The sequence below is a fragment of the Notothenia rossii genome, assembly GCF_949606895.1.
Source record: "Notothenia rossii genome assembly, chromosome: 6".
Classification (NCBI taxonomy): Eukaryota; Metazoa; Chordata; class Actinopteri; order Perciformes; family Nototheniidae; genus Notothenia; species Notothenia rossii.
This window is the reverse complement of record NC_136909.1, coordinates 9,002,261-9,124,156: the sequence shown is the minus strand read 5'-3', so window position 1 is coordinate 9,124,156 and position 121,896 is coordinate 9,002,261. Positions and strand designations below refer to the sequence as shown.

General features: G+C 41.2%; 6 protein-coding genes and 1 long non-coding RNA gene across 8 annotated transcripts; 5 read left to right on the top strand and 2 right to left on the bottom strand.

The window, feature by feature from the left end:
* The first annotated feature begins 4,551 nt into the window (after positions 1–4,551).
* LOC307044318 lies at positions 4,552–5,616 on the top strand. The gene is made up of 3 exons (XR_013809607.1): positions 4,552–4,673; positions 4,972–5,190; positions 5,495–5,616. It is a non-coding gene; the product is annotated as an uncharacterized lncRNA (long non-coding RNA).
* A 1,786-nt stretch (positions 5,617–7,402) lies between these two features.
* On the bottom strand, positions 7,403–18,882 carry LOC307044316 (uncharacterized protein). Its single transcript, XM_079689409.1, has 2 exons — positions 18,442–18,882; positions 7,403–9,004 (listed from the first exon to the last, which is right to left on the bottom strand). Exons 1-2 carry the CDS (start codon positions 18,632–18,634, stop codon positions 7,791–7,793), a joined length of 1,407 nt encoding a protein of 468 aa, XP_079545535.1. The 5' UTR covers positions 18,635–18,882; the 3' UTR covers positions 7,403–7,790.
* Positions 18,883–26,816: 7,934 nt separating this feature from the next.
* LOC307043121 (uncharacterized protein) lies at positions 26,817–46,902 on the bottom strand. Of its 2 annotated transcripts, none has more exons than XM_079687367.1 (2): positions 46,376–46,902; positions 26,817–30,046 (listed from the first exon to the last, which is right to left on the bottom strand). In XM_079687367.1, the coding sequence occupies exons 1-2, from the start codon at positions 46,566–46,568 to the stop codon at positions 29,022–29,024; spliced, it is 1,218 nt and encodes a 405-aa protein (XP_079543493.1). In that variant the 5' UTR covers positions 46,569–46,902; the 3' UTR covers positions 26,817–29,021. The 2 variants fall into 2 exon arrangements, with proteins under 2 accessions (XP_079543493.1, XP_079543494.1); XM_079687368.1 differs by having other exon boundaries at positions 46,376–46,901.
* Positions 46,903–60,713: 13,811 nt separating this feature from the next.
* On the top strand, positions 60,714–63,970 carry LOC307044169 (uncharacterized protein). The gene is made up of 3 exons (XM_079689244.1): positions 60,714–62,545; positions 62,666–62,798; positions 63,079–63,970. Exons 1-3 carry the CDS (start codon positions 62,400–62,402, stop codon positions 63,835–63,837), a joined length of 1,038 nt encoding a protein of 345 aa, XP_079545370.1. The 5' UTR covers positions 60,714–62,399; the 3' UTR covers positions 63,838–63,970.
* Positions 63,971–65,383: 1,413 nt separating this feature from the next.
* On the top strand, positions 65,384–77,682 carry LOC307045011 (uncharacterized protein). Its single transcript, XM_079690470.1, has 2 exons — positions 65,384–65,847; positions 73,294–77,682. The coding sequence occupies exons 1-2, from the start codon at positions 65,655–65,657 to the stop codon at positions 74,505–74,507; spliced, it is 1,407 nt and encodes a 468-aa protein (XP_079546596.1). The 5' UTR covers positions 65,384–65,654; the 3' UTR covers positions 74,508–77,682.
* Positions 77,683–88,059: 10,377 nt separating this feature from the next.
* On the top strand, positions 88,060–102,552 carry LOC307043119 (uncharacterized protein). The gene is made up of 2 exons (XM_079687365.1): positions 88,060–88,539; positions 100,727–102,552. The coding sequence occupies exons 1-2, from the start codon at positions 88,347–88,349 to the stop codon at positions 101,686–101,688; spliced, it is 1,155 nt and encodes a 384-aa protein (XP_079543491.1). The 5' UTR covers positions 88,060–88,346; the 3' UTR covers positions 101,689–102,552.
* Positions 102,553–106,419: 3,867 nt separating this feature from the next.
* LOC307043118 (uncharacterized protein) lies at positions 106,420–120,397 on the top strand. Its single transcript, XM_079687364.1, has 2 exons — positions 106,420–107,009; positions 117,971–120,397. The coding sequence occupies exons 1-2, from the start codon at positions 106,817–106,819 to the stop codon at positions 119,011–119,013; spliced, it is 1,236 nt and encodes a 411-aa protein (XP_079543490.1). The 5' UTR covers positions 106,420–106,816; the 3' UTR covers positions 119,014–120,397.
* The last annotated feature ends 1,499 nt before the right edge of the window (positions 120,398–121,896 follow it).

Here is a 121,896-nt window from a genome sequence, read left to right as displayed (position 1 = left end):
TAATCTTTTTAGACGGAGCTCCATGGTGACTTGTGCTATTTTTAGAACATGCACGCGGGCGACCAATTTCCCCCCTGCGGGCGACTTAGTGCCCGCGGGCACCGCGTTGGCTACCTCTGCTATAGATACTACCCCAGTTCCTCACGAGTCTAAAAAACAACTCACGTCAACGCATGTAAGCAACGTGGGCGCCAACGTGGGCGCCAACGTGAGCGCTCTCGTGACCAAAATATTTGACGGCGCTGATTGGCTGAAATTATGTTTCGGCGGCACAGTTTACTATTGAGACTTTTGCAACCTGCTGGTTGCTGCTGTTTGGCTCGGGGGCAGCGCCCCGTAATGATAAACTAATGCCAAGGGCAAGGCCAGGCAGGAAACATGTGACTTATCACTAACTTTAGACATCGTAACACAATTTTAAACAAGATTTTAAAGTAGATTATACATTTTACTGATACCAATTGTATGATATTTACCTCGTTCATTAAAAATAAAAAATATAAAATATATATATTTTTGAAATATATATATATTTTAATATATATTTTTTAATTTAATATTGTTTTTAATATTTTTTTTTGTATGTGGGAAGAGGTGGGGCGGCGCCCCTAGCACCCCTATGGGCCGGCCGCCACAGCGTCCCTAGCAACCACCTTGGTAACAATGAAAACGTTGAATGGACACAATTTCCTGAAGTAATCTTCGTAATAACTAGTAAACTAAAGATTGTATGCATCCACTGCACACATAATCTGAAATAACAACTCATATTTCTTGCATCAAATGACATCAAAACGCAATTTAATGGCCAAACTAACCTTAAAATAGGCATTTTCCACCGAGAATAAAACGAATGTCGGCCATGTTTTTTTTTCTGCAGGGAGAAATTTGAAGATCACGTGACATAGCCATTGGAATGAATGGTGAAAAAAAACGTAGGGATCTTTCAATTTCAGAGGCGTTTTTGTAAAAATACTACTTCCCAAGTTGTGGACCAACGTAGTTATTACACATTTTTTTGTGAGACTAGGTTGGCTGCTCCCTCAGATGTCTTTTAAAGGTAGAGTGTTGGTTTTAAACAACCTTGTGGTATCCCAACTGTGGCACCATCTTACCTGTGTGGAACCTCCCTCAGGCTTACTAGCCCAAATACAAAAGAAGTTGGTAGATTTCTTTTGGGAGGGTCTACACTGGGTGCTACAGGGGGTGCTGTTTTTATCTAGAGAGGAGGGGGGACAGGGCCTTATCCACCTGGCCAGCCGAACAGCCACTTTTAGGATACAATTTTTACAGAGGTATCTGACCGGCCCGGCTGATTTGGTGTGGAGATGTGAACAGCTGCATTCTCCGACGCATGAGTAACCTGGGGCTGGATGCTGCTCTGTTTTTAACTGATTTAAACATTTTAAAGTTAAGTGGGTTACCTCCTTTTTATCAGGGTGTTTTTGAATCTTGGGCCCTTTTTAACCATAAAAGGTGTCCAAAGACTGACTCTCTGCACTGGTTGTTGAAAGAGCCTCTGATTCACAAAGCCAGGTTGGACGTCAGCAGCAGCGAAACGCCCGGCCTGGCGGTGGCGCTGTGCCGATCCAAGACCCTGTGCCTTCGGCAGTTGGTGGATGCAGTGGGGCCCGGGCCTTGGGCTCTCTGCTGTGTCTGCACTCTGTCCGGGTGGCCGAGAGGATCCTGCAACTCTGGAGCCAGATCCTCTCCCCTGATGACAAAAGACTTTTAAGGAGCTACGGACAGGGAAGAGCCAAGCCGGACCCAGCAGACCCCTTCCCGGAGATCTACCTGAGCCCAGGGCTCGGAGAACTGACCGGCCCCCTGCTCAAGGTCGTAAACCAAGGACAAATGACTATCCACAAAGCTGACAAGAAAACACTATACATCAACATTGTAAAGATGGCCAACAAAAATGTGCTGAAGGACAGGGCCTCCACGGCGTGGAGCACCAGACTGGGTGCAGGAAGCGGACCAGGCCCACAGTGGAGGATTTTATACAAACCTCCCATTAAAAAAACGTACTGCCGACCTCCAGTGGAGAATTCGACACGATGCCATCGCCTGTAATTCTTTTATCTCCATTATTAATCCTGCTGTTTTTAACAAGTGTCCATTTTGTTTTAGAGATCTCTGTAGGGGGCCGGAGTAGGCTGTAATCCACTCCACGTTTTCCAGACTCCTTCGTGTGTGGCGGTCTCGCGATGCTCTCCATGTATTCATGCAGCGGTCTCGCGATGTTTCTGGTGCGATTTGACCCCACCATGAACGGGCTCTGATGACGCGTCAGATGTGCGACACGACGGCAGACAGAGTGGATGGATGGAATATCTGCATCTCCGTGCTGGGAATATACAGTTTGTCTTCTTCTTTGGCTTCGGTGGATATAGCGAGACCGACGAAGAAGTCCAAGTTGTTTAATGACTGAGGTGCCAGTTGGAGCGTTGGAGTGGTTGAAACTCAGGATTTGGGAATAGCAAACCTCAACATGTCAACAGGTCGGGCGCCGAAGAACTTTGGTAGCGGTGCTTAGCAGCGAGGGCTAACAGCAACGAGACAGCTGGAAGGCTATCCCGATAGTATACCTCACGTCTGGGAATGAAACAGAGGATTGGGAGTCCGCCTGCTATCACAGTAGTAGCGGGAGAGAGGCAAGTAGTCAGCCGGAGATAGTCGTCGAATTTGGGCGATACAGCAGGTGAGTCCCGACAGCCGTCAGGTCCAAAACCGTAAATAATCACGAGGTTGAAGATATAAAAGCACTTGTTAAACAGACTCAAAGTTTAGTCATATAGCTTAAAAGCAGATAAAATAGCTTAAAACAGATCAAAACTTTGTGGCGTAGGAGAAGCGGCAAACAAACAAGCGCCAGCGTCCTCTCCTCTACGTATCCAATAATCCAGTGGATAATCCACCAGAGTATTATTTCTATTGCCCAGGAGAGGGCGTTTGATCGTGTGGATCACACTTTTTTGGCTGCCACATTGCAGGCTTTTGGTGTTGGGGAGCAATTTTTGTCCTGGGTGAAGTGTTTGTACAGTGATGCATGTTGTGTTGTGAAGGTGGGGGGAGGGCTGAGCAGACCTGTAGCAGTTGAAGCACTGTGTGTGTGTGTGTGTGTGTGTGTGTGTGTGTGTGTGTGTGTGTGTGTGTGTGTGTGTGTGTGTGTGTGTGTGTGTGTGTGTGTGTGTGTGTGTGTGTGTGTGTGTGTGTGTGTGTGTGTGTGTGTGTGTGTGTGTGTGTGTGTGTGTGTGTGTTACCACTAGTCGGCGCTGTAGGCACTAGTCAACTAGTCGTGAAAAAAATGGAGGTAAACGAGGTGCTGCAAATTGCTACAAAACACGTCCGACATTCTTATGTATGGCAGTACTTCAACGAAGATGTAACCAACTCCTCAGTGAAGTGTCAGTGTTGGTGTGTGTGTCATCTCAGCGAGGCAGAATAATAGTCTGTTTCCTGGTTAATCTCATGCGAGTCAGGTGATAGGTGGAGCTTCATCATGACTGTTTATCCGGTTGAGTTTCATTCCAAACGCATGAGTCATGTGTGTTTCCTCATTACTTCCTGTATACTGCTTTTGTCTTCAGTATTTCATGGTTTTTCCCAAACTATGTCTGATAAAGTTTTAAAGGTTGTGAAATAGGTCTAGAAATGACGGTGGCCCTGAAGTGCAAGTCACTACAGCATTTCAGAAAACACTGCAGCATTTCACAAAACACCGCAGCATTTCAGGAAAGGGTATTCCTTTTGGGAGAACACTTATTGTTTGTGATTGGACAGAGCCAGCCAGAGAAGCACTGCTGTGATTGGTTGTTTTTGTTGCCAGTCAAGAAATTACGTTTCGTGATTGGTCAGCACCCGGCGGACAGCACCGTGTATTTCCTGTTTGGTACTATTCAGCTGTTTCTTCACGAATTTTAAACTGAGTTGGAAAGAATGGAAGAAGAGATGGACATCTTAAGGGAATATTTTAACGAAGGATATACATACGATGTTATCCTCGACATGCTTTCAACCCATCACGACATCAACATGTCCCTTAGAACCCTGAAAGCGCGGTTGAAAGAGTTAGGACTGAGGAGACGGGGTGACTACTCGTCAACAAGTGAAGTCAGGAGGGCCATCTTCTCAGAGCTGCGGGTACCTGGACAAATGTTTGGCTATCGAACTATGTTGCTGACATTAAAGCAGAAACATGGACTCTATGTTAAAAGGGAGACTGTAATGAGGATGCTTCGTGAACTCAACCCACTCGGAACATTGTCGCGGACACGCCGTAGGTTTGTCAGACGCACGTACCACTCTATGGGTCCAAATTATGTGTGGCACATAGATGGATATGACAAATTGAAACCGTTTGGCATTGGGATATCTGACTGTATAGACGGGTTCTGCCGCAAAATCATGTGGCTCAAGTGTGGACCAACAAACAAGAACCCAGAAGTGATAAAAAAAAAAAAACGTTATTGACTGTATCAGAAATGTTGGCATTTTACCCATGAGACTGTGCACAGACTGTGGAACAGAGAATGGGTTAATGGCATCTGTCCAGTGCACTCTTCGTCGCGACCACAGTGATTACCACGCTGGTGCCAAAAGCCACATGTTTGGGTCTTCTATGAGCAACCAGCGGATCGAGTCCTGTATACTCCTATATTCAGAAAACAAAGGTATCATGTAGTCTATGTCTTTTTGTAGTGTGGTACCAATACACTTAAGTAAGAATTGACATGAGTTGTTTCGTGTAGCCCAATGCCAGAGTTAGTATCTTTGTGAATACTGTATCAAATAATAATAATATAGTTTTTACCAACTCTACGACTTTGGTCTATAATAAGCTAAATGTATCTATTGTGTTAGGTGTAAGTGTAAAGGGGCAAATGTGAATAAATTATAAGTATAAGTAGTCCACATCATATTTGTGTATAGGGTCATTTGTGTATAACAAAACATCCTGTTTATCCCAAGGACTCAGTTCTGGATGGATCTATTTGCTGATCTAAGAGACCACAGACACTTCAATGGCACTCATGAGCACCAGTGCCTTCTACGGTTCTGTTTCATGACAGTTCTTCAGGCAGACCTGGTTGAATGTGTTCACCTTTGGAACAGGCACAGAATCCGGCCCTCCAGACTTGCCTCTTGTCTGGGTGGAATTCCTAATGAGCTGTATTCAATACTTCACAGGTAAATGTTTTATATTGTGTAGTTAATACACATTTCATGAAAAGTATTGTATTACATAAGCATATGTCTGCCACACCAGAACAAATTAAAATGGGAAATATGAGCTTACACCCATATAGGCTTACACCACACTAATAATGATAACCAAGATGGCCACAAAACACATCATGACATAGTTTCAAAAACTAACATTTCAGAGCATTTAGTTTACATAACATAAGTGTGCTGTTGTGATAAAGTATTCTCATACTTAGCTGCCAATCATCTCCTCTCAAGCATCATTATAATACTAACTGTCTTATAGGTGTGGGTCACGAGATTGTGGCTTTGCTCTGGATGAAGCATCAACCCACATTTTTTGGGGGCATCAGACAGAAGATCCATGTTGTGATCCGGACATCAATGACTATTATCAGCAGGCAATGCAACGACATGGACTTCAACATCCAGAAACCTGGCAAGCAGCCTCCCAGCTGTTGATTACACTGAAGGGAATAGCTGGGCTGTGAATGGGACAGTACCTTCAGTGAGCCCTAACAGAGTTGGCACAAGACATTTGAGGATTTGGGAAACAGTGATTTATTTGCATTTAAGAAAATACATGTTAATTATTCTTGTGAAAACGCTGCAAAACAGTATTGTGTTCCTTAAACATATTAGCACAACTAATAACCTTGTCTTTATAGACGTCTAAAGAAAACTGTGAAACCGATGTGTGAAACATCTTTTTCCCCAAACATGAGGAACTCCACAAGTTTATAAAACTCCAAAAAGCTATACTGTGGTGATGGTTACCATTGATGGTTTCTTTTACCATTTCACAGACATCCAAAACCTGGGGAGTTTTGGATGCCAAAGTCCATATTGGCTTAGTGGAAGTGTTATGGTGTTTGCACAGGTGTTTGCCATGGGATAGATAGATAGATAGTCTCCTGTGAAAACGTGACACATGGAACTAACGAGTTCTCATGAACTAAGTTCTCATTAACCTTTGTGGGAAAAGTACTGCGGTGTGAATGCGCCTTATGGTTCACACATGAATCACGAGACAGTCTTAAGGGTTTTACAGACCAATGTTACACAGTTTGAGTAGATGTTTTACCTGGAATCGGGCCACTGACGTCCTGTTCATGTTTCTTTTTCTTTTAATGCAGCCACAAGAACTGCAAAATTGTTGAAGTGACTGAAATGTCTTCCCACAACGCGGACAATACATCATTTAAGAGTCAGAAGTCGCAATGGGCTAAAACACACCGAGTAAAACCATCACGAAATGTAATTTCTTGACTGGCAACAAAAACAACCAATCACAGCAGTGCTTCTCTGGCTGGCTCTGTCCAATCACAAACAAGAAGTGCTCTCCCTAAAGGAATACCCTTTCCTTCCAATGTGAAATGCTGCGGTGTTTTGTGAAATGCTGTGGTGTTTTCTGAAATGCTGTGACGTTTTCTGAAATGCTGTAGTTTTTTTGTGAAATGTTGTAGTGTTTTCTGAAATGCTGTAGTGTTGTGTGAAACGCTGTGGTGTTTTCTGAAATGCTGTAGTGTTTTGTGGAATGTTGCAGTGACTTGCACTTCAGGGCCACCATAAGAAATACACATCAGTTACACCAATCCAACATACAGTATTATAAACAAAGTTAAATCTGCCTTTTTGTAGTTGTAGTTTTTACATAATGAAGGATCCTGGGAGATTGAGTCTATGGCTCCGAACACAAATCAGAATTTAATCAGCAGTTTTTTGTCTTGCTATATTTCATAATGATAATTCTACATATTTTGTCTGTATGCACTATACTTCTGCTGCATGGACATTAGCTTTTTAACTTTTATAGGGATTATTTTGTATTTTATTGTTTGTATAGTATGTGCACTGAACGGTTTCCCCCCGAAAATAAAAATCACAAAAACTCATCACGACTTTTCCGGTTTAGATTTCAGTTGGTGGACTGGCGAAGTGTGACGTGTGCAGAGAGAGCTGCTGCTATGAAAGACACGTACCGGCCTTTGTATCCTCACGTCTACTACCTGCAGGTACAAAACACCTCACCGTTATGAACCTGTTAAGCCCTGAGCCTGTTTTTCAGGTCGAAGGCTCGAAAATGACATTCCCAGAACAAATGACTATATCTTCACTTGTAAAAGGGGTAAATTAATAACCTTTTTTCTCAAAGTAATGATAAACCTGTGAGTTGGAAGTAGAAAAGTCAGAATCAATAAAGATTTTTTTTTGTTTTAAAGTAAATACAGATTGAACATAGTAAAACAATGTATATTATAGTGTTCTTCCAAATAAAAAACATTACTTATAGTTAACAGGTTAACAGGATAGCAATGATACAAAACATTTAGAAATAAAGAAAAATACATCAAATCATCCTATATCTCTATATGGAAACTTGGGAGCCCTAAATTTAAAAAAATGGTTCATCAACAGTCAGTGGTTAACGTACAAATCAGAAAATCAGTATGACAAAAACATTAAACATATTGTCCACGTACGTTGATAAATATGGAGTTCATTTAAGTCTTATATGAATGTTGTTCAACAATGTTAATCGAGTCAGACTGATTTTTCTCGTGTGTGAGATGTCATAAGACTTAGTCATTGTCCATTTCATCAGCTTCTGTTTCCATGTGTTCAGCTGAGCTGCTGATTGGAGGCTCTGCCTCTCCGTTATCCTCAGTTTGAATTTCATTAAGCTGTGAGGACTGACGACCAACACACTTGTGTCTTTTTAAATGACTATGAAATTTAAATATTTTGTCACAAACATTGCAGCTGTATATTTCCCCTCCTGTGTGGACTCTCATGTGTGTCTTTAAATTTCTATTCAGTGCATAAGCTTTCTTACAGACTGAGCATCTGTATGGTTTCTCTCCTGTGTGGATTCTCATGTGTTCCTTTAAACCTCCACTCCGTGAAAAAGATTTGGTACAAACTGAGCAGTTAAAGGGTTTCTCTCCTGTGTGAATTCTCATGTGTTTTTTAAAACTGTCACTAAGTGCAAAAGATTTGGTACAGAATGAGCAGCTAAAGGGTTTCTCTCCTGTGTGGATTTTTGTGTGTTCCTTTAAACTTCCACTCTGTGAAAAAGATTTCTTACAGACTGCACATCTGTATGGTTTCTCTCCTGTGTGGATTCTCATGTGTTTTTTTAAACTTTGACTCAAAGCAAAAGATTTGGTACAAACTGAGCAGCTAAAGGGTTTCTCTCCTGTATGGATTCTCATGTGTCGCTGAATATTTCTTGCGTATGTAAAAGATTTCGTACACACAGAGCAGCCAAATGGTTTCTTTACAGCACTACGGCTTGAATCACTGACGGATTCTTGTCTATTTTTCAGGGATTTTGAGCCTGACGCAGGTTCTCTGGTCTCCTTCCAATCAGCACTGTGTTCAGTGTCAAGTTCAGAAGAGTCTCCAGAGTCAGGTTCAGAACAGTCTCCAGTGTCGTCCTCAGTCTTTGGTTGTAAACTGCTCTCTGGATCTGAGTTCCTGGCTGGTTCTGGTCCTCGACAGTCATCTCCATCAGCTTCTGTTTCCATGTGTTCAGTTTGTCTTTGACGAGGCTGTGAGGACTGAGGTTTCTCTTTTTCATCTTCACTCTTCACAGGGTCAGGAGTGAAAGTGGACTTGGTGATATCAGACTCCTCCAGCTCCAGAAGCTGCTCTCCCTCCTGACTGATCCTGAGTTCCTCCTGTTCCTGCTTAATGTGTGGGGGGGGCTCTGGGTCCTCCTGGTCCAGACCGGTGCTCCACTCCTGCTGGTCAGGGAGAACCTCTTCTTTAACCACCTCCAGCTGCTGGATGTCTGCAGAAAACAGGAAACAGTCAGAAAAAATTGTTAAGTGTTAGCATTTAAAAATCTAATCACCATTAAAATGGCAGACATTTTGCAACCCTAATTAATGCCTTTGTTTTTATACTTTCATATTATCTTTCTTAGTCCCACCTATTGTGTATTTTTGTTGGCTCAAATCACTCATGTAGCCCAACCCCTTTCCACTTCCAGTTAAAAATGAAAAAGGGTTTTTTCTTCTGGTTTAGCACTAGCTGCAATGTAAACAATGAATTGTATTTGGGATCGTTCAGAGATACACTACGCCAATAGAATGGTAATACTACAAATATATTGTAGGGCCATACCTACACAAAACATGTCTGTGAATTTTTTTGCCAAAAAGATCACCCATTGTAGCCATGCCTCATACTGCTCATACCCCTCTATTCCAGCCCAGTTCCAAAAACGCTGATTCTGTGAAGGTAGCTTTAAAAACAGCTGCTGCTAGCCACGCCCCTTTGTAGCATCACGCAGCTTTCCCCTGCTAAGAGAGTTTTCTACCGGGAGAAATTCAGTTAAAAGCTCCCGTGATTAAATGCCATATTATGCTCCAAACCACTTCAAGCATTATTTCTGAAACAGTATGGAGCTCAAAACGTTCTTTCTCGCAGGGTTTACCACAAGGACATTACGTTACACATATTCTCTCCAGTACAGCATTAGCTCTGAGTCTTAGCGATGCTTGCTAATGTAAACACAGACCATATTACTCCCAAAACACACCGCGCATTGTTTCTGATCCAGCACATAGCTTGACATGTTGTTTCGTAAGTGTTTACCGCTAGAACAGTGCCATTATATGTATTATATATAACAACTTTGCTCCAAATGCCTCCTGCAGACATCCTGGTGAATACACAGACACACAGCTGCGAGAGGGGATTCAGCTAGACGACTGTATACGGAGGGACGGACACGGTTGGAACGTGTGCCGGAGACGATAGGTTGGGACGTGTCACGTGTGCCGTAGACGATAGGTTGGGACGTGTCACGTATGCCACATTTCACCAATGACGTCATAGGAGCCAAATCCTGGATCTGCTCGTTTGCACCCCGCTTTTCTTTCTTTTTCTTGTGATTTTTTTCCTGTGTCATATGTGGTAGCACAGTTCAATGTTTATTGAAAACATTACCCACTGTAGTATGTGACGTGTGAATAAACTCCAACTCTGTATCAACAACACTGTTGTGTAACTTCAGTTAAATACTTGTATGTGTGTAGATTAGAAAGAGGTAAGAAAGGATCTGCAGTATTTTATGAAGTATTAATCATACAAAGGTCCGTTTTATACAAGTAGAAGTGTGTATTCACCTGGTAGTAGGCTGTCAGTAATGGCTACGCCTCTCTATTTGGACTGGTAGATCTCAGCAGACTGGCAACTTTAAAAGTAGCTCTCGGTTCAAAAAAGGTTGGGCACCACTGCTGTAGGTGAAGGATGCTTCAGGAAAAGACCAAACACTAGATGTCTTTCCGTCGCCAACATGTGTTTTCGAGACACTGATATTAACGGGGAAACCCTGCAGGACTGAAATGCCTTGTCTCTGGGTGTTCCTCAATGTCGAGGACGCTTGCTTGGTAGCACATGTCTTCCGAGCAGGGCCGACCCTAGGCACTGGCGAACTAGCTGGTCGCCTAGGGCGCCAGATTTGGAAGGGCGTTACTATTAAAAATACAACATTTTTTTTTTATTCTGCCTAATTTTCTGCCCTTGATGTAATGCAATGACATTCATAATTGAATAAAGTAAACACCCTTTGCACCCCGACACGGCAACATTTTGCATTTGCCCTGTACGATGTGTGCTGTAAGTGATGAAAGTGGGGGATGTTGACTTATCTGGCGCCCGCAGCTCACAGCCAAAGTGCGAGCGAGCCTCCGTCCATCGGTACCGCGGATTGTTGTTGGATTGAGGCTGATTACTACAGCTCAGTGTGGTAAAGCAGGGGTCGCGAGATGATTACAAAATTAAAATGAAAAAAAAAAATGATATATATATTTTTTTTATTATTATTAATAATAACGTTTGCAAAGACATTTTCAGGGTCGGACTAGCCATCTGTATTATTTCCCGACAACGAGGCTCCCCTTTGACAATCCACTAGCGCAGTGTTTGTGTGGAAAACTGAAATTAATTCACGAGCAAGTACTTTTCCCACAAAGGTTCCTGAGAACTCTTTAGTTCTCATGAACTAAGTACAGATCGCGTTCACACCGGAAATTAGTTCTTGGGGGTGGATGGCGCTGGATTAGGCAAATGACTCCCAGCAGCTTCTACTGAAGCCTTCCGAGTAAACGGCCAGAACGTCGACACCTCCTCATCTCCACCGCTCCCATGTTTTATTTTGTGTTGTCATAAGTTAGTCTCTCTGCGTTTCTGCGCTGGGCTAATGCTAATAATGCAATGCGAGGATAATAAAATGGCGGCTTCACAAAAGTTTTTGGGAGTTTGACGGGGCGTGGTTTGCATTCCGCCCAGCCAATCAGACACAGGAACCTTTTTCTCCCACGAAAGTCCCTGCTCTCTAGCAGGGACTGAAAAGGGGGTAAAAAAGGTTCTGAAACTTTGAAATAGTCCCATACTACCGACGACATGTTTGTTTACTGTCCTGGCTTCACGGCCGCACACCATTTAGGTCACAGCCAGGCATGAGTTAGGGAGCGCTGGATTTGTGAAAAACTCCCCTTTTCTTAAACCACTAATAACACAGTACTGGGCAAAACGGGACAAGCCGAGTGAAAAACAAGCGCCCCTCATCCCAATCCACCCACACCGCAGTATTCTTTTCTTTTTTTTTACCCCAAAAATATATTGTATATTATCGGGGCTATTAATACTTTTATCGGGTTTGTCGGGATGACGTCATAATTCCTAATATCGGACCGATAATTATCAGGCCGATAATTATCGTGCACCACTAATTTTCAGTGCTGCTTGGTGAATGTTCTTATAGTTTTCTGGGTCTACAAGGCTCCAGAAATGTTGTGAGTTTTGCTGAGACTTAAGCTGAACATGATTTTGGAGATTTATAACCTCCATCTCCACAGGACTGACACTGAACAGTTCAGCCATCTTTTTCTTCTTCGTCTTGACATTAAATTATAAACCATAATAAATCAATTATATAGGTCTAAACTCCCTATATCTGTGTGTGAAATTGTTCCATCCTCAAAAACAAAAAAATGAATACTTTTGCAGCTTCTAGCAATGGTCTTCTGTTAAAAAAAAAGACACTGAATGTCCTGAATGTGGCATCACACACTTGACTTAAGTCTGAACATAGCATACAGGAGTATTTACAACAGCATTATAAATAAAAAAATAGTGCATGTGGGTGCACACATTCTCTGTCTTACTGTTACATAAATCCGATGAATGTATGAGACTAAATTAGCTTCATCATATCTCAATCAGTGATTAATTGAATAATAAAGTTTCTATCAGGTCACTATCATCCTGTCACTTATTATTTTCAGGGAGGGGGCGGGGTTTGGAGGAGCGGAGAGGAGACAGTGATCGCGCAAGCTTTCCTCCTGCCTTCACAGACTGTACAAGTACTTATCAACTGAAAATAGCAAGAGGACATTCATACTCTGCAATCCAAGACTTGATTAAATCCAAAAACCTGACATGATGATAATTTGTGTGTCTCTGAGGCGCAGCGACATGGGCCTGATTCAGACTGGGTCATTCTACTGTTGGTTCTAGACTGGTGTTGCTGGAGAAAGCAGACTCGTGGTGTGGTGTTGCTGTGCCGCTGTCACGTCTGTTCCTTGATCACTGCGTCACGGACCAATTTGATATTCGTGTAACAGAAATAAAATATGTTACATTTATTTGTTGTTGGCTATGGTATGTTATTGACAGTGGCGGCTGGTGGAAAATATTTTCGGTGGGGCTGTGGAAATTAGTGATGGGCATTTCGAATCCCTTCGGGGACACAAATCTTCTGATTCAGTTCACTTTAAAGATTCGTTCACTGATTCGTTCACCGGTTCGCAAACGACTTCTGGTGATTTGCACGTTCGCAAACGATTCGTCTTTGTACGTAATTCGTTCAGTGAGTCTTCACTACTGCCGAAGTCCGTACAAGAAGTTCGCTGGCGTAAAATGTATGATATTAAAAACACATTTTACACCTCACCTTGTTTCCCCATGAATTATGCTCTGGGAATAGGCTACATATTATTTAAGAAATATAATTGGCCATTGTTAAATCCATGGTTAAATCTCATAAATGTGTGCCTGACTATACGATGTATTACAGCAGGCTAGCATGTTATACTTTCAAACTCATATGCGCGTACTATGTGGCCTAACTTAAATCCCAAAGCATTAAACTCCATTTGGCCGAGTTCAAAGTGAATAAAAAAATATATCCTCTACATCGGTGACGATTTATTCATATTCTATGTACCCATCTATGTTTGTTTACCTTTAGCTAGCGGCTAAGCTAGTCGGACGCTACGGTTCAGGTATCCGTCCTCTGAAGCTTTTAGGGCCGACAGGGGGAGGAGAATGTCCCGCTAACGCTGTGTGTGTTTCACATTAGCAGGACGCTATGGAGCTCAGGTATCCGCCCTCTGAAGCTTTTAGGGCCGACAGGGGGAGGAGAATACAACGCTGTGTGTATTTATCGCTAAGCTACCGGCTAAGCTAGCTGGACGCTACGGTTCAGGTATCCGTCTTCTGAGGCATTTATGGCGGATAGGTTGAGGAGGATGTCCCGCTCCTGTGTGTGTGTGTGTGTGTGTGTGTGTGTGTGTGTGTGTGTGTGTGTGTAACGGAGCTCAGATGGGAGGATTCTGATTAAAGTTTTAATCCTCTGCCAAACTGCAGTATCATCACTGAGCGATCAGAACTCGCGACAGGGGAAGCAAATACAGACATCACACGACGTAGCTTTAGGTAGCAAAGCACGGAGATATGCTCACATTTTGCTGTTATTCTGATCAAAAACGAGAAAAACGCAACTGAAGGTTAATCCATAGGTTAATCCAATGTTGTCTGTCACTTTGAAAAAGTATTGATAATCCATCATTCCATTTTTATGTCAAAAACTGAGTTTTCATTAGCTGCTAATGATAGCTTCCAGAGTGATTGACAGCTTCCTGTTTTGTCTCCTTTGATACGAGTCCAAACAACTCACAGACTGCACCGGGCGCTGACGTAGGTGTCCTGTGACCATCAGATTTGACAACGCTGATTGGCTGAAATTATGTTTTGGCGGCATAGTTTAAAGATAGCAACATTCAGCTGCTAGTGGCTGCTGCTGCACTGGTTGAGGGCTCCTCTCTTAGCGCCCAGAAGACGAGAGAGAGAGAGAGAGAGGGTAATGATACATGGCAAGGCCAGGCAGGAAACATGTGACTTATCAGTAACTTTAGACATCGTAACACAATTTTAAACGATATTTTATTGTAGATTATACATTTTACTGATACCAATTATGTAATATTTACCTTGTTCATTAAAAATAAAAATAATAAAATATTTTTTTTTTAATTGTTTTTTTTCATGTGGGAAGAGGTGGGGCGGCGCCCCTAGCGCCCCTATGGGCCGGCCGCCACTTTATTGATTATGTTCACATACTTATTTGATTATTAAAATGTAAACCGATCTTTTCCATATGGGTGTTTAGAGTTGTACCCCCTAGATCTAGTCTCTAGTAATTCTGCTCAAAGTGCACCAGATTGAAGCATTTTACTTTAAAAAAAAATCCAGGGAGGCATACCCACGTACCCCCCTAGAGGACCACCCACCAATTAAAACATGTTCATACAATAATGATTACATTTGAAACCTTCTTTATGGATATAACCAACATGTCAATACGTTTCAGTTTTTGTATTGGTCTGCTGTAGAGATTTTTCCTTTATTCTTTATATGTTCTAGTGTGTATTGCTTTGAGGGGCGGGACCAAATCATAATCTCGCCTAGGGCGCCAAAATGTCTAGGGCCGGCCCTGCTTCCGAGTCACTTGCTTCAGAAGCGAGGCAAGGATCCGTCCTAGCCTCGGAAAATGAAGAATTGTGGAACAGGCTAACAGGTGTGCGTCATATGCGAGGCCCCGCCTTAAAGGGTATATGCAGGAATCCTGAAGTCAAATGTAATACCTTTTAAGACCTTTTTTAAGACCCTTTCCATACGTTTTAAGTCTCTCTCTCTCTCTCTATCTATATGGCTGCTGCCCCTCCCTACACGCAGATCACACAGACTCAAACCTCATCTTATGCCCAAATGCGCTCCGCAGCCGTTGCGAGGTTCCGGCGCTAACAGTTCATGAGCGTGCTTCCCCGCCCCCTGTCAACACATGAGTGGCCAGCCTAAACAACAATAAGCACTGCTTGGCAACCGTGTGTGGCGGCAAAGTACATAGACATTTTGACAGGAGAGATTTAGTTTTTATTTACAGTCTAACAAGAATCCTACACAACAGACATGGCGTCAAAAAGGAGTAATGTGTGGAAATATTTCGACCAGGTTACGCCCCTTTCACACCAACGCGTTTTCAGCTCCGGCTCGGAGCTGGAGCCTGAAAAGTACCGTTTTTTCCTGTTCACACCACAGCGGTGCCACCTCTTAGCTCCGAAATCCGGTTCACTTCCAGCTACAAAAAATTGTCGGTCTAGAGGCAAGAGCTTCGGAGCTAAGAGGCAGCGTCGCTTACGTCGAGGCGTGCAGGAAACTAAACTCACCTCCCCTGAACATGGGTCGACTGAAGAGTCTCGTCATGCCTGCCTACAAGCAGTAGTGCTTATAAACACACTTTATAAAGTCAGGCAACACTAACCAGGCTTTGTGTGATTCTGTTTATTTGTACCTTACTTTGACCATCCGTTCACTGTTATTGATCATTGTGGAGAGAGGCAGACGTTTTGTTTTGTATTATAGAAGCTATCGGATGGAATCAATACATGGGCTGCACAGGTTGTTGTGTCCGACTATCACAAGTAGAATCATAATAAAAATACGCCGGTAAAATATGCCTGTAGAAAACGGTTTATGCCGCAATAGGATAGCAATAGCAAGTAGTCAGTTTAGCTTTGGTTGCTATGCTAACATCACCCATTTTATACCAGAGAAACTGTCAGAACAGCGTTGTGATGCCAAACAGCGTCAATTCAGACTGACACACATTCACTTAAGGGGAACTGGGGATATGTATCAGCTGCTTGTGTGACAGTCAGACAGTGAAGAGCAGCCAGCACTGCAGAGGTCGGTAAATGCCGCTGAGACACATTAATAAACAATGAACCACGGCACTCTGGAGAAAAGCATAAGGTTGGAGAAGTCGTTATTTAATTTAATCTGGCTTTGTGTGATTAAAAGCAACACGATCATCGACCCGACGCAGTCCCCCATTATTGTTGTTGTTGTTGCTAGCGCCGTAACACTGTTGGGGAGCAAATCAGCAATGTAAACGGTGACGTCATGACGCAGCAGCGGCAGCTCTGGGCGGTGTGAACAGAGCGGGAGCAGAAAAGGGAAACCGGAGCTGAACCAGAAAAGCTCCCGCTCGGAGCTAGAAAGGGAAAAGCGGTCGTGACGTCATGACGCAGCAGCGGCAGCACCAGTCGGGCTCTGGGCGGTGTGAACAAAACGGGAGCAGAAAAAGGGAAACCGGAGTTGAACCTAGGCCTGTCGCGATAATCGATAAATTGACTTATCGTACGATAAATAAAAATGGACTCGATAACTTTTCTGAGCTCGATAAATTGCCGTTTACATGCGTGTTTGTTTACATAAGGATGTGACCAGCATTTTAGCTAGGAGCGCTGTGGCTGACAGACGAGCTGTGGCTGCCGGCCATGTGCGCTGTGAGGGGCGGGGCTGACACACAGCCAGGTCAGGACACTCTGTGTGCAGGTACAGCAGCGTAGCAGCCAAATTAATAATTTAGCAACAAGCGGGAGACAACGTGTGACTTACTCACAGGGAATTTAAAGTGAATGGAATTGGTTACAAAACCTACACATCTCGATTCTCCGGTGTGGCAGTATTTTGGATTCAAGCCAAATCAACGAGGCCAACCTACGGACTTGAATGAGCCGGGCGGTGTGTCGCATTTGTTTAAAAAAGGTAGCGACAAAAGCAGGCAATACCACGCATTTTAAACTACACCTAAAACACAACCACTCCATTCCGTTTTCCCAGCTGGTAGCAAACACGGCAGCTGGAGAGGGAGAGCCCCCACCTTCCCGACAGTTTACAATCAAAGATGCATTTGCAAACATGTTGGTGTTCCTTGCTCGAAAACTTTGAAAAACAGATTTGGATATGGCCTGTTGAGGCATCTGGGTCTTTGTATGGACAGTGGACTGTACACATGACTGTTGTTTTAAGGAGATTTTTTTTGCTTGCGAGACAATGTGTGCTCATATTGATTTATTTATATATATATATTTATCTATCTATCTATCTAGAGAGTGATAGATAGATGGATTGAGAGCTCTGTTTTCCAGCCTGAGTCTATTTAATTTATTGTATTGGTTGTGTGTGATTTAATTAATTTATTATAATTTAATTAATTTGTTTTATTTATTATATATCATTTATATATTTTAAAATTATTTCACATTTCATTTGCAATGTTGAATGTTCAATAAAAAGTTCTGTTTAAAAGGATGTACTAGAATTATTATGATATATTATCAGTATATCAGTGGTCTAAAATGGTCTTACAATGGTGCCGACAATATTATCGTTTATCGCATTAACTTCCACGAACATTTATCGTCCAACAAAATTATTTATCGTGAGAGGCCTAGTTGAACCAGAAAAGCTCTAGCTCGGAGCTAGAAAGGGAAAAGCGCTGGTGTGAAAGCCGCATTAGTGAGTGCGGTGTAGAGTGCAAACTATGCCAAATTAAACTTATATACTTACTATACCTTGCTATACCCGCAACCTCCGTTCCAGCTGAAATGGTCTTCTCTACAGCTGGCCTGATTGTGAATCGCCTCAGCACATTAAAGCTGTAGGCCTATAGCTGTCAAACTGTGATCACCAGTTCAATATATTTGACAAATTCGACTTGGTTTCTATACTTATTTGAACATGTATTTATTTAATTTATTTCCAAATGTTATTGACATTTTATTTTTTTTATAGGATATGTACATTTCGGTTAACCGGTTAAACCGTTTTTTGGGGGGTCGAATATTCGAATATAGATTTGCTTTCAAATTCCCATCCCTAATTAATACTACTGTGTAATATATTTGTAGATACATATTTAAGGAGTACAATATAAGAAAAGCACAAGTTTCATTTGTGGGCCATATTTCATTATACTTTTTGAATTGGCCAAGGGCCAATTCAAAATGGCCAGCGGGCTGCATTTGGCTCCCGGGTCGTACTTTGGACACCCCTGGTTTAAAGTGTTAATTAAGAGTAAAGGGAACAGACCTGCTCTGTTTATCCGAAGCTGAGGCTGTAAAACAGCGTCCAGTAGTTTCTGGAGTCTCTCGTTCTCCTCTTTTGAACGAGACAGCTCCTCCTCGTGCTCTGCTAAAGTATTTTCAAACAGAGCAAATATGTCTTCAGCAGCAGCAGTGAGTCGCTGCTTCTTCAACGACAGCAGCATTTGGACTTTACTCATGTTTACTAGATCACCTTTTCCTGCAAACTCCGTTAAACGCTGACTAGTGATGCTAACGTGTTTCCAGCTAGCATGCTGATCTAGCTCCTATAGTCCGAGTTCAACGCTCCAGAAAAAAGAGCACACAGTCCATTCAGAGGTTTATCCAGACACACAGATGATGGATCAGTAGTGCTGAAGCTCACACACACTTCATCGGGAACACAGAGAGAGAGAACCGTAGCGACGAGACGCCTCCTCGATCCAGGTTCTTCTTCTTCTTCTTCTTCTTCTTCTTCTTCTTCTTCTTCTTCATGGCGGATCGCAAACAGCTTTTGGTTGCATACCGCCACCTACTGTACACGAGTGTGTGTCATCATGTCATCCCTCTCTAATAAACCAAAGTGTCGAAAAACATAAAACTAAGAAACCATAAAATAAATAAAGCAAAACAAAAAACAAATCATCCATGGTCTATTATAACCTACTGTTAGATTATTTTCACTATTCCAGTTTCCCTCAAAAAGGTGAACTGTGCCTTGGTAGCTCTTACTCCTTCTCCTTCTGTTCCCAGAATACCAGCTACATTTCACTCCCTCTCTGCCTCTAAAACCTTATCCCTTAATTTTCCTCTTTCAACTCTATATGACACAATGTAATAAAATATGTTCCACATTTTCCCTAACTCCACAGTTCCCACACGTGTCACTGTCACTTTTCCCCATGACATACATTACATGTTATTTGTTAGACGCTTTTATCCAAAGCGACATACATACTCAATACTTTGGACAATCCACACATGAGCAATTTGGGGTGAAGCGTCTTGCCCAGGGACACAACGACATGCTGACTGTAGTGGGGTATGAACCTGTGACCCTCTGATCCCAAAAAGAGAGGAAAAAGACGAGAAAAAAACGATTCTCTTGCTCCCTCTTTCCCTTCTGTAGCATGTAAAAGTATTTATATACAGAAGCACTTTAATAAAGACCAACAAAGTATGCGTTTGTTGACTAATAACACTTGTGTTTTGCAGTTAACTATTAACACATTTATATTATATATTTCTAATAAATATTAAGTAACACGTATAATTCTTTCAAGTTACTTACATACAATTATTATTATTTCTTTATCAGGGATAGTTTTTGAAGTAACCAATATTGACTTGTATTGAAGCTCATGGTTTTTGTGCTGTGGATAAATACTTAAATGTACCCATTACATTTAATATGAACTAAGAAGGTATTGGTGTTATAATGTATTTCTTTTAACAAACAAAGAGAAAACCTATAGAAATTCTAAACATAGCACTCCACTCAATTATTGGACAGTCACGTATTGATAGAACCAAACCTTTATTTTAAAGTAGTTCAGCTTAATAAAATGTAAAACAACCCATAAAAGTAAGAAAGGTGCAGTATAAAAAAAATAACAATCTAAATGAGTTTTAACATAAAATAAACATTATCATAAACTTAATAAAATATATACATGCATATATATAAATAAATATCAAACTATGCACCGAACTATATATACATAAATAAGTGTCCAGTGTCCATGCCTCTGTGGGGGGATATACATTTTGTTATGTCCTCCAACCATTGCTCCTTTGGCACAATGTAGTTCACTACTGGCTGTGTCCAGTGTCCGCTGTCCCAAACCTCCCACACCTTCACACGTGTTGGGCAGTACTTTGAGGGGCAGTTTTTGGCTGTATGGAGCAGGAGCAGGACTAGGAGCAGGAAAAGAAGAGAGAGGCTGGCATTCAAAGGCTGGCATTCAGAGCCTGTGGAGCAGCGACCAGGACAGGAACCTGTGAGCTCACTGGTGTAAATATCATGGAGCCCAAAGGTGGAGCAGGGAAGAGCTTCAACACCACCTGTGGACCTGAGGGTGGAGCAGGGAAGAGCTACAACACCACCTGTGGACCTGAGGGTGGAGCAGGGAACAGCTGCTCCACCTTGCTTCTATGCTTTGTGATCTGGAATGTGACAATAGCGAAGTTGAGGCATTTATTATAAATGATCTATAGCAGTTAATGTTTCCAGATTTATAACCGAACACATTTAGAATAAAAACTAGTTTTAATGTTATTGTTTATAAGAGAGTTTAACAAACATGTAAATCAAATACACAATCATGTTATATTTGACCTTTTTGGTTGAGTCCATCTTTAAGATGGAACCAAATGTGGAGGTGATGCTGGCCTTGATATGGTCCATGTGGGAGAGGATATCCCTGCCGTACATGGACAGCACCCAGTGACTGCTTGGGAGGAGGCTGTGCTCTGGGGACTCCTGGCAGACCACAGGGTGGAGGCTGTAGGCTCTGGGGGTAACTACTGGGGGTGTGATATAAAATGTATGCTTGAGGCATTTCTTAATCTGAATCTATCATCATTATGTTTTAGTCTGGAGTGAGTCACTCAGTGTAAATCCTTGGATTGATAATATTTGCACCAGTAAATTGGAAATGTTCAGTAATTAGACCCTCCAGAAAAACGCGATTCTGCGATCGCGGAATTTACCACAGAATCAGCAAAATGGCGCAAATTTTTAAAAGGCCGCATATTTATCAAAAGGCCGCATAATCCCCGCATTTTTCCACACAAAATTGAGAAGAAAAAAAAGTTAACTCGTCTTGACGTGACGTCATCAGCTCGCGCATCAAAGAATGTAAACAACACTGTATAGAGTGAACGTGTGGAGCTCACACGATAGAGAAAACAACAAGATGAAAAAATCTAATCCATCTCATTTACCGACGAACATTTCTACTAAAGACCGGGCAAAAAGTGAGGGGAAACTATTCTGCACCCCGTGCAACTGTGTGTTGGAGCATAAGAGAAAATCGACGGTGGCGACCCACTTTGATTAATTCAAACATTCGAAAATGCTTTCTGCTGCTGCGGACAAGAAAGCCATTCAACTCACGTTCACCGAGGCATCAACCTCCAAAACCCTTTCGAGGGCTACAAGAAACGAAGTGAGTAGCCTACAAGATTGAAGCTGGTCAGATAACGAACGAGCAAATGAAAACAGAATGAGGCGGAGAATTGTGTGTGTGTGTGTGGGGGGGGGGGGGGGGGGGGGGGGGGGGAGTGTGAGATTAAAATAGCCCAATTGCTTTTACAATAAATAAACATTGAATGTGTTTGATTGAATAGTAAAGGGGTTTAACGTTAGTGGCAGGTTGTGTGTGGGAGAGAATAAATAAGACAGCCCAATATTTAAAAAAATTGTTATTCTTTTCCCCCGCATATTTCGCAACTTCCCGCAATTTCACCGCATAAAATCACATAAAAACCCTGCATGTTTAATCGCATAATCAAGGAATTTTGCCCGCATAATCAAGGATTTTTGCCCGCGTTTTTCTGGAGGGTCTAAGTAATATACTTATCATATGTGAATAATAAGTAATAGGTACATATGTTTCTATACTTTACCTTCTGACAGAGGTCACGTCACTTCCGTTTCCTTGGAGCGGGTTTATCCCTCCTGAAGGCCAAAGCCCGTCCATTCAGCATCTCCCATTTCTTTTTGGCTGATAGGTTTAGTGATCATCTAAACTTTAAGTAAAATAATAATGCAAGTGTTAGAGAGAACTACACTGCAAAGTGAACAACACTGATACCATGTTAACCATTATTTATACAGGTTATCTACACATATAATCATGTCTAAACACACATCATGTTCATAAACTGTGAAGTTATCCTTTTATCCATAAATGATTGATGTATGTATATTGAATTACAATTAATGTAATGTTATACAGTATATAGCTATCTTTAATATATATTCAACAATATACTGTATCCTTCCTGGAGCATATAACACACTTTATCATATCATAGATACATATTTAAGGTGCCAGGGTATAATCAGGCTACAGCCGTTGTGTTGGAGGACCGTGGAGGACTCATCAGTGTATCCTCGGTTATAGCTCCTCCAGAGAGCCTCCTCGACGCTCGATCCTCGGTCCTCGAAGTGCATTTAGAGAAATGAGATGTCCTTCAACATGGCGTGCTGAAATTCATTTCTGGGTCACTACCGGAGGAGTCGAGGAGTCGAGGAGGGGGATTTGATGAAATGAGAAAGGGCCAAAGTTGATCGAAGTGGAAAAAGTCGATATATAAGAAGGTAAGATTTGTTTTGATACAATGAGCGTCATATTTACCCAGCTAGCGTTAGCTTGTTTGGTAAAAGAGTTTGCAAGTCAAGAGACAGCACTGTGCACCTAAATGTAACTCTTGACATCATAAAGATATATTATAGGTGCAGAGAGGAGTTGGTTTATTGTGCCCCAATGTAAATCCTAATGTGAGAGTTAAAGGATGGTCAACAATATAATGTACCTTGGTCAGTTTGGATTTATCGTGGCATTTATTCTTAATTAAAGTGAATTTATTTTATTTCAGTCAGTCATTTGTGTGTATGCAGGTGTGGGACATTCCAAATGTTCCAAAAGTGAGCACTCCACGAATGGACAACAGTTTGACAGGGCAAAATAAAACATTGTCAACATATTATTTTGTGCCACAAGAAGCAGAATGTTTTAACAGTACAGTAGTTTGAATATATTTGTTGTTTACCTTTTTTGAAAGACCTCTCAGGCACCCCCAATCAGCGTCTGATCGGGTAAGACTAATTCAAAATGTAATTATACCATGTAGGTTTGAATTTGTGAACATAAAATCAATAAATACCTTTGTGTGCACTTATTTCCTGGATAAAAATAGGATGGACAACCAACACCATTCCAGGAAGAGGTCCAGTCTGCCCTGGGTCAGAACAACTTCAAGGTAAACGATGTTGACAGTCGCATCGTGACACAGTAGTGTGGTGTGTATCTTTATTTTTACATTTGTTTGTTTGTGCCTCCAATCACAGTGGGTAACATTGCCAGGAAGCAGAATAATTATACTTTCATACATTTCCAAATGACACCCACAATATCTGACATCTTTATAGTGAAGATATATATAAAAAACACCCACAAATATTTTTCAAAGATCAGATATTGTTTGTTGCATCCATTTCAAATGTTTACAAGGATTGTGCAGGAGTATGACAAAAGTGCTGTTGTCAGTTTAGAACCCAATGTATTGGAAAGAAAACAGGAAGACGATCGACATCCTTTTGTAAATATGACTGTCATGCGTATATATTATGTATTTAAAAATAATTATTCAACTGTCTTCTCACTGCAGCAACTACACAAATGTGTATGCACTTATTATTGATAGCCAGTCTGAACCAGAAGACAAAATGGAGCAAAGGTATTAATTGTTACTATTACCACTTAATTGTTCTATTCTATACTGTAAATCTTATTACTAGCTTCATCATTTAATATTACAATACAACACTTTGTCTTTCCCAGCACAGAATACCTGACTGCGGCACACATTGTTGCAGAACTCTCTGCAAAAAGAACAAATACATCTTGCAGCAGGTTCAATATTAATACAGCCAATGTGTGGGATGGAGCAATCCGCGGCTTCAAAGGTGCCTCATTCGACCCCTCTCATGAGATGTCAGTTAAGTTCACTGATGATGAGGGACAAACTGAGGATGGAGGGGACACTGGTGGTCCCAATCGTGAGTTCCTGACCCTCCTTATGGAATGCCTGAGAATGCGAAGAAAACATCACGTCAGCGACTGTTTGTGCTCCATGGCGGTGTGACTTTCACAGCCGCTCACTGTCTCACAATCTGATTCTAAATGTATAATGTTCTCTATAAAGATATAACTAATACACAATTATGAATGTATAATATAAGCTGTTTTGTGTATTTAAACATGCATTGGTCTACAATTTAATGATGGCTTCTACATATTTCACATAAACAGAAAAAAGGTGTCCTTCATGCTGATAACTAGTGTATGCATCTGCCAATTAGTATTCTAAACAGAGTAGTGTGTTGAATCCTTATGTCTTGCATTTGAAACAGATACAATATATATATAGACTAAATACGAAATTTGTGTGTGTGTGTGTGTGTGTGTGTGTGTGTGTGTGTGTGTGTGTGTGTGTGTGTGTGTGTGTGTGTGTGTGTGTGTGTGTGTGTGTGTGTGTGTGTGTGTGTGTGTGTGTGTGTGTGTGTGTGTGTGTGTGCGTGCGTCTTGCCAACCCTCCCGATTTTCGCAGGAGACTCCAGATATCATTGCCCTCTCCCGGTTTCCTCCCGGGGTCATATTTCTCCCGATTTCTGACAAAATCCGATTTTCTCACGTCTGTTTCCACTCTGACTTTAATACAGCTACACCATTGTTTGGTTTCCATGGTAGCGCGTCTCTTTAGCAGCACGCACAACTCAAAGTCTGAGAGGGTGAGGAAGATGAAAACATGAACAAGAATCGACAACTCCACCCTCTGCTCACTCCTTTCCTGTAAAATACAGGTCCAGCCCACACATATGCTCCATGGTGCTACAGGCATTGCCCTTACAACTACAATAAGCATGTAAATGTTAATCTACAGCTCCAGCGATCCTCTAGCACCGGAGTCTCCACCTGCAGACGCAGCCATCCTCGACAACTTTGTAGAGTCACCTTGGATTCTGCACGGACCTCACAGCAGTTCTCACTAGAGGTTTCTCAATACTCTAATTTCCCCTCCTCTACTCCTTTCCTTGACTCCTATACTCAATACTTAGTCCCGCCCACAGGAGATGCGAGCGGAGGACTGAGGAGGGGAACCGAGGAGAGAGGAGGGGAAGCAGCAGGTGGTTAGAGAAATGAGAACTCCTCTCCTCTGAGCGGTCATTTTAAAGAGACGTCCATTAATGATGACAGGAGGCACAGCAGCCCTCTGTCTGATGGACAGATGTGTTCACGACAACAGGCTACAGATGCGGACATATACATACACACATATATTTATATATTTGTTAGCCATTGTCTTCGCCTCCCTGCTTTTTGTTGCAGCCCAGGAGCCGGGTTGTAACACTGTTTTGTCAGACCCCCTCCACTACCTTCTTTGTTGGTGTGGTCCGTTACATCATTCTTTGTTTCAGGAAGCAAAGACACTGGTAAATATAACAAAATACAAATGAACCAGTTCGATCCTTTCAACAGGAAAATCCTCTTAATGTGTCCTTGCGAAAAAAAACGATTTCCACACGTTTCCCCAATCCCAATGACAGTTAATTGAGAGAAGAGGAGAAAAAAGAAAAAATAATGTACATCTTACCTCCACTCCGGTAGGTTAGAAAAATAGCGACTTACTGCAGCTGCTTGACAAAGGTGTCGGCTTCTTTGAGGTCTTCAAAAAAAACAATCTTCTCTTTGTGAAGAATACGGAGCCGATGAGGATAAGCAAACCCTCTGAACATGCCTTTTTCGAGGAATAATTTGATCACCAGGTCGAACTCCTTGAGTCTAGAGTCCCTTTTGTTTTCTGACTTTTTATATGGGTATTTCACTTTATATTAAATACATAACAATAACAGTTCAGAACATCTAATAAACTTCACTATGAATCCAGAACAATACAACTGCAGGAGTATGAATAAAGCGAGATGTTTGCATGCATTTTGAGCAGATTTGGACAGAATCCAGCAGAGTGGATCGTGCTGTTCATCCCACTGTAATGTATATGTAAAGAAAAAAGACTACATATTTTAAGATATGTGAAACATATGAAAAGCTGTGAAACAATCTCAATAATTGGCAGCAAAAATGTAAGGTTTTTGTAATTGGAATAAAAGGATATATGTTGAGATAGGAAGTTTTAATATCTTAAGAGAAGAGCTTGAATATTAAAAGATACAAAATATAAACTTTTGGCTCCTTCCTGTATTTCTACTGGTTATTTATTGGCTTTGTACTGGCTGTCTTCTAGCTCTATTCAGGGTTTTTTTGCTTGTTTTTTTTTAACTCTATCCCTGATAATTTTCAGAACCTGAAGGCTCTATCTATACGGACTATCTTCTGGTTCTTTTCTGGATCCATCACTATCTCTTGTCTCTGTGCAGTGAATTACACTTTTGTTACTAGAGCAGGTAAAGCATACAACAGATACTTTCAGCATTATCGGAGCACAATGTGGAAGCTTGGATGAAACACAGCGGACTTCTAAACAATGATCACCGCAACTTGGAAGAAATAAAGTTGGGTTTTTATGCATTTTAATATTGCAATGCAAACCCATGATGTAATGACAGTAATTAATAATAATGTAGTTGTTGAATGCTCATTTCAGTAGATTTAATCAAAAAAAACATAAACATATTTAATCTAATATAAAACAAAAAAATCTTTTACACCGTAATAGAATATAGTTAAATAGCAATACAAATAAAGCAGTAATTTACATGGAAATAGAATGCTATGAATTAATTTTAGAATATAAACTATGAAATGTGAAATAAGAATATTTGCAGTAAGGAGTATGAACATTGTGTGCATTAATGTGTGAGTTTTTTTTGGTAACCACTAAGGACTTATTGTCAGAGGTGGGAGAAGTTCAGATCTTGTACTTAAGTAAAAGTACCAGAGTGTAGGAATACTCGGTTACAATAAAAGTCCTGCTTTCAAAATTTTACAAATAAAAGTACGAATGTATTAGCATCAAAATATACTTAAAGTACCACCTGCAGAGGGATAGATTCAGGTGTTCTTTTCCCCATAGAGACCGCCTCGCTGCACATTATCCCTTACATAAAGATAGATTGTGGGTCCCTTATAACATGTTGTACACAGTGAAAATAAACATTCTGGTTACCTCAACATCAGGGATCTTATACATTATACTCCTTCTGAATCAAACCGTCACGGTAGCCTTACCTTACTGATCCTTCTTCAAATAGAATAGATCACGTTACTTTACCAGCAGAGAGAAAATGGATTATTAAATTATTAATGTGACTAATAAAGAGCAGTACTTGATTATTAAGTATTATTCTGTTGATCAATGTCATTACATTTGGTGAAAAGCACATAAGGACTTGTTTAAGACTCGTTTTGTCAAAGTTTAGGATTTGGACTTGACTTGAACTTGCCCATCCTGACTTGAGACTTGACTTGGACTTGAGCGCAAAGACTTGAGACTTGAATCGGACTTGAGCGTAAGGACTTGAGACTTGACTCGGACTTGCAAAACAATGACTTGGTCCCACCTCTGGAGGATGGACTCGATGATGGAGGTGTAGAAGTTCACCATCATCATCTTTGGCAGGTTGAATTTCTTCAGCTGCCTAAGGAAGAACATCCTCTGCTGTGCTTTTTTGATGAGGGAGCAGATGTTCTGCTTCCATTTGAGGTCCTGGGCGATGACGGTGCTCAGGAAGCGGAAAGACTTCACAGCAGTGACTGGGGAGTTGCACAGAGTGATGGGGGTGGGTGGGGCTGCGTTCTTCCTGAAGTCCACGACCATCTCCACTGTTTTTAGGGCGTTGAGCTCCAGGTGGTTTTCCCCACACCAGGTCACCAGATGGTCCGGGGAACAGAGACGTGTTTCCCCAGCCTCACGTTCTGCTTCCTGTCAGACAGGAAGTCTGTGATGATGGTGTTGAAGGCGGAGCTGAAGTTCACAAACAGGATTCTGGCGTAGGTTCCTGGTGTGTCCAGGTGCTGGAGGAGGAAGTGAAGGGCCATGTTGACAGCGTCGTCCACAGACCTGTTGGCTCTGTAGGCGAACTGCAGGGGATCCAGGAGTGGGTCTGTGATGGATTTCAGGTGGGACAGGACAAGGCGCTCAAAGGACTTCATAACCACAGAGGTCAGGGCGACGGGTCTGTAGTCATTTAGTACTGTGATCCTTGTTTCCTTGGGAACCGGGATGATGCTGGATGTTTTGAATCATGCTGGGACATGGCATGTCTCCAGTGAGGTGTTAAAGATGTCAGTAAACACAGGAGACAGCTGATCAGCACAGAGCTTCAGGGTGGAGGGGGAGACATTGTCAGGGCCAGCCGCTTTTCTGGTATTGAGTTTTCTGAATAATCTGTTTACATCCCTTTCATCAATTGAGAGAGAGTCTGATGTGTCGGGGGAGGTCAGCGGTGTGGGGGGAGTGAGATACTGAAGGGGAGGGGGATGTGGAGGTGTGAGTCTGAATCTGTTGCAAGGTGTCATGGGGGATGGTGTCGGGACTGAACTCTTTGCAGTAGAACTGATTCAGATTGTTTGCAAGGCGTCGGTCGTTCATGGAGAGTGAGGCTTTTGGCTTGTAGTTTGTGATCTGTCTTAGACCACGCCAAACAGAAGCAGAGTCGTTTGCTGAGAGCTGATGTTGGAGTTTCTCAGAGTATTGTCGTTTAGCATCTCTCACGCCTTGCCAAAGACGTACTTCGACTCTCTAAAACGTGCCTTATTCAGACTTAGGGAGTACCGTATTACATGTAACGGCATTAGGTCATCGGGATACAAAATAGGCAAATGTATTCCCTTACAGTTACGGAAGCAGCTGACGACCAACACACTTGTGTGTTTTGAAATGATTATGCCATTTAAATCTTTTGTCACAAACATTGCAGGTGTATTTTTCCTCTCCTGTGTGGACTCTCATGTGTGCCTTTAAACTTCCCTTCTGTGAAAAAGATTTGGTACAAACTGAGCAGTTAAAGGGTTTCTCTCCTGTGTGGATTCTCTTGTGTCGATTTAAATCTCTTTTCACTGCAAAAGCTTTCTTACAGACTGAGCAGCTGTGTGGTTTCTCTCCTGTGTGGATTGTCATGTGTTCCTTTAAACTTATAATCAATGCAAAAGATTTGGTACAAACTGTGCAGCTAAAGGGTTTATCTCCTGTGTGGATTCTCATGTGTCGATTTAAATCTCTTCTCACTGCAAATGGTTTCTTACAGACTGAGCAGCTGAATGGTTTCTTTCCTGTGTGGACTTTCATGTGTTTTTTTAAATTTTCACTGAATGTAAAAGATTTGGGACAGACTGAGCAGCTGAATGGTTTATTTTCAGCACTACGGCTTGAATCACTGACAGATTCTTGTCTATTTTTCAGTGATTTTGAGCCTGACGCAGGTTTTCTGGTCCCCTTCCAATCGCCACTGTTTTCAGTGTCAGGTTCAGAAGAGTCTTCAGTGTCAGGTTCAGAAGAGTCTCCAGTCTTTTGTTGTAAACGGCTCTCTGGATCTGAGTTCCTGGTTCTGGTCCTCGACAGTCCTCGACAGTCATCTCCATCAGCTTCTGTTTCCATGTGTTCAGTTTGTCTTTGATGAGGCTGTGAGGACTGAGGTTTCTTTTTAGCATCTTTACTCTTCACAGGCTCAGGAGTGAAAGTGGACTTGGTGATCTCAGCATCCTCCAGTTCCTGAAGCTGCCCTCCCTCCCTCCTGATCCTGAGTTCCTCCTGTGGCTGCTTAATGTGTGGGGGGGGCTCTGGGTCCCCCTGGTCCAGACTGGTGCTCAACTCCTGCTGGTCAGGGAGAAGCTCTTCTTTAACCACCACCAGCTTCTGGACCTCTGCAGGAAACAGGAAACACACCGTCAGAAAAAACTGTCAAGTGTTAGCATTTAAAAAATCTAATCATCATTAAAATGGGAGACATTTTGCAGCCCTAATTAATGCCTTTGTTTTTATACTTTCATATTATCTTTCTTAGTCCCGCCTATTGTGTATTTTTGTTGGCTCAATTCACCTCATGTAGCCCAACCCCTTTCCACTTCCAGTTAAAAAAGAAAAAGGGGTTTTTCTTCCCGGTTTTGCCCTAGCTGCAATTTAAACAATGAATTGTATTTGGGATCGTTCACAGCTACACTACGCCTATAAAATGGTAATACTCTGTTACAAATTAAACACTCTGCATTTAAACCTTATTTAAGTAAAAGTATGCACGTATTCTCAGAAAAATATACAGCACGTTCTTATGTAAAAGTAATGATACTGCAATAAAATGTTCCCTGTCAGTGTTTTATTTGAGGTTTCTTGATTATTGTCAACGTTGCATTTTACTGCTGTACATGTTTAAGGTTGCACCTCTATAAATTATGATAGAAGAGGGAACCCGCAATCTGAATACACTCAAAATGTAATTTTGTATTTTCTTTTTACCTTTATTTGTCTCAAGATGAAAAAAATAAATACATACATTTAACAATGAATACATCCTTTAAAAAATACATTTATAACGGGGAACATTAAAATCAGAATCAGAATACCTTCATTAGTCCCACAGAGGGGAAATGCACGTTGTTACAGTAGAAAAAGAGCCACAGACAGCTTAATGTTACATATATTACAAGCATTAAAAAGTATTAAAGTAAAAATAAATAAAAATAAGATGTTTTAATATAATAAAAAAATTATAAAAAGTTACACAATTTACAAAATACATCCTGTAACAATTCTTAGGATTTAGCAGCCAGGCATATATTGCACAGTTATTATTGTATAGTCTGACCGCTGCAGGAAGGACCTGCGGTATCTATCCGTGCAACACACTCTCACTCCCTAAGCGTCTAGGAGCAACGCTTGGTCAGGGTCCCGTGGCGTCCAGTTGTGACGCGCCGAGGCTCCTTCAGCTTCATAAACGGACGCAAAGAGCTTTCAACTGATTGCAATGTATTCCCATCGGCGGCGGTATTTAACGCTTAGGGAAGCACCGTATCCATTTATGTCGGCAGCTCTTAAAGGCAATGTGAGCGTCCCTTCCCATTGGATAACGGATAATTGTACACCCGGGAAGTAAGTATTCTCCTTACTATCGATTGATTCAACAGTAATATCTCCACTACTCATCAACTCAAAAACACCAGGTTACCTTCGTTAATTAAAACAACATTGATAGGTTTAAATTGTGTACAATGCTTTTGTGTTTTTTCCCTTCAATTCTGAGAAACAACTTGTTTTGTGATTGGATGAAACAGAAATTCATACAAAAAAAGTTATATAGATTTTACTCTCATCTATTATTCAAAACCATTCTATTTATTCTAACGTAAATTACATGCCAGTGTTTTATATTTTTATTACTTATATTTGTATACTCTATTTGCTATGAGTTATATCTGAAGCAAATTATGTTTCTGAAGATGTGTAGTCAATTCCACCCTTCAATGTAGCATAAATGTGAACTCTCATTACAGGAACAATACCGGAAACAGCTCGCTGATTGGATGTTTTAGCCGCAATGCACGTTTTTAAAGATATTACAGATTTTTTTTTAATAGAAGAATGTAAATACTGAGTTGAGAGAATAGTCGGGGGATTTGGGTGATGGGAGACACATATATGGAATCACAATTTCAATAGCTTACCATTAAATGCTGGATATACCTTTCTGTCTGTGATGTTTTACAAATCAGATATTAATGTGTAGAAGTAAAATTATGTAAAAACATGAATACAACTAAATATCTTCAGATGTTATACATACATAAGTGTCGTACACTAATAATAAAAAGTTATTATTAGTATTTTGTGTGTACCTTGTGTGCACGGCCTAGTGGTTAAAGCACGTTATTGAATTATTTTTGTTGAATAACGTTATTTTTACTGAATAATGTTATTTGATGAAAAAATATTAAGAGTACATACTTTGATAGGGGGAAAGTAGAAGGTCAATGATAGAAATATAGAATATAAAAAATCAAGAAGATACTGTAAGTCAGAGGTGCCCAGTACGTCGACCGGTCGACCGCGGGGGCAATGCTGGTAGATCGCGAGTCATTCATAAAAAAAAATCCAGCTCCGTTAAAATAGACAAAACAGGTTTTGATCCCTCCTCCCTTGGCCACTTGCCACTTAATTCAGGAGTTTACTTGATTGACAGAATAACCGACTTATCGCTTTCCAGTCTGTTAACCCAGAATGCAAAGCGAGACAAAATCAGTGAAGTGCCGGGAAAACTCAAATTAAGAGGCAAACAAGACACAAACAAAATGAGTGCGGGACCGAGCAAAAAGCTAAAAATATACCACTTCCACCCAGAATGGGAGGAAGAATATATTTTTGTGATGTCACATTCAAAGGTTATTTGCCTTATTTTTAAAGCAAGCGTCGCTCTGCCAAAGAAAGGTAACGTGGAGAGGCATTATCGGAGTGTTCACAAGGCATATGACAGCGACTTCCCTCCGAGTAGCGAGTTGAGAAAGAGAAAGGTCATGTATTATTGCTACAAAAACATTATCTCGCAGTCTTAGTGTCGCCAACTCGTTTCTAACATGCAAAAAGACAAACAAATGCGTCTATGGTCGGTGTATTTTCGATCTTTCCAATCGAGACGAGATCTCTATCTCCCCCGTCTGTGTGCGAGGGGGCGGGGCAGTTTACACACACGCAGCTGCTACATGCATGCAACACACGGCGGCGGAGAGAAGCGCTCCAAGGTGTGGTTAAATGTTACCCGTCTTGAGGTGGACAATGCTCGTTGCCAATAGTGTTTAGCATATAAGGGCGGTAACACAAGCAATTTGTCTAACCATTTAGCAAAAGTGCACCACATTCAGACGGAGGAATGCACCTGGTTCGACTGTCTTTCTAGCAGCTCTGTAGCCCCATCGACGAGTAACGTTTCCACGTCAGAGTTAACATAATTATACAAACATGGGTTAATGATGAGGTAACAGTTATTTATTTTGTTAAAGTTTCAGCTATTCTGTTTACAATTCTGTCATCAGATTATTTAATACGATTTGTTAAAACGTTTGTTTCTTTTGATGTGAAATATTATTTATTTAATTAATAAAAAGCAATGTTAATTTTGTTCACAATTTGTTTAGTTAATTTAATAATATATGTATTTTTGAATCAAGTATTCATCTTTATTGTCTTCATTGTTAGTTTTCACATGCCTTAAACAACCTCAAGCTAAATCTAAAAGTTGATGGCTAAATAAGAGCGTTTGAGGAATTGTGCAAGGCATAGTAGTCCGAATAGTGGATTAATCGATAGATTAATCGATTATCAAATTAGTCGTTTGTTGCAGCCTAGTTGTCCCATGTATAAATAAAACGTGTTATTCAGCAACCCTTGCAATTTGGGATTTTATTTTTGGTTGGTAGACCTCGGTGAGCTGGTAATTTCAAAAAGTAGCTCACCAGCCAAAAAAGTGTGGGCACCCCTGCTGTAAGTGATCTCTACAATAAACAGTTTAGTGCACAATGTACAAAGATATTAATATGAGGATGTGCAAAACAGACAAACTAATTAACACATTAAAGAATACTTTATGTTAATGTCTTTTTTCAAATAAGAAAAAAACTTTGGGGGTATCTATCTACAAATAAATATTAAGCCTGACAAAGTACTTGACGTCTAATATATTGCTTTCCTGCGATGTTAACTATGTTGAAGCACTTATTTTAACTGATATTATACACATTAATTATACTCTTATGTATGTAGATCAGAGATGGGGACTGGAGTTTGTGACTCGGACTCGAGTCGCAATTAAGTCGCACACACAGAGACTTCAGACTTGACTTGGACTCCTGCTCAAAAGACTTCGGACTCGACTTGGACTCGTGTTTTGGGACTCGTGAACAATCATGTGTTTTCTATTTTTGGCGTATTAACATTGAAGAAACTCTGAAACGTCCGACGGGCGTCCTTCCTTTTTTTCACGGTAACCATGGTAACCTCATTACGCAGGTGCGCGTCTCTCACACTACCTCATGGTAACGACATGGCGACCGGCAGCACACCTGCAGCTGTACCGCTTGTAATTAGGTTCAACTATAAAAACTTCGAACAACACGCCAGCGACACCAACAAAAGGAGCGCACACTGCAAAGTCTGCAATAGTAAAATCAAGGACGCTGGTGCAACAACGTCAAATTTCATCAGGCACTTGAAAACTCACCCGGAGAGGTCAGTCGCATTAACGCACATGGACGGTTAGCAAACATGTTTAGCTCAGCATCAGCTATGTAATGTTGACTTAGCTTACTACTAGCTTTGTAACTGAATATTTCAAAAGATGAGTGAATGTTTGCTTGTCACACTTGTTTGCATTTAGCTAAAGTGTGATGTTTTTCCTCATATTGCATTGCAGTAGCCTGTTTAAAGTGATCATATAACAAACAACTAATCAGTACTGATACTGTATGCTAATAGATATAGGAGTGATAATAATACAGTAAATGCTTTGAATTTCTTAGATATAGCTGAGCAGTATTCTTAACAGACTGGATAGCAGCAGACAATAGAGGGCTTATTACAACCAGAAGAGACATGAGACTTTTATTTTTTAGAGACTTGAGACTTGACTTGGACTCCTGACCAAAGACTTGAGACTTGACTTGGACTTGCAAAAAAAGACTTGTGAACATCTCTGATGTAGATAGTATAAGAAATGTGCAGAATTTGACAGTTTAATGGTGGAGGTATACACACATATTGATAGATGTCTTGTAATGCACTGTTGAGGAACCTGTGACCAGGGTGGGAATTTCACGACGGCCACGACGGCCATGGCCGTCGTTGCCCCGCACTTTGGCCGTGATGCCCTGTGAAAAAAAATGCAATTCACGGCCAAAGTGGCCTTTGTGCCCCTGTCAAAAGTTCCAATGTAAACAACGCTAGTGAAGTCATACTAGTGCGCGCAGTAGGATAGTCCCGTGCCTGTGGATCAGAGCGATTGCTCTGCTGTGATTGTTCCGTCAGACATGCCGTGTAAACAACGCTAGTGAAGCCATATTAGTGCGTGCATTAGGATAGTCCCGTGTCTGTGGATCAGAGCGATTGCTCTGCTGTGATTGTTCCGTCAGACATGCCTGTAGGGGCCCGACAGCCTCCTCCTCAGCCGCGGGAGCAAGACAAGCACAAGTAAGCAAGCGGACCAAGCTGTTTTGATATGATTTAACTGAAGTATGTGGTAGTATTTGAATGGACATAACATTTACGTGTTTATAGAAAGTACTATTGATAGGTAATATTGATAGGTAATTACCATTGTATTAGCCTATTTAAAGTCGACTCGTTACATTTTGTCATGAAAACTAGCGATAGCTAGCTAGTTTGGATAGCGCTAACGTCTTCCCTTCAAGGGGTCTAAATCTAGTGTTGCTTCTACATGCTAGCAGATAGCTGTCACCTTTGAATCTTGTATTTTTCTTGCTAAGCGGTTTTGATATAATACATGACTGACTTATGTGGTTTATGGCTGAACTTAACGTATACGTTTAAGAAACACTATTGCTATTCAGCCATTTGTAAAACGACTGGTGTTGACGTTAGTGCTACAGTTTTCAGTCATGTTGATTGACTAGCGATAGCTGGTGAGCTATCACTAGTTAGGAGGATACGTATCTCTTTGAAGGAATTGTAGGAGTTACTTTTGGAATCCTTCTCATATGATTTTCTGGGCTTTTTGAACAAAAATTCTCAGAATTTTTGTTCATTTTAATTTTTTATTTATGCAATGTTTTTCAATGTTTTTAAATTAAAACAAATGTTTTAATACATAATTAATGTTTATTGGTGAATGAGAATGTTACGGTATTAATCTGAAAGGTAAAACCAGCGTAATTTAACCAAACGGCCTTTGTGCCGTCATGTGGCCTTTGTGCCCTTAAAAAAAATGTGAACGGGAAGGCCAAATGGCCTTGCCCCTAAAATGACGAAATTCCAAGCCTGCCTCTGACCCAAGTTTTTCATTCATTGCATAACTACACTGTTGTTGTGTATGTCAATAAACCTTTGTAATTCTTGAAATCTTGAAAGGGATGTGCAAAATAGCAATTATATACAGTTTTTAATTAGCTATTAGTAGGGAATAACGATTAATGACTATACATTATAGAAATCTGCAGATAAATGTTTAGTCTTCTCAAGCACCAACAATCAAATATCTCTCCTGATTGTTGGCACTTGACAATCACCTTTCCCTGAATTTTACTCAGGTGAAACTAAAGTCTTTTAGGGTTGTTTATATTTCACATAATTAATCAGAATCTGCAAAGTAACTCAAGTAAATGTAGAGGAGTAAATACCAGGTTAACCTCTGAATTGTAGTGGAGTAGAATTACAATGTAACAATGAGCTGTTATGTGGGTATATATTAATGCTGCCCATTATGGATACAAGCGATTGTCACCCATTTAGTAATTACATGTTTTAAATTTGTACACACCAATTTGTTTCCTATCGCATAAGCCTCCAGGGCTGTACACAGTTTAATACGGTCAACTTCTAATTTAGAATACTTACTTCCGGGTGTACAATTCTCCGTTATCCAATGGGAATGGACGCTCACATTGCCTTTAAGAGCTGCTGACATAAATGGATGCGGTGCTTCCCTGAGCGTCAAATATCGCCGCCGATGGGAATACATTGCAATCAGTTGAAAGATCTTTGCGTCCGTTTATGAAGCTGAAGGAGCCTCGGCGCGTCACAACTAGACACCACGGGACCCTGACCAAGCGTCGCTCCTGGACGCTTACGGTACGTCCACACAGCAGCTTTGAAAAAATCTTGAAAATCTTGGAGCTGAGCGTGTCTGAGAGCTCGGGGATTTTTGCGAGCAACGCGAACAACAACCAATCACATGAATATCCCGCCCCCGACATACAAAGCAAAAAACCCCGGTTCTTCTCCACTCAGAATATGTGCAGAAAGGAGTATGACATTGTGTGCATTAATGTGATGAATATAGTCTATGATGTGGCAGAGGTAAAGTGTCAGCGGGAAGGGCTATGATGAACATGTATGAGATTAATGTCTATGGTGCTATTTTATGCTACATTCCATGCTGGCTAAAGATACTGTCTATGCTTGCTAGCAATGTTTAAACGAAGTAAACTGGATATAAAATCCCCAAACAGGCGAAAACCTACCAGTTTCACCCACTGTCTCTGCCACCTCCCTCCATGCCTGGTTCCTCCGGTTTGTATCCCGGTAAATAGTTCTGGTCGTAAAGAACCGGGTGATTTGCTACCGTAATTTCTCGTGTGGAATATGAGGAAATGAACTGCTGTCTGGCTCTCCCAGCTTGCACGCGGTTTGATTGGCTAGCGCTTGTACTATCAGATTTAAATAAACGGGATTTGATTGGCTGACACTTCCAGCTCAGCTTCAAAAGTTGAACATTGCTCAACTTTTGAATCCTGGAAATCCTGGAAATCTTCGCTTTGCTTCCCCACAATGCAGTTCGGCGAAAAGCGAGGCAAAGTGACGTCATCCCCATTCAAAGTCAATGGGCAGAGAAGCGTTGGAAGATTTTTTTAAAGCTGCTGTGTGGACGTACCGTTAGGGACTGAGAGTGTGTTGATCCGTGAGACAGCGGGGGTGCAGCAGCCTGTCGCTGAAGGAGATGCACAGTGAGGTAGTGTTAATTTTGTTGACTAAAACTATGACGAAATATGTTTGTCAACGACCTTTTTTTCCATGACGAAAACGAGACGATGAAGAGACGGCACCGACGGCAGTAAACAATAACTGCAACGAAATCATGCAATATTGTTGACGAAAAGTGACGAGACGAAAATGTTGTTTACTAAATAAAAACTATGCCAAAATCTCTCTTTACTTTTGATGACGAAAAATGAGGAGACGAAATATTTTATCAAAGATAACGTTACATTTCTGATAGTCATTTTTTCTCCCAGCAGTTCCATTCCATGAGTTCGGACTCGTCAGCCGAGGAAGAAGTTTTGAGCAATGTGGAGAGATTGGATGGGGGAATTCAGCCATACAGGTTCGAGCCAAATGGCCAGAACCGTCAGGAATCCAGGGACAGTGACGATGAGGATGAACAGCACGGTGATCTTGCTGGAGACGATCCCTTTACTCGTGCAATTGGTTTCGGGGGGCGAGTAGGGAGACCTGTACATGAATGGTGTACTTGCGATCGGTGTGTAGCCATGGACAATCCTCTTATGAACATATGTTGTCATGAGCTTGAAGAGCTTGAAAATAAACTGTTCACAGACGACTTGGATTGCATATGTTTACACAGGGAATTCGACACTGTGGTGTTAGAAAAAGCTGTATTGAGAACAGCACTGGTTGCCATGAAGGATGTGAAACGCACCCCTTTGGTTGAACCAATAAATGAAAGGTGGGTAAATTTGACGGGTACAGCCCTTTCTTCTTAGCATTATATACTTTACAATTATTATTATTATTAATAATGGACATATCAACTAAAGACATTTTATTTGGTTAGGAAGTTCTGGATTAAAGATTGAATTGACTTTATCAAAAGTTTTATAATGACGTTTACATTCTAGGAAGAAATGATTTTCATCCTCAATCTCATGGCAATGTTTGCACAACCTGTCATTTACAGGAATATTTGTGTATCGACCATTTTCAATAAGAAGTTTATGGTTGTTAATTCTAAAGCGTGTCAAATGGATTCTGTCTACAATTGCATGGCAAGGACATGAAGGACAATGACAGATAATTTTCAAAACTAAAACTTTACTAAGTATAGCCATGATAAAAGAAATCAAAAAGCCTATCTACAGAATGCACTCTTTATAGAACAATGTAGGCTAGGAGTCCTAACACAGGGATGGCAACATTTGAGTTCAGCTTGGAATGAGATTTTTTTTTGGTGAACCGAAAAAAGAAACGTTCATGTGTACAGTGTTACAAATGTATTGAACATGTACAGGGTTTCCCATTAATGTACCGGGCGCTACAGTGGAATACGCACATACACAGTGTACCCGCAACTCTTACAATCAAGTGCTATTTTATAAGTGGGGGGGGGGGCTCATCTCATCTAGGGGGGTCCGGGGGCATGCTCCTCCGGGAAGATTTTTTTTTTGAAATATTGAAGTTAAATGCATCAACCTGGTGCACGTTGAGAGCAAAATGAATTTATGGTAAACAGGTTTTCTTTTTCTTTATGGATATTTTACAAATCACTCACCTTTTAAACTGTATTCTTGTTTCACTGTCATATAGTATTTCATAACTGTTTTTCAAAACGTATGAGACCCACTGAGATAACTAGACTAAAGTATCTAAACAGAGTCCCTTACCTCACTGAGCTGTAGTTATCTCTCAGTCTGACAGGACAGAGCTCTCCCTCTCATTGTTTTAGAAACAGCTTTTAATATCCGTTAAGCTAACCAGATGCTAACAACAACAATGCAAATAGTGAGTTTGGTAGAAATATACTGTATAATAGTAAAGTTATTTAAGATGATGCCATATTTATTGAAGATTTTACATTATAAATATTCCCCAAAATTATTCAAAAGCATATTCTTCCAAACTCCTTGCTGTAGTATAACCACCAGGAGACTATTGATGTGTGTGGTGAGTTTGGTAGTAATAAGCTGTATAATAGTGATTGAATATTATTGTATTCTCTTTTTTCGGAGTTGCACTTTGCAGAAGGTCCCTGAGCACTCGTTTCTTCTCCGGCTGCGGATAGAGACCAATGTAATGTGCCCAGCTCGGAGGACGGCGCGTATTGGCTTTTTTTTTTTATCAAAATGTGATTGTAGTTCGTTGTCAACCTTACCACGGTACTTAGGAGACGTCATTTGTGTCTGAATAACGTTTCCATGAGTTATTGATCCGTGAAATCAGAATCTCCCAATATCGTTCCAACTTTACTGAACTAAGCCAGAAGACCGTCTCATTTCGTAGACCGCTCGGTTTGCTGTTACTTCACTTTATTTTTGTATTTATATACATTTGTTTTGGAAGAAAACTTAAGCCTAAGGAAAGGCAAGTGTGGCGTGAGTGCGTGAGATATGGGTTAATTGTGTGACTCAAGCTCAATGCGTGAGTGTTGGCAGCCCTGCCTAACATAATAATGTTACAATGTAGTTGAATAAATTCCATAGTAGTTAATCAATCAAATAAAGAAAGCATTCCGGAGCATTCACGGAGCACACGTGCACACGGAGCATTCCGCTGATTGTTCCTATCCGAATTGTGGCAATGTTTCGCGATACAATGAGGCATATTTCAATAGAATTGTGAGAGTAACTAGAGTAAACAACATGAACAAAGCACATACGTCAATTTGTCCTCGACACCAAACGCATAGTTCACGTCACTTCCGGTAAAATAAGTAATGTGACTCGTCAAAATGGCTCCGCCCACAGGGTTGATGTTATTTTGGTAATTAATCAGCTTAAAATCAGTGATAACGTCATCGGATAAAAAAAAAAAAAAAAAAGACTGGCAGAGACTGGTCTGTTTTATCGGATGATAATTATTTAAAAATGCGTGTCATGAGGATTCCCTCCCTTTAACAGAAAATAAAATGGCAACAACAGGGCTTGGGAGCAGTGGTCGCACTCGCGTTAACCGAATACCCCCCGTCAGCGCGAGAGAGTGATAAATTGTGCACTCGACGGGTAATAATGGATTATGACGGAAATGTTACGATCCTGTCCATCAAAATGACTGACAAAGAAAAAGTCTAAAGCCACCACTGCTTGGGAGAAAGAAACGTTGTGATATCGCTACAATGAGGCGGAGAAAAAAAGCGAATGCATTGTTTCATCAGAAGGGAAGCAATGTGGCCATAACACAGCTGGTAAAAACACCACAAACCTGACCAGATACTCTCTGCAAAGCTGCATTCTTAATCATTCAACCTGTGTTTTTCATCAAATAAGGACAACATATAATCTTATTTATTTATTTACTAAAATGACAAATTATTGGTTTTGGCTAGACTAGTTTGACTGAAATGTTCTATATAATCTGATGACTAAAAAAGACTCAACAGTTTTCATTGAAAAAAGTAGACAAAAATAATTAGTTTTCTTTGACTAAAATGCTCAGACTTTTAGTCGACTAAATCTTGACTAAAATAGTTACTGTTTTAGTGGACTAAAATGCTCAGACTTGTAATCGAGTAAAACCCAGTCTGTTCCGTCTCTTCCTGTCAGCAGCCGAGATGCTGCTGACCCAGCAGGCCCCACACACACACACACACACACACACACACACACACACACACACACACACACACACACACACACACACACACACACACACACACACACACACACACACACACACACACACACACACACACACACACACACACACACACACACACACACACACACACACACACACACACACACACACACACACACACACACACACACACACACACACACACACACACACACACACACACACACACACACACACACACACACACACACACACACACACACACACACACACACACACACACACACACACACGTCTGTGTCTGCATATAATGTTCGTATTTAGTCTCGTCAGGGTTCCCGCGGGGTCTTAAAAAGTCTTACATTTGATAATCTGAATGTAAGGCCTTAAAAAGGTCTTAAATATGACCAAAAAAATAAGAAAGGTCTTAAATATGATTTAGACGGTCTTAAAAATGATCGGATTTGAAAGGCACTTCTGTGTTTTCGATAGCGTCTAAATGTGTTTTCGGGGAAATGTCCGGGCTGCAAAGTAACCAGTACGGTAATAGTCTTTCAGTTCCCCCCAACAATTTGTATTGAATTAAAATCAACATGGAACCAGTAATCACTAACTTTGTTTCCCCCGGCACCTTATTGGAAAAAACCCAGCTAGTAACCTAGCAACTAAGCTTCAGCTTGCGGCAGTCAGAAACTCATGTATCTTCGAATCGACTTATAAATTGATATGGGGAAGTGTCAGTTCAACCGTATTTGGTTGGAAAACATCTAATTTAGTGCTTGATTGAAACCAGTGGAGGGGAGCGTGTTTGAAGCCCGCCGCACCATTTGCAAAATAAATAAGTGTTTGTTTTGCTAATGTAGCGTTAGCTAGTGGAGCGTTAGCTAGTGCAGCAGCTCCCGCAACAACACCGGGGGACCTCCGGGCGACGTTTGGGTCTACGTCAACCCTAAAAGCGGAGGTGCTGTAGACGCTAAATACCGTAGCTAAACACCAATCATACAACAGCAATGATGAAATAGTGTAGCCAATTTCTCAAAATGTTCCCCGTGTGGTTCATTCAACATCGGAACCTAATTGGAAGCCAGTGCAATGAGGCCAGAATTGGGGTGATGTGGTGACGCTTTCTGTGGCCAGTGAGAAGACGCGCAGCTGCGTTCTGCACTAGCAGCAGGCGTCTAATTGACGCCTGGTCCATACCCACCTATAAAGCGTTGCAATAATCCAGCCTTGTGGTTACAAAGGAGTTAATATCCCTTTCTAGGTCTTTAAAAGATAAAAATGACTTGGTCTTGGCCAATAGTTGTATTTTAGAAAAGCAGGTTTTGACTACGGTACTGACCTGCTTATCAAATATAAAAGCGCTATTGAAGGTTCATGACAGAGGGGAGGATGTTTTTATTGAGGGAGCCCAGAATATCAACCGGAGAGGCTGGAGGTTGGGGTCCAAAAAAGATGACCTTGTGCTCTCGTTGAGGTTGAGGACATTTAGGCTCAGCCAGGATTTAATCTCTGTCAAGCAGTCCATCAATAGCTGTAATGAGTTGAAATTTGAATTGAGAGGCAGATAGGCGTACATCATCGGCGTAACAATGGAATGGGATGTTGTGTTTTGTGAGAATTGAACCTAGGGGCAGTATGTACAGTAGAAAAAGGATGGGGCCCAGAATACAGCCTTGGGGAACCCCACAGTTAAGAGGGGCTTTGGCAGAGGAGAAGGCACCTAGCTGCACTGAGAAGCTGCGGTCTGTCAGGTAGGACCATTAATTGAATTAAAGATGTTTTAATGAATTCTACTGAAATTATTGTTACATTGTCATCATGCAACTCTTTTGTTCTTTTATTTGCCTCACCAGAAAACAGTCACACCTCCTCTTGAAGACATTTTGCCTCCTGCTATCGGCTTCAGGTTCACATTAGGTAAGCCCTTGAGTGTGTCAGACTAAAGTTGTTGTTTCAGAGGTTAATTCAAGACGTGTTAAGTTTACATTCTAATATAATGAGCATCAGGTAAACGTATGCATTTCTATTTTTTTAATCACAGATGGGATGGAGATGTAAACTATGCAGCACTAGTGTCACCACTCAAGGTGATATGTTAAAACCTGGTCGACTCGATCATGGAACCTTTGGACAGAAACGTGCCTTGCCCTGCATTCATGTAGACTGGCCTGCGCTCTCACTTATCAAGATAAAAGTTGAAATACTCGTCTGTTCTTATTTATTCTCGGACCCATATGCCACTTTATATAAATCTCTGAGCATGAGGTGGGGTTGAAAAGAAGTAGTTGGAATTTTATGAACTATATCAATATCATGACTATGTGGTAGGGGTGTAACGGTACACGTACCCGTACCGAATAGCCCTTCGGTTCGGTACACGTGTGTACCGAAGTGTACCAAACGAATATAACGTTAAACGTAAAAAATTGAGAACGTGAACAACTTTTTGGAAGTAATCTCAGGTGCTGCGTCGCAGCATTCAGAGTAATTTGCTCACATTGGTTTCAACGCGTCATAGAGCGAGCAAGTCATTTCATTGGACGAGAGGCATACTATGAGAGCTGGTCACAGGGATGCGTTCAAATTTAGCCAGTAATTTGAGGAACTGTCGAAATTGCGAACGCAGATAAAGTTGAGCTCGAAAATCCTCCAGCATCATTGAAGTCTCCGGTTTGGGAACATTTTGGTTTCGCAGTTACGTACAAGGATTACGGACAGGTGGACCGAACCAAAGCTGTTTGTCGGCATTGTTCAACTAAGGTTCCGGCAAAGCAATTGTGTTTTATAATTTACTTTATTTATTCTTGTCTTATGTGGTCAGGGTTGCTCCTCTTTTCACATTCAGAAAAAATCACATGAGTGAGTTTACCCAACTCCTAAAATTGCTTGGAAACTGTTGACACATTGTTTTAAATTTGAACCAAAGCAACAGTTTTTACAGTGTTGTTTTCTATAACAAACTAGATAAAACGTTAAAGGTGGGGTTGGTGATTTTGGAGAAACCAGCTCGAGTGGGCTAGAATTTGAAAATACACAGCTGGAAAAAATGTGCCACTTCCTTACAGTGCCCCTCCTCCAACACACACGAACGTGCACATGACCAATGAGGGCACGAGATAAGTTTGTAAACAGATGGAAGGCTGACAGGCAGGTAGGCCATCCAGTTATTTTAACCGGGCCGGCTCAGATGATTGGTCATGCTTTTTACAGTAGTACGGCTTCCACAGATGAATTTTTTTTATGGATTATTTGTCAAAGCACTTAAGATATTAAAGTTGGGGTAGGTAATTTGGAGAAACGAGCTCGAGTGCGCAAGGTTTTTGAAAATACACAGCCGGAACAAATCTGCCACTTCCTTACAGAGCCCCTCCTCCAACACACACGAACGCGCACATGACCAATGAGGGCACAAGATAAGTTTGTGCTTTTTACAGTACTACGGCTTCCACAGATGACATTTTTTTATGGATTTTTGGTCAAAGCACTTAAGATATTCATTGCTATCGGGATGTTAAGAGCATTCCATAGAATATAACAAAAAGCGTATCTCGAGCCGGTTTCTCAAACTGACCTGCCCCACCTTTAATGCCTGGCAGTGGCAAATAGCTTTGGTTTTATATTTGATTATATTAATGTTTTTTGAGATTTACAAGAAATATTTTAAATGTTACTCTGTAAAGGGTATAGGCCTACTACTGTTAAAAGTAACCTTATTTGTTTAAAATAAAAGTAAGCAATTCACTACTTTTGAATTCATTGTTGAATTTTGTGCATAACTGTTGGAGAAAATACAAGTTGTGTGTAAATATGTGTGACTCTGCACTGTGTATGACCTTGCAGCTGCCTCTTCTAATGATAGGAGGAGGCAGGGCATTTCAGGTTGTTGATATTTATGAGAGGACACTTGTTCTCTCCTAAATACCTCATGGGGCAAAGAGCAACAGTTGTGTGAAGGAAGTACGTGACTCTTTCCAGAAGACGTCGCGGTCTTGACCCCGTCACCTTTCCGACACCTGCTGATGATATTAGCACCACCTCGATTTACGACTTTGTTGTTATCTCCGTATTTTGGACTATATAAGCCTGAGGTTTTGTCCTGCTCCGTTGAGCAACATACCCCATTTGTGTGAGTTAACCCATATCTTTTGTATGTGATTTAACTCTGCTCCTTCTTGCAAGAATAAATTAGTACCTGATAATTGATTCTCAACCCGGTGTAGAGTGATATTTTCCTAACAATAACATTGCAAAAAAAACATTTGATCAATCATGATTAAAATGTTTAATCGTTGCCCAGCACTAATAAATAGTAAGAAGTGTTACCAACTAGTTTAACTGGTTACCAAATAGTTTAAAGCAGGGGTGTCCAAACTTTTTTCACAGAGGGCCACATACAGACAAATGTACGAACGGCTGGGCCACTTAGAGGTGAGGTATATTGCCTCGTAAGATAACTAATAAGTTAGCAAAATGTAGTTAAATTAGGCTTGATACATTAATATGCTTTAAGAAACAGCCTACATCACAGCTCTCTATAGGGTTTCATTTATCTTGTTGGCAGCTCATCCCTTAAAAACAGAAGTCTCAGTGATTATAATAACATGAAATATGAAGGGTCTATTTCAAGCTTGTTATGTAAATAAGTTATTAGGCTTTTTTGTATCAACTAAGATTTGTTAGAAAATGTTATCAACACGAATTGACTAAATGTATTTTAAAAGTGGGCTTATTAACACATGAATACTACTGTGTTACATATTTGTACAAATATATTTAAGAAGTACAATATGAGAAAAGCCCAAGTTTCATGTGTGGGACATATTTCATTATACTTTTTGAATTAGCTGAGGGCCGATTCAAAATGGCCAGCGGGCCGCATTTGGCCCCCGGGCCGTAGTTTGGAGACCCCTAGTTTAAAGTGTTAATTAGGAGTAAAGGGAACAGACCTGCTCTGTGTATCCGAAGCTGAGGCTGTAAAACAGCGTCCAGTCGTTTCTGGAGTCTCTCGTTCTCCTCTTTTGAACGAGACAGCTCCTCCTCGAGCTCTGCTATAGTTTTTTCAAACAGAGCAAATATCTCCTCAGCAGCAGCATTGAGTCGCTTCTTCTTCAAAGACAGCAGCATTTGGACTTTACTCATGTTTACGAGATCACGTTTTCCTGCAAACTCCGTTAAACACACCGTTTCTCTCTCAATCAAACTCTCAATCTGACTGGTGTTGCTAACGTGTTTCCAGCTAGCATGCTAAGCTAACTCCTATAGTCCGAGGTAAACGCTCCAGAAAAAAGAGCACAGAGTTCATTCAGAGGTTTATCCAGACACACAGATGATGGATCAGTAGTGTTGGAGCTCACACACACTTTCTCAGGAACACAAAGAGAGAGAACCGTAGCGACGAGACGCCACCTGGACTCAGAATTGTCAGTTTAGCTCAAGCTCCCAGGAAGTGCGCCGGTGTTCCGGATTAACTGGTTTTTAGATCAACTGGTTTACGGGAGGCAGAGGTGAGGGGCGTGGACTTCGACTGAAATACACATTTCGATCGCTTCTTCTGTCGTTTACATACATCTTTTGTTATATTAGGCTCGGTAGGAAGACTTTGATGCACATTCTGTCCGGGGCGTGTGCATTGAGGACCCATTGTTGACTTACCAGGTGTTGCAGTATAAATTGAGTCATGACAACTGGCGACATTCTATTATTTTCGTCATAGGTATCATGGGCGTGTACATTGAGGACCCATTGTTGACTTACCAGGTAATAAACATGTCGATCGCCTCGTTTGTCGTTTACGTTCATCTTTTGCTATATCTGCCTTCCTAAGATCACTTTGATGCACATTCAGTACTCGTATGTGAAGTTGTGGGGGAGAGGTCGATATCGTGACGCTTACAGGGAGGTATCGAACATTACAAAGTAGGTGACTGTGTGGATGCCTGTTCAAAACATTTCAAACTTGAATAAATCATTTAAATTATATATTTATGTCCGACTTTCATTTGTACATCGTTCTTAATGTGATGTATTGTAGCTTTGATAGCTGCCCATACCTTCAGACAGCCTCAAAGTAAAACACAAGTCGTTTATTCACAGCCCGCCCCGAACGCTCATCGAGATGACTGGATCATCTATGACAACTTGTGATCAGCTCAGATTAAATTGTGATATCAATTCTGTAGCTATTCTCCAGGGAGCACGTTTTTTGTTGCTAAAGTTAACATTCAAAATGCTTACATGACATGTCATTTGTTAAACATTAAGCTGTCTTCGGCTCTTTTCTGATTCTGATTACATATAACCTGTTGTAGAAACATTTCTTGATGAAATTTATATGAAAGAAATGCCATAAATATTGCTGTGACACTGATGTCACATCGGGACATTAACCCTAAACATTCACAGTAAACCTGGAGTGACATATAGCCTATGCACAATTAGAAATATGATTATGATCTGCTCAGTTAATTTAGCTGATTCAATTATATTTAGTTAACATATTCTTTATTATTCAATTCAAAGTATGTTCAAACAAATGTAAACCAAAAAATCATCCTCATTAATTAAGTTATAAATAAGAGTTACTTTACCATTAAAGCCCAATGACATATATGTCACATTTCAGATATTTGACACGAGGGGGGGTTACTTGTCAGAAATGTGTTCGAGGTGGTCTATTTAGTCTAAATGACGTTCCCCTTAATTTCCCCAAAAGTAGAAATGGGTCCGGGTTCTTATGGGTTAAACGTATAATCTTAAAGGCAGAATAGAACTACTGTATTATATGTATTCAACGTGTGCCCCACCGGACTTACTTTTCTGTAGTTGACCGTTACTGTGACATATCAGTATAGCCACGGAAGATAGTTTGTGTGTTTCATTCCAATGCATCAAGGTTATTTTCATGTATGTAATTGTTTTTCCTGCACATTGTAGAGTCTTGTTGTGATGAGAGGGTTGCAGGTATTTCATTAAAAAAAACGTGCTCCCTGGAGAATAGCTACAGAATTGATAACACAATTTAATCGGAGCTGATCACAAGTTGTCATAGATGATCCAGTCATCTCGATGAGCGTTCGGGCTGTGAATAAACAACTTGTGTTTTACTTTTAGGCTGTCTGAAGGTATGGGCAGCTATCAAAGCTACTATACTGTACATCACATTAAGAACGATGTACAAATGAAAGTCGGACACAAATAAATAATTTAAATGATTTATTCAAGTTTGGAATGTTTTGAACAGGCATCCACGCAGTCACCTACTTTGTAATGTTCGATACCTCCCTGTAAGCGTCACGATATCGACCTCTCCCCCATATATATACATTTTGACATATATATGTATATAATATATATATTAAACAGTATGGCATTTGCTTATAAATAGTATACGGATTGAGGTCTGTATCAAGCCTCATTAAGACCCACCGAGATCAGATATCCTATAATCAGCCTGCGAGCCTATTATGTTGTGATAATTGTGTTAATTTTACATATAAATGTGTTCTAGTGCACACATAAAGTTCCAATTTGCAAATCAGGCCATGTGTTTCGTTATATATTTGCCATGCACATTATAAACTATACAATATAATATTTAGCCTCACAATATAGAAATTTGTAAACGCTTACTTTCTAAATAGGCCCCCATTTCCTGTTGCTATGTCTGCTAATGCAGTCGCTGATAGGATGTAAACTTTGACCAAAGCTGTTGTGCTATAAACAGAATGCAATTAAAAAAAGGTTTAAATATTCTAGCAATACTGCCTGTCTTTTCTGTCTTGCGATAGACTCACCAAAAATAAATACAGCATAGGGTATCAAATCGACTCAACATCATATTATTAACGATATATGATACAAATGTAAGACTGACAACAACAATAGTTTGTAAAGGATTTATTGACGTGAGTGTTTTGCTGCAAAGCTATAAGGGATAAACGTGTGTGCAGTATTTCATATTAAACATGATCGCTGGTAGATAGCCACATAAGTCGGATCACAGTTTAACCTGGGCGGAAGAGCCTTTTTAACAGACAGGACATTTAGAGTAAAGGTTGGAGCAGATATTTCCAACTATTTTGAAATAGAAAATGGTATTCCCCAAGGGACTGCAGTCAGTCCAATATTATTTAACATCATGATTAGTGATATATTTACATGCTTAGACACATGCATACAATCGGCTCTGTACGCAGATGATGGGGCTATTTGGATGAGGGGAAGAAATGCCCCATACGTAATGGAGAATATAGCTAGAGCGATTACAAAAGTGGAGAGGTGGTCATATAACTGGGGATTCAAAATGTCAGAAAGCAAGTCATGCTACATGGTATTTACAAACAAACGCAAGATTGATGGCCAACAGCTAACACTTGAGCGTGTGAGCGTCCAATGACAAAGGTGAATGAGTTCAAATACCTAGGACTGTGGTTTGATAGCAAATACACATGGAAAATGCATATTAATCAAGTGGAAACAAAATGCAAAAAAGTATTACATTTATTGCGAGCTGTAGCTGGATGCAACTGGGGCGCAGATAAACAAGCATTAATAGACATTTACAGATCAATTATGAGGTCCACAATAGACTATGGTTGTACAGTATATGGAGCAGCAGCAAAAACATCGCTTTTAAAAATTGATAGAATACAATATAAAGCATTGCGGCTGTGTATTGGAGCAATAAAGTCATCCCCTATTAATGCAGTTCGGATAGAAGCAGGAGAGACACTTCTGGAGATCAGAAGAGAGAAACTTGCTCTGTCATACTGGGTCAGACTAAAAGGTAGTGGAGAAGAAAATATTCCAAACAGAATATTACAGGATTGCTGGGAATATGCAAAATTCCAGGGACGTGGGTTTGGCTGGACGAGTAAGGAAAGAACGAGGGCATATGGAGTGGAGAATATCACGTTTGCCAAAGCAACCCCATTTAGCAGTGTTCCCCCATGGCTGTTTCCAGAAGCTAAAATAGATATGAGTATTGTAGAAAGGACAAAAGAGTGGCAAATAAATGAAGTGGTAATTAAAACAAGTATGTGTATTAACGAAAAGTACTACAATTACCTACAAATTTATACAGATGGCTCTAAGAACAAGGAAGAGCATGTTGGAGTTGGCATATACATCCCAGACTTTAAAATATCTATTTTAAAAAGAACATCTGATCAATTATCAGTGTATACAGCAGAAATGTTTGCTGTAATAATAGGATTGCAGTGGGTTGAAGAGGTCAGACCAGATAGGGTGATAATATGTACAGATTCATTGTCCATATTACAAAGCATACAATCAACAACAACTACTAGAGAAGACATTCTCATAGAACTGAATCATAGCCTGTTAAGACTGCACAGAAGCGGCATAGATCTTCAGTTCTGCTGGGTGCCTGCACATGAGGGGGTGAAAGGGAACGAGTGTGCTGATAGATTAGCAAAAACTGCACTACAAAAGCAAATAACACTACCAGTTCAACTTGGTAAAGGAGAAGGAAAAGCAGTCATTAAGAAGAAAGGGATGGAGATCTGGCAGAAAAGGTGGGAGAAAGACCAGAAAGGCAAGGACTATCACAAAGTACAAAATACAATTACAATTAATATTCATAAAGAAAGAAACAGAAGGGAGGAAATCATGATGGCTAGACTCCGAATAAATCACACGGCTTTGAACAATACGCTGTATATCATGGGGAAAAGTGACGAAGTAAAAGAAGATGTAGAACATATATTGTTACATTGTGACATCTATAAAGCGGAAAGAGAACAATTAAAGGCTAAAGTTTTAGAGGCAGAGAGGGAGTGGAGTGTGGTTGGTGTTTTGGGAACAAAAGGAGAGGGAGTAAAAGCTACCAGAAAGGCACTGTTTAAATTCTTGAGTGAGACTGGGGTAGGAAAAATAATTTAACATTAGGTCAGGAAAGAACATAGATTTGTTTTGTTCTTTTGTTTTTTTTATTTACTTAATGGTTTTATTGATTTATTTATTTATTTTAATTGTATTTTGATTAGAACATAGGTTAATGAGTTGGAATGATGTGATGACGCATACTCATGTACAGTAGGTGGCGGTATGCACCTTTTAAGTCGTTTGCAATCCGCGATAAAGCAAGAGAAGAAGAAGAACCTGGGCGGATCACAGTTTAACCTGTCACAGCTGTGGCATCACTGGCATCTGTGAGCTGTGATCCGCACATGTTAAACTGTGATCCGCCCAGGTTAAGCTGTGTTACGACATTACATTAAATTACATTGCATTTAGCTGACGCTTTTATCCAAAGCGACTTACAATAAGTGCATTCGACCAGGAAGATACAACCTTGAAGAAAACAGAATCATATGTACATCAGGTTTCATAGAGCCAAACATTTCAAGTGCTACTCAACTGGCTTTAGATAAGCCAGCCCTTTATTGGTATATAAGTGCTTTGTTAGTAATTCTATCGCTCGAAGTGGAGTCGAAAGAGATTAGTTTTCAGTCTGCGCCGGAAGATGTGTAAGCTTTCTGCTGTCCTGATGTCAATGGGGAGCTCATTCCACCATTTTGGAGCCAGGATAGCAAACCCACGTGTTTTTGCTGATGGGAACTTGGGTCCCCCTCGCAGTGCGGGTGCAGCGAGCTGTTTGGCTGATGCAGAGCGGAGTGCACGTGCTGGGGTGTACAGTTTAACCATGTCCTGGATGTAGGAAGGGCCAGATCCATTCACAGCATGGTACGCACGTACCAGTGTCTTGAAGTGGATTCTAGTAGTTACTGGAAGTCAGTGAAGGGAGCGGAGGAGCGGGGTGGTGTGGGAGAATTTAGGAAGGGTGAAGACCAGACGAGCCGCTGCATTCTGGATGAGCTGCAGAGGTCGGATGGCACATGCAGGTAGACCAGCCAGGAGGGAGTTGCAGTAGTCTAGGCGTGAGATGACGAGAGCCTGGACCAGAACCTGCGCTGATTTCTGGGTCAGCTGGGGACGTATCTGTTTGTAGATGTAGGTGCATTAATAAACAAGGCAAATCAGGCTGTGTCTCAACGCCGTGTATTCACATTAAGCAGGTAATCATACAACTGGGGCAGAGTCACGTGAGGCAGATATATATATAACACAGGCACAATACGTCCACAGGGTGGAGCTGCAACCTAGCCTAAACCATTCTGTAACATCTCCCTTCCTTTTGTTAAGTAACAACACAGGATCAATACTGCCATTAAACGGTTGACCTTTAAACAGAACATTAATCAAATGATTTCAACAACAAATAGTGCACCTAGCAAAGACACTTCAATAATAGCTGGATCAGAACACATCAGCAATAAACTCAGAACAATCAATCACATTTGTTTTACAATCTCTCCACTTCCTTTTTTTTTTTTTTTTTCAATCTTTATCGTCCATGTGTGTTTGAGTGCGCACAGTCCAAGTGTGTGTGTGTGAGTGCGTGTGTGTGTCCTAGAGGTCAAGTCTGTCAGGAGGTCTAATCAGCCGTCCGCTCCGGGAGAAGGCCCGGCCCTGTAACTCACGGCATGGTGTACCCCCAGTCTGCGGGGAAGACCGCGACGACCTCGGGGGTGATGGCCTTGGAGACTCCTCGGGGACGCAGACGACCTCTCTGGCGCTCCCCCCACTCGCAGGCTGCTCCGGGCCCGATTCTGGGAGAACTGACGGCTGGAGAAGGGCCGCCTCTGCTGGTCGAAGATCAACCCTGTTGCGCCGATACGTGGTCCCCTCCACACCGACCAGATAGGACCGGAGTCCCAACTGCTGAAGGCACACACCTCTCCTCCATCGGCCCGTCCTGTCTCCTGGGAGCGGCTTCATCCGTATGGGCTGGCCGACGTTCAGCTCCGGCAGATCCTTGGCAGATCTGTCATATGTCAGCTTTGCTGCTTGATGTTTCACTTTCAGCTTGTCAGGAACACCCGTGACGACCTGAGGCACCAGTAGCTGGTCGGCCACAGGGAGAAGGGTTCTCAGTCTCCGCGACATAAGCCGCTGTGCTGGGCTGCAATGCATACCCTCAGTGGGCGTATTTCTCCAATGCAATATGGCCCTCCAGGGGTCCTCTTTGGCACGGTCTGCCCTTCTGCACAGGCTCTTTACAATTTTCACTGCTGACTCCGCTTTGCCATTAGCCTTTGGGTGCCTCGGTGAGGACATGACATGCTCAAAACCCCACTCTCTCGCAAACGCCCGGAACTCTCCACCGGCAAACTGGCCTCCACCATCAGAAATGGCCCTGTCTGGGACACCGTAGCGTGCAAACTGTGCCTTGCATCTACGGATCGTGGTGTCCGCTGATAGGTCAGGGAGCAGGTCGATCTCCCAAAAGTCAGAATAATGGTCCACCACGAGCAAGAAGTTCTGTGCTGCGTAGCTGTACAGATCCATGCTTACTAGCTGCCAGGGACGTGTGGGGAGCGGGTGTGACATCATAGTCTCTTTCTGTTGTTCGTGTGCATACTCATTGCACACAGAGCACTTTTGCACATAATCCTTGACTTCCCCTTGCATACCGGGCCAGTAAAGTGTATCACGGGCCTGCCTGTAGCACGCCTCGCCCCCCACGTGGTTGTAGTGGATCCGTCTCAGCATTTCCGGGCGCATAGCTTTTGGAATGATGACGCGCTGACTCCTGAAGAGCACGCCATCCTGTGTACTTATCTCATCTCTGACGGCCCAGTAGTCCCTGACGGCTACAGGGGTCTCCTCTTTGTGTCCTGGCCATCCCTCCAGCACGACAGACTTAAGTGTTTGAAGACACACATCCTCCTCAGTGTGTGTCCGAATCTGTGCCAGGCGTTGGCTGCTGACATTTAAATAGTCTGCCTGCTGAATGGCCGCCGTGTCACACTGCTCCTGCTGCATGCTGCAGACCATTTCACGTTGGTACAGTGTGTCTGTTCTCTGTGGCGGGGTGGTGGCTCTGCTGAGCGTGTCACTTATGTACATCTCAGGGCCTGGCTTGTATACCACCGCAAGGCAGTAATTCTGAAGTGTGAGGAGCATGCTCTGAAGGCGCTTTGGCGCACTGAGGAGGGGCTTGGTGAAGATGGACACCAGCGGGCGGTGGTCGGTCTCTGCAGTCACATCACCCCTCCCATATAGATAGTAGTGGAAGCGTTGGCAGGCGAATACGATGCTCAGGCACTCCTTTTCAATCTGTGCATAATTTTGCTCTGTTTGGGTCAATGCCCGGGAGGCGAATGCGACAGGCTGTCCCCCTTGAAGCAAGCAGCAGCCCAGACCCGCCTGACTGGAGTCGCTCTGTACGGTGACTGGCTTGCGGACGTCATAGTACCTTAGGACTGGCACCGCCGTGACCAGTGCCTTGATTTCCTTCATGGCGGCATCATGTTTGGGCAGCCAATGCCACATCACATCCTTGTCCAGCAGTCTCCTCAGCGGCTCACATACCGCTGACAAGCGTGGCATGAATCTGGACAGATAGTTCACAAATCCGACACACCGCTGGACCCCTTTTGCGTATGTGGGGTTTGGCATGTCCAGCACCGCCCTGACTTTGTCAGGGTCAGCCTTGAGGCCCTCCGCGGACAGTATGTGGCCGTGGAAGCGGACCTCCTTCACTCGGAACTGCAGCTTTTTCAGGCCCAGTCTCAGCTTTACTTCCCTGCATCTGTCCATCAGAGCGATGAGGTTTGTGTCATGGTCGCGATTGGCCTCATCCTCTGTGTCCCCACAGCCGACTACAAGGATGTCATCAGCTATGGGCTCAATCCCTGTCAAGCCAGCCAGCAGCTCATGCTGCTTCCTTTGATACAGCTCCGGGGCAACTGACACACCGAAAGGAAGTTTCAGCCAGCGTTTCCTACCCCACGGTGTCCAGAATGTTGTCATCAGGCTGCTTTCTTCATCCAAGCGGCACTGCAGGAATGCATCACGTGCATCCACCAGGGTGAATATACGTGCCTTTGGCAGCTTATACAACACGTCATCTAAAGTGGGCATAAGGTAGTGGGACCGTTTCAGAGCACGGTTGAGATGCTTCGGGTCAATGCATAGTCTCAATTTGTCTGGCTTTTTTACTATGACTAGATTGCTAATCCAGTCCGTGGGTTGAGTGACTGTGGTCAAGTGTCCCTCCTCTTCATATCGATCAAGCTGAGCCTTAACAGCTGCCTTGAGGGCCACTGGAACGTTCCTGGGAGCACACTGCACCGGTGTCACAGTGCTGTCCAGCTCAAAGTGAATATCACCAGGCAGAGACTCAACAGGGCTGGTGAACACGTCGTGGTAGGTGCTGACAAGACACTCCTTGGTCAGGTCTCCCTTCCTGCAGTGCTCCACCTTATTCAGCTCCTCAGGAATGGTGAAGCGTATCAGACCAAGTCTCTCACATGTCTCACCCGAAAGCAAGGGCCTCTGGCCAGTATGCACGATCTCAAAGTCCAGTCTGTGCGTCTTACCCCTAATGATGCATTGTGTGCTGTACACACCTAATGAGCTCATCCACTCACTGTTGTATAGTTTTAATCTGGTGAGACTCTTCAGAAGAGGCGTTCTAGATGCCAGTCTCGTCTTGTCCTTGATGCTCATCACATTGCAAGTGGCTCCAGAGTCGAGCTGGCACCTCTGAACCCCACTTTGCAGTGGCAGGTTGACAAACCACTTTTTACCTTGAGTGTTCACAGCCCCCACGCTCTCCGCTGTGTACACGTCTCTCTCATCGCTGTCCTCCAGTTCCCCTGGCAACGGGTCATCCACAGCATTCAACTGGCGTGCCTGCTGGCCTCTTTTCATGCATACTTTTGCAAAATGGTTAGCAGTGCCACACGAGCGGCACGATTTACCAAAAGCAGGGCACAGGTCCCGCCCACGCTTGTGCCGTGTGCCACAGTACTTGCATTCGCCAGCGTCTCTCATGCTCTGTGGTTGTGCAGATGTGTTGGTGGACTCGGATGGCCTGCTGGCAGACCTCCGTCCATATCGCTGTCCTTGTGTGGCATTAACGCTGTCTCCAGGTCCAGAGCTGCCCAGTGACATGGTTTTTAACTTGCTGTCCATGACCTCGGCTGCACGGCAAATTTTAATGGCCTCGTCCAATTTAAGGTCCTTTTCCCTTAGTAAACGACGTCTAGCACACTCGTCAGTTATCCCGAGAACAAGCCTGTCCCTTATGAGTTCATCTTTTAAAGCTCCATATTCACAAGAGGCAGCCTTTTCCCTCAGCCTGGTAGCAAACGCATCCAAGAGCTCTCCATCCTCTTGTTTAAGGTTGCCAAAAACGTACCTCTCAAAGATTACGTTCTTTGCGGGCGTGAAGTATTGCTCCAGTGCCACCAGTATATCACCCGCATCCTTTTGTTGGTCCGCGGTGAGTCCCAGGTTGTGTTTGTAAACATGGCGGCAGTCGTTCCCCATTAGCCTCCTTAGCGCAGCTGCTTGTACCGGCTTTTCTTTCTCGCTGAGCCCGGTCGCAAGCAGATAATCCTCAAATTCTGCTCGAAAGCTCACCCAGTTGCCGTGGATGTCCCCCGCCATCTTCATAGGCTCCGGAGGTGGGATGCTGGATGCCATTGTTCCAACGTGACGCTAATGCTAACAGGCTAACTGAAACTGCTAAACCTCACCAAAACAAATAAATGCACGCCGTCTCAGCGACGGATAGTAGCATGCAATCCACAGCTGGGTCCTATTTGAGCTTCTGACACCATGTTTGTAGATGTAGGTGCATTAATAAACAAGGCAAATCAGGCTGTGTCTCAACGCCGTGTATTCACATTAAGCAGGTAATCATACAACTGGGGCAGAGTCACGTGAGGCAGATATATATATAACACAGGCACAATACGTCCACAGGGTGGAGCTGCAACCTAGCCTAAACCATTCTGTAACAGTATCCTCCTGATGTTGTAAAGTGTGTATCTGCAGCAGCGGATTGTAGCAGCGATGTTTGCAGTGAAGGACAGTTTGTTATCTAGGGTCACACCCAGATTCCTTGCAGTCTGAGTCGGGGAAACAACAGAGGTGCCGATGTTGATTGTTAGGTCAAAAGTGGGACAATCTTTTCCCGGAAGGAAAAGCAGTTCAGTCTTGTCAAGGTTGAGCTTGAGGTGATGAGCAGACATCCACTGAGAGATGTCTGCTAGGCGAGCAGAGATGCGTGCGACGACCTGGGTCTCTGAGCGGGGAAAGGACATAATTAGTTGGGTGTCGTCAGCGTAGCAGTGGTATGAAAAACCATGCGGGCTAATGACAGACCCGAGCGAGTTTGTGTACAAGGAGAAGAGGAGGGGACCACGACTTTTGTGGCTGTGACTTTCGTTATGCATCGATACAGCGAAACAAACCGAAAGACGAGGATACTCACATAGGCTACGTTGAGAACTACAAACACATATTCATATTTTTGTTCAATTAAATTCATGTTTTAGTTTCTATCTTAATGTTTATGCTTTCATCTTTTTGGTCTTTGTTCTTATATTGTGTATCTATTTCTGTGTAACTTGGCAATATTAATATTAATTCCTTGTTATTGTTGTCTTTCCATCTGTCGGTGCTGATTATACCTAGCTATACATAACGAAACGCATGGCCTGATTTGCATATTGGAACTTTATGTGTGCACTAGAATACATGTAGGATTAACACTTATCACAACATAATGTTGGCTCGCAGGCTGATAACTAGGATATCTGATCTCGGTGGGTCTTAATGAGGCTTGATACAGAGCAGTCTGTATATAATATTTATAAGCAAATGCCTATTATAATATTTATATTATATAGTATATGGCTTAAAGCGTACATACATCCGCTCACATTATAAATGATGGTCGGGTTGCATTTTTCTGAAACTTTTTAACAATGTTAATCTAATAAATCAGCCGGGTTTGAACCTTAGTGTCTTATTGATTTGTGGCACACTCATAGCGTGCAAGGCTCGAGTTATTTATGCTTTTGGGGCTCGGGTTTGAGTCCAACATGAACTTTTTTGTTATTTTCATGTAGATGGACACTGAATATTATGTTTGAACAGAGGATTCCTAATATTGTTTGCCGAGACCAACATTAATGACCCATCTGCATTTTAAAGTCTAAATATCCCTAAACATGCAGCAATGACATTTCTGCTGCTATCTTTGCAAAACGAGTTAACAGTCACATCTTATCTGGATGAGGGCTGCAGAATACCGTTTTTATAAGGGATACATGTGTGTGTAGTCTTTCATATTAAACATGATCGCTGGTAGCCACAGAAGCCGTAACACAGTTTAACCTGGGTGGATCACAGTTTACCCTGGGCGGATCGCAGTTTACCTGAGCGGATCACAGTTTACCACAGCTGAAGACTTCTCCACGCTGCTTTCAAACTGTGAGTTAACAACGTACGCTTCACTTGGAGGCTGTCTGAAGGTGTTCACAGGTCTCAGATGGACTTGGTATCACATTAACAACGAGGTTCAGTGATAAGTCTGGCAACAATAGCTGGTTTAAATGATTTTTTCGAGCTCGCAATGTTTTGAACAGACATTCCCAGTCACCTCGTTAGTCTTTTTGTAGCCCTCGCTGTACACGTCCCTATATCGCCATCGTAACCACAACCTCACACACTGGTACAGAATGTGCATCAAAGTCTTCCTACCGAGACAAATATAACAAAAGATGTATGTAAACGACAGAAGAAGCGATCGAAATGTGTATTTGAGTCGAAGGCCACGCCCCCCACCTCTGCCTCCCGTAAACCAGTTGATCTAAGAACCAGTTAATCCGGAACACCAGACTCTGAGGAACAAATTCGTAGTGGCCAAACGGCGGTACTACAATTTCCGTATCAGTCCGTGAAGTCACTAGGCCCAGAAATACTTTTTCCCTTTGACTAACATGGGGAAAGAAACGTCTGTAAATCAGCGGATATTTAAAAAAAAAAAACTAAATAAACTACCCAGTATGAACTATTTTATAGCCCTTATTGGAATCATTTGGTCCTTAAAGTTGTAAAATGAACTAAAAGCCGAGTCTAGATTTATTTTTTCTCTCCATTCATTCTACTGAGGCAAGAGTGGGAGCTCGGGTAGCGGGGCTTAATGTCCCCTCCTCGACTCCTATCCTCGACTCCTCTCCTCTAGACTTGGTGCCGCCCACAGGAGATGCGAGCGGAGGACTGAGGAGGGGAACAGAGTATGAAACGCCATTTAAGCCAAAATTAAATAAATACATAAATAATTAAATAAATACATATATATATATATATATATATATAAATATGCCTATGAAATAAATTCTGAAATAAATAAATGAGGCAATACATATGTATACATGTACATTTAAATACACATTTATTTATTTCATTGGACTTTTATTTCATAATGACACATTTATTTATTTCAAGAGACTTTTATTTCATAATGACACATTTATTTATTTCAAGAGACTTGTATTTCATAATGACACATTTATTTATTTTAAGAGACCCGTATATCATAATGACATATTTATTTATTTCAGATGACTTGTATTCCTACGGAGTCCCTAAAGGGACATGGAAAAAAAAAAAAAGGAGGAGGAGAAAAAAAATAAAGTCAGGAAAACGGATTCGTTTCTCGTGCGCACGAGAAAGGAATCCGTTTTCCTGACTTTATTTTTTTCGAGAAAGTTACCGATGCACCAAGGAGGAATTGGAACACACATTAGACAACCATTTCATTGCAGACTGTTATGTTTACGTGGGGAAATGACAGAGCATACATTATTTGAGATAGACTATATTTTGAAGTCAGACTTAATTTTATGGACATTTCGGCCAGGGGTGTAGAGCTCTTGGTTTAAGCACCGGATTGGCAAAACAGGAGATTCTGTAAACCAGTCTGCTTTGATCTATGAATTAATGTCCGTGACTCGCAGAGTACCTGCTTCCCCCGCAGCTGTTTTATAGGGAAACAAACACTCAGAACACACACACAGAGCACAAGATGGCGTCTATCAACTTCCGGCGGCTGGGTGTGGGCCCGAGTACTTCCGGTCTTCGGTGTGGAGTTGTTTGGGGAGTTAGCGATATACATACGATAGAGAGAGAGAGAGATAGATAGAGATAGAGAGATAGATAGATAGCAAGATACATAGCACACAGATAGCATACAGGTAGCGATAGATAGCATAGATCAGTGGATCAGTAAAGATTTTTTTTTATTTTTTTTTATTCAAAGGTGGGGTAGGTAATTTTGGAGAAACCAGCTCGAGTGAGCTAGAATTTGAAAATACACAACCGGAAAAAATATGCCACTTCCTTACAGAGCCTTCCACAGATGACATTTTTTTTAAAGGATTTTTTGTCAAAGCACTTCAGATATTCATTGCTATCGGGATGTTAAGAGCATTCCATGGAATATAACAAAAGTGTATCTCGAGCCGGTTTCTCAAACGTACCTACCCCACCTTTAACCTTTACACATAACACAGACATATAAAATAAAGGAAACAGAACTAAGTAAACAAAAAGACGAAAAGCAGTCACTACATTGTGCACATTTGGGACATTAAGGTACACTATTATTACTGCAAGAGCAGCTGATGGTAAGGACCTCAGACAACTTCAATTTAAAACAGGCCATAGGGACAAGTGCGATCAGTTTGAGGCTTGATTGAATAACATTAATTACAAAATAAATTATACTATCAAAATACTACAACGAATGAAAATAAGCTTGAGATAATTGAAACTGTGGTTTAAATTAGTTCTAATAGGCTATTGCTGTTTTTAGATTTAGAAACGAAAACATTTATTTTATTTTATTTCTGGCGTTGCTAATTACGACCTTACTACCCGCTAACGTTGCAAGCAAGCTAAAGAAAGAAGAAAGCTGAATGATGTTAAAAACGTGGCTCAAAACGGGAGGTATTCGGAAGAGAGGTACAGAGGAGAATATTACCAGCAAAAGTGAACAAGTGAATGAGGAGGAGGACAGTCATCAACCGAGCACAAGCGCAGGCTCCGCAAGCAACGCAAAAGTGATATGCACAGCCGCTGTGATGGAGGAGAGAAGTGACTCAGGAAGAAGGCATTTGCTCAAATAATGGAGAGAAGGCTGTGACCGAGGTCAAACACTGAAAAAGCACACACTTGTCCTTAATTGTTGTCTTTTTTCTTATCTCTTTTCTTTTTTACTTTGCCACCACAGAAATGGCAATAGCAAACATCCGCAGACTGAAGATGAGCTATTAGCCCTTAGGCTCATCTGCTCCTGGAGGCTTTCATTATTATTGTGGAACTGAATTCCCAATAGGACATTTTCTGTTACGATGTAGGTTGTTGCAGGAGGCCTACATTCACACTTTGGTATAGGTCCAGGAAATGACATGTGTGTATAGTTGACATTTGTTGTGTGAGAATAAGTTATTATTTTGTTCTTTATATTCTCATTTGTGGTGAGTGTGAGAGAGAGTGAGAGAGAAAAAAAAAATACATTTGCCTCCGAGTCCTGCATGGACTGTATTTTAACATTGGTGATATGGTGGTACTTGGAGAGCCAACTATTTTCTCAGGTAGTACTTGGTGTAAAAAGGTTGAGAACCACTGGCATAGATGATGAGCGGTAAAGAAAAGCAATTGGCCTTCCAGCGGGTAAGAAAGTCGGCACTACATTGCTGTGTGCCCCTTTGTACAAATAAGTCCCGTTATAATCGGGAGATAAGTTTCCATTCATTTCCTATTGATGCTGAGGTAAAGGCTCAGTGGCTGATCAAGGTCCGTAGGGACAATTTCAGCCCCACAACAAATACCCGTGTGTGTAGTAGGCATTTTCGACCAGGAGACTCATTGGTCACAGCTGGAGGACTGAACAGAGTAAAGAAAGGAGCTACACCTGTTCTCTTTGCTTGAAATAACTACGAGCTACCTACACCAAGACGTAATGTTTGGGAGCATCGGCCGAGGGCAGAGAGTCCCACCCCGGACTTGACAGCTGAGTACGAGGTGGAAACACTTGCACCGACGGATCATGACTACTCTGTAAATCCAGCGACGGCAGTGATGGCAAATCAGGGGGCCGACGAGAACGAAGCCTTGAAAATCCAGGTTAGGGAGCTCCAACACCAGCTCGAAGTGTTACAACTGAGATCTCGTTTCGGGATACAACGCCTGGCAGGGTCGGACGAGGACATTCGTTTCTACACCAGGTTTGTTTATAAGGCTATCAGGATGTTGTTATGGCAACTAGTTTGATAAACACTTTTCATTTGGGGAAGCTAATTTAAGAAACAAAACTATGTCTAACATGAACAATATTACATTCTTAGATTTGCCACATACAAGCATTTCCTCGCCTTTTGGAAATTGGTGGAGCCTGCAGCCAACACCAAGATGGTGCGGATCACCAACGTCAAGGCATCCTCTGCCAGCAGCTCGGATTCCTCTCAACCATCAACAACGGTAAGCAGCATACAAGCATGGATGTATATTAATAATAATGCACGCTGCGCACTATACCACCGTTTAACAAGTGCATCACATCACTCACAAAACACACACACACACACACACACACACACACACACACACACACACACACACACACACACACACACACACACACACACACACACACACACACACACAGAACAACACAAACCCCAGGAAAATGTGTTACAACTGTACCCGGTCTCCCCTATGACAGTATCTACAGTATGCTAACACTTATTTGTTTTCAAAGAAACTTCCACCCATAGATGAGCTGCTGCTGTTCCTCATGCACCTGTCAGTGGGCCTACATCTGAGGGATCTAGCAGAACGGTTTGGCATTCACCGCACCACAGTCAGCAGAATTATTTCCACCTGGACACACTTCCTCTACCAACTGCTTGGAAGCAAACGTCTGTGGATCCCACGCGAAGTTGTCAAAGCTCACCTTCCACCAGAGTTTTCAGCTTTCCCTGACACACAAGTAGTGCTTGACTGCACTGAAGTATTCTGCCAGACTCCATCATCTCTCCTGCTGCAGAGTGAGGTGTTTTCTGCATACAAGTCGCATGCTACATTCAAGGCCATAATCGGCATGGCACCACATGGTGCCATTACATTTGTGTCTGGCCTGTATGCAGGATCTATGAGTGACCGGGAGATCTTCAAGCTGTCTGGCATCGTGAGCCTGCTCACACCAGACATGGCGATAATGGTCGACAAAGGGTTCCTTGTGGACAATCTGGTTGAGTGTAAAGTGTACCGGCCTGCTTTTCTGCACAAAAAAAACCAAATGAGCAGGGAGGATGTCAGGCAGACTCAATCCATTGCACGTCTGAGGGTCCATGTGGAGAGGTGCATCAGAAGAGTCAAAGAGAACAAACTATTTGACAAAGTCATACCACTGTCTGTTTGTGGAAGCATTGAGGAGCTCTTCAATGTGGCTTGCTTCCTGGTCAACTACCAGAACGGACCGCTGGTAAAAGCATGGGCAAGCCTGGGCAGCAATTAGTGATGGGAATTATGGCTCTTTGAAGGGAAAATAAGCGAAATAATCACCAGGATAATGATTGACTGTATTGCCAGACTTAATGTCAATAATCTTCTTTGTAAACATGACACAAGGTGGCGCCATATCCATGTCAGTGAATGTACTACTTTGAATTTACCCTCTGTATGTGTTAAGTAAATAAAGTTGTCTTGCTTTGAATGAAATTCACGCAACTCTTTATATTAGATACTGTGTTTTTCAGTGGCGATGGAGATTATTTGTTGACCCTGCTTTAAAGGATAGTTTGCCTTTACAAATGGTGCGCTTTATCACTGCCTGGGTTTTGGTTGAAGTGCATCCAAATGCTGCTGCGTTTGGCTCATTTTCCATTTTCAAAAGAATCGGCTAATGAATATAACTAATATGTATATATATTATATATAACTAATGAATTATAACCTCAAAACAAATGCACACAACAATAACATAGGACAATACATAATATAATAAATCCACAATATGATAACATATGATGTAGTGTGGTACACTAATGTTTCATTTCATTTCAAACCTTTATTTATTCAGATTGGTCCCTTGAGATCATAGATCTCTTTTACAAGGGAGACCTGCAGCAATTTAAGTTCCACATGAAACATAAAACAACATAAAAACAAACAATAGAGGATATCATATATATATATATATATATATATATATCATATAACTATATCGCTATCCGTATGCTGTATCTTGCTATCTATCTATCTCTCTCTCTCTCTCTCTCTCTCTCTCTCTCTCTCTCTCTCTCTCTCTCTCTCTCTCTCTCTCTCTCTCTCTCTCTCTCTATCTATCTATCGTATGTATATCGCTAACTCCCCAAACAACTCCACACCGAAGACCGGAAGTACTCGGGCCCACACCCAGCCGCCGGAAGTTGATAGACGCCATCTTGTGCAACTAGCCTATGGGCAGTAGCGGTCGATGCGGCATCTACTCTTTATATGTCTATGTAAGAACTGGCTGCGTATCACTTCGGTTAAATGGAATCCTTGCGTCCCTAACTTGCGTTGTTTCCCTGCATCTAGTCCATCCCACCAGGGAAGCATGGTATGAAGGTAGATATGGTGCAAAATGCGAGAGCGTGTAAAACTTGATGTGAGCACTTGCAGAAAAGAAATCTGAGTTTGTGTGAATACATTTACACTTGTATAAAATATCCACGTAACTTTGAACCAAATGTGAAGTCAAAGAAGAACAAAAAAAGTTTTGTAGCTTGTAGAAAAAAAATGAACTTAGTGATGAAATGTTCACTTGCAGAAAATACATATTTTTAAAATATATTTTCCATAACAACTGCAACTTGGTTATTACAACCTCTCAAATCAGTCATTACGACTTGACGAATCTGCTCTGTGGCAGTATAAATCGACAAATCTGCGGTCTTGACTTTTGCTACACTTCTTGAAATATAGTTTGTGTATCCAGCATTTTCCAATCCAGTTGGTGGCGGTAATAAACCTACAAGTTGGTTTGCCAACCGCCAGTAAACACCAAAGAAGAAGAAGAAGAAGTCTCGTCGCTACAGTTCTCTCTCTCTTTCTGTGTGTTCCTGAGAAAGTGTGTGTGAGCTCCAGCACTACTGATCCATCATCTGTGTGTCTGCATAAACCTCTGAATGGACTCTGTGCTCTTTTTTCTGGAGCGTTTACCACGGTCGATAGGAGCTAGCTTAGCATGCTAGCTGGAAACACCTTAGCAACACTAGTCAGATCGAGAGTTTGATTGGGAGAGAAACGGTGTGTTTAACGGAGTTTGCAGGAAAACGTGATCTAGTAAACATGAGTAAAGTCCAAATGCTGCTGTCGTTGAAGAAGCAGCGACTCACTGCTGCTGCTGAAGATATATTTGCTCTGTTTGAAAAAACTGTAGCAGAGCACGATGAGGAGCTGTCTCGTTCAAAAGAGGAGAACGAGAGACTCCAGAAACTACTAGACGCTGTTTTACAGCCTCAGCTTCGGATACAAAGAGCAGGTCTGTTCCCTTTACTCTTAATCAACACTTTAAATCAGGGGTATCCAAAGTGCGGCCAAATGCGGCCCGCTGGCCATTTTGAATCGACCCTCAGCTAATTCAAAAAGTATAATGAAATGTGGCCCACAAATGAAACTTGTGCTTTTCTTATATTGTAACCTACCCCTTAAATATATATGTACAGATATATTACACAGTAGTATTCATGTGTTTATAAGTAGTGATGTTACGTATTGCGCCGAGGCTTCGGAGCGTGTGTCTGTCGAGTAATCCCTGAAGCTTTTTGTGAATCTTGTATCGAGGCTTGTATCGTTTTGGGCCAGTGACGTCACCGATGACAAACGAAGCCTCGCTGCCTGTCAATACCACGTGACTGCTTCACAAAGTGCTTCAGATCGGTTGAACCACAACGCTCATACCCATGGATGTATAATAAGAACCATATTACCCCTCCTGTACCCGGGCCCGGTGACACGATGGAATTAAGAGAGCTCAGACCCTCACTTATATAGAGGTCGGAACATGTCATAAGTACAAATAAATAAAAGCATGAATAAATGTAGGAATGAAAACATGAATAAATACAGGAATAAATAGTATCCAGTATCTTCAGGTAGATCCAGTGTGTGGGCTGTGGCTCAGCTCGAAAGCAGACGACTCTCAACCGCAGGTCCCTGGTTCAACGACTGTTCAAGTCGTCTTTTATTTTTGTTTATAAAAGCTACAGCTAAATGAGATAATGTAGTTACTAAATGTATTCTTTTATATAGTTTAGCCTTTCTCAGGCTACAACATGGTTACGTTTACGAATATTATTAATGAATACAAATCCCTCTTTGCAATGTTTACCAGCCTCCTTAGGCTTTCCAATCACAATCATTAAACTGGAATAAAAACAATATTGTTAACATGAAAATATGATTTTATGTTCGTTGTTTAGAGTTATTCTAAGGCTTTACTCGTTGGGAACTCGGTATGAGATGGAGCACTCTGTTGAGATGTCCAATCTGCCTGTTCGACACACTTTGACCAACAGGGGGTTTGTGTTCAAATGAAGCACATGATGAAGCCTCATGAGATGTACCCTTTTTCCGAACCAATTGGCTGGAAAGCTTCAAAGCCTTATAAGGCTTCATCTCGCCATCACTATTAATAAGCCCACTTTTAAAATAAATTCAGTTAATTCATGTTGATAAAATGTTCTAACAAATCTTAGTTGATACAAAAAAGCCTAAGAACTTATTTACATAACAAGCTTGAAATAGACCCTTCATATTTCATGTTATTATAATCACTGAGACTTCTTTTTTACTGCGGTCAAGCCAGTATCCACTTCGGAAAACACAGTGAAGCCAGCCCGCCAGTTGTATTGCGGTGCGCGAATCCTATGCATTACGGTAGAGGCCTGGAAAAACTGCCTTCTTAATAAACCCTTCTCTTGCGTTTCGGGTCAAAAGTGACTTTTTTATCATAAATATTGTGTTTTTCATCCAATTGCCTCAAGACCTTATGTTATCCTCCACACTAGACCTCTGAACATATACACTTGATGATCATCACTTGCATTGATTTTTTAGTGATTTATTCAACAGTGAAACGCCTGTGATGTTTTCGGTCAGAATTGACCGCCATAGAGAGGCGAAGTCCCTCCCCATCCGGGGGACCTCCGTGGGACCTTATTTCGGAAAAATTATTTATTGAAGTCAATGGAGAGAGAAAGATTATCTTTCGATCCCGTTTGAATTGTGCCATGAATTACACATATGATGTTTGTTAATTTAAAAGATAATTTTGCAAGTCAAAAAAATTCAAATGTGTCGTAAAGCTGTGAAGTGCCACATTTTTTTGTGTGAACCGCTCTATGAACTACATCTCTGGTCTCGCACACGTCACCAACACCAAGATGGCATTCACGTCGGCACATTTCAAGTCTGGGCATGTTGAGAGCTGTACATACACTAGGGCTGTCACGAAAACAATTTTTCGGGCTCCGGATATTCGGTAGCAATCAGCAGTGAATATTCAAATATTTGGCCCGCGCGGGGGGATGGGGTGCGGTGCGGGGGGCGTAGTAATCAGCAGCGAACCGCTTCAACACGTGTATATCGGTGTATTCACGGCATTCATTTTGTTATTCTACAGTATTGTTGTTTTTTATAGTTATTTGTTAATGTATAGAACCCAATTTGTGTTCTTTGAAATTGAAAAGGATATCGCATTGTGTTTGCTACTGCCGTTGCAGTTGTATATGTTTTAAGTGTAATTTGGCTTCGCTTCCTATTTATGGACATGCTTTTATTTTGAAGGAGAGTTAGTGCTGTTGACAGGAAGTTGTTGTTGCTATGGAAGCAACGTAACGGAGATTAACGGAGAAAAGTAATATCTACATATAAAGACGGAGAAAGTAAACGATAACGTTTATGGTTAAGTGTTAGCACCCCCCGAAGAGGCACAAGCTCTTACGTTGATATTGGAGATTTCAATACATTAAAAAAAAAAAAAAACGAATATCCGAATAACGAAATTGAAACCCGAATAGTACTCCAATGAATGGATATTCGGATATTCGGATACAGCCCTAACATACACAAAAGGGGAGTTAGTCGGTTCCGTAAGAGCCAGCATGCGGGACCGGCTTTACAGGGTTTCGGTGAGTAACGCGAGTGTAATGTGTAACGTTAATGTCACTTACGCGACTCTGGGATTTGTAGTCTTTCTAGTTGCGTATTTTTCATAGTCTTATATTTCAACAGTTTTACGACAAACTGTGACTTTTTTTATATGGAAATGATGTTTTAAGATTGACAAACATAATATGTGTAATTCGTGGCACAATTCAAACGGGATCGAAAGATAATTGTGGCGGTTCAATCCCCAGTTACGTTTGAGTCGCCGAGAGGCTAAACTTGGCTATAAACTGTGACGCGTTTTCGAAAAGAAAGTCGATATTGAAGCAATAGTTTTAAGGATATTTAATAAACAAAATCAAAACATAGTAACTATGGACAAAACGGTCAACAGAAAAAATGACAGCACAAGCTCACCCTCTGTCATCCCACTCGACATGAAACAGGTGACTTAAATAGACAAACCATACCCATGTGACAATTACCGGAAGTGGTCAACAAACAAATACAAGTGACGTAAACAAATAATAATAATAATAATACAAATAATGAACTAAGTAGTATTATGGGACCTACAATACCGGCCCCTAATTATCATTTCACAAAATTATAATTACACTATAATAAATGACAATAAACACAATATACGTCCAGATCTCTTTCTTGAATTATTTTTGTTCAGAGTTCACATATTGCAGTCTTTTTGGAAAAGTGATCTTTACCCACTAATCAGTATCAGTAAAAATGCTTAGTGTGGTGGTTTGTGTGTGTGCAGGGGGCAGGGGGCAGGAGAGAAAAAAATAAAATAAAAAAGACAAAAAATAGTCTGTTTAGACTTGGAAAAATTCCTCTGCATCCTGAAGAAGGCTAACTTCGTTAATTGGTCTGCTCAAGAAAGCAGTCTTGATCCGAAGCATACGTACGAGTCCCTTTTCTTCTTGTTTGCCACCATGTTCTCCATCCGAGGGATCTCAATCCTCTTTTCCTGCGTGGATTTTTGGACTCTTTAATCGTTGGCTTCTCGTTATCTCAACGTTTCTGTTTAGTCACCAGACATTCCTGTTTTTTCTTATTTGCATGATCGTGTTTTCCACTGTCAGTTTTACTGTCTGCGAGTTTGCCCCTGGATTTACTTCAGCATTTTACTAGTTCTTGAAACGTTACAGTACGTGTAACAGTCTTAGGTCTTCCCATTCCTCGAGTTTTAGCTTGCAATTTAATATTTTGTAGTTCCTCTTTGACAACATATTTTTCTGCTTCCATTCCTGGTGCTTTTTGAGTGTTAATCTGGATTTCAAGAGCCTTATACGCTTCTTCTTCTTGTGAAAGTTCACATTTCAAGTTTGACATTTGACTCATTAATCCGTGTACCTTCAGCGGTTGACTGGCAATTTGTTTTTCAAGCTGCCCTCTCTCTTTAGCTTCCCTCTTCTTTCTCTTCTTATGTTCCTTCATAGATGTAGCTTCCTTCCTCACCTCCATTCGTTTGTTCCTCCTCTATTTCTCCACCTTTCTCTTGCTCGGGCTCACTGTCTTCACTGTCAATGGGAGCACGGATAATTCTCTTGCTATTCTGGCCCCCTTTCTCTTTCCTATCAGCCTTCTTTTGTGCCTTTTCAGTGTCCATCTCCTCTCCGTTAAAAGCAGATAAGACCAGCGCTTCGGCCATTTTTACACTTGATGAAGTTTTGTCCCGAGTATCATCAGGACATCCTCCTAATGGTCCTTTAACTGTCCAACCGAGCATGGTTTTTACAGCATAAGGTCCATCCCCCACACTCCTGATTACATCAATTGGTTAAAGGGCTTTTGGAACATTTTGAACCAATCAGCAACTCAATTTCAGCATCAATTTCAGGTAGACAAACATCCCTCAAATGCAACCATTGATTGATGTCGGTTTGACGTGGGATGTTTCCTTTGTGCACGGGCATAGTCTTCTGAGTGTATATGCCGGGAGATCACAAAAGTTGCTGTTATGCAGTCCAGCAACCTCTAGGCCTGACACAATGCTGGTTTCAACAACCTTGACCCTTAGTTCTCAGCAGAATGTTTGACCTTCTTCCTTGGAGGTTAAGTTTGTTCATAAGGCCTAATGTGCAAAACGAAGCAGTACTGCCTGGGTCAAGAAATGCATAGGTATGCACTGTTGTGTTCCCCTTTTTGGCTTTAACTTGGACTGGTACTATGGAGAGTTTGCAACCATCTTCACCGGCCCCAGTAAGGCCACCTGTCTGAATTGAGGCTTCAGCACTGTTTGCAGATGCTTCTTCCATTTCCTCCTGCTCATTTTCCATTTCCTTCCTTTGTTGGTAGATGTGCAACATTCTGGGATGATTTAGATTGCATATGTTGCACCTCATTCGTTTCCTGCAGTCTCTACTTATGTGTCCTTTACACAGGCAGCCAAAACAAATACCATTTTCTTTAAGAAATGTGATTTCTTTCATGATGTGTCCTCCTTCCTAACTGTGGACACATCTCCAGAGCATGTTCACATCTACAATACAAGCAGTTTTCTACAGTGCTTCCGTCATATTTATTTTCTGTAACTTCCACATTGGTTGCAAAGATGCTTCCACTTGGATGAGGCTGTGGCCTTCTTATGTCTTTGCTTACGGGAGGGGGATCTTTAATGTCCCCAAATATGGGATCTGTAGCAATTTGTACTTGCCTTTCAAGGAATTCCACAATACGCTTGAAGGCAGCTCTTTGGTGGTGTTTTTCCTGGATGTCACATGCTACAGTTCTCCATAAATCCCTCAGCCTATATGGAAGTTTCTTTAAAATGGCTAGCATGTTTGCTGGAATGTTGAGCTCAAACATGTAGTTCACATCTTCCATCGCATTGCAACATCCTCTAAGGTAGACCGTGTATGCCTGTAGAGCCCTTAGGCGCATTCATACCGCAGTACTTTTCCCACAAAGGTTCATGAGAACTTAGTTCATGAGAACTCTTTAGTTCTCATGAACTAAGTACAGATCGCGTTCACACCGGAATAAGTCCCTGGGGGAGGATTAGGCAAATGAAGCCGCTGACGTCACTTCTCTCTCCGTTTGTGCGCTGGGCTAATGCTAATGCTAATAATGCTAATGCGAAGATAATAAAATGGCGGCTTCACAACATTTTTGGGGAGTTTTACGGGCGTGGTTTGCAATCCGCCCAGCCAATCAGACATAGGAACCTTTTTCTCCCACAAAAGTACCTGCTCTCTAGCAGGGACTAAAAAGGGGGTAAAAAGGTTCTCATTAACTAATTTTAGTTCCGGCTCTTTTTGGTGTGAACGCGACATTTCGGAACTATATCGGAACTAAAGTGGGAAAAGTACTGCGGTGTGAACGTGCCTATGGTGTCCTCAGCCCTTATTAATGGCCATGAAAGAGCCCTTTCCATGTATGCTGTAGCAATGTTATGTTCATTGCCAAAGTTCTGTTGTAGTAACCATTTGGCCTTACTGAATCCACTGTCTGAGGCTATATGTTGGCAACTCCGTACAAGGTCTCTGGGCAGTCCTGTTGTATATTGCTCCAGGTAGTAGAGGCAGTCTCTGGGGTTATTGTTTTTGCTTTCAATATTGAATTCGAAAGATCTCACAAATGTTTGGTACTGAAGTGGGCCACCATTAAACACTGGAATTTCTTTCTTGGGCATGGATGATAGACACTGTTGCTGGATTAATAAAGCGGTTATTTCATTTTGTTTTTTCATGACTGAAAATATATTGCACTTGTCACTGTTGCTTGTGGCAGTTACTGGATCTGGAGACACTACATGTAGATGTTCATCTAGATTCCTGATCCCTGCATTGGGTGTTAGGGGAGCTGTATCAATGTTAGTGACAGCTCTGTCTGTGGTGGTTATGATTGGTTGTTTTAATGGTACAAACTGTATTTCCCTTTGTCAAAATATGACTACATGCCATTGGATGATATAGAACAATTAGCTGATCCCCTGGGGGCTGCTAACACTTTCATTTTTGCAATGGTGGCAGTAATGTTTCCTTCTAATTCCATTTGCTCCTTTTTCCTCCTCAATTCCTGCTTTTTCCTCCTCAATCCCTGCTCCTGTGCTTCCAGGACATGTTTGTCCTTTAGGAGTTAGAGAGAGAGAGAGAGAGCTCAAACTTTGTTGATTTTGGCATTATAGCTGAAAAACTTGTCGGGGGCTCGTCCACTTTTCTTTTAACTGCCGGTTGTGTTAAAAATGTGTCAATTTTATTTATTTTACGAGCAAACAATGTTTGTTTACAACTTCTTTCCAAGCTTCACGCCCCCCTCCCCCTGCAATAGCGCTGCGCCCCCCCGGGGCCCCCCCAGGTTGGGAACCACTGGTCTAGCTGCATCCCCTCTCGCAGCTGTGTGTCTGTGTATTCAGTAGGATGTCTATATACATGTTTATATATAATACATATAATGGCACTTCTAGCGGTAAACACTTAAGAAAGAACATGTCAAGCTATTTGCTGTATCAGAAACAATGAGCAGCGTGTTTTGGGAGTAATATGGTCTGTGTTTACATTAGCAAGCATGCTAACACTCAGAGCTAACACTGTACTGGAGAGAATATGTGTAACGTAATGTCCTTGCGGTAAACCCTGCGAGAGAGAAAGGTTTGAGCTCCATGCTGTTTCAGAAATAATGCTTGAAGTGGTTTGGAACATAATATGGCATTTAATCACGGCAGCGTTTAGCTGAGTTTCTCCGTGTAGAAAACTCTTAGCAGGGGAAAGCTGCGTGATGCTCCCATTTTAATGGTGATTAGATTTTTAAATGCTAACACTTAACAGTTTTTTCTGACTGTGTTGCCTGTTTACTGCAGACGTCCAGCTGCTGGTGGTGGTTAAAGAAGAGCTTCTCCCTGACCAGCAGGAGTGGAGCACCAGTCTGGAACAGGAGGACCCAGAGCCCCCCCCACACATTAAGCAGCAACAGGAGGAACTCAGGATCAGTCAGGAGAGAGAGCAGCTTCAGGAGCTGGAGGAGGCTGATATCACCAAGTTCACTTTCACTCCTGACCCTGTGAAGAGTGAAGATGATAAAGAGAAACCTCAGTCCTCACAGCCTCATCAAAGACAAACTGAACACATGGAAACAGAAGCTGATGGAGATGACTGTCGAGGACCAGAACCAGCAAGGAACTCAGATCCAGAGAGCAGTTTACAATCAAAGACTGAGGACGACACTGGAGACTCTTCTGAACGTGACACTGGAGACTCTTCTGAACCTGACACTGAACACAGTGATGATTGGAAGAAGACCAGAGAACCTGTGTCAGGCTCAAACTCACGGAAAAATAGACAAGAATCTGTCAGTGATTCAAGCCGTAGTGCTGTAAAGAAACAATTTGGCTGCTCCGTGTGTACGAAATATTTTAAATATAGAAGAAATGTTCAGCGACACATGAGAATTCACACAGGAGAGAAACCAATAGACTGCTCGGTTTGTACCAAATCTTTTGCATTGAGTGAAAGTTTAGAAAAACACATGAGAAGCCACACAGGAGAGAAACCATACAGATGCTCAGTCTGTAAGAAATCTTTTGCATCGAGAAGAAATGTAAATCGACACATGAGAATCCACACAGGAGAGAAACCCTTTAGCTGCTCAGTTTGTAAGAAACCTTTTTCAGAGAGGGCAAGTTTAAAAAAACACATGAGAGTCCACACAGGAGAGAAACCATTCACCTGCTCAGTCTGTAAGAAATCTTTTGCAACGAGAACACATGTAAATCAACACATGAGAATCCACACAGGAGAGAAACCCTTTAGCTGCTCTATTTGTAAGAAAGCTTTTTCAACAAGGGGAAGTTTAAAGTCACACATGAGAGTCCACACAGGAGAGGAAATATACAGCTGCAATGTTTGTGACAGAAGATTTAAATGGCATAGTGATTTCAAAAGACACAAGTGTGTTAGTCGTCAGTCCTCACAGCCTAATGAAATTCAAACTGAGGATAACGGAGAGGCAGATCCTCCAATCAGCAGCTCAGCTGAACAGATAGAAACAGAAGCTGTGGGAGAGGACAATGAATAAGTCTTATGACAGTTCTCCTCAAGACCAAGTTCCCGTGTCCTGCATTTCACCTACTGATCCCCTACTGCTCATTTAAGGTGGACTGACCTTTACAATGGACCAGCTAGTCTTAGTGTCTTAAAGGTCCCCTGTTATACTGTTTTTCATCAATATATTTTAGGTATCAAATATATTCAAAACATGTCTCTGAAGTGTTTGGCTTCAAATACCAAACAGATCATTGCAGCATCCCATAAACCCCTCTGTTTCCGCCCTGTTTCAAAAGTGCTGATTCTCTGTCTGTTACTTTAGATGAAAATAAGGAGCCACTCCCCATGCCCCTCTGAGAGATATTTGGTTAAAAAGAACACAATGGTGCTCTAGGAGGAGATTTAGGTGAAAAGGTGGGCGGGTGTTATCTTGGTTGGTGATTGGCTAATGGTTACACAAACCAACAAATCGTTATGACATCATAAAGTGGCCAAAATCTGATCAGTTCATTTTCAGACAGGTTTTTATATAAATTAATCGGGAAAAAAAGTGAGCAAATACTTTTTCCTGAAACTTTCAGAATCTCTTTACACAGAGGGGACACATGTTTATGTATAAAATACATGAAAAGTGCATTTTGCATGATCGGCCCCCTTTTAATGCAGCCCTGGTTTGCATAAATGTACCTGTTATCTGATTGTTTTTGCTTCTGTAACTGTAAGGGAATACATTGCCTATTTTGTATCCTAATTACCCAATGCCGTTAGATGTAATACGTTACTCCCTAAGCCTGATTTCCCCCGCGAATAATCACAAATGTTCATTTCTTTGACCCCTTGACTCGACTATTTGTTGTTTAATAATCGTTACATCTCCTCAGGACCAAGTTCCCGCGTCCTGCCTTTCACCTGCTTCTCATTTAAGGTGGACCGACCTTTACAATGGTCCAGCTAGTCTTAGTTTCTTAATGCAAACGTTTTGTAAAGTGATGCTAGACCAAAAACGTGCTTTTGGATTGTGTGCTCTCTGCAGGATGGTGTCTGTACTCAAAAATTGTTTATGAAATGAGAGCTTCACTCTGTTCTTGTTGTCCAAACAACGCCAACAGAGCGATATGTCTTCTTTCCAGACGATTGCATAAATGTTGCATCATTCAGTTCAACTGTCATCCACATATTATAATTCAAAACAGCAATGTGTTAAGATATGGCTAGTAATTCACTATTTCAACAGAATGTGGAGAGGTTACAGTCTTGAGGCCATGTCCAATATGTTTATTTTTTGCTTGATTAAACCTACTGAAATGAGCATTCAATGACTAAATTATTCTTAATTACTGTCATTACATCATGGGTTTGCATTGCAATATTAGAATGCATAAAACCCAACTTTATTTGTTCTAAGTTGCGGGTGTTCATTATTTAGAAGTCCGCTGTGTTTCATCCAAGCTTCTACTTTGTGCTCCGATAATGCTGAAAGTATCTGTTGTGTGCTTTACCTGCTCCAGTAACAAAAGTGTAATTCACTGGACAGAGACAATAAATAGTGGATGGATGCAGACAAGAACCAGAAGATAGTCCGTATAGACCCTTCAGGTTTTGAAAATTATCAGGGATAGAGCTAGATAAAACCTGAATAGAGCTAGAAGATAGCCAGTACAAAGCCAATAAAGATCCAGTAGAAAGAAAGGAAGGAGCCAAAAGAGTTTGTGTTTTGTATCTTTTAATATTCTTCTCTTAAGATATTGCAATGTCCTATCTCAACATGTATCCTGTTATTCCAATTAAAAAACCTTACATTTTTGCTGCCAATTATTGAGATTGTTTCACAGCTTTTTTCTTAAAATATTTAGACTTTTTTTCTTTTCATATACATCACATAGGATGAACAGCACGATCCACTCAAAATGCATGCAAACATCTGGCTTTATACTCCTACAGTTGTATTGTTCTGGATTCATAGTGAAGTTTATTAGATGTTCTACACTGTTATTGTTATGTATTTAATATAAAGTGAAAGTCATAACATAAAAGGGACTCACTTAAGGAAAAAGGTTCTGAACCTTTGAGATTTCTTCATTTTCACATAAACATGATAACATATTTAAAGTTATAGACCAGATGGTATCGACTGCTGCACACATTTAACGCTTTCCATTTAAAAAAATTATTTCGCCTTTTATACCACACTGCAAGTCTGACATTTATTAATGAGACGATTGGAAGTTAGACTGCAGTTTTAAACACTTATAAAGACAGCTCAAGTCTTTCACAGCTAGAAATATTTCTCTGTGTCACCTTGTCTATTATCTTGCATTTATTTTTCACAGCCAGAAATATTCAAGCAGAAAAATCAATGCCTGTTAAATCAAAGGGAAAGCAATCATCTAAGACAACATTTGTGAAGCGGATAAGATCAACTCAGCATACAAGACACATCAATCCTGTGATTTTTGGTGATAATCCAGGCTCTATGTTCACATAGAGAAGGATATTACAGTGTTTGAGGGCCTATGTCGGTTAAAAGCCAGAGGAAGGGTGTATTAGTCTGGGAAATAACTCATAAAGTTGTAAATTAACAAGAAAGAAACTGTGATACCTTTAAAAAAATAAGTGTTTGAAGCAAATTTTCCCCCAGCTCTCCTACGTGATGTCCGGCTGGCGTTACTTCGTCTGCCTGTCGGAGTTCAACAACGACTCCAACCGGTTCCAGGTGGACTGCGAGCCGTCGGAGCTTTTCCAGCTGCAAGACTACGCCCTGCCCTCCGTCCTGGATTCCTTCACCTGATGGGTAACACTCTCCTGACCTTCATCTGTCCTTCCTGTTTTCTGGCATCACAAGTCATATAAACATTCATGTAACTATGAAACAGTAAAATCACACAAAAAACCAGAGGGATCCATAATATTTATAGAATAATGTATTTGTGTACCAACCTTTCAAACACTTTGGCAGTGGACAATACCAAACTGATATAATACAGCATCTCTGTAAAGCTAAAGAAAAATATAGACGTTTTTTTCTTAACAGGTCTAACATTACACATTGCAAACTCAAAGCTTATTACATTTATGTTACCAAGTCTGTAGTTTCAGCTAGTTTTAATTGTGTCAGCTATGTTATTTAGTTTTTATCCTGTGTAACTTATTAAGTAATGTTAAAATATATCTAGATGTTGTTTCTAGAGTATATTAACAGAACCGAAGTCCCGTTTAACACCAGGTTTTTATCATACGTTTCAACCTCATCATATTTTTCTCAGCCAGGTGGCACGTCCTATTTTAGCCAAATAACTAGTGACTAGTTTAGTTTCATTGAACTGCTGGTCTCTGATTCAGTCTGACACATGTTCCTTGTCTCCGCAGACCACGGTGTATGGGCTCAGAACAGTCTCATAATACACACATGCACACATGATCCGCAAAAGGATTCACACTTGTATTTCCGGATCCACTCAGTGTTTCCCCTAGGTTTACTGCCTTGGTAGGGTGCCCCGATTTTTATTTTTTTTATTTTGAATTTTTGTTATTCTCTGGAGCAGAGAGAGGAGCTGTGGATTATTGTTATTGACATCGTACAGTAACAAAGTATTTGTACATTAAAAAGTGATAAAGTACAGTGTTACACTGTACTGTATTACTTTTATTCAAACTGTATTCCCTTCTTATCATGTAGCCTACACTTCTTCCTTTCATTGATACATTTAAATCACCTTCTTATCGTGTCCACAAGGCAGTCAGTTACAGGGCTTGGTTAGATGTGGTTCAGCCACAGCTGAACACATTGCTGTCCCTTCTCATTAAACTCTGCCAAGTCCGATGTTGTGCAGGGTTGCTCCAGCAGGGGGCATATCAGGAGGTGTTGCATGGTTTGTGGTTCAATGCCGCAGTCACACACAACGTCCCCATCATTTAGGTATCCCCATTTGGCGAGAGTGGCTTTTGCACGTCCAACACCGGATCTTATTCTGTTTAAGCATTTCCACACTGCGTAGTTGGTGTCTGCTCCAGGGGGCAGTGCCTCGCTCGCCTTTAGCTCCATTGTTGTTGCTGATGGGAGGTTGTCAAGTCTTTCTTCCCACCGAGTGACTCTTTCACTGCTTGTGCTCGGTATTCCGAGGGTTGGGACGCTCTTCAGGAAACTTTTCCTGGATTTAAGGCGGCTTTTGGCTGGCACATGGCCAAAGAGAGGATGTCTTTGGTCAGTAGACTGTTGTTGGCGCTCTTTCTTGCTTGCTGCATTTCGTCGTATCTCTGGTGGGGCTATGCCTGCCAGGATGTACAGACGGTCTGTAGGTGTTGATTTCAGGCAGCCTGTGATAATGCGGCAGCTAGCATTGAGGGCGAGATCCAGCTTCTTAGCATGGGCAGCTCGTTCCCATACTGGGCAGGCATACTCGGCAGCTGAGTAGCAGAGGGCTAGTGCGGTTGACTTCAGAGTCTGTGGGTTTGTACCCCAGGTCGTGCCGGTGAGCTTGCGGATGATGTTATTCCTCGCACTCACTTTGCACTTGCTCTTCTCAGTGTGGGTCTTAAAAGAGAGGCATCTGTCCATGGTTATCCCTAGGTAGACTGGGTGCTCACAGTGTTCAAGGGAGGTTCCTGACCAGCTGACCTTCAGTTGGCGCTTGGCTTCACGGTTTCTCAGGTGTAAGGCACACACCTGTGTCTTAGATGGGTTTGCACGTAGGTGGTTCTCTTCATAGTAAGGTGTTAGCTCTGCCAGAGCGTTAGAGAGTCTGTCTTCCACAATTTTGAAATCAGTGGCTTGTGCACCTATGCCAAGATCGTCTGCATAGATGAAGCGGTGGGTGTCTACACTTTTTGGTTGGTCGTTGGTGTAGATGTTAAACATTTAAATCACCTGACTACAGCATATAACATACCTGCTGCAACCCTGTGCTGTCTGCTTGTCATACATTGCCGATGACGACACACAAATGGGCAGACTGCAGAGCTCGGGGCAATAATGCAGATTTGTTTGACTTTTTTACACTTTGTTGTTCTCCTCCTTTCTTCCACTCTTGTCTCTGATTGTGAGTGTGTGCATTCGTGTGTGTGTGTGTGGGGGGGGATGGCGGATTGCCCATTGGATAAATAACATAGGCGTTTAGTTTATTTAAGAGCACATGTTCAATGTGAAAAGTGACCGTAGATAGATTACTTCAGTTGCAATTTGGTGCTATATATATATTTAAAAAAAACAACAACAAAAAAACACCTTGAATTTCAGGCGGGGCGCAGGGCTCCGTTGGCAAGGCGCACAACCCTGTCTCCTAAAAATTACGTTCCCACAGAACTAAACTGCATTCTCATTTACGTTTAACGTATTTTCTCCCACGTGACGTTTGTTATGAACGTATCTCAAATACGTTTATTTTCTACATATCTTTGCCGTTTATTGTCTTGCTTATAATGAGGATAATAGTTGTTTATAAATATCATTTTAGAGCACACATTTGAAATCGACAATCGGGCTCGATATATGGTTAAATTAAAATCAGTAGGCGAGGCTGTAATTTCGCCAGCTGTTACTCTCATGAACGAGGCAGAAAATAATAGTTTTAACATACCAAAAAGCTGCTGTGTCGTTTATTGAACCTCAAACATGAAAACAAATCCAGAGTTACGTGTTTCTGTACTTCCTAAGAAGAAAGGACAGAAGATCTCTTTTTTTTGCCGTCTGTGAGGAAAATAAATGGTGCTTAGAGCCTCAAAATACTGAAATCTGTATTTTTAAAATCGTTTTTTTCCTTCTAATTTGTTATTCTTTTCAAAATAACACACTGTTATTTACTCAACAATAACACACAATTATCCTTGTTTTTATTTATTCGTTTAATGGAGTTTAAAAAGGGAGTGATTTGTAAAATATCCATAAAGAAATAGAAAATCTGTTTACAGTTCTGTTTCATATGGATGTTGAGAGATGTATAGATCGCTTAATTTTGCTCTCAAAGTGCACCAGATTGATGCATTTAACTTCAATATTTAAAAAAAAAATCTTGTGTTAGATCCACTCCCCACTTATAAAAATAGTACTTTAAAATAGTACCTCTAATCTCAGATGCACCCTGAGTCATTTTGTTTACGTACAGTGAGCCTTTCTAAAATATACAGTAAAGAGACAAACCCACCAGCATTATAGGATATACTATGACTTTGAGCCAAATTCTTGTTTTTGTGCTGTATAAATAAATTGACTTGAAACAGTTGCTGATTTAGAGTACTGGCACCTTTTTTTATTCCAATTCAAGCACGATAAGGTAAAATGTGCCTGTAGAAAACGGCTTATGCCACAATAGGATAGCAACAAGTAGTCAAGATAGTCAGATTAGCTTCGGTTGCATAACTGTGGTCAACTCAGCCGTCTCTCGCGTTCGCTTGGTCAAATCAGCAGCTATTCATTTTTGAGTGCGCAATTAATAGCGCCTTTACGGTAATCGCTGTACAAGAGTAAAATAATGCATGTTTATGTCTGCTTTATTTGCAATAAAAGACTGCAATACAACATTAGTTCTTAATAAAACTGACACTGTTTGACTCAGTCCAGTTTGACTGCTACAATAAGATGTACTTTTTGGGTAATACTCTCTCAAAGTCCCCTCCTGAGAAGAAAATCATGCCACTTCTGCTATTTGATGAGAGATAAAATTATTTCTAGCAATAACTTGTTAATAAAATTGGTATTTTGGACCCAGTACTTGTTAGACTACTACCCCAAATACAATGAAGTACTTTTATTGTGTACTTTGAGTAATACTCTGTCAAACTCCCTTCCCGAGTACAATAATGCGTGTTTTTAGCTATCTTTGATGAGAGATAAAATGATATTTTGCCATCTCCCCCTTCTGACGTGAGCGTGGTTCTTGGTTCTTGCCGGGCAGCTAAGTGGGGTCAGCTGAGAACCGCTTTTCGGTGTTTAGAGCCGGCGGCTCCGCTGCGGCTGAAACAGGAAGAGCTAAATCAGGCTGTAGTCCAGAACTGGCTCTGGACTCGGAACCAGAGAAGAACTAGTTAAGCACCAGAAAAGCACAAGAACGGTTCTTGAACCGGAACCGGTTTGGTTTATTGGCGGTTTGCAAACCACTTAAGAGTACTGGAGTGTGAAACAAGAGCTATTGAGTCAGTGTTGTGGTGCTGTTCCTTTGGTCTGGATCTGTGAGCTAACCAGGATCCATTCATTTGCTTATAAGGAATGGAAATTAGTCATTATGAAATACAAGTCCCCTGAAATAAATAAATGTGTCATTATGAAATACACGTCCCCTGAAATAAATAAATGTGTCATTATGAAATACAAGTCCCCTGAAATAAATAAACGTGTCATTATGAAATACAAGTCTCTTGAAATAAATAAATGTGTCATTGTGAAATAAAAGTCTCTTGAAATAAATAAATGTGTCATTATAAAATAAAAGTCCCATTAAATAAATAAATGTGTATTTGAATGTACATTTATACATATTTATTGCCTCATTTATTTATTTCATAATTTATTTCATAGGCATATTTATATATATATATGTATTTAATTATTTATTTATTTAATTTTGGCTTAAATGGCATTCCATAGTAATGAACAGGTGGACATTCTGGCCAAACAAACACTCAGAATTATGAACATAGACATAGAAGTTCCACTTAGCAAAGCGGAGGTTAACACATTGATTCAGAAATATGCACAAACAACATGGCAAGAACATTGGGACCTTAGGCATACAGGAAGACATCTTTATAAAATGCAAAGGTATGTGGGGGTTGGAAGGAAGGTGGGGTTTAAAAGAAGGGAGGAAAATGTCATTTCTCGGATGAGAATAGGTCATACAGGTCTCAATCATACATTAAGTATAATAGGAAAGCATCCAACTAGAAAGTGTATACACTGTAGCCAGCCAGAAACTGTTGAGCATGTTTTACTGCTTTATAGTACTCAGAGAAATGTGCTTTCCCAGACACTGAAGAAAACAAAATTCCATGACTTGTCGCTATCAGGGCTGTTAGGGAAAACATCAGGCAATATGTATTGTGAGATTATTACGTTTCTAAGAGAAATTGATTAATTTAAAAATAATCTAGAGTTTTGGTTCTTTATTTTCTTTATTTAGTTTATTGTTTTCTAGTCTCTTGTCCAGGGAGAGCGAGCGGAAACGGACGGAGGAAGCCGGAAGAAGAAAGTGAAGTTGGAGACACGCTGCAGAAAGTTCAGAGAGAGTCGGAAATCATCGAAACATACAGAAACGGTAGCATTGGACTGGTTAGCATAAACTGTACATTGACTGTATCATCATGTCAACCAGCTCAGATGGGACCCAAAGACCTGATATGGAATGGGAGGAAACCAAAGCTGTGAGGAAGAAAAGGGCTTTGAGGGAAAAAGTTAGCAGACAAAGAACACAAAGTTGGTCGGATTGGTCGAGTGCAGCAGCCTTAAACAAAAAACCAAAAGGCAGTCAAAATGAAAAACAAGCAATTTCGAATACAGAACTAGAGCAGGAGTGGAAAGTTATAATAGAATTCAACCGGGATGGTGGGCATTACCACCCGATTCAACTGACAAAATCAATTGAGAAAGAAATGGGTAAAATCAAATTTGCCAAGTTTATGAACAACAAACGAGTTTTGATACAAGCAACCAGCAAGCAACAGCAGGGAAAAATACTTAAAATGACGACACTCAGTGGGGAAAAAATAAAGGCTCATATCCCAGGAGCAATGGCAATGTTGAGAGGAGTCATATCTGGAGTTCCACTTAATATGTCTATGGATGATGTTAAAAAGGAGATTAAAGGAGGAAAAGTTATTGAGGCAAACAGACTTATGAGCAAAAGAGATGGCACATTGAAGGAAACACTTTCAGTAGTTATTCAGTTTGAGAAAAATATACCGAAATCTGTGCAAATAGGATACATGAACTACAGTGTGAGGGAATTCATCCCAAAACCACTTAGATGCTATGCATGCCAAAGAATGGGACACACAGCAATGCAGTGTAAAGGAAAACTAAGGTGTGCGAGATGTGGAGGCCAACATGAGTATGGGAAATGTGAAAAAGAGGCAAAGATGAAATGCTGTAATTGTGGAGGAGAGCACAGTGCGGCGTTTGGTGGATGTGTAGTGCAGAGAGAAGCCAGAGAAGCTCAGAGGGTCAAAGTACTCAGTAAAGTCTCATATGCAGAAGCTCTAAAGAAGGTTAGGGAAACGGAAGCAAACAATCAGGCTTCTAGTGGAAGGGTTCAAAGAAACTTAGTACAGAGTGGTAGCAACATTTCAGAAAGGCAGGTTACAAATCAAAGCCAAGTACCTGTGGAAATTAAAGAAGATGATAGCATTCTCGTGGTAAAGAAAGTCAACTTTATGACATTCATCTGCCATACCATTAATGTTGCAGCACAGATGAAGAAGAAAAGTGACAGAATCAAAACCATCGTGCAGGCAGCGGAGAAATTCCTTAACATTAGAGATATAAAAGCAGATCAGATACATGAATTACTAGCAACAAAAGATGTGGGAGAAACGGACAACCAGGATGAGGGTTAGCACGTTGTTAATGGTAATTCACATACTCCAGTGGAATGCTAGAAGCCTCATAGCTAATGGACAGGAGTTTAAAAAATATGTCTATGAGTTACAAACATTGCCAGATGTAATTTGTGTGCAAGAGTCTTGGTTAAAACCTCATCTAGACTTTATGATTCCAGGGTTCAGCTCTATCAGATATGATAGAGTTAGCAATCAAAATGGTGGAGGGTGTGTTACTTTCATAAAGGATGGGCTGGCCTATAGGGTAGTCCCATCCCCTGACGACAAGGAATGTGTCATAATAGAAATATGCAGCCCAAGGAAAGAAGGGAACATAAAGCTTATCAATTTCTATAACCCGTGTAAAAATCTGGACATTGAAACCTCACAGACAATAGCAGGGACGGCTCATAGAAGGGAAGTATGGTGTGGTGACTTTAATGCTCACAACAGCCTTTGGGGAAGCAGTCAAACAGACAGTAACAGGGATGTCGTAGAAGAAATGCTCGAGGAAAGATCACTGTTTTGCCTTAATGATGGACAAAAAACAAGAATAGACGTGAATAGGGGGACACAATCATGTTTGGACCTCACACTGGTGACGGATAGGTTAGTTAAATCATGTGAATGGTATGTTAAAAGTGATTCTACCATAGGAAGTGATCATTACCCAGTTTTCACAATCATCAATACAAAGGTATGTAGACAGGAAGGGAGTGTATTTACCAGGTGGTGCTTTGGTAAAGCTGACTGGGAAACATTTAGGCTTTATTGTAAGGAGTCAGCGCAATTGTTAACATTAGAAGGAAGTATAGAGGAGTGCTCAAATCAAGTCACAATGCACATTAAAGAAGCAGCAAATAAAACTATACCTAAAAGAACAACAGAGGGTAGGAAGAAAGTGGTTCCGTGGTGGAATGAGGAATGTAGCAGAGCTATTAAAGAACGAAACAAGGCATTTAGGTCTTTAAAGAAAAACTTGTCACAAGACAATATTTCAGATTATCAAAGGAAAAGGGCAGTACCCCGTAAAACAGTAAAATACACAAAAAATACGTCATGGAGAGAGTATTGTTCCACCATTGGAAGAGGAGTGAAGTTAGGGGATGTATGGTCGATGTTTAAACGGATGAATGGGAAAAGGAAGTCGGTTAAAATTCCCGCTTTGATTGATGGGGAGAAAGTGGCAGTGTCAAATGAAGAGAAGGCAGAATGTTTAGGTAGGGCATTTGCTGCGGTGCATAGTGGGGAACACCTTGATGACAAACATAGACAGCAAAAAGAGTGTGTATTAAGAGAAAATGAAAATGTGAGGGAAAAGAGACGGGATGATAATTCAGCTCTTGATGTAGACTTCTCAATAGCAGAACTTAAAATAGCGTTGCAAGGTACAGGATACTCAGCACCAGGACAAGAGCAGCTATGCTATGCCATGTTCCGGCAGCTACCAGAGGAAACATTCAAATTAGTCCTGAGACTATTTAATCAAATATGGAGAAACGGAGTCTTACCAATGAGTTGGAAAACGGCAGTTATATTGCCATTTAATAAGCCAGGGAAGGATCCTGCTAATCCCAATAATTACAGACCCATAGCATTAACATCACACTTATGTAAATGGATGGAGAAGATGATAGTGCATAGACTATCACACGTCTTAGAACAGAGAGGGTTAATAAGTCATTTTCAGAGTGGTTTTCGTAAAGGAAGATCCACAATAGATGCTTTGATTAGAGTAAGCAATGAGGTGGAAAAGACAGTGAAAATGAAAGAGGTTATGGCAATAGTATATTTTGATATTGAAAAGGCTTATGATTCTATGTGGAGGGATGGGTTGCTCATCAAATTGAGTAGAATGGGTGTTGGAGGGAGAATGTATAACTGGATCATGGCTTTTTTATCAGACAGAACATTCAGAGTTAAAGTAGGGGCAGAGGTTTCAAAAGAGTGCAGTATAGAAAATGGTATTCCTCAAGGGAGTTCAATCAGCCCGATATTATTTAATGTTATGATAAATGACATTTTTAGTAATTTGGATGGATGCATAAAATCTGCACTATATGCAGATGACGGGGCCATATGGATACGGGGAAGAAATGTTCATATGTGTTTGAAAAAATAGGGAAAGCTATAAAGAAAGTGGAGACGTGGTCATACAACTGGGGTTTCATGCTGTCAGCAAGCAAATCTTGCTTTATGAAATTTACGAATAAACGCAAGATGGAGACTGAGAAGCTTACATTATATGGAAAGCCGATGAGTGAGGTCAATGAATTTAAATATCTGGGGCTATGGTTAGATAGTAAATATACATGGTAAACTCATATTAAACATTTGGAAACAAAATCCAAAAAAGTGTTGAACCTATTAAGAGCAGTGGCTGGATGTGACTGGGGGGCAGACAAACAGGCATTAATCGACATCTATCGGGCAATTATGAGGACAACACTGGATTATGGGTGTTTAATATATGCAGCAGCAGCACAAACGTCATTACTAAAAATTGATAGGTTACAATATAAAGCGTTACGGTTGTGTATAGGTGCAATTAAGTCAACCCCTACTAATGCAATATTAGTTGAAGCAGGAGAGACTCCATTGGAGCTAAGAAGAGAGAAAATTGCTCTTGCTTATTGGGTCAGGTTAAAAGGAAGTGGGGAAGGAAATATCACAAACAAAATACTACAGGAGTGCTGGGAATATTCTAAGTTTCAGGGGCGTGGGTTTGGATGGACAAATAAAGAAAAAATAAGGACATACGGCATGCATGAGTTAGAGTTTTCACCATCAAATCCATTCAGTAGTGTACCCCCATGGCTCTTTCCAATAGTAAATATAGATGTGAGTATTGTAGAAAAGAAAAGAGAGTGGCAAATAAATGAAGTAGGACTCAAAACAAGTTTGTACCTCAGGAATAATTATCACAATTACCTCAAAATATATACAGATGGTTCTAAAAACAAAGAAGAGTGTGTCGGAATTGGTATATATATCCCAGAATTTAAAGTGTCAATATCAAAAAGAGCATCAGACCAACTTTCAGTATACAGCAGAAATGCTGGCAGTAGTAATAGGATTACAGTGGGTGGAAGAGGTCAGACCAGACAGGGTGGTGATATGCACAGATTCATTATCCAGTTTACAAAGCATACAGTCAACAACAACTGCCAGAGAAGACATACTCATAGAAATCAATCACAGCCTGTTAAGACTTCACAGAAGCGGCATAGATCGATCTGCAGTTCTGCTGGGTGCCTGCGCATGAGGGGGTGAAAGGGAACGAGTGTGCTGATAGATTAGCAAAAAGTGCACTACAAAAGGAAATCACATTACCAGTTCAACTTGGAAAAGGAGAAGGAAAAGCAGTTATTAAGAAGAAAGGGATGGAGATCTGGCAGAAAAGGTGGGAGAAAGACCAGAAAGGCAAAGAATACCAACAAGTGCAAAAGACAATTACAATTAATATTTATAAAGAAAGAAACAGAAGGGAGGAAGTAATGATAGCTAGGCTCAGACTAAATCACACTGCATTAAATGGTACGCTGTATGTCATGGGGAAAAGTGACAGTGACAAGTGTGGGAACTGTGGAGTTAGGGAAAATGTGGAACATATTTTATTACATTGTGTCACCTATAGAGTTGAAAGAGGGAAATTAAGGGATACAGTTTTAGAGGCAGAGAGGGAGTGGAATGTAGCGGGTATTCTGGGAACAGAAGGAGAAGGAGTAAGAGCTATCAGAAAAGCACTGTTCACCTTTTTGAGGGAAACTGGGATAGGGAAAAGAATTTAACAGTAGACCATGGATGATTTTTTTGTATTTATTTTTTTTAAATTTTTTAAATTTTATTTTATTTTATGGTTTTCTTTTTGATATGCTGGTTTGTTAGAGGACTGACATGATGATACACACTCGTGTACAGTAGGTGGCGGTATGCAACCAAAAGCTGTTTGCGACCCGCCATTAAAAAAGAGAAGAAGAAGTCTCTTGTCCACACTCCAGTCCAATTGGTGGCGGTAATGCACAAGTTGGTTTGCCAACCGCCAATAAAAACTAAAGAAGAAGAAGAAGAAGAAGAAGAAGAAGATAACCTGGATCGAGGAGGCGTCTCGTCGCTACGGTTCTCTCTCTCTCTGTGTTCCCGATAAAGCATGTGTGAGCTCCAGCACTACTGATCCATCATCTGTGTGTCTGGATAAACCTCTGAATGAACTCTGCTATTTTTTCTGGAGCGTTTACCTCGGACTATAGGAGCTAGCTTAGCATGCTAGCTGGAAACACGTTAGCAACACCAGTCGGAGAAAAACGGTGTGTTTAACGGAGTTTGGAGGAAAGGTGATCTAGTAAACATGAGTAAAGTCCAAATGCTGCTGTCGTTGAAGAAGCAGCGACTCACTGCTGCTGCTGAAGATATATTTGCTCTGTTTGAAAAAATTATAGCAGAGCACGAGGAGGAGCTGTCTCTTTCCAAACAGGAGAACGAGAGACTCCAGAAACTACTAGACGCTGCTTTACAGCCTCAGCTTCGGATACACAGAGCAGGTCTGTTTCTACTCTTAATTAACACTTTAAACCAAGGGTGTCCAAACTACGGCCCGGGTGCCAAATGCGGCCCGCTGGCCATTTTGAATCGGCCCTCAGCTAATTCAAAAAATGTAATGGAATACGGCCCGCAAATGAAACGTGTGCTTTTCTTATATTGTACTTTTTAAATATAAATGTACAAATATCACACAGTATTATTCATGTGTTTAAAAATAAATTCAGTCAATTCATGTTGATAACATTTTCCAGCAAATCTTAGTTGATACAAAAAATCCTAATAACTTATTTACATAACAAGCTTGAAATAGATCCTTCATATTTCATCTTATTATAATCACTCTGAGACTTCTGTGTTAAGGGATGAGCTTCTTCAAACATATTCATGTATTGAGCCTAATTTACCTAAATGTTGCTAACTTATAACTTAACTGATGAGGCGGTATACCTCACCTCTATGAGTGGGCCAGCCCTTCGTATATGTTTCTGTGTGTGGCCCTCGGTGAAAAAAGTTTGGACACCACTGAAGGTCCCATGTCATGCTTTTCTGGTTATTACCCGTCCCCTTGTGTGTTATGAAGGTTTGTATGTCAAAAACCCTCAAAGTACACCCTGTAGCGAGTAAAACTCTAACACAGAAAATACCTGTCTATGCTGCCCCAGAACGCCTCGTTGGAGATTTTTCTTTTTCCATTTGTTCCCAGAACCAAAATGGACCAATCCGCGGAGCTCCTCACAAACCAGGACCTTTAGCGTACATTTTCAACCAACAGCTAGTCCCATTGACTTGCATAGAGCTCCCTGGTGGTTGGGAATAGACGAGTTGGGATCGCGGAGAAATGCTCTCCGCTGACCCATTCTCACAGCGTTTATAAACCTTTTTCTTACTCGATATCAAGCCACACTTATTGTTTTTACTTTGGCTGTGAGTGTTTGTGTGTGCTCAGGATGAGTTTCGCGCTGTCTCGCTGTATCGCCGACCCGGAAACCACACCAGTTGACTGAGCAGCGAGCCTCGCAACATCCCGACCAATCAGAGCACACTGGGCTCACAGGGAGGAGGGAGGAGGGGGTGGTGCAGCAGCTCCAGCAGCTCCAGCAAGCCGTTTAGGACAGAGTGAATACACATAATATACAGAGATGCTGTATGAGAAACCAATGTGAGTTTGGAAAATTGCACAAAATAAATCTATTTTAGTATACCTCAACAATGGAATTATGATCAGTAGAAATTGCCATGACATGGGACCTTGAAACTCTTTGGTAACACGTTAAAGTCTTTGGTAACACTTCTGACTATTTATTAGTGCTGGGCAATGATTACACATTTGAATCATGATTAATCAAATGATTTTCTGGGATTAATTGCATTGTTATGCACAAAATTCAATAATTAATTCAAAAGTAATGTATTGCTTACTTTGATTTTAAACAAATAAGGTTAATATTAACAGTAGTAGGCCTATTCCCTTTACAGAGTAGCATTTAAAATATTTCTTCTAAATCTCCAAAAACATTAATGTAATCAAATATAAAACCAAAGCTATTTGCCACTGCCAGGGCATTAACGTTTTATCTAGTTTGTTATTAGGGATGGGTATTGTTAAGGTTTTAACGGTACTACTACTTTTATCGATCCGGTCCTTTAACGATATGATTGGTTCTTTTGAGAAAGAAAAAAAAAGGTAATGAACTAAACAAATTGTAAATAATGTGAATTTACAGAACTGTAAAAAACAAACAAAACAAGTATTTACTGCAAAAATACAATAGTACAGACCAACACAGGTGGGGCATACAGGTATGCTGAAAAAGGCCTAACGGTTCTTCTGGTGGAAGATTAAAGTATAGATAACATACCTGATGTGGAAATGTTACTCGTGGATGGGGCTACAGAGCTACCAGAAAGACAGTCGAAAGTGGTGCATTTTTCCGTCTGAATGTGGTGCACTTTTACAAGATGTTTAGATAAATTGCTTTTGTTACCAACCTTAACCTGTTAAGCCCGACAGACCCCGGTACCGGGGCCCTCCCGCAACATCTTGCAGGAAACAGTGTCTGAGGGCATGTTCATTTAATAAACTATGAATGTTTTATATCCATGTAACGGGAAGAAACTCATCTAACTGATCATTTAAACATTTAAAAAAAAAAAAAACACAACGCTAATGCTGAGCCTCTGAATTAGCAAAGAGCAAAACATGCTAACAGATGACTGCACCAAAATTCACTCACAAAACCTTATTATTTATCTTTGCTGCACATCCAACCCATCGTTTCACATCGTGAGATGACACAGAATCGATGGGTGCAGACATTATCACTCAATGATACAAACTCGTGGAGATAATAACAAGATCAGACATGAAAACATGTGGCGCTAGGTAGCTAAAAACGCTAACATGGCTCACCTGTGTCGTAGTCTGGTCAAAAGTGGTCTTCAATGGCATTAAAACGATAAAAACGCTGCTGAAGTTAATCCATAGGTTAATCCAATGTGTTTGTGTCCCTTTGAAATGATTTCTGATAACCCATAAGCAATAAACCTGCGTTTCCGTTTCTAGAAGTCAGAGCTAGAGACAGCTTCACTCTACTGCAAAACTGTGTACACGAAGCCCCCACCCTTTTTGTTTTAGTATGTGTGTGAGTGGGGGGATTCCCTTTCGATTCTATTGGCTCTAACGGTCAGAAAGAGATATCAATCCCCAAAATCAACCAATGGGTTCCAGAGAAACGGTAAAACCCCCATTTCCACCCAAATCACCTCGGAGGTGGAGTTTCTTTTGCTAAACCTCTCTAAAAAGGTCAAATGTCACTTGTTTTGCATCAATCTTTAAACAGGGTACTTATCATATGTTGTACTTTGGATTCATAAAGCTTTTAGTCTGCCTTATCATCATCCAAGAGTAGTTTTCACTATAAGTAAAAAATATTTTTTGGATGGACACTATCATTTACAGTTTTTTACTATGTTCAATCTGAATTTTCTTTAAAATAAAAAACATCTATATTGATTCTAACTTTTCTACACCCAACTCACAGGTTTATCATTACTTTGAGAAAAAAGATTATTAATTTAACTCTTTTAGAAGGGAAGATATGGTCAGTTGTTCTGGGAATGTCATTTTCGAGCCTGAGACCTGAAAAACAGGCTCAGGGCTAAACAGGTTAAATGCTAAACACTTATGCCCCTTTCACACCAACGCGTTTTCAGCTCCAGCTCGGAGCTAGAGCCTGAAAAGTACCTTTTTTTCCTGTTCACACCACAGCGGCGCCTCCTCTTAGCTCCGGAATCCGGTTCACTTCCAGCTCCAAAAAATTGACGGTCTAGAGGCAAGAGCTTCGGAGCTAAGAGGCGGTGTCGCTTACGTCTCTCTTACGTTGAGGCGTGCAGGAAACTAAACCCACCTCCCCTGAACATGGGTCGACTGAAGAGTCTCGTCATGCCTGCCTACAAGCAGTAGTGCTTATAAACACACTTTATAAAGTCAGGCAACACTAACCAGACTTTGTGTGATTCTGTTTATTTGCACCTTACTTTGACCATCCGTTTGCTGTTATTGATCATTGTGGAGAGAGGCAGACGTTTTGTTATGTACAGTGATGCAAATTAGTCGCTTTTCGGCGCCTCCCGCTTTTTTAACGCTGCTTTGGGTGACTTGTGTAATTCGTGGAGAACCGAAGAGTTTTCGTTTTGGGGGGGGGGGGGGGGGTGGGGGTCCGTTAGTCCGTCCGTTAGTCCGTCCGACTGACGGACAACTTCTCACTTCAAAAAAGAAGAAATCTAGATCGCAAAATAATTAAACAAGCGAGTACCTGTTTTTTCTGGCCAAGGACAGGTTCCTTGAACACAACACGAGCATAACGTGTCTTCACGTGGTTATGTCTCGTCTGAAAGGAGTGTAGACTAGACTTAAGTTCTTACGGAGAGCACCGGAACTCCGCTCCAGCTCTTCAAAAATTGCAGTACCCATAAGGAACCGTACACATGCCGCAGTGTTTGCGTGGCTGTGTCTTTAGTTGTAAGCACAGTGGCGATCTGTTGTTATTAGCATCTGGTTAGCTAGCTATGCTAACGAAAACGAAGAGCTTTTCTACAACCAGGTGGAAGAGAGCTCTCTCCTGAGAGGCTCAAATAACCTCAGCTCAGTGAGGTTAAGGCACACCTTGATATGATCATTATAATTATTAATGAGACATTAGAGACTAAATGAAAAACAGGTATAAAATACTATATGACAGTAACAAAAAAGTTGTTAAAAATAACAAGAATAGAGTTTAAAAGGGGAGTGATTATTTGTAAAATATCCAGAAAGAAAAATCTGCGTACAGTTCTGTTTCAAATGGGTGTTGAAAGATGTACCCATAGATCTGCTCATGTTGTTCTCAAAGTGCACCTGATTGATGCTTTTAACTTCAATATTTAAAAAAAAAATCTTCCCGGGGGAGCATGCCCCCGGACCCCCCTAGAGAAGGTTAGGTCCCCCCCACTTAAATCATGTTCACATGGATACTAAGTACATTTGGGCACATCTTGTGTCCATATCTTTCTGTTTTGGTGGTCATGCCACACCGTGCATGCATGCATGGATCCATGCGCGAGTCATGGTAAAATATCTGGATTAAGAGGTTGCGTTTTCTTTGCACAGCGTGAAAGAAAGGCCAAATGAATTGTCTGTGATTTTAGTTTTTTTAAGCAGAGGTTGAGTTCAATAATTTGTAGGGACCTCGGAGGATGTTGTAAAAATTGAAAGGAAAAAGGTTCCCCACCCCTGCTGTAAATAATAATAAAAACCCTTGATTTATAACTTAAAATATCTGTCTCCTATTGATCTGAGTATATTATAAATAATAGCCAGTTAATTGAAGCATTATATTACAGGCCTTTGTCAGATGGTATATTACGCTGTTTCTTTCTGCTTCGAATAGTTCTCTCTTTTTTCACTATACCCGTGTTTGCATCACTGTATGTATTATAGCAGCTATCGGATGGAATCAATACATGGGCTGCACAGGTTGTCGTGTCCGACTATCACAAGTAGAATCATAATAAAAATACGCCAGTAAAATGTGCCTGTAGAAAACGGTTTATGCCACAATAGGATAGCAATAGCAAGTAGTCAGTTTAGCTTTGGTTGCTATGCTAACATCACCAATTTAATACCAGAGCAACTTTCATAACAGCGTTGTGATGCCAAACAGCGTTAATTCATACTGACACACATTCACTTAAGGGGAGCTGGGGATGTGTATCAGCTGCTTGTGTGACAGTCGGACAGTGATTACTTTAGAGCGGCCGCTGCAGTGTGAGCTAACCGGGAGCTAACGGGAGAATAAACTCCTGTGGAAGAGCAGCCAGCACTGCAGTGGTCGGTAAATGCTGCTGAAACACATTAATAAACAATGAACCACGGCACTCTGGAGAAAAGCATAAGGTTGGAGAAGTCGTTATTTAATTTAATCTGGCTTCGTGTGATTAAAAGCAACACGATCATCGACCCGACGCAGTCCCCCATTGTTGTTGTTGTTGGATGTAAACGGTGACGTCATGATGCAGCAGCGGCAGCACCAGTCGGGCTCTGGATGGTCTGAACAAAGCGGGAGCAGAAAAGGGAAACCGGAGCTGAACCAGAAAAGCTCTAGCTCGGAGCTAGAAAGGGAAAAGCGCTGGTGTGAAAGCCGCATTATTGCACTTTTGGCAATGAGCATTGTCCACCTCAAGACGGGTAAAGTTTAACCACACCTTGGAGCGCTTAGTTCTCTCCGCCATCTCCGCCGTGTGTGTGTATTGCATGCATGTAGCAGCCTCGTGTGTGTAAACTGCCCCGCCCCCTCACACACAGACGTGGGAGAGAGAGATCTCGTCTGGATTGGAAAGATCGAAAATACATCATAGACGCATTTTGTAGTCTTATTGCATAGTAGAAACGTACTTTGACGAAGCTAAAACTGCAATATAATGTTTAAATAGCAATAATACATATATATTTTTTAAATGTCTCCAGCACCGATAAAAAGACCGATAACATCGGAGTTTAACGGTACCACGGTTTTTAATAATTCCGCCCCGGGGCCGTTTAATACCGGTGCTCGGTACCCATCCCTATTTGTTATAGAAAACAAGTTAGCCTCAGAGACCAGTGATAAGGAAATTCAACTTTGCAGTGGTTACACATAACTCTGGTTCTATCAACTCAGCCGCCTCGAACAGTTTAAAAATGTCCATGTAAGAGTTTGGTACCGTTCTGCATGTTTCTGTCCCCGCCACTTATTTGTATGTTTCACTTTGGTTCATGTGAGCACTACAGCAGTAAGGCCTGCCCAAAATGCTCTCATTGGTTGGGATGCGATAACACGTTAACTTGCCCAGCCCTTCTATTCATTCATTCATTAATTCTGCTGCTCTGTACAAGAAGGGTCAGAGCAGACTCTTTCTGTTGAGAAGACTGAGGTCTTTCGGGGGCAGGGGGCACTCTTTCAGACTTTTTATGACTCTGTTGTGGCATCAGCCATTTTCTATGGCGTGGCCTGCTTGGGCATCTCGGCTGCTGACAGGAATAGACTGAACAGACTGGTAAGGAAGGCCAGCTCTGTCCTGGGGAGTCCTCTGGACACTGTTGAGGTGGTGGGAGACAAGAGAATTGGCATCCAAGCTGTCCTCCCTGCTGGACAATGTGTTCCAGCCCCTCTAGGACACCCTGTCCTCACTGTGCAGCTCCTTCAGCGACAGTAATTAAGTAAAACTTTATTTATATAGCACCCTTCTCAACATGAATATACAAAGTGCTTTACAGTACAGTACACAGGACACAATTCAAAGTACAACTATAAAATGTAGAATAAAAGGCATAAAACAGCTGGTTACACATAGGATAAAACATAGAGTAAAACACCAATGAAAGACAGCTACTAACTCACATCCTCCGGTGACCCAAAGGCCTGTCGGAAAGGGTGGGTCTTTAACTGCCCCTTAAAAATCTCTATTGAGGCAAAGGCTCATCTGGGGGAAGAGCCTGGGGGAGTCTGTACCAAAGCCTTGGGGCCACCGCTTCAAAGGCACGGTCACCCTTTAGCCTGGTTCGGGGCACCCTTAGGAGAACCTCAGGGTCCGGGTTGTGCTATGAGGGTGGATAAGGTCATTAATGTAGGCTGGGGCTTGGCCATGGACAGCTCTATATGTGAAGACCAATACTTTGAATTGGGTTCTGAGATGGACAGGGAGCCAGTGCAGGGCAGAAAGGATCGGAGTGATGTGGCATGTTTTTTTGGACTGAGTGAGCAATCTGGCTGCTGCATTTTGGACCTGCTGTAACCGGTTTATTGATGTTTTGTTGAGGCAGGAAAAAAGAGCATTGCAATAATCAAGCCGGGATGAAATAAAGGCATGGATAGCCATCTCCATTTCTGCGTTGGATTGAACCCCCCTGAGCTTGGCAATCTTCCTGAGATGGAAAAAACAGGTACGGGTCGGAAGTGTTATGTGTTTGTCTTGTAGCATAGACTGATCGCAAGTTACACCAAGGTTTTTTTATGTTTGCCCTTATGTTACCACTAAATGAACCCAGGTGACTTGCTACCAGCGTTTCCGCCAGACCAGGGCTGAGAGGGCGTCCACTCCATATCTATAAGCCGTCCCTTTATAGATACTGTCTTTTTATGTTAGTGAGCCGGATCATTTGGCTCGGCTCTCTTAAAGCGCCGGCTGTTTCGGCTCCCAAACGGCTCTTCATGTTACCACAGTTTACCACGGTGCCTCAGTTTCGCCGCTGCGAGGCTCTGGTGCTCGCAGCTCACGCGCGTGCTCCACTAGCACCGCTCATCGCGTACGTTCCGTGTTGTCCTCTAGCAGGCACCGCCGATGTCAGGGAAACGATCTTCAATACTCCGAAAATAATCCCACCAGACTCCTTTGCCCCTCCAACAGAGGGATGTCCTTGTCCTTTTTCCTTTTCGTTATTTCAAGCGATAAAAACTCTATCTTCTCCTTGAATTATTATTATTTTTGGACGCCCTCGGCTCGAGTTCAGGGCGTCCCGAGCGGAATAAGGCTGTCAAATGACGGCAAGATGCCCCCCTGGCGGAAACGCTGCTTGCTACCTTAGAGGCGATGCTATCAGCCGCTAAGATCAAGACTTCCGTTTTTGATGCATTGAGCTGTAGGAAGGTGCTTGACATCCACTCCTCAATTGCAGACAGGCATATGTGATCAGGGTGTTTACATTTTGACGGGTTTGAAAGAGAAATATATCTGGATATCATCTGCATAACAATGATACGAGACACCCTCAAATTGGCTAATTAAGCGGCCCAATGGGAGCATGTACAGTGCAAAAAGAAGGGGGGCTTAAACAGAACTCTGGGGCAGGCCGCAGGATAGGGGAGTGCTGTGTGATGAGAACGGGCCCACCGCCACGGAGAAACTTCTCCCACTGAGGTACGAGGCAAACCACTGGAGGGCAGACCCTGAGATGCCTACCCACTCCCTGAGTCTATCTAGCATGATGGTGTGGTCCACTGTGTCAAATGCTGCACTCGGGTCTAACAACACCAGAACTAGGGCTGGGCGATTTGGCCTAAAAATAAAATCTCGATTTTTTTTTTTCTAACTAATGGACAATTTTCGATTTAAACCTCGATTTTTTTCTGTTTTTTCTGTAATATGTCACCGCATCTGTGATCGCCTGCCACCGGGGCCCTTTCTTGTCATAAAGAATGACTGTTGAAAATGCTGCTGCCAAGGTTACCTGCTTTTTTGCAGGCGCTTTGTGGCTTGAGCTAGCATCTGCATCTCTTAGTGCTACACACTCCTGCCATTCCACTGCATGTCTCTGTCGCAGGTGCTGGAATAAGTTGGTTGTGTTCCCATGCTTTTCAGCGATTGACTTGCTACAGACTTTACACAGAACAGTTGTTTTTTCTATGTCTGACTGCTTGTACCCGAACCACTTCCATACAACTGAAGTAGCACCTTTTTTAGGAATGACACATTTGTTGCAATAGTAATTTATGCACTAACTACATTACTACTTGTACTACAACATTTGAGTCATCAGTTCTTCCTCATTTTCCTCAATTGTTCATATTTGGTTTATTAAAATAATGATATTGTGGTCATTGTTAAATAAATGTCTGCTATTATGAGTATTATTATTTGTATAATGCGCTTTCTGCCTTCCTGTCATTAGGAGTTAGAAATGTAATGACTATGTAGTAGATTATATTAGAACCTTCATTCTCCTAAACTGCTGGAAAATTTCCCTATAGCCAATGCCTTTTATATTTTCTACTCTTCACTTACTTGTCAGCATAGGTTGGCATTGATGTACAGAGCCGACAGAAGACCTTGTTTATATTGGCATCATATTGAGAGGTGCAGTGACGCATCCTAAAACCAGGAAGTAAGCCGCTGGTTCCCTCCACAAAAAGCAATGGGATTTCTCCACAGGGTTTTGGAAAATAGCTGGAAATAAGGTCTGTGGAAAACAAACCTGTTTGATGAATGCACGTTTTGTTCAGCCCGATAATCTCCACATGTCTACCCTACTTTTATAATTTTCGAATCATAAATCTAGTCGATAGATTATGAAAGGGTTTTAGGACGCGTCACTGCACCACTAGAAGCCAACTCCATCGATCAAACTGGCTGAAACGTTCTCTCCCTCTTCTCATACTCCCTGTCACTCTCCTTTAACTCCTCCGGTGACTTTCTTTTATTTGAAGATTGTTTTTTGCCCGGCGCTTGGCCGGTTACCACTGGTATTAAAAACATTAATGGCGAATGGTTAGGTGACGCGATAGTCTGTAGTGAAGGAGCGCACTCCCGCTCACGGGAGCCTGCTCGCGCTGCGCTCCGCAGCAAACAGCTGTTTGCTTTTCACCCAACAACGACAACCGACTCACAAAACGCTATGTTGTAGCGTTGATAAACGAAACAATTTAACTAATGTCAAGCCCTGGGTAGTCACAGGCAATGTGGCTGAGTTTTGTGCGCGTTCTGGAAAGTGAGAGAGTAAGCAAATAGGGAGTCCCTTAAAGTAAAACAAATCTGCGGAGTCTAGAAATGTTTTTAAATCGCGATTTTTCGGTTCCGCCATTTCACAAACCGTAGGAAAGTAAAAATGCAAATTAATCGTGAAAACCCGAAAAAATCGCCCAGCCCTAACCAGAACCACGCAATCGCCTGCATCCGATGCCATCATGTCATTGGAAACTCTGAGGAGAGCTGATTCTGTGGAGTGGTGTTTTCTGAAGACTGATTGGAATTTCTCAAGGATGTTATTGTCATTCAGAAATGTATTGAGTTGATTAGCAACAACTTTTTCTAAAACGTTTGACACAAATGGGAGCTTTGAGATGGGCCCGTAATTATTCGGGAGGGAGGGGTCTAGATTGTATTTTTTGAGAAGGGGCTAAACAACTGCCTGCTTAAAAAATGATGGGACGGAGCCAGAGACAATGGAGATGTTTATAATGTGGAGCGACACATGAAAACACTTATTTTAGCATGGACGTTGGTAAAGCATCCAGAGGGCTAGAAGAAGATTTCATAGCGCTCACTACAGCGGTCAGGTTGGCTATGGTGATGCAGGAGAAATTACTGAGCGTGGCCTGCCTAACTGGACAGTTAGGGAGGGGGGAGTGGGAGAGGGTGATGCTCCTCCTCACATCAGCTACCTTGTTTACAAAAAAAGTGAGAAATCGCAGTCGTCATTTGAATGAATAGGAACTGAGGGGCTGGACGGGTTTACAATGGTATTTATGGTTTTAAATAGTACCTTGCTGTTAAGCCCTGAGCCTGTTTTTCAGGCCTCGGGCTTGAAAATGACATTCCGAGGTGATGGCTATATATTCACTTCTAAAATGGGTAAATTAATAATCTTTTTTCTCAAAGCAAAGATAAACCTGTGAGTTGGATGTAGAAAAGTCAGAATCAATATAGATTTTTTTTTTATTTTAAAGTAAATTCAGATTGAACATAGTAAAAAAAAAATTTAAATTATAGTGTCCGTCCAAAAAAAAAACATTACTTATTGTGAATACCACCCTTGATTGATGGGATAGTAGACTAAAAGCTTTAGGAATCCAAATTATAACATATAAGTACCCTGTATCAAGATTGATTTTACCTTTTTTAGAGAGGTTTAGGGAAAAAAAGCCCACTTCTGGGGTCATTTGGGTGGATTTTCCATATCTCCGGCCCCCCTAGGTCGATTTTGATGATTGACACCTCTTTTTAACCTTTAGAGCCAATAGAATCGAGGGGAAGTTCCTAAAATTCATCTAAACATTACTCATTGGGGAATGAGTGATGCGTAGCCAGAATCCCCAAAACCTGCTGTCATACACTCTTGCAGCAGCTAATATGAAAACTCCGTTATTGACATAAATATGGTGATGGATTTTCAGTAATAATTTCAAAGTGACATAGACACATTGGATTAACCTTCAGCAGCGTTGTTATCATTTTAATGATACTTATATTTATAGAATCTGTGGAATCTCAGCTTGCTAGCTGATATCTTGTTTGTCCAGATCCGATAAGTAATAAGGGTATTTTACCGTTAGTTCTGTGCTAAGTGCGTTAGCATTCAGGGCTAATTCAGAGCCTTTGTTATTCCCCTTTTGTTTTGTTTAGCTAAAAATGGTCAATATTGTCTGATAGCTCAGTTTCTTCCCGTTAAGTGGGTATGACACATTCATAGTGTGTTAAAGGTCCCATGTCATGGCCATTTCTACTGATCATAATTCCATTGTTGAGGTCTACTAGAATAGATTTACATTGTGCAATTTTCCAAACTCACATTGGTCTCTCATACAGCATCTCTGTATAGTATGTGTATTCACTCTCTGTCCTACACGGCTTGTTGGAGCTCTTGCCCCCCCCCCCCCGCCCCCTCCCCTCCCTGTGAGCCCACTGTGCTCTGATTGGTCAGCTCGCCCACTCTGTTCTGATGAGTCCACCACCGTTACAGCGGAACATCAGTGATTATGTGTTACAATGTCGTTTGTTAGCAACCAGAAGGTGAATTGAGAAAACAAAAATACACAATGGGTAAGAAAGATAATATGAAAGTATAAAAACAAAGGCATTAATTAGGGCTGCAAAATGTCTCCCATTGTAATGGAGATTATATTTTTAAATGCTAACACTGAACAGTTATTTCTGACTGTTTCCTGTTTCCTTCAGATGTCAATCTGCTGGTGGTGGTTAAAGAAGAGCTTCTCCCTGACCACCAGGAGTGGAGCACCAGTCTGGACCAGGAGGACCCAGAGCCCCCCCCACACATTAAGCCGGAACAAGAGGAACTCGGGATCAGTCAGGAGGGAGAGCAGCTTCAGGAGGTGGAGGAGGCTGATATCACCAAGTCCACTTTCAATCCTGACCCTGTGAAGAGTGAAGATGATAAAGAGAAACCTCAGTCCTCACAGCCTCATCAAAGACAAACTGAACACATGGAAACAGAAGCTGATGGAGATGACTGTCGAGGACCAGAACCAGCCAATAACTCAGATCCAGAGAGCAGTTTACAACCAAAGACTGAGGACAACACTGGAGACTCTTCTGAACGTGACACTGGAGACTCTTCTGAACCTGACACTGAACACTGTGCTGATTGGAAGGAGACCAGAGAACCTGCGTCAGGCTCAAACTCACTGAAAAATAGACAAGAATCTGTCAGTGATTCAAGCCGTAGTGCTGTAAAGAAACAATTTGGCTGCTCCGTGTGTACGAAATCTTTTACATATAGAAAAAATATTCGGCGACACATGAGAATCCACACAGGAGAGAAACCCTTTAGCTGCTCAGTTTGTACCAAATCTTTTGCATTGAATCAAAGTTTAAAAAAACACATGAGAATCCACACAGGAGAGAAACCATATGGATGCACAGTCTGTAAGAAATCTTTTTCACAGAGTAGAGGTTTAAAGACACATATGAGAGTCCACACAGGAGAGAAAATATACAGCTGCAATGTTTGTGACAAAAGATTTAAATGGCATGGTTATTTCAAAAGACACAAGTGTGTTGGTCGTCAGTCCTCACAGCTTAATGAAATTCAAACTGAGGATAACAGAGAGGCAGAGCCTCCAATCAGCAGCTCAGTTGAACACATGGAAAAAGAAGCCGATGGAGAGGACAATGAATAAGTCTTATGACTGTTCACACATGAGAAAAATCTGTCTGACTGAATTAACATTGTCGCACAACATTCATATAAGACTTAAAGGTCACATGTCATACTTTTCCGGTTATTACCCGTTCCCTTGTGTGTTATGAAGGTTCTTATGCACGTAAATGGTCTGCAGAGTCAAAACCCCTCAAAGTACACTCTGTAGCGAGCAAAACTCTTACACAGAAAATACCTCCCCAAAACTCCTCGTTGGTGAAACGTCATCATCCATTTGATTCTTCCGGGTACGAGATTACTTAAGCACGTACCCGGAACTAAATGGACCAATCCGTGGAGCCGTTATGTTACGTCCGCGGAGCCGTTACGTCAAGCCCCCGCTGATTGGAGCTCAGCGCGATTCACAACGTCCCGACCAATCAGAGCACACTGGGCTCACAGGGAGGGTGGGGGCTGGAGCTATTGGAACTACAACGAGCCGTTAAAGGCAGAGAGGGAAATTCAGTGAATACACGTAGTTTACAGAGATGCTTTATGAGAAACCAATGTGAGTTTGGAAAATTGCACAATATAAATCTATTCTAGTCAACCTCAACAATGGAATTATGATCAGTGGAAATGGCCATGACATGTCTCCTTTAAGTGAACTCTTAATCAACATAAGTGGACAATATGTTTAATGTTTTTGTCATACTGATTCTCTGAGTTATACGTTCACCACTGACTGTTGATGAACCATTTTATTTTGGATTGAGGGCTCCAAGTTTCCATATAGAGATATAGGATGATTTAATGTATTGTTCTTTATTTTTAAATGTTTTGTATCATTGCTATCCTGTTAATGAGCCCTGTTTTACATAAATGTACCTGTTATCTGATTGTTTATTGTTTTTGCTTCTGTGAGTGTAAGGGAAGTAGGGCTGCACGATATATCATGTCTTGACGATAATCGCGTTATGCGCATGCGCGATATTCAAATCACAGCAATTTTTTTTTTTTGGAAGTGCGATAATAAGTAAGCAAATTAACTCAACATGTCATGTTACAATAATTTTGCTGCTTGCTACAAAAGGAAAACTTGTGGCTCTCATGTCAGGGGTACTTGAGTGAGTGACATGCAGGCTCTGCATGCACAGCAAACCACCAATCACAATCATTCTTGATCAGATCACAGCAGAATAACCAAGCTAGCTCAGCTTGTTGCTCTGATAAATTAAGATCCAGAAGTCCATGACTAAAATCCTTAATCCGGTTGAATATCGTTAAAAAAATACCAATGTATAGCATTAAAGTTCAAGAAAGGATGGTTTGCAGACAAAAAACCTGTCTTTTCTTCAATTCCTGTATTTTTTCATATCGCAATATACAGTATATCGCAGGGGGAAAGAATATTGCAATGTCAGTTTTTTCCAATATCGTGCAGCCCTAAAGGGAAGACACTTGCCTATTTTGTATCCTGATGACCTAAAATTGATACATGTAATACGTTACTCCCTAAGCCTGATTTTACCCACCTGCAACCGCTAATAATCACAAATGTTAATTTCTGTGACCCCGAGAACTTTCTTGTTTATTAATCGTTACATCTCCTCAGGACCAAGTTCCCGTGTCCTGCCTTTCACCTGCTGATAACCCACTGCTCATTTAGGTGGACTGACCTTTACAATGGATCAGCTAGTCTTTGAAGGCTTCGAATTTCTTGGTCCTCCGGTAGTGACCCCGAAATGGATTTCAGCGCACCATGTTGAAGGATTGGTGAATGGTAAATGGACTGTACCTACAGTGGGGCAAAAAAGTATTTAGTCAGCCACCAATTGTGCAAGTTCTCCCACTTAAAAATATGAGAGGCCTGTAATTTTCATCCTTGGTATACCTCAACTATGAGAGACAAAATGAGACAAAAAAATCCAGAAAATCACATTGTCTGATTTTTAAAGAATTTATTTGCAAATTATGGTGGAAAATAAGTATTTGGTCACCTACAAACAAACAAGATTTCTGGCTCTCACAGACCTGTAACTTCTTAAGAGCCTCCTCTGTCCTCCACTTGTTAACTGTATTAATGGCACCTGTTTGAACTCGTTATCAGTATAAAAGACACCTTTCCACAACCAGTCACACTCCAAACTCCACAATGGCCAAGACCAAAGAGCTGTCAAAGGACACCAGAAACAAAATTGTAGACCTGCACCAGGCTGGGAAGACTGAATCTGCAATAGGTAAGCACACCTTCATCTAGGCTGCACTGTTTTACGTGTCCTGACTTGTAGTGGTTCTCTCTTATTCACACTCTTCTTGTCATCTTTGTAAAACGATATCAGACTGGTAATTGACACAGCCATGACCAGTGGTGTAGTGGGGATTTTTTTACGGGGTGGTGGGTGGACGGGAGATACTCGCGCTCGTGAACTGTCAACGGGGGGGGCTTGGGGGACCTCTGTGTCGCCTGTCAGCGCGACTTACATGATGCCGTTTAGACAATATAATAATAAAGGGCGGTGCCGGCTGTCAGCGAACCGATCCGGCCTTTCTGCGCGACTATCACTCAAATGCGGGACATAGTCTCAATGTGTGGGACGCGGGACAAATAATAAAAATGCTGTGTGTGCAGTCCCGCACAGTGCGGGACACCTGGTCACCCTACACACACACGGTTCAAATCAAGTTGCATAAATGCTTGAGCTACGTTTTTATTATAATTACTGTGAAATCTGCCTATTATGTTTTTGTCATTAATACAACAAACACACACTTGCAACTGATAACACTGGCAATGATTTTAGATGTATTAGACTATTAAAAAAAAGAAATCATGCTTCCAATAAGTGGGGGTACGGTGTACCCCCGCGTCCAACGCCCACTACACCACTGGCCATGACTTCTAGTTAAATTCAGTGTGGCTAAAATGAAAAGCTTTGTTAAAATATGCAAGCGCGAGAAAGTCAAAGTCAGCTTTATTGTCAACAATTCTACATGTGTTATACATCCAGAAATATCGAAATATCGTTTCCCACAGTGTGACATGTATACATAAAACAAAACAAAAAGGGCCTAGATAAACGTGGTATACATTAAACAAAACAAAAAGGGTCTAGATAACCGGGGTATACAGTTTAAAATGTTAATATATTTAAAGTGTTCAAAGCGCAGTTTCAGTGCAAGTCAGTTGAAACGATCTTAAGTTGGCGTGACGTTGAAGTCGTGCGACCCTGCTGCTGTACTGGCTTGTAGTTCGTCTATAGCATAACGTTAGCATTTTGCTTCTGGCGACTAGATTTATGATTCAAAAATTATAAAAGTAGGGTTGACATGTGGAGATTATCCGGCTGAACAAAACGTGATCCCTCTCTTAAATGTGTGTCAACCACAGACCTTATTTCAAGCTATTTTCCAAAATCCTATGGAGAAATTGCATTGGTTTTTGACGAAGGAGCCGGAAGAAGTTTACTTCCGGGTTTTATGACGCGTCACTGTGGTTCTCTATAGAGTGGCGAAGTCCCTCCCCTTCCGGTGGACCTCCATGGGACCTTATATCGGAAAAATAATGTATTGAAGTCAATGGGGAGAGAAAGATTATCTTTCGATCCCGTTTGAATTGTGCCACGAATTACACATATGTTTGTCAATTTAAAAGATAATTTTGCAAGTAAAACAAATTAAAATGTGTCGTAAAACTGTGAAGTTACACATTTCTTTGTGTGAAGCGCTCAATGAACTACAACTCTGGTCTTGCACACGTCACCAACACCAAGATGGCCGTCACGTTGGTACATTTCACCTCTTTCTTTCAGAATGAGGCGAAAAGTATTAAAAGAGGTGAAAATCACTATAAGTCTGGGCGCTGTACATACGAAAAATGGGGAGTTAGTCGGTTCCGTAAGAGCCAGCATGCGCCGATGCTAATGTAGCGTTAGCCTACATTAGCATCGGCACCCGCCCTGGAGACCCCGGTGGAGGGTGTACCCGGGATTAAACGGTGTGTTATAGAATTATCACACCGGTGTGACAGTACTCTTCTCAAAATACTTACCATCTAGACTACTCTTACTGTTTAACATTTTGGTTTACTTATGTTAATTCATGATAAGGCTAACTAACGTGCTTGCTACTAGCTAGGTAACTAAACTTGACAATGTTCCATGCACAACATGTATTTTACCTGATGTGTTTGATCCAGCGACTCCTGGTCCTTTTATCAGACGGGAAGCGAAAGAACGAGCAAGAGGTACTATTACTGGTATGATAACAACCTGGTACAAAGCACACAGGCATCTTGTTAAAGTAAGTAAGTACAGTAAGTAAATGTATTTTTAGCCATCTGGAGGGAATACATCAGTTAAGACAGCACTTACGCGACTCTGGGATTTGTAGTCTTTTCTAGTTGCGTATTTCAACAGTTTTAAGACAAACTTTGAATTTTTTGACATGGAAATGATTTTTTAAGATTGACAAACAACATATGTGTAATTCATGGTACAATTCAAACGGGATCAAAAGATAAGTTTTCTCTCTCCATTGACTTCAATGTATTATTTTTTCGGAATAAGGTCCCATGATGCGGAAGTAAGTGGGCGTGACTTCGCCACTCGATAGCTGTCTAACAGATAAACAGTTAAATTAATTTCTCACTTATTCTGACAATGTACTTAACTCCAAATAAAAGAACCCAATAAAAAGAGTTGTTAAATAATAGTGAAGTCACGTTGTAATAACAATAACTCATCTCTCTCGAGTTTTCCTTTTGAGCTTTGCCAAAAGCCACTGTGTCAATATTGTCCTACTTGGGTTGCCGTCGGGAGTTGTCCAATATGGCGGTCCATCTGGCACATGCGCACTGCAGATCGGGTAGTGACATTCTTTCTAACCTGGATCGAGGAGGCGTCTAGTTGCTATGGTTCTCTCTCTGTGTGTTCCTGAGAAAGTGTGTGTGAGCTCCAGCACTACTGATCCACCATTTGTGTATCTGGATGAACATCCGAATGGACTCTTGTGCTCTTTTTTCTGGAGCGTTTATCTCGGACTATAGGAGCTAGCTTAGCATGCTAGCTGGAAACACGTTAGCAACACCAGTCAGATTGAGAGTTTGATGAAGAGAGAAACGGTGTGTTTAACGGAGTTTACAGGAAAAGGTGATCTAGTAAATAAACATGAGTAAAGTCCAAATGCTGCTGTCGATGAAGAAGCAGCGACTCACTGCTGCTGCTGAAGATATATTTGCTCTGTTTGAAAAAACTATAGCAGAGAACGAGGAGGAGCTGTCTCGTTCAAAAGAGGAGAACGAGAGACTCCAGAAACTACTGGACGCTGTTTCACAGCCTCAGCTTCGGATACAAAGAGCAGGTCTGTTCCCGTTACTCTTAATTAACACTTCAGTGGCGGAGCCAGGCAGAGGCGCGTGAAGGTATTTCTGAGTGGGGGTGCTGAGGTGCTGGACTCCAGTGAGCACTATTACGGGCACTGTAGAGCACGCACAAAAGCGCGAGCACCAGGGGCGCTACAGTGGAATGTTCTACTGCGTCTGCAACACTCCCCACACACCAACACACAGTACACCCGCTACTGTTACAATGAAGGCTCGATAATCAGCTCACGGCATATAGGCAGGGGTAAAGTGCTATTTTTTACGAGTGGGGAGTGGACCTCATCTCCTCTAGGGGAGTCCGGGGGTTGCTCCCCCGGGAAGATTTTTTTTTAAATATTGAAGTTAAAAGCATCAATCTGGTGCACTTTGAGAGCAACATGAAGAGATCTATGGATACATCTCTCAACACCCATATGAAACAGAACTGTAAGCAGATGTTCTTTTTCTTTATGGATATTTTACAAATCACTCCCCTTTCAAACTGTATTCTTGTTTTACTGCCATATAGTATTTCATAACTGTTTTTCCTTTATTCTCTTGTTTTTTTTATAACGATAATGATCATATGAAGGTGTGGCGCGGAAATAATCTTTTGAATAATTTGTGACCAAATCGTTTGAGACCCACTGAGATAACTTAGACTAAAGTTAACTATCTAAACCCTCAGAGAGTCCTTTAGCTCACCTGAGCCTCTCAGTCTGAGAGGAGAGGACTCTCCTCCAGCTTGTTGTGGAACAACATCTCCTTATGTCCGTTAGTGCTAGCAGCTATCCAGATGCTAACAACACGGCCCCTGCTGGCACCGGTCCCTCTCTTCCTCTCTCTCACACACACTAAATGCGCTATTTCCACAAACACACACAGAGCTGAGCTTGAATGACACAAGCACACTTTTATTTCCATGCAACTCTCTGATTGGTCTGGTGTCTTTCCTCTGTTGCATTCACTGAACACGGGAAATTAAAGTCCTGCCGTCCTCTCTAGTGTCATGATGAGGTTCACGTAAAGCACAATTAATGTATTATATTATTGAGGTAGAATTGTCCGGGGCTACAGAAAAAATAATCGGGGCAGGCCAAAATATTATTTTACCAACAATGTGGAATTTATTGGCTACATATTACACAGATTATGCACAGCGGGAGCAGCAATAACTGTCAAATAATGATTCAGACAGAGGAGCTACAGCGCCCACAGCACCCCCCTTCCCGCGCCCATGGAGCCAGGACATTTTCAGTGGGATGGCCAGGATAGAACCAGTGATCATTTTGGGGTAGCATTGAAATCACTATTATATGAACATAAAAGTATAAAATAAGGGGTTATTTAAGGCACCTACATTATTTGGGATTAAGCTAGTGGTGGAATATATCAAATAATATTCAGTATATCTAACTATTTTTTTCTTATTCCCGCATGCAAAAGTATCAACGAAGCTTACATTATACAAATGTAGTGCAATATACAGACTGTTTAGCTTATGGTGATCAGCAGCCCTATGAGCTCATTCTCTCAGGAATACAGAGACACACACATCATTTAAATGTATCATTTACATTTTAAATTCAATTATTGGTTAAGAATAAACATCTTAAAGTAAATAACAATAAACAATAGCCCTTAACCCTGCAGGCCCCCGGTTGTAATTTTACAACATTACTTTAAGCTATCCAAAAAAGTCAGTAAATGTTTTTTTTTTTTTTAAAGACTACATTTACATAGTCAAAAGGTCCTTTTTGTTCAGCCTCACAATGGTATTGGGTAGTAGATGTGTTTGTAGGTCCTGCCCTCTGGCCATACATATAAGACTAACATTCCTGACAATAGATCTCAAAAGTAATCTTTTATGGTGTAAATGCCTTTTTAATAATACATTTTTTGAATGGAACATTCTCAACACGAATGCATCAATCCAAATAAATATAACTTAAATATGTGGGAAAATACTGTGTTTGAAATGTATAATTGAAATGAGATGTTAGCTTTTTGGTTTATGCCAAACATTTCTTAATGGGGTTTAGTAAGACAAATCAAGAGTATGCAAAAACGGCCAAATTAGCCCAGGACTCCAAAGGGTTAAACATTAAAGAATACTTTAAGTTAAGGTCTTCTTTTGAATAAGAAAAAAAGGTTGGGGATGCCCACAGATAAATATTAAGTCTGACAAAGTACAATCACCTTCCCTGAATTTGACTCAGGTGTAACTTAAGTCTGAATTAAGGGTTGTTTATATTTTCACATCATTAATCAGAATCTGCAAAGTAACTAAAATAAATGTAGCGGAGTAAAAATACCAGCTTAACCTCTGAATTGTAGTGGAGTAGAACAAAGTAGTACATGCTGCTGTAACAAAAACATTTCCCAACTTGGGATCAATAAAGTATATCTTATCTTAAGATGATCGATGGCTACTGCCATATTTGCCAAATTTGCCTCTGAACCTTGACAAGTGCATGTTTCAGGCTTATCAATGAACAGCCAGAGGGGTCACAGACATAAGACCAGCTGTTAAATAAAGCTCTTTTGACCTTAACTGTCATGTGGGTATATTAATGCTGCCCATTATCGACACAAGCAATGTTCACCCATTTATTAATTATATGTTTTAAATGTGATAACACCACTGTGTTTTTCGTATCCCCTAAACCTCCAGGGTGTACACAGTTTAATACTGGTAACTTCTAATTGTGGTAAATACGAAAATGTCTTATAAAACTACAATTCCCAGTAGAGACGTGCCATAGAACATGTTGCGAAACACACAATGGCGTCTATCAACTTCCGGCGGCTGGGTGTGAGGCCGAGTACTTCCGGTTTGAGTACAGAGTTTTGACAGCTTGACAGTTTGTTATGACACACCGAGAGCAAGAATGAGCGGATTTTGAGGTAAAGAAAAGCGATTGGCCTTCACTACATTGCTGTGTGCCCCTTTGTACAAATGTGTCCCGTTATCAGAATCAGAATACCTTTATTAGTCCCACAGAGGGGAAATTTGCAGCGTTACAGCAGGAAAGAGCCACAGACAGCTTAGTGTTGCATATCTTAAATGCGTTAAAAAAGTACTAAGTTATAATATAATAAACAATATGCTAACAAAGTACTAAGTTATAATATAATAAGCAATATGCTAAAAAAGTACTAAGTTATAATATAATAAAAAATATGCTAAAAAAAAAGATTAAAAGTTACATCATTTTTCAAAATACAGATAAAAAACCAATCAAATCTACAAATCAAATCCTGTAGCAGTTCTTAGGATTTAGCAGCCCGGTATGTATTACAGTTATTAAAGATGGCATATGTATATAAAGTACATAAAGCACATATTGCACATAGTTTGACGGTATTTAACAGCAGCAAGTTACACAATGTTATAATCGGGAGATAAGTTTCCATTCATTTCGGCAAGCCTGGGCAGCAACGATTAAAAGATTTCTTGCTCCCAAACCAATTGTGTATTTCATTACAAAAAGCAGTTCTACCCAGGGGTGCACACAACTTTCTCAGTGAGGGACTCAGATGAGTACCTGGAGTGGAGTGCAGAGCTAATGTATTTATCATTTTACACGAGAGGGTTACAAAACGAAAATAAATCTGTAGCCCCTTCATGCTACACACACATAGCTAGCTACCAGTTGATGTGAGCAAATGTATTATTTTCCTCCCTACTCTGAGATCGTGAGGCTTTTCATGCTTTCTCATGGACCTGTAACAGCTAGCCCTGATGCTCACTCTCCCTGAAGGTAGATCTTTGTTTGAAACTGTGGGGAATTGGTTATCATTCATGTTATCCAAAACACGTAATAGTACATCATTAAAACGCTTTACACTGTATCAAGACTGTCAAGTTGTCAAAGTTAGCCAGTAACTACAGCTTTGTTTGTCACTTACCTTCATAATTGTCGATGTAACTGGATATGTACATCTTGAACCTCTTTTGCTCCTCGGGGCTGAGCCTGCCGCTTGTACCAGCCGATGTACATCACTGATGTTAACCTTCGGTAGGTCTTGGAGACATCGAGTGTAAAATAGTACCTATATAATATCTATACGCTATCTCTCTCGCTATCTATAGGCTATCTATCGCTCTTCCCTCTACCGCTCTACCGTAGACCGGAAGTTTACAAGCGCACACTCAATGAACCGGAAATGGAAATACGTCATCCCGTGCAACTAGCCTATAGCCAGCATGTGTAATTCTGGGGTGGTGCTGGGCTAGACCCGTCCAATTACAGTTTTGGATAATCTGCCGTGGTTCCATTCCATTTCAAAGAGCTGTTTGACGCTCGGCATAGCCTTCTCGCACTGCCACTCCAACATCCAATCGCAGGGCTTGAGGACTAATCACAGGGTTTGTAAAGCAGTGGCGGATGTTGTAGTCCCAAACGATAGCTGGGGATTCTGGGTAGTGTAGTGTCTTCGGATAAACTGATGTTTTTTAGTGGATGAGTAATGCAGATATCACTGTGTAATCATTTGACAGTGAGGGGAATACATGCGGTTTTATTATGAAAAATTTGAGACCGGAAAAACTGTTTTCATCCAGTGAGGGTTGACGCTAACTTTACATGGAAGCTGCCGCATATACACGTTCTCCTGGCGAGACCTCAAATCATCTTCGTAATATCTATCAAACTATAGATCCTACACATCAACTGGACGTGGATTCTAAGAGTACAATATACACTTCTCGCTAGAAATTGAATCAAAAAGCATTTTAATGGCCAAACTATTCCATAATTTAGGATTTTCCAGAGAGGGTTATTTGTGAATAAACGTCCCTCCAGAGCGTTTGCAATCAACGGGAGCATGTTGTTTCTTACAAGGGTTGTGTAAGAAACAACATACACTTTAAAACATTTCTCTGGGTCGTAATAAGGGCTTGAACAATCGGCCTATATGGTCGTGTTTTGTAGGAGGACAGGCTGGATTGTTAATATTATCATATTAATTCAGACAAACATTGATGAGACAGTTAATTAATGTACTTATTGCAGCAGTCTGCATAGATGTGGTACCCCTGCTGTTCTTTTATTTGTTATTGTTCAGTTACAATTCATTACATTATGTAGACCTGCCACCTTATATCTTTATATTTAAGGATTCACTGTTGTGCCACAATAATGTCACCTAATGTTATTGAGTTAAAATATCAATATTGTGGCTTTCCAAGTTAACATTGATTGATTTGACTGCGATTAAATCAGCATATACTTCTGCCAGGTGATGCCACCCCTCAAAATCTCCTGCCACCCCATGAATATTTGGCATGGGGATATAAAAACACCTGTCACCTGCAGCCACTATCTATTACCTCCACATCGGAGTCACTTGGTGATAATAAAATACATTTGGCCTTACTTAATGTTAGGTCCTTAGCCGGTAAGTCATTTTTAATCAATGATCTTATAATAGAACAGCAAGTAGATGTTATGTTTCTTACTGAAACTTGGCTAGATACCAACAATAATGCTGCAGTTCTTATTGAAACAGCACTGCCTAATTACAGCTTTATGAGTGAGGTCAGAGCTGAGAAGAAAGGTGGTGGATTGGCCTCCTTGTACAAGGATGTTCTAAATTGCAAGCAAATATCGTTGGGAATATTCACTACTTTTCAATATCTTGTAGGGATGTCCCGATCACCTTTTTTTGCTCCCGATCCGATTCCGATCATTTGAATTTGACAATTTGCCGGTACCGATCTTTCCCGATCCGATCTTTATGCAATGCATTAAGAGGATTCCGATCTTTTGAAAATCACGTGATCGGCTCCGATCCCCGATCACGTGATCGGGGATTTTAACTTATTAGTTATTGCTGGACATTTTTAAATTCATGTGGATAACACCAACGACGGCGCAACAGCGGTAATTAAAGTTTAAATGTCTCAAAAATGCTACAACTACTGTCCCAAACTGGATGAATGTGAAGTATTTTGTTAAAGGAGGATGAAAGCGTAATTTAATAGGGATGAAACGATACCAAAAACTCAAGGTACGATAATATCGCGATATTGAAAAATAAAGACGTTTTTTTTTCATTATTAAATAATACATCTGATTTGGACAGCCTTTTAGTAGGATAGTAGTATTTTAAAGTGTCAACAATATAATAATCAGAATAGTATAAATAGAATAAAATTTCATAGAATAAATCAAGTTTCACTTTAGTTTTTCAAGTAACTCAACTCTAACTCACTAACGCACTCACTCAGCATCATCAAGGTTATCTTTTAGGAATATGAGCATATCCACATTTCCAGGTAGAAGCTGGGATGTTTGGGCGTTTACAATATCCCCTGCTGTGGAAAAAACTCTCTTGCTTGGTACTGATGTTGCTGGGACAGAGAGATATGCTTTGGCCATGGGTGACAGCAGTGGTTAAAACTGTGCATTGTCTCTCCACCACTTCAAAAACAATTCAGTTTTTGCCAAGAAGGTGAGGCTTATTGACAGGGCGAGATATAAATATACTGTTGGTACTTGTCAATGTCTCTAGGTATATACTGTACATGTAGCCCTGTAAATAGGATGTCCTTTTGTGTTATCTGTTTTATTTTCATGTTGTAACCTACTTGCTGCCATGTTGGACAGGTCTCCCTTGAAAAAAAGATTGATGATCTCAACGGAACCATCTGGTCAAATAAAGGTTTAAAAAAAAAAATGACCAAACAGATCATGCATTTTAGCCATTCCTCATTTCGCTCTATTTGCTCTTTTCCAGCCCTGTTTTTGCAAGGGCTGATTCTGTGAGAAGTCTTCTTTGCTGCTTTTGTGGCAGACTACAGCGCCACTTACAGGCCTGGCATATGTACTACAGCGTCTCTAGCGCTTTCGAGCAGCAGTGGCCGTGGCCCAACCCCCCATTCCCCTGATAGGTGGAGAGTTACCCATATAGGCGGAGCACCCCTTTTCTGACGTCAGAAACATTCAAATCTGGATCAGCTCCGTTGCAGCCCTATTTTTGGAGATTTGGGTATGGAGGAAGAGAGAGAGGGTTGTGTTTTCTGACACTTGGTGAGTTCCCTGACACACCGGGGACACATATTCATGTATAAAAGACGTACAAAAGTGCAATTTGCATGATAGGTCCCCTTTAAAGGACGGCGCAAGTGAAAACAATTCACAAAGGGATTAAACTGTTTAAAACACATGCTCAAAGTAAGCCGTAATTTGCCGATGTGTTTATGTGGATTCAAAAGTAGTAAATAATCTACAAAATTGAGGAGACGGATCTGATCGGAGCAACTGTGACAAATAATCTGAAACTGGCATAGACAACGACTATGTTTTTTTTAAATGCGCTTATCCAGAAAAGCCTGGTTTGGACACTTTACGGGCAGAAGAAACATTTCTATTAAAGAAAAAATTATAAATTTCTGTCTTTTTATGCCTATATTAGCTACTAACTTGAATTTGTATTCAAATTAATTAATCAATTATTTTTTATATTGTAATGTAGAGACAAGGCTTTTAGTGACAATCATGTATTGCGTTACAATTATATGTAACAAAAAATAAAAAAGTCTAAATATGATATTTGGCCTAAAATCATCTGAGGCCTGGCGCCCCGTCTGTGATCTTTGGCGCCCCCCAGGTTGGGAACCACTGATCTGGTGGATACATTTAACGCAAAACTGACCAATATCATCGACGCCATTGCACTCGTGAAAGTTAAGAAAATCTTTGGTAAAACAAAAGCACCATGGAGAAATTCGCAATCAGTGAAATTTCAAAAAACAGAATGCCGGAAAGCTTAACGCAGGTGGCTGAAAACAAAACTCAAGATGCAATAGATATTTACAAAAAAAAACTATTCACCTAAGGTCTTGAACTGAAGGAAGCTAGACAATCATTTTTCTCTGCTCTTATAAACAAAAATATCAACAGCTCTCGTTTATTATTTTTCTACTGTTAATAAGTTAACCAACCCCAGAATGGAAATAGCCCCTGAACTAATCTCCACTCAGAAATGTAATGATGTTGCTTTGTTCTTCACAGAAAATATCTTAAAGATCAGGCAATATATCAGTTCCTCAATTCCGAGTCTTGACCCTATGTTCCCATTGCAAGGACACAGCAACCAAGCCAACATGTCAAAGTTTGTTTCAGTCAGCCATAGGGGTGTAACGGTTCACAAACATTTCGGTTCGGTACGTACCTCGGTTTTTAGGTCACGGTTCGGTTCGGTACGTTTTCGGTAAAGCAGAAAAAATTATCACAAAATATATATATATATTTTTTAATTATTATTAAACTGTGAATAATCTATTCACTCAAATAAATACAAAATATAATAAAATAAACATTAAGGTGCAGCATTTCGATAAACTGAAATAATCTGTATTTGAACTTTACTGTACTAGTACTCACAAAACATAAACTATTAGTTTTGGGGTTTTAATTATTATTAAACTGTGAATATTCACTCAAATAAATACAAAATATAATAAAATAAACATTAAGGTGCAGCATTTCGATGAACTGGAATAATCTGTATTTGAACTGTACTGTACTAGTACCTAAGCAGCCAGTTTGACATTATGACTTGCTTGTCATTGTATTTTCATGTTTTTTTAAAGAAACATGAAGTTGTCCACATTGCTTACCAAAAGGGCAGATCTGCTGGCACTAACAATGTCTCCTGCTGTGGAGAACACCCTCTCGCTAGGGACAGAGGTAGCAGATACAGCCAGGTAGCGCTTTGCTAACATGGCAACATAAGGATATTTGGCGTTTGTAATAGCTTTGGCTCGGTCTGAACTTTTTGTGAGTGGTGGTGGCTTAAATGCTAGTGGGAGTTTGCACGTCAGTCTTTTTTCTTTTGGTACCGGTGATATTCCCTTTCGGGTGATGCCTTTTCAAATGAGTGTGCAAGTTTGATGTATTGCCAGCCGCGTAACCAATTTTAGTTGAACAATGCCGACAAACGGCTTTGGTTCGGTCAACCTGTCTTTGTCCGTCATCCTTGTACGTAACTGCGAAACCAAAATGTTCCCAAACCGGAGACTTCAATGATGCTGGAGGATTTTCGAGCTCAACTTTATCTGCGTTCGCCATTTCAACAGTTCCTCAAATTACTGACTACATTTGAACGCATCCCTGTGACCAGCTCTCATAGTATGCCTCTCGTCCAATTAAATGACTTGCTCGATCTATGACGCGTTGAACCCAATGTGAGCAAATTACTCTGAATGCTGCGAGGCATCTCCGGAGATTACTTCCAAAAAGTTATTCACGTTCTCAATTTTTTACGTTTAACGTTATATTCGTTCGGTACAAACGTGTACCAAACCGAACGGCCCGGACCGAATAATTTCGGTACGTGTACCGTTACACCCCTAGTCAGCCATAAAACACCAGAAGAAGTTATACTCCATCTAAAAACAACTACATCTAGTCTTCCGACAAACTTTTTTAAAAGTGTATTGTTGTATTGCCTCAGATGTACTGCAGATTGTGAACATGTCACTCCATTCAGGGGAATTCCCTAAGGGCTTGAAAACTGCAGTTATTAAGCCACTACTAAAAAAGAACACCCTCGATACGCTGTAATTACAGGCCAATTTCAAATGTACAATTTTTAAGCCAAATAACTGAAAAGGTTGTCTACCTACAACTTAACCGTTTTTTTACTTTGAATAATATTTTAGAAACCTTCCAATCTGGTTTTAGGGTCTCGTCATAACACAGAGACGGTTTTATTAAATATTTTAAATTACATTTATTTTAATACCGACTGTGGGAAATCCACAGTACTGGTTCTACTGGACCTCGGTGTGTCGTTTGACACCGTAGATCACAATATTTTAATAGAGAGACTAGAGAAATATGTGGGTCTGTCTGGCACTGTTCTAAAATGGTTGAAATCCTATGTTGAAGACCTAGAGTATTTTGTACATCGGACAGAACCAAAATGACGTGGAGTTCCCCAGGGGTCGATCCTCGGGCCTCTTCTATTCAATTTTTACATGCTGCCACTTGCTCAGATAATTATAAATAATATTTCATATCATAATTACGCGGATGACACCCAAATTTACATATCACTTTCTATAGATGAATAGGATAACAGGCACATCAGGGCAATCAACAAATCAGACAACTACCATCTAAAAAATATCTTTCGTATTAAAGACCTTATGTCCAAGCAGGACCTTGAAAAACGTGTCCATGCATTTGTTTTTAGCAAGCTTGACTACTGCAACAGCATCTTCACGGGCCTCACAAAAAAAATCACAACTCCAACTAATTCAAAATGCTGCTGTTCAGAGTGTTAACCCGGAAAAAGAAAATAGATCACATCACTCCAGTGCTGAGATTGCTGCATTGGCTTCCAGTAACTGAGATAATTGATTTAAAGATTTTATTACACACATATAAAGCACTGAACGGGCTAAGCCCAAAATATATCAAGGACCTCCTTCAGCGGTACGAACCCAGCAGACCCCTTAGGTATTCAGGCTCAGGCCGGCTCACTGTTCCATGTGTGAGATCAAAGCGTGGGCAAGCAGCTTTCTGCATTTATACTTCTAATGCATGGAACAAACTCCCAGAACATCTGAGAATGGCTAGCACTTCATTCACACATCACACATCGCACATCATTTAAATCAGGTCTAAAAACATTTCTTTTTAACATGGCTTTTTGACTTTCTAATTTTTGAACTGGTAAACATGATTTTCTTTCTTTTAATAGTTTTGTGTGTTTTTGTATTTCTTCTCATTATGACCATATTCAAATGTATTATGTTTTTATCTGTTTGAACCTGTAAAGCACTTTGAATTGCATCACTGTATGAATTGTGCTATACAAATAAATTGCCTTGCATATACAGAGATGCTGTATGAGAAATCAATGTGAGTTTGGAAAATTGATGATCAGTAGAAATGGGACCTATAACAGTTTATTCTGACTGTGTGTTTCCTGTTTCCGGCAGACGTCCAGCTGCTGGTGGTGGTTAAAGAAGAGGTTCTCCCTGACCAGCAGGAGTGGAACACCAGTCTGGAGCAGGAGGACCCTGAGCCCCCCCCACACATTAAGCAGGAACAGGAGACACTCAGGTTCAGTCAGGAGGGAGAGCAGCTTCAGGAGCTGGAGGAGGCTGATATCATCAAGTCCATTTTCACTCCTGACCCTGTGAAGAGTGAAGATGATAAAGAGACACCTCAGGCCTCACAGCCTCATCAAAGACAAGCTGAACACATAGAAACAGAAGCTGATGGAGATGACTGTCGAGGACCAGAACCAGCCAGGAACTCAGATCCAGAGAGCAGTTTACAACCAAAGACTGAGGACAACACTGGAAACTCTTCTGAACCTGACACTGAACATAGTGCTGATTGGAAGGAGACCAGAGGACCTGCGTCAGACTCAAACTCACTGAAAAATAGACTTGAATCTGTCAGTGATTCACGACATAGTGCTGTGAAGAAACAATTTGGCTGCTCTCTGTGTGCGAAATATTTTGTATCGAGTGGAAATCTAGAGCTACACATCAGAATCCACACAGGAGAGAAACCATACAGATGCTCAGTCTGTAAGAAAGCTTTTTCACAGAGTGGAAGTTTAAAGCTACACATGAGAATCCACACAGGAGAGAAACCACACAGCTGTTCAGTCTGTAAGAAAGCTTTTTCACAGAGTGGAAGTTTAAAGCTACACATGAGAATCCACACAGGAGAGAAACCACACAGCTGTTCAGTCTGTAAGAAAGCTTTTTCACAGAATATACATTTAAAGGAACACATGATAATCCACACAGGAGAGAAACCACACAGCTGCTCAGTCTGTAAGAAAGCTTTTTCACAAAGTGGAAGTTTAAAGACACACATGAGAGTCCACACAGGAGAGGAAATATACAGTTGCAATGTTTGTGACAAAAGCTTTAAATGGCGTAGTGATTTCCAAAGGCACAAGTGTGTTGGTCATCAGTCCTCACAGCTTAATGAAATTCAAACTGAGGATAACAGAGAGTCATAGCCTCCAATCAGCGGCTCAGCTGAACACATGGACACAGAAGCTGATGGAGAGGACAATGAATAAGTCTTATGACAGTTCACAGATCAGAAAATTCTGCCTGACTGGATTAACATTTTTGCACAACATTCATATAAGGCTTACATGAACTCCATCTTAATCAACATAAGTGGACAATACGTTTAATGTTTTTGTCATCCTGAGTTATACGTTAACCACTTGGTTGATGAACCATTTTATTTTGGATTGAGGGCTCCAAGTTTCCATACAGAGATATAGGATGTTTTGATGTATTGTTCTTTATTTCTAAATGTTTTGTATCATTGCTATCCTGTTAACCAGTTAAGCCTGATGCCCCCGATGCCGGGGCAAAACGCAACATCTTGTAACAAACAGCGTCTGAGGGCTTCTTAACATTTAACAAACTATGAATGTGTCATTCCCACTTAACGGGAAGAGAAACTTAGCTATCAAACAATATTAAAAAATGTTAGCTAAACGTAACAGAAGGGTAATAACAAGCCTCTGTATTAGCCCTGAGCGATAAGATGCTCTCGCACTTAGCACAGAACTCACGGTAGAAAAACTTTATTACTTATCGGATCCGCTCCAAAAAGATATCAGCTAGCAAGCTGAGATTGGACAGATTCTAGAAGTGTGTGTGTGTGTGTGTGTGTGTGTGTGTGTGTGTGTGTGTGTGTGTGTGTGTGTGTGTGTGTGTGTGTGTGTGTGTGTGTGTGTGTGTGTGTGTGTGTGTGTGTGTGTGTGTGTGTGTGTGTGTGTGTGTGTGTGTGTGTGTGTGTGTGTGTGTGTGTGTGTTGCGCAATTCCCCTGATGCCATTGGCCGTCCCGACGCCGCAACATCTGAACCGGTGAATGGAGGACGTCATTCAATCCCCGCCCGCTTCCGGAACACCGTACGGGGGGAGGAGTACAACGGCTGGGAATGAAGAACATTCTGGAGGCTCTGTGTTGGGAGACAGACGCCTCTAGCCTCTTGATACTTTTCTTGTGGTGTTTACGCTATTAGCTCCCCTGTAATCCGTAGACTACTTAGCAGAGTGCAAGCAGTGTGTTGTGCCTCGTGTTGTGTTTATAATTGTGAGCTTAGACCCAGGTGATTAGCACTTGTTGATCAACTGTTAGTATTTGTGTAACGTATTAGCTTAGACCCAGGTGATTAGCACCTGTTGACCAGCTGCAGCTGTGTGTGTGCAACCTTCCTCATTACCATTTGTGCCACGTGTAACGTGAGGTTTTGTTTCTTTGTAACTCTTTTTTGGAGTCCCCTTTTGTTGATGGTTAGACCATCCGTTTTGGTTCATTTTAGGCTGTTTTCCTGTCTTTTTGTTGCCACCTGCTGTAATAAAGCCACTTATAATTTTTACCAATTCCACTCTGGTCGTGTTGTTCCCTTTGGTACCCCTAGCCCAATAGGGAACCTAACAAAGTATTAGTATCATCACTGTGCGATCAAAACTTGCGGCAAGGGAAGCAAACCCAGACAACCCACAACGTAGCTTTACGGGACCAAAACGAAAAATAAGTCTTACCGTTGCTGTTTTCTGATCAAAAGTTGTGTTCAATGGCATTAAAACGCTGCTGAGGGTTAATCCAATGTCTCTGTGTCACTTTGAAATGATTACTGATAATCCATCTTCATATTTATGGCTATAACCTAGTTTTCAGAGCGTAACCTTCGGTTTGGGCAAGCTGCCTGCGCATCACTCTCACTCTTCAACGTGTATGTGGATGTAGGATCACCCCCTCGATTCTATTGGCTCTAACGGTTATACATAGGTGTCAATCATCAAAATCAACTAATGGGTTCCAGAGAAACAGCAAATACAACCAAATGACCCCAGAGGTGGGTTTGTTTTTGCTAAACCTCTCTAAAAAGGTCAAGTGTCACTTGTTTTGCATCAATCTTGATAGACGGTACTTATGATATGTTATAGTTTGAATTCCTAAAGCTTTTAGTCTACTATCTCATCATTCAAAGGTGGTTTTCACTATAAGTAATGCATTTCTTTTCGGACGGACACTATAATTAATTAATAATATAATTTACATCTTTTTGCTATGTTCAATCTGAATTTACTTTAAAATAAAAAAGTTCGATATTGATTCTGACTTTTCTACATCCAACTCACAGGTTTATCATTGCTTTGAGAACAAATATTATTAATTTACCCCTTTTTAGAAGTGAAGATATAGTCATGTGTTCTGGGAATGTCCTTTTTCGAGCCTGAGACCTTAAAAACAGGCTTGGGGCTTAACTGGTTAATGAGCCCTGTTTTACATAAATGTACCTGTTATCTGATTGTTTTTGCTTCTGTAACTGTAAGGGAATACATTTGCCTATTTTGTATCCTGATTACCTAATGCCGTTACATGTAATAAGTTACTCCCTAAGCCTGATTTCACCCAACTGCAACCGATTCGCTAATAATCACAAATGTTAATTTATTTGACCCCATGACTCGACTATTTCTTGTTTAATAATCGTTACATCTCCCCAGGACCAAGTTCCTGTGTCCTGCCTTTCACCTCCTGATCACCCACTGCTCATTTAAGGTGGACTGACCTTTACAATGGACCAGCTAGTCTTAGGCTGCAGTCAAATAGTCCAAAAATCAGCTCCTAAGTTCTAACCCTATCGTCTATTCCTTGACCTCTGAGTGAAACGTCATGGAGTCAAGGGATAGTGGATAGGAGAATTCAAAAGGATTTAGGAGAAGAGACTGCGGTACTTTAGAGAATCCGACTGCACTTTCACTATCCAACGTCTTTATGATGCGCAAGTGGACGTCATTTTGTGCGTCTGCTGCTGTGGGGAAACTATGGAAACTACAGTTTTCTATACAGCGGACTGCATGGATGTTT

What these genes read in the sequence shown, in the direction of transcription:
- LOC307044316 (XM_079689409.1), bottom strand. Translation starts at nt 18,634, where the DNA reads ATGAGTAAAGTCCAAATGCTGCTGTCGTTGAAGAAGCAGCGACTCACT. An exon ending in GCTTCGGATAAACAGAGCAG is followed by an intron (nt 9,005 to 18,441) that starts GTCTGTTCCCTT and finishes TGTTTTCTGCAG; the next exon opens with ACATCCAGCAGCTGGAGGTG.
- LOC307043121 (XM_079687367.1), bottom strand. Translation starts at nt 46,568, where the DNA reads ATGAGTAAAGTCCAAATGCTGCTGTCTTTGAAGAAGAAGCGACTCAAT. An exon ending in GCTTCGGATACACAGAGCAG is followed by an intron (nt 30,047 to 46,375) that starts GTCTGTTCCCTT and finishes TGTTTCCTGCAG; the next exon opens with AGGTCCAGAAGCTGGTGGTG.
- LOC307044169 (XM_079689244.1), top strand. Translation starts at nt 62,400, where the DNA reads ATGGCAAATCAGGGGGCCGACGAGAACGAAGCCTTGAAAATCCAGGTT. An exon ending in GACATTCGTTTCTACACCAG is followed by an intron (nt 62,546 to 62,665) that starts GTTTGTTTATAA and finishes TTACATTCTTAG; the next exon opens with ATTTGCCACATACAAGCATT. An exon ending in CCTCTCAACCATCAACAACG is followed by an intron (nt 62,799 to 63,078) that starts GTAAGCAGCATA and finishes TTGTTTTCAAAG; the next exon opens with AAACTTCCACCCATAGATGA.
- LOC307045011 (XM_079690470.1), top strand. Translation starts at nt 65,655, where the DNA reads ATGAGTAAAGTCCAAATGCTGCTGTCGTTGAAGAAGCAGCGACTCACT. An exon ending in GCTTCGGATACAAAGAGCAG is followed by an intron (nt 65,848 to 73,293) that starts GTCTGTTCCCTT and finishes TGTTTACTGCAG; the next exon opens with ACGTCCAGCTGCTGGTGGTG.
- LOC307043119 (XM_079687365.1), top strand. Translation starts at nt 88,347, where the DNA reads ATGAGTAAAGTCCAAATGCTGCTGTCGTTGAAGAAGCAGCGACTCACT. An exon ending in GCTTCGGATACACAGAGCAG is followed by an intron (nt 88,540 to 100,726) that starts GTCTGTTTCTAC and finishes TGTTTCCTTCAG; the next exon opens with ATGTCAATCTGCTGGTGGTG.
- LOC307043118 (XM_079687364.1), top strand. Translation starts at nt 106,817, where the DNA reads ATGAGTAAAGTCCAAATGCTGCTGTCGATGAAGAAGCAGCGACTCACT. An exon ending in GCTTCGGATACAAAGAGCAG is followed by an intron (nt 107,010 to 117,970) that starts GTCTGTTCCCGT and finishes TGTTTCCGGCAG; the next exon opens with ACGTCCAGCTGCTGGTGGTG.